Source organism: Larus michahellis, chromosome 6, assembly GCF_964199755.1.
Source record: "Larus michahellis chromosome 6, bLarMic1.1, whole genome shotgun sequence".
Lineage (NCBI taxonomy): Eukaryota > Metazoa > Chordata > Aves > Charadriiformes > Laridae > Larus > Larus michahellis.
In genome coordinates this window covers 13,487,515-13,622,709 of record NC_133901.1, presented here as the reverse complement: position 1 = coordinate 13,622,709, position 135,195 = coordinate 13,487,515, and the positions used below count along the sequence as shown (strand labels likewise).

Genomic DNA, 135,195 nt, shown 5'->3' with positions numbered 1-135,195 from the left:
GCGGGAGTCCCTGCCATTCGTGCGATTGATTTGCTGCAACTGAAACACAAACCACAAAACGAAGTTGCTTGAATCCAAATTAAGGGGTTGCTGGGGGGAGGGGGGGGGGGGGAAGAAAAAAATAAAAAAAAAAATAATCAGATTTTTAGGAACTGGTGAGGTTCAGCTGAGAGCTGCTGCACTGCTTGTGCAAGGGGTGTCAGGAGAGTCAGTCCTGTGCTCTCCATTCCATCCCTCCCTCCCTCCCTGCCATCTTAGAGACATTCTTAAGGGCCAATTTCAAGTTAATTTCTGTTTGTAAGCCACCTTTCATGTTTTTGTGAATATATCAAAACCATGCCTACCCCCGACAGTACCAGCCCTTGCCCAGCAGCTCCCTCCGGCTATGCCACCCCTCAGGGACCCTCCTTGTGCCCAGCGTGGGGTGCTGGTGGGGGGGATGGGGGAGATGCTGCGGGATTATGCAGGGACCAGAGCATTTCTCATGCCAAGGGAGGCACAAACTGACCTGGAGGAAACTCCACCTGCACATGGTGGGGAGAGGGCACAAACATCACCCGGTTTCCTTTTCCCCTGCCACATGTTTTTAAAGATTTTTTTTTATTTGTCCCACTCTTGCCGGGAAAGTGGGTCAGCAAAGGGCACGGCCTTTCACAGATGTTGCTCTGGCAGCCGCAGTGGCAGAGGATGCTCCCCTGGTGGGATTTCTGCCGACACCCAGGGTACCAAAACCCCTCCCCTGCGACGAATTTCTGCGTTCCACGCTGGCAGAGCGTCAGGACATCCAGCAGTGATTCAGATCATCACATACCACAGCAATCCGTCATCCCTGCGGAGCAGGGCAGAATGACACACACTGGGGAGCATCTGACCAGGGGCTCTTTCTGGACCGACAAGCAGTTGGGAGTGATTCAGCAGCAGGAAACACCCAGACAAAAGGCTCTCCCCACTACAGCGCCAGAGCCAACGCTTTCCCAGACCCAAGATACAGCTTTAAAATGGAGTTTAGGGTGCAGCTTGACACACCATCTCCCACTGACACCGCAGCCCCCTTTCCTTTTGTGCCCTTCGGGCAGGAAAAGGTCATTTTCATCCGGAGCAGAGCACGGAGTACCGCAAGTACCAGGTACCACAGTGCGGGGCAGGGGTGGGAGGATGCTCTTCTGGCAGCATGCAGCCATCAGATGAACTCAGCTGCCAGGAACTGCACCACCAGTTGCGAAATCCCAATTTTACTAAAACATAGAGACGCTTACCGAAGGACACACGTTCTTGACTCCGCGTTTGTCAGCCCCTGCTGAGTGATTCAAAGGAAGCCCAAGACCATGACTAAGAAAACACGGTCAAATGAACGAAGAGACCGCCCGCTCTGTGGAGGAGAAAGGTCAGCTCCACTGTCCTCGGGAACACCTCTGCAGATGTCCTCAAGGGAAACGGTGGCCCCATGGCCCCAGAACGCTGACACTGGGCAGGGACCTGGCGTGGGGATTGGGGATGGTCCCAGCACAGGGGACATGTAAATGGGACGGGACATTGCTGCTGCTAGTTAAAAATAACCACCTCTGAAGTCCTGTTGTCCATTCCGGACCATAAAAACAGCTACGGATGCAAAAATATATCCAGATATTTGTAAATACCTTCCTAAACTACCAGGTGTACTGCTGTCAGCCTCCTTCCTCTGCAGGGCTTACTCCTTCTGTCTCTTGCTTCGTGCAATTGCACATAATTTGCCGAACTGCCTCCGAGAGCAAAAGGGAAAAGCATTTTCTTCCCTGCATCAGTAGAGAACAGAATTTTTTGAGTCCAGAAATGAGTGTACCACTATTTCTACACAAAAAAAAAAATGTTCTCACTGTAAACCAACGTGTAAAGCTCAATGCATCTTCTCCAACCGAAGATTAAAAAAATAATTAGATCATAGATCTAACTGCAGAGATTTACTAGGGGTATGACAGATACACCATGCAGTGTTTGCCCAAGAACTTTTAAACTGGGTACATAACTCAACAGCTAAAAACCAAAATGAGTGATTCAGTGACAGTTTTAAAAATGAGGAACGGGCTTCAGAAGCGCTTAATGAAGAACCTTAAGCGCCATTTTAGCCTCCACAGGCCAGCAAATGACCTGTTGTTCCTAGCAGAAATGGGATGTAGCTCAGAGTACACGAGCGCTCGCCCTGAGATTACCTCTGGTTTCATTAGGCTGACAGGACTATTACAGCAGTTCCCACTGAATTAAAATTTGGGGGTAGAACAGGCTTACCACTTAAATCCCAGCCTGTGGTGACACTTCTCTTTATAGCCAAGTGCCTGCACAGCAGCTCACACAGCCATGTTTTAAATTCTCTAACAAAAGGAAGGCTGTAGGAGATGGTTCTTCATCATTCATCCTCTGCTGCAAGCTCCTGGAAATTGCTGTAGGAAAACCTTCAGCTCAGTAGAACTTCAGAGAACCAAACCAGGAGAAGCGTGAGATGGTGCTCAGGAAGAAATCAGCATTATGATACCACATAAACCCACGGCTCCCCAACCTGTGGAACGCTGCGTGCCACCCTGCTCCGTCCTTCCACCTCGCTCCAAATAAACACACAGCAGAATCAGAAATCATTCAAGAGTAAAGTTACTGAGAACTTCCCTACAAAGATCTACCTGGACCTGAAAACCCCAGTAAGACAAGAGATAGTGGAGGCCGCTGATGAGAAATGGCACAGAAATGCACGAGAGCAGCTGTCTGTCCCGTTCCCATACAGGGTCACCACTGGAGCTATGGCATAAGGCTGAGGGAAGATCTAGTCTGACAAAAATACTTTCAAATGCAGCATTTTCCTGTAAGTATATGAAGTTCACGAATCTTGAGTAGGCAAAACTATAACTGGTAGGAAAGCATCATCTGGAGTTATACTGCATTTTAGCCACATATGCAGATAAAGATACTGCTCTTTAAAAGAGTAACAATCATCAGTGAAGAAATAAGAACAATCAAAGGGATCTAAATGTTATTTCATTGCCCTCTCTAAGTGTATGGTTCCCTACGTCCACTGAAGCCCTCTCCTTATTTAAAGGTTGATAACCTGCCAACAGCTCACCCATCTCCAAGTTCGACAGCATTACCAAGAGTTTATTGCAAGTCTTGCTCCACACGTAGGCTGCTGCTGAACAAGGTGCCTCACTCCTACAATCCGCACACAAGACTCCTCCACGCCCTGGGTTTACACACCTGAAGGTATTACATTGAGAGAACAACCACCCAGCAACACAGAATTAGGGTAAACTTTACTTCTGGGCTTTAACCATTATTCCACAATGCACAAGTGTTGTAGTCTCTTTTCAACCTGCAACTTGGCAAAAGTAAGTAGGAAAAGAAAAACCAAACTTCTTTTTATTTTTTTTTTTTATTTTTTTTTTACTTTTTGAAAGCATTTTACACAGGTTTTGATCTTCAGAATACCTTGGAATCAGTAGAAAAAACTAACTGAACAGTTTTGTCTTTACAATAGAAACCTTTCAGGAGTCAAAATTGAGACTAAAAAAATACATGCAAAACATACTCCTTTCAAAACACAACTTGAAACAAAGCACCAAACTACACAAATATGCAGAATGAAACAGCATTGAACATCACAGAAGTAGTCTTCATAAAAGGTGTAAAAGTCACCTATTCACTAGGCACTGTTCACTTGTTTAAACAGAAGAGACAATAAAAATATTGTCCACAAACTTGCAATTTCAACTCAAAGGCTGTAGCTAGGAATTCCTCTATGTGTCATGCTTTAATAGCGACCTGAAAGAAAAAAAAAAAATATATATATGCTGTTAGGCTTCCAAGGATTGCCATATTTTAAATAATTTTGTCTAAAATTCACTGCCACCCCTCAACTCTGTATGGAATTCAAGAGCCATATGGCCTGTCTATGACCACGTCCAGCTGGTACGTTCCTTTGGGTAGAAAAAAACCCAATTCCCGTCATGCCCAGGGCTGACATTTCCATGCACAAGGAAAATCCAGACTGCAATTTTTCCCCACCTACCAGTAACAGGAGTTAGGCTTGTTTTCATTTGGACACAACATGAGAACACAACCTATTCACTCACTCTGTATCCCTCACATTGGGGAATACGCTGAGAATGCTATTGTGTTTTATTAACCTTCTGCCATCAAAACGCAGCTTTATCTTCCATGCAAATAGGCAAGTCAGAAAAAAAAAAAAAAGAGAGCACTATTTGGACCTCAGATGAAGTTAACCTCCTCTTTAGCAAATTATGGTGGGAAATTTAGTTTCAGTGTTAGAAGGTGCGAGGCTTGGGAATTCAGCCCTGCTGTCCTAGAGGTAACCAAACTGTCGGCATACTACAAACTCCTGTTTTGACAGGGTTTCGGAGAAAGAAATGGTACCTCAAGCTGTATTACCTAGTTTATTTTTTTTGCAAGCTAAATATTTGCTCTGTCCTCAAGGTTACCAGTTGCTCAATGGTACATTAAAGGGCACTGTAGTTAAAAAAAAAAAATAACCACCACACTGAAGTCGAACAGTCTTTATGGACACAAAACCTCAGAATAAGTTCAGGCAAAGCAGAAATTTGCTTTTGATACGTGAGCTCTATGGCTACTTACGAGGTGAATAGGATCGGGATCTGGATCGAGATCTGTAGCCCCCTCGGCTGTAGTATGGAGATGGTGATCTCCTCCTGTGGAAGAGGGCAACAGAAACAACCCCTTTGTTAAAGCCTGCGGCACTGGAGTGGCAGCAGTTTTATGCTGATACCTCTAAACCTATCCTGGTATCAAGAGTGTACTTAGGAAAGCTAACGAGCACACAACTAACTCATTGATATCTCTACTAGATAACAAAGCAAAAATTTGAATTTTCTTAATACTCTTTTTGTTACCGGGTCAGAGTAATGTTACTTTGGACTAATAAAAGAAATATAAGCTCTCTTGCGTTCATGAGTTGACTACCTACAACTTTAGTGTTTCAAGCCGAGAGCATCCCAAACAAGCAGCGTAAGCCAAATCACACCTTAACGTCGAGTCTAAGTTATTTTTTCCAAAGAGGAAGCATTGATTTGCGTAGCAGTCACTGCTACCACCAACCCCATCCCAAGCCCCTCCAATCCAGGCACACACAAGTTTTGCATTTCCTTGCCTAATTCCACTGATCTCCTAATAAATAAAAAAATATATCCCCATACATTCAGGACATTAATTTCTTGGCATAAATACAAGTATTTCCTATGCAAAGCTGCACTAACCCATCCCTATACTAACCTCACCCTTTTACATGGCATTGAGGGAGGCTTTGAAATGAACTGCGCTGCCCACTGAGGAGCTGCAGGTGCTCAGCGTCCACCCAGTTTCTGTCAGTGTGTTTAAAGATACCCTAGGCATGATTCATAGAACACTCAAAACAATATCTTCTGTAAGAGTATTTCCACTGTTGACCGGCCACTGAAAGCTTTCCTGTCATACCTGTAAAACTGATCCCTGTCTTGAACAGCTCTCCATCCTCCTCCTCCGCCGCCGCCACCTCCTCTGCAAATACAAAATCAGAACGGCTTTTGAAAATTTTAAAACTAAACAAAAAGTTAATTGTGTAAGTAAAATGCATCAAGTACAGGAAAATGACGTGAAAACAAAGACACATTGGTTCCTACACTGGATAATGCTCAATTACTTCATGACCATCATTTTTATGTATTCCTGGAATGAGCTGGCTAAACTTGGTGTTAAGGAGCAGTTAAAGAGGACTCACATTCCAGCTGACTAATATTGTATTTTACGATGTCATACTCTCCAACAAGCAGCATTTTAAGATCATTACATAGCCTCTGCTTCTGAGACCTTATCTGTTCTCAGATGCTTACCCACTTGAGGCAAGCAACTTTTTTTTTTTTTTTAAACATAGCAAGATCAATTCACTGTCCTGAAGAAAAAACTGATTCCGAGGTGGAGGCAGGGAGAAAACCCCACACACTCACATTTTAACACTTCACAATCATGTTTAAAGAAGGACATTTAAGAACTGAGGTACTTCTCCTTATACAGATGCCGTGTAGACCAACAATATGTTATAATATTTAACAATATTAAGTGGTTGGGCTGGTACTTCTACAGATTTAGATACAGTAAAGCATTACCAGGAGGAGACTATATCAAGTTTGGATTATGGAACAGTCGCTGCCACAGATGCCTCACAGCAGCCCAAAAAGGCTGTAAATCATATGAAGGATAAAGAACCCCCAAACACTACACCACACTTTGAATCAGCAGGCCTCCTTCTTTATTTATTTTTTAAAAAATAAAAGTCTCAATTTGGTAGATAGCCACTGTGCAAATGGAGTTTTTTTTAATGTTATTCTCCAGTTTACAGATACTTTTCCAGTCAAGAGTAAGCATCCCACAGCAATGAAGAGAAATTAAAGTTTTAACATTACAATCCCATCTGAAATCGCATTTCTCTTACGGCTTCACTGCACAGAAGGCAAGGAAGGCAAAGTAATTGTTACCAATTGATTTGCTAGGGTGGAGTACTAGTATGCAATGCTCTACTGCATCTTTAACAATTCTAACTTTCCCTTCCTCAAGGAAGCACTCCCACCATATGCAACACTATTCTTCTCTCTCCCTCCAACGACCAATATACCACAATACTTTTAAAAGTAGCCACACACAAACCATTTGTGGCTTTACTTTCACGCTCTCAATATCTGCCATGAAGACATTATAAAGGTTCTGCAGTGAGCTTTAAAACATTGGGGTGTGGGGTTTTGGGAGTTGTGTCGTCCGTGTCCCCCCCCCCCTTTTTTTTTTTTTTAAGATAGCAAACGTAAATCAGCCTTGCTGAGTGGTCAATATTCAAGTATTTCCACCCTAAAGCCGTAGTTCACAACAGCCACAGGATGGGAGAGCACGCAGGAAGGTCAGAACATCTCCCAGCACATGACTGCCTCACAGAGCTGGCCCAAAGCATGGCCAGGAATTCCGATATATTACACTCAGACTAGTACACTGCCTAAAGCAGTCAGGCTCACACCTCCTACTAGTCACTATCCTACAACTATTCTCACTGACACACTCCTAGAACTGACGTAATTACAGCTTCTGATAACATTTTACAAACATCTGAGCCACTGTTCACTATCAGGTAAGAAAGAGGTAACACTTCAAGCAATAAAGACTTAAGGTCATACCATAATCTAAACAAGGACTAAATTACATTTTAAGAACACACAGGCAACAAACAACAGATTTCAAAGACCACCAGTACACCCTGACCGACCCTTTGCGAAAGAATAAGGGAACCTGTACTATGAAGAAGTGCAAGAAAGACCAATGGTGTAGAACCCTCACCAAACACTGCATTAGCCCCACATCTTTTGCTGGTACTTAGGTGCCTTTGCCATTTTGTTTACATCAGAACCCCGTACAAAGAAACAGAAATTGGGAGAAACAAGCCAGAAGCACCACTAACAGACTGCTTAGCAGGCTACGTTCAAAGTCTTTTCTGTTCCCCAACACTTCGGCAAGCTGCTTCAGTTAATTTACCCACTAGACTTTGGTTAATTACTTTCAGTACATTAAGCAAGATGAAGCTATGTTAACTATCCCAAGCAGGGTTTTATGCCTTGTACCTGAAACAAACTGGAAGTTTGGTCAAAGAGCCATCTACAAGTGCTGGCAAAGTGAAACCTGACACGTCCTGGTTCTTGTATGCCCAGTATCAACTTCAGATTTTAGCTGCTACAGTTCTCCAGAACATTCAAAGCCACTGATGTTTCAAGAAAATGGACCGCTGGAGGCAGAGAACTACCCTAATGACTGCTTCCCAGAAATGTGAGTGGAACGCTTCTAAACATGCGTTCACTGTGATGGCATGGAGCGCCTCGATCCTCTCTCTGTCCACAGCAGCATTTAAGCACTGTGGAAGCAAGGCACCCGATTTAAGTGACAACCGCAAGGCAGGGAGGGGAGAAACAGATTGGAAGCAACCCCAACAGGCTGGGACGGAATAAAGAGTGGCTGAAAGTAGTAGGAGGGGACAGGAGGAGACAGCTGCCCTCAGTCACTACCAATGACCATACAGTTACCAATGTCAGTGTAAAGATTGTATTTTCTTCTATACCTAGAAAGCAACAGAAGAGTACACTGAAAGCTAAGATCACAGAATTTATTTCCTTTGTCTTTGAGCTGTAATGTGATAATGCAATTTGAATTAATCTATTCCATGAATACATGGTTGCCATCAGGGAACAATCATAAATCCACCCACTGCTGATGCATTTAAGCTTTGCAAACCACTTAGGAAGAACTACTATAGAATCCAGCAACTGCAGGAACTTTTTGGTAATTGCAGACAGAAAAAATGAACTCTTATCTGTGCGCAAGTTAACAGTGTCCCCTGTGCAATCCTCACAATTTCTGGGACAAGTCTTGTTGTCAGTCTTAATGGAAAATGCCAAAGACAAACTTGCTCTATCTCCAAAACCAATTACATATCAACCATGTTTGACAGATTTTCTATCAACTTTACTAGCCCTCTGACAACGTATATTGACGCCTGAATATTCACCTCTTTCAGCTAACTACTATGCTGGCGAACACACAAGTTTAGACTGAAGACAGTCGGAAATAGGAGGTGCAAGTCCTTCAAGTAAAACACACACATCCAACCTGACAAAGTATGTTAAAAAAAAGCTTTTTTTTTTTTTTTTTTTTTACACAAATGTCCAATACAGAAAAGGTAACATTCCAACCCCCGATTCCTTATTTTTTGCAACATTTGAGATGCCATAATTATTAGTAGGGGATACTGGCGACCACTGAAATTTCACACTTTTTGTCTACTACACTGCACTCAAAATCTAAGTTGGCACTGTAATACCAACTCATATATTAGATCTGCACCTGTACTCCCACCATTTCAATGCTAATAGATGAACCAACAAAAGACTCTTTTAGAATAAGAGTATGGAGAACAGACTTCGTTTTTCAAAACTTAATGCACATTTAAAAAAAAAAACCCACCAACATTATGGACTAACTCATGCCACAGGTTAAACACCACAAAGCTTTTCTCAGTCTGACCAATCTGATTTGTACCGAGCGGTCAGTTTGGTAATGATTTCACAGTAATTTTCCAGAATGACAGTGAGTGCAAAACTATTTTGGCATACCGATGTAGGATGAACTGCTTAACACTTATACAAGAAGTAAAAACGTGGATGAGAAAGCACAGTTTAAAAAGCAGTAGAGTTATTACAAATATTGCCTCACCTGTATGATCTGCTGTAATAGTCACGATCATCATACCCTCTGTCATACCCTCTGTCATAGTAATCTCGTCGTCGTGAGCTGCCACTACAAATAGTGAAAGAGACTTAAATTTAATAAAATATAAAGCATTCACATTGTTTGCAGTGCTTTTCAGTAGGCACACAATCAGTCAAGTATATACCATTTTAACTGGGTTATATTATTATGTCACATCCTCACAGTTGAAGTGATTGTGAGCACTCCTACTTTCCCATCAGTGCAGATGGGAACAGAACTACTTAAATAATTGCTTTTTAAAACGCTTGAACTTTAAGACAGCTACTTTTCTCCTTGGTCTGAAACCTCTTAATCTTTTGATATCACATGCACATGAGAAATTCCATTCTGTGACAACTTTTAACTCTCAGGAAGCTCCTTTTGGAAGAACCTTCCCATTAAAAAAAATAACCTGCAGTCTCAACACAACATCAACTGCATAACCACCAGTACCTTAGCTCAAAGTCTCGGGAGAACAATTTACACTCTTGTCAACTTTAAGTGTACTCTGTGGATAGGGCAAACCGCGCCACACAGCTGCCCAAGCAGTATTTGTTAATTCACACTTGAAAACCCAAGCTTGCAAAAGACATTAATATTTGAATGTACATAGGACAACAACCTAAAATAATTTAGAAGCTGTCAAAAAAAATCTTACTGTAGGCTCATTTAAGTGTTTAGATAGCTCATGTCTGGGCTGTATAACTAAGGAACCCAGGTTTCTGCTCACTGTAATCCAGGCTGATCCTAGATCAGTCACTGACAAGTGCTGTATAAATTAACTCCTCCTATCCAAAGGGCTGGAAAGGCTAGGTATTATTACTGGTGGCTGTCCACATGTAGTCTTTTTTTTTTTTTAAACTTCTTAAGAGCCTCCTTTATCAGTTGAGTTTTTTAGTTTTCACAAGCCTTGCCAGATAAACACATCAGTGTTAGCACAGCTCTCAATAAGGAGAAGAAAAAAAACACAAAGAATCAGGTCTCTTAGAAGGGATATAGAACAGTTTTTAACGAAACATAATATAATTAATCCTATCCCATACTGGTTTGGAAAAAAAAACACCCACACAGGTAACTTACTAAGTGGGTCTTCCCATATAGATTCCAGGGGTAGGTGTGTGAGGTCTTTTGGTTATGGAGAAGTCTACCCGGATCCTTCTTCCATCCAGCTCCATTCCGTTGGCACGTTCCTTTGCCTGAACAGAGTGATAAAAATACAGTTAGCTGTAAATGTGAAATTTATTACCGACCCAAGTGTCTAACCACTGCTTCAAGTATTAAGAGAAGTCCTAAAATGGCTCAGTTAGGATGCACGTCTAAGTTTCACTTATGCCTTATACATAACACCAAAAATAAACTGTAAGACATTCTAGACCAGCTGGATATGAGCTTCAGTAACCACTTAAAATGTGACTTACATTGCATAAAAAGCCTGAAAGGATCATAATTTAACAATTGCTTCAGTACCTCTATTACAAGCACTTTCAAAGGTTCGTCTTAATCATGTTAATGTAGGGCATGTAACTACTCCAGCATACAACACAAAGCAAAGTATTTAAACGTTAACAGAAGAACACTGTTGTTTTTCCTCCAATACATTCTCAAACCTACCATAACCTTGAATATAATAATATCCGAGTCATAACTAAATCTGAAGTAAAAACCCAAAACCATTGGGATTTTTCTGCCAAGTAGCAGGACCAACATCCAAAGCTCCAATCTACCCTGGAATCCTTCATGCCAAATTTGGGAAAGACGGCACTGGAGACTTTAAGTAATGGAATGTATACAGAATATAAGCCTAATTACAGCCCACATGCACAAAGCTCTCCAAGGGCTGGCCTGAGTGTAGAATTCTATACAAGTATAGAATTCCCTTGTTCATTCTGTAGCACTTTGTAAGCAAAAGATCTCGTAATTTGTTATATGGTATTGACACCGCTTCAATTTACTGAGTCCCTGAGGGTTTCCCATAGACATGCGCAGGCACCAAGAAGCCACGTACAGCCTGGCTTTTTGTTTTCGGAAAAGATTCCCCCAGCCCCTTTCAGACTGAAGCACTAGAAGTCAGCAGAATGCATGTTAGCGCTCTTACAGAGAGCTCAGAAATGGCCATCGGTTTCACACTGAACAGGCCTGTTATTAAATACAAGATCGCATGTGCAGTTAGGAAGGAACGCTCACCTCTCAATTAAAACAAAGCCCATGCTTCTATTTTCTTTTCCTTGCTGGTATAGTTTCCATTATGGCTAGCCCGAAGTTTGCTTTTGTGAAATTACAACAGCTCAGCCTGCACAGAGAGCAGTATTCATGGACCTCTAGTACACAGTAACTGTCGTCTGAACTAAGACACTGACATTTATTATAAGATGCCAAGCATTATCTTAGCCCCTGAGGAGGCAGGGAAGAGAAGATCCTGTGAACTAGTTTGCATTATGGTTATTTCATATAGTCACAAGGAATTAAATTTAAAGGTTCCTATAGCACTTTAAAGGTCAATCAGTGAGCTTTCTCAGCTATATCCCATTAGAGCATATATATCCCAGCAACTGCAAACACACCATACATTCTGTAACCCAACCTACTTCCTTAGCATCCTCAACGTTCTCGAAGTACACAAATGCGAATCCTCTTGAACGCCGAGACTGCTGATCATATACAATGGAAACATCAGCAATTGGGCCATACTTGGAGAAAACTTCTCTCAGGTCTCTTTCTGTGGTATACAGACTCAATCCAAACACGCCAAGACAACAATTTGGGTCAGGATTTGCCTGCAGGATGGGACAGAGAGATAAGATATTAGAATAAAATTGCTTGTATTTGCAGTTATTTCACAAGCTGTGACTGTCAGAGCTTCAAGACAAAACAACAAAAATATACTACTGAGGTTCAGGCTGGGTTAACTTGCTAAGACTCTATTACAATCAACCCTACAGATACACGAGCCTCCTTTCACAAAAATTCTTTGCATTTCTCAGGGTACTGTACAAACTACAGTTACAGCACATAACAGGTACCATATACTGTTGAATGTGGAGTGATATACACACACACAGAGGCCTGGATCATGTCTTCATGTATGCTAGTTACCACTTTTCCCCCCCTACTTTAACACGAACCAAATTGCGCTCAGCCACCTAAGCCTGTAAAGCAGTTAAAAGCAAGCTGGTTTGCAGGCTCATTTAATAAAGACACCATCAAAACAGCTTTTAATTAAATATTTTAGTTTTCCAGACTTTCTAATAAAAAAATAAAAGATGTTTCTCTCTCCTAATTCTACCCCCATCCTTCACTGCATACATTCGGTCATTTAATATAGCAGGTATGCTGACAACAGCCTGCACTGCCAGCACTTCTAAAGGCATCTGTTAAAAAACAGACAAACAAACAAGACACCCCACCCCAAATCCTAAGCAAACTTATGGAGATCTACAGCTTATCAAAAGCCAAGTGACAATTAACCTCAACTATATCTTTTAAATAGACTTGAGCAGGAAGGAGAATGTTTTTCTGGAAAACCCCAATGAATCGATTCAGTGATTTTAGGATGTATTCAGGATTACATATGAGTCATCCTCTTTTCTAACAGACATACCCTGTTTCCAATATGACGTCTCCGAGTAGACATGGGTGAATGGCTGTGACTATGTCGTCGCCGATAATCCCGACTGTAAGACCTACTTCTGGATCTCCTATGAGAGCGGGAACGAGAACGTGATCTTGTGTAGTGTCTACGGGAACTCCTCCTTGATCTAGATCTGAGGAAGAAAAAAAAAAAGAAAAAGGTACAGTGTTTGCTTTGTTTGGTTTTTTTTAACCCTTCAAAAATACATCAGAGATTCACAAACAAAAAGCCCAAATAACCATTTTCTTAAAACCTGCAGTACCATATGATTCAGCTATAATCAATTTAATCACTATTCTCAAGGACTGTGTGCTAAATCTTTACGTTCAGATTACTGCACTTGCTCCCAGAGCATTCCTACTGCAGAACAGGCACCTCAACTTCCCTTTCAGTTAGCTTTTAACTCATAGAATCACAGAACATGTTGGGTTGGAAGGGACCTCTAAAGGCCATCTAGTCCAACACCCCTGCAGTCAGCAGGGACATCTTCAACTAGATCAGGTTGCTCAGAGCCTCATCAAGCCTGGCCTTGAATGTCTCCAGGGATGGGGCCTCCACCACCTCTCTGGGCAACCTGGGCCAGTGTCTCACCACCCTCAGTGTAAAGAATTTGCTCCTAATTCCCCAATAGCTTTCAAGTTTCTCTAACAAGGCTATCTTGGTTTGACACAGTATATGCTTAGAATATTCAAAGCATTACAGTAAAAATAGCTGGGGTGGTAAGAGAACAGGAGTAAATTTGAATTAACCTAAAGCATGCACAATTGCAGAGGTGCACGCTTCTGCTTATTCTAGCACTCAGAACAGCACTGCTTTCAGTGCTACCGAAAAGCAAATACGCTTTTTACACAGTGCATAATTACAAGCACTGAAGTCTGGCAAATGCCTCTGAAACAGAGTTGAACACAACTGAAGAAATCAAGTTGTTCGCCTTCCAGTATTTCAACAGTTATTTAACATTAGCTGTTCACAAATGTTTACACGTTCACACTTCAAGTGTATTTAGGCAAAGGTGTAACTGCTCACAAATTTCAGCCCAGTTCCAGAAATGTTTTCTGACAGCACTAAGTCTGTGAAGGTGAGGTCCTGAAACGCTTCAATTCCTTCTACTAAACCCTCAGCCCTCCCAACACAGACAATCTTAGTTGTAAAGCTGGGCAGGCACTTAAACTGCAATATTACACCTGAGCCTGGCCTGTTGCTGGCAGTCACTGAGTAATCTGCATTCTGCACAACTACAAAGAAAATTGCTGCAAGGCTAAGAAGTGCCTTGAACAGTTTAATATTCAAAGGCTCTTAGTCATAAATTGTTAATCTTCAGGGTCTTGTTTGTGTCTTAAAAATCCTTCCTCTAGCCTGTGGAAGCCCAGTAGCGAGTACTGACCGAGACCATACGCTACCCTCATTGCACAACCGTGTTTCACGTTGACACCACCACTACGCTGGTATGAATGAAGCTCTTAACCAGAACATGCTTTTACTCCTGAGCATTTAACAGCTTCTTCCACAGTTGGGATTTCTCACTAAGTGACACCAGACAGCCAAACTGCACAATATACACTCCGTACATTACAGGCCTCCTTAAAAAAATGCCTTCAACCTCATCAGAAGTGAGCCAGCTAAGTTCTGTCTTCCTCAACCTGAAGCACATATACATGTCCAGGAGAAGTGACTTCAGCATGTCCCATTACACCACTTCTGACTATGTATTTATAAAGAATAAATTATTTTTGGCAACAGAAAGTAAAAAAAAAAAAGAAAAGAGAAATCCCCTGAGGCAGGGAAGACAGTAAATAAATAAATAAAAATAATAATAATTAAAAAAAGAAGTCCAACACATGCATACAGCTACGTTTCAACCACTGACATAGGAAAAAAAAACAAACTTAAGGCAAACATAGAACTGATGTTCCAGGCTACAGAATGCACCCATTACACTGAACAAAAGCTGGACACTTCTAAACCAGGCAATCTATTATGTGAAAGAACAAGGCTTATTTTAAATAGGCACTGCTTATATTGCTGCCTTAAATGTCATACTGCCATTATTCTTTTTTGCTGCAAAGCCATCACAGCTGAAAATCCTATTCCTTCGTTAAGAACTGTTTAGACTTCACAGAGTCAGCCAAAGATGGCTTGCTGTGCTGCTGCTGAAAACATCAATAAAAGGAGATTCAATCAAGTATATCCACACCCCAACTGATAAATACACCAGGACACAGATTTGTTCCCAAATCAAAGTTTAATTTATAAAGCTGGTAATTCAAAAATACATTTCAAGAGAAACTATCAAGAAATATGAAAGTTCTCACAAGGTTATGTCTCTGGTGAGAGCCAGAGTTAGAAGACCTGCTTGTAATCACATCCAAACATGTGACGGCACTGAAAACAGACATAAGTAATGTTGCTTCTAAGTGCGCCTTGACACAATTCTGCCCAAATCTGCTAATGAACACACTCCAACTCTGCAATACACTTCCAGTATTTCCAGTCTCAGGCATTTTCAAGACAGCTGTTAAATGCTCAGGAAGCCATGGTAGTCATAATCTACTTTTGTTCCTCAAGAAGTAAAAGGTCAGTTGCCAGGGTATTATTTAAAGGGTGATTTCTTGTAAAAGTAAATGATTTGCCAGGTTTCTCATAAATTCTAGATCTTGTATTTGCTGCTTTCAGCATCTTACACAATTTTTGATGGCATAACACTACAGTTTTCCAGCAAGTGAAAAACGTGTGCCTTGAAAGTATGAAACCCCTCGAGGTTATGGACAAGGTGCAGCAGGACATGCTGGGATGGGTCCTGACTCGCTGGTTATTTTAAAATTAAAAGGTTTCCCAAAAGTGTGTGCAGTCTCCATCCTCTAAGATTTTTAAAACACAACTGGATAAAGCCCTGAGAACATGGTCTGAGCCCAGAGCTGACTCTGCTTTAAGCAGGGTTTTGGACTGGACCCTTCCTGAGTTATCCTATGCATCCCTTACTGCTAGCAATTCTGGAGGTCACTCCAATCTCAGAACTCTGTAGGGCGATATTACTCTATGAAGAAATATTTATTCATTTAATTTGACATATTGTTCTTGCACTACAGGGACTGACAAGTCCATGATTTGAGACTTATGCCTGTAGTCCACAGCAAAAACAAGCACAATCCTCTGCTGTCAAAATTTCCCAAGTATTTTCCTTCTCACAAAGATCACCTTGATCTGGCAAGGAGACCTAAACACAGTATCTGATAGCTTTTTCCAACATGGGCGATTGCTAACAGCGCAATGTCTTCCAGAGTTGTCATCCCTCCCTCCAGCCTAATTCCTTGCTTATACACATAAAAAGTATACTGCGAACAGCTCAACTAGAAGCTCCACTGCTGAAAGCCACTTTTTTTTAACCCGAGTGTTTAAAAACGGGTAAAGGAACTATCAACATATTTATTTCTGTAGTCAGCACTCAATTATCTAAACTCTTAAGAAAATGACATAACTTACAGGTTTTGTTCCCTCTCTATTCATTCTTTATTAAAAATGTACCTCTTACATGACACACCTGGTAAAGCCAATGTAAAGTGACCACCAGTGACGCTTATTGTCTTATTTTTAGACTAGCAGCAGATTTTATGCCTCAGCTTGTTTAGCAGATGGGCATAAGGATAGGCAATACAGTGGAAAGGGCATTTTCATAGTATACATTTGCGTTGCCACGTAACAAATACAAAATAAGCAAGCTGCTTTCTCCACAGCTTTTTTTGAGAGCTTGGAAAGCTTTCTAATTTTCAAAGCCTTCCAGCCCGTTAATTTTCAAATCGAATTAATATATATTTAAAAAGTCAGACAGATGTCTTGAAATTCATATTTATCCCTATTGTTTTTCATTGAGTTTACCGTTAACTAATCCAGTAACATCACTGCTTCCATTAATGTGACCTAAAATGGAAAATCTGCTGATGCACATATTTCTTTGCACAGAAAAACTAAGATTTAGAATTCCTAATGCTTCACGCTCAGAAACTAGCCATTATTTTAAGACTTAAAAGGCAGGCCACTTCCAAGCTGTGTCAAGACACAAGCCTACATAGCCAAATACCTCTTAGAAAAAGCTGCAACAAGATTTGAGTTGATAGTTTAGCTTTTCAAATCCTGAAACCACGCATGCCCCTTTGTGTTCACTGTGCACAGATCACCAGTTATCTCTGGAAACAACTGGGATAAACTGGACTTTCCATTTCCCTCTGACATAACCATCTGACTTGCAAAGAGGAGGAAGAGGTAAAAGAAGTAAACTCACCTGGATTCAGACCTGGATCTAGATTTTGACCTGGAACGCCTGGAATCCTCCTTAGATCGAGATCTTGCAGGGGTGTGCCTCCCCGACTTGCCAGACCCATGAGCACTTCCGCTTCTGGAAGCAGAACGGGATTCCTGCACGCAGATATTGAAAGCCTAATTTGTACACAATTTCTTGTTTACCTAAGGTCTGTAAACAAGCTCCAGTGAAATAAATGGTAAAAATTCATATCTATGTGTCCGGGCAGTTGGCATTAGAACTGCCTAGATTTTTAAGAAGTTTTTTTTTTTTTTTCCCTGGTAGACACTTCTTTACCCTGCATATACTTTTGCTATTAAACAGATAATGCATGCATGTTTAGCAAAATATACAGGGACACATAAACAGACTAGTAATTACTTAGCGTAGTGCTTTCAGATTCCAGATTACTTCTTATCTTAACTTCATTTTTATTCCTTTTCTTCATTCTTCCGTTTCAAATTCTGACTTCTTTCATCTTCCCCACTTCACACAAATTGCTCAATATTCTACAAGTGGGACTTCTGGTCTGATAATTAGCATGCATTCACTTTCTTTTTTTTCAAATTTCAGCTTCACTTATTCCTGAGCTTCAAATAATTCTCATTTATAAAACTTGTCAAATGGCGACTTCCGCATTTTCCTTCTTCAACATTAACCTTAATAGAAAAAGAACAGGATGAAGAATATTTAAAAACTCCAGGATAAAATCTAGTGCCAAAACTGAAACTAGAAAAAAAAATGTTTTGTGGACTTTTACTATATATGCAGTTCAAGAATTGAATCTACCAAATGCCCTACTATTCTATAAACAGATTCAGTCCATTCAGTTTAACTTAGTACTAAGTAACTGAATTCGCTATTTATGCCTGTATTTAATAGCAAATGCACAGTGGATCAACTGAATATCTACTAATGAATTCCAGCATTAGGAAACTCAAAATACTTTGCACCATCAGCCACATACTTAGACAAAAATCAACAAGAAGTGACTTAAGCAAGGTCCCTACTGCGCCAGAGACAACTAACTGATGCGCCTTTTGAATGCAGAAAGCACAGCGTGGTTGGTCTTTCAACGACTTAAAATTATGTTACTTTGGGGGAAGTTTCTTTCCATTTAGAAGGTCTAGTTTGAAGGTTTATGAGCACACTCCCACCTACTCTGCCTGCACAAGTGTCCTTACAAGTGCAGTCTTCACACTTCCAAACAAATCACCATTTTCCACCGACCACAAATGCAATTCTGTGTCACACGCTCAAACACTGCTCTAAAATAATACCCCCTCTACTCTATTATTTACTTGTAATCTTTATTGGTAATGACAGAACCTAATTAGCATTTTAGACTTTGTTTTTAATCAGTGTAAAGCTTAACTTCAGTCACATGGCTTAAACGCTTGGTTTGAACACACCAGAAGGTTTTCTTTCTTTCAAGAGGTTAAAGAACATTTAAAATTCAGCAGTAGAATTCTATTTGTTCCTAAAAACCAACAGTTGTAAATTCTGTGTCAATTCTGATCAAGAATGCTCACTCATGACACCGCAGTACCAGATTTTTTTCAAAAATCACCTGGTTTATCTTTGTAGCATCTCTTAAACCTGAATATTCAGCCTAACAGGCATTCTATACTAAGCATTCAGAAAATAATTTGCTAAACCAAAATTTAATCGTGCTTAAACCACTTCCAAACAACCTCAAGTTGAACTATTTACAATTGCCTACCATCCAACACTGTGGGGATGGGGTGGGACACAACTCGCAGGATGAAGCAGATTTTCAGTGAATTCCAGGAGCAAGAGAATCAAGGCCATATTCTTCTCCGTCAAAATATTTAAGGAGGTGTCCTAAACTATGGCCACCTCACATATTAACCCTGCAAAGGGCAGTGCAAATATTGAGAACTAATTTAGGTTACAAATAACAAATTTAACCTCAACGCATTACTACCTTCAAAAGAAAACAATCCATGGAGATGAGATCTGAGTTAATGTATTAATTGAGCTGTAGGAAGTCTTCAACTCTTTCTAAAAGAGTTAGACAACGCCAGATTAAAGAAAGGCTAAATACCGAAGCTAAGGCTGTTCTTCATTTGGGGAAAAATCCTTCTGTTCGTAAAACTTCACCCTCTTGGCAGAATCAGACAAGACAGAAAGAACCACGTCGAAAGGCAGGTGGTCTGACACTGAGAAGGACACAAGAAATGCACAACTGGACGGAAGCAGCAGGGAGAATCTTGCCCACAGACATACCCCGTACCGCTTTCTAGTGTTTAGAAGTTAATAAGCTTTGAAGAAATCAGTAGAGAAATCATATTAGCGTAAGCAAATGACTGAAGTCTTCATCCCTTTGACATATTTTTACAACAACCTTTGCTATATTACGTTAAGATGGATGTGGAAGCGGGACACCTGTGATCTGAGAGGAAACAGATGTGTATCTAAACCAGAAAATTAAACAGCTGGCTTAGATTCATTCAGCCCTTTTGGATTTTACAACATTTTCCAGTTTTTAAACATCCACGTTTTTGTTTCCAGATCACCATTCATTGAAACCTCTCTCTTCAATCTCCCCCATTTTACAGGATTATGCCACTTCTTTAGTACTTCCAGCCTCCAAGGAACTCCTGGCACCTCACGTGCTCTGCATATTGCTAAGACTGGCAATAACCCCTAAAATTTCAAAGCTCTTACCCACCCCCCAAGCCCCACGAAATCCTCCCTGGCTAAAATGTCAAACACCAGGAGCCTGCATCACTCCAAAAGCAGTTTATGCCCCATTATCCTGACACATACTGAGGGTTCCTACAAGCCACTCCCACAGCTCACTGAAATCGCAGAGTTTCTACTACCTCCTTTGGTTGTTCTTCAGACATTTTCTCTGCCTAATTTTTGCTCTTTTGCCAAACTAGGCTCCTGTAAGGAATATGCAATAACAAAAGAAGAAAAAACAGACTTCTTTACCCTCCCTATATTCAAACTCTGCTGGTAAGCAGATTAAGACTGGTGTTTGCTATTAAATAAGCATTTTATTCTAACCTTCAATTTGTGACATGTACATTTCCAAAATCTCCAGCTCCCTTGATGGTTACCAACAGTTCTTCCCCTTCATTGGCCATTGCTGGAATTGAGATGGAAGCCCTGAAGTCCAGGCTTGTGTGTTTCCAAATTATTCTCTCCATACTTGAAGCATATTGAAAACAACGGGTAATGCTGTAGGGATGACATTTTTGAGCACATTCCTAAAGATGTGTTACAGTCATCTACTCCACAGGCAGGGAATGCCAGGGCAGCAGCATTATTTTGGGGGCAGTGGACACAAAAGGTTTCCATGGACTGACGCAGCTGTAAGGTATGGAAGTGAGGACTGCGTGTTCTTTGTACTTCTGAGATCCAGGTTTTCCTCACGGGGATCCAAGTTACAGGTTTCCGTTACTTAATGGAAGACACCGGCAAATAAAGTGATTAGTATTTTTTAAATCCTAAATTCCTATACAATTACATAGTTCCACTTGTTTTCTTAAGGAAAGCTGCAGCCCCATGTTACACATCATCAAATCTACGATAACATTTACGCAAGGTGTAATTGCGCTCACTTCACACTCCTTCCACCTCCCTGCTACTCAATTTAGCAATCGATCCAACAGAGAAGGAACAGCTTTTGCCTCTCTCCCCCTGAAGCACACCATCACCAGACCAGATCACTGCTGGGGGGGCTGCGAATCCACTGGGAGGGAAAGCAGAGCAGCCCCTTCCCATGACAGTTCCCACACTCCACCAAAAAGAAAAAAAAAAGCCAAAAAAAGGCAAGAATGTGTTTTGAAAAATGAGACTATCAGACAAGAAGCACGGACGCCCAGCTTCCTCCCACCACCTCTGCCGCTTGCACTGGCCCTGGGGCTCACTCCATGCCACCAAGCCGGCAGGAGACTAGTCCAGCAGCAAAAAGCAAAGGATTTTCTGACAGCTTCGGGTACCGACCGGCCCAACAAAAAGTCAGATCAGGGGCAGCTGATGAAGGAGGAACACAAAGAATGACCTGTCCTTTTGGTGGCATCAAGCTATCAGATTGTTTCGAACCTTCTCAAACTGCTTCCTTAGTTCTTCTTCCACAACTTACTAATAAAAATCAGCATTTTTAAAAATAGATGCCTTAAGTATCTTGTAAGTACATCTATACGTTGAGCATTTCTACTGTTCGAGTTACTCTGATTAAAAAAAAAAAAACAACCAACCAACAAACCTGACTACCATATTAAGCAATTGCTGACCAGGCACGTACCAAGTAATCACCACCACCATTAACTAATTCACACAACGAGACTCACTACTTTTCCCTTTAACTAGTCTTCTTCCCAGCCCTCCCATGCCTGAATCACATGCACTCCAGTGAGCGCAATTTCAATGAAGGAAAACACAATAAAAGCGACTTGGAAAAATGTGGCAATTATTACAGCATACCGATGGTATCTCAAGTGTGTTCCAGTATTCGAAGTATTAGTAGCACCTAATAACTTAGAGCCTCTTCAGTTAAAAAGAGCTTCCGGAGTTTAATCCCACTATGGACTATAAACTCTGAAAGAGAATTTGAGCGGGGATTTTCTTTCCCTTCTTTTTTTCACACCCCGCCCCCCTTTCTTAAAATGTGAGATAAACCAGTTTCAGTTTGCTTTGCTGCTGAAATAGCAAGTCCCATTACTTGCGAAAGCACCTGGTATTTCTTCTCCATCCCCAATGCTGACATTAGGACTCGTGGCTCCACAATCCAGTCAAGCCTGCAAAGCAATGCAGCTGGAAACGCAATCGGGGAAAAAAAAAAATCAGCTAATTTCCAGATCCGACTGGCTGTCCAAACACTAGTATAAGGGAGAAAGCAGAACACGTTTTCAGGAGCACAATTCTTGTTGGCAGCATGGACTTGGAGCAGCTTCACAGACAACTGTAAAGTCATATCCTAGATTATTTATCCAAACACTGCTTCTGCTCTGCAGAGACTTGAGTGCTTCCCGCTTCAAAAAGTAGAAAAGCCATTGACTCGGTAAAATAGAAGCCTTAAGTAAGCCAAAAATGTCATAAATAACACCAGCAACAGCATTAGAAAAGCCGCTCCCTCATCTAGGCTGAAATAGCAGGTTGTAGCTCTGTGCTCTTCTCTCTTAATTTTACAAACGCCTACATTGCATACAACTTGCCTATTTATGACTCACAAAAGTTCAGACATAACTCATTTTAAGCCTTGCTGAAGACTGTCTGCACGGGAGTTTATTATTTTTTTAAAAATAAAAGTATAGAAAAGGGAAGTACAGGGAAGCAGGAAGAATAGGAACGTACAGACTAGGAAGTAGGTGGGATAGCACTTGCTGTCCTATCACACCCTGCACAGTTACCTTTCCAAAAGACTTTGCTCGAAAGGTCTTCGTGTTTCCACTCCTTCTGATTGGAAATACAGCGCAGGTTATCCTGCCAAACTTTTACTAAAGGTCGGCTGCCGTCTTAAACTGCTTTTCAGTGGACTTGCACAACAGCAATTCAATCAACCTTTTATAAAAAAAAAACTAACCCACAGAAATCCACCTTGAGCAAGTCAGAACTAAGAGTTCCTCCCCAACAACACAACAGTTGTAAGAACGACGTGAAGACACCAACGGAGAGGGAAGACCGGGGGCGGCACGAGCCTATTCTCTAATCCCTGTCTTTCAGCATTCATTCCCATGCAGCATTTTTAACCTCCCGCAGACCAAGTTTTCCTAACCTCAGCTCCATGGAAGGACAAACACTTGCACTATTAAAGCTTCTTACAGGGCATCTGAAAGAGAAAAGGCCCTACCCAAAGCAAGACACTCCAATTTCCTGCTCAGAATTGTTACGTTCTCTTCAAAACGGATTTTTTGCCACCTCCAGTGAAGGTTAAAACTTCAAACTACTCATCACCTCCACAACTCCTGCTGAGGCTGCGAGAAGTTCAAAAAGTACAGGCTGATGAGGGAAAAAAGCACCCAAACCACAGCGCTGACCCCGGCACTGCACTTCTCTGTAAAAACTAAAGACCTCGAAGGAAAACAAGACTCATTTCCCAAAGAAAAACCAACCATAGGTAATCTGTACTGCAGATGTACATTACAAACGTGAAGCTTAGCAAGTCACCTACTGTGGTGTTATTAAAATTCCATCCAAACAGCAACATCTTGCAGTAACTATGCAGTTTAAGAGAACACCTACTGCAGGCTGCACAGAGCAAGGATCTCGCCCTAGCACAGCTTGAGGTTTAATCCTTGGACTACTGCAATGGCATTTAGAGACCCAGCCACCTGGATGCCTGCAACCGCATCAAGAAGCAGGGTTAATGTTTTACAAGCAAGCGCGCGGAGAGGCAAATCGGAACTCAATTTAGGAAGTAAATCACCGAAAGCGGGTTCTAGTGCAGCTTTAGAGAGAGCAGAACAAAGGCTGAGACTACCCCCGGCTGGGGATTCTCCTTCCCAGCCCAGACGTTACCCAGCACGGGCAGGGGGACGGAGGCCGAGGCACCACGGCACCAGCCGAGCCGCTGCAGCGGGAGGCACGGGGGAGCGGAGCCGGCCACCCCCCGCGTACCCTCGGGGCAGGGAGAGGGTAGCCCCGGCAGCGGGGTCGCAGCGGCAGGGCCCGGGACAGGCAGCACCGCCGCCCTCGGCCATTTTGTCCCTCTCCGGCGCGCCCGGTCACCAGCCCAAGATGGCGCCGGGCAGACTCACCACGGAGCGCGCCGGCGGGCGGGCGGATAGAGCGGCCCCGCCGCGTGCTCCCTCCGCCTCCCCGGCCGCCATCTTCCACCCCGAGCCCGCCGCTTCTCCCCCGCCTCCGCCGAGGCCACGGCGGGCCCTTCCCGCGGCGGCTCCTCCACTCGGGCCGCGGCGCCGCCCGGAGAGGGGCGGCGGAGGGAGGGATGGAGGGGAGCGCGGGCTGTCCCGGCCGGGCAGCGCACTCAGGCTCCGTGTATTACCCGCTCGCCGTAGTTCTGCTCCCCGCTGTCGCTCATCGTCCCGCCGCTCCCCGCCACCGCCGACCCGACCCGACCGTCCCCGGCGCCAGCGCTCTCCGCAGAGGAAGTGACGCCGCCCCGCCGGCGCGCGGGCCCCCGCGCCAGGCCCCGCCTCCCCCGCCGCCGGCCCTGAGGGGAGGCCCCGCCCCGCGGCGGCCCTGGCGGGAGGCCGTGGCGGCTGGCGGCTGGCGGCTGGCGGCGGGCGCCGGGGGTGGCCCCCTCCTGCCCAGGCTCGGGAGCTGCTGAGGGCCGGGGGGGCGGAACCCGACGAGCGGCCCCTTCAGAGACAGCTCCAGTGCCCGGTGGAGCTGGTCCTGCCCGCCCGAGCGGGGCCAAGGCCAGGATCCTGTCTTTCATGGAAGCAGAGAAGGGGTTGGCTTGGAAGGGACCTTCAAGCCCACCCAGTGCCACCCCCTGCCCTGGGCCGGGACACCTCCCACCAGCCCAGGCTGCTCCCAGCCCCGTCCAACCTGGCCTTGAACCCCTCCAGGGATGGGGCAGCCACAGCTTCTCTGGGCAGCCACAGCTTCTCTGGGCAGCCTGGGCCAGCGTCCCACCACCCTCACAGCAAAGAATTGCTTCCTCAGATCTAAATCTCCCCTCTTCCAGTTTAAAACGGTTCCCCCTCATCCCACGGCTCCCCTCCCTGATCCAGAGTCCCTCCCCAGCTCTCCTGGAGCCCCTTTAGGGACTGGAAGGGGCTGGAAGGTCTCCCCGGAGCCTTCTCTTCTCCAGGCTGAACCCCCCCAGCTCTCTCAGCCTGTCCTCCCAGCAGAGGGGCTCCAGCCCTCCCAGCATCTCCGGGGCCTCCTCTGGCCCCGCTCCAACAGCTCCGTGTCCTTCTGCTGTCGGTGCCCCAGAGCTGGAGGCAGCACTGGAGGAGGGTCTCCCCCGAGGGGAGCAGAGGGGCAGAATCCCCCCCCTCGCCCTGCTGCCCACGCTGCTGCGGATGCAGCCCAAGATGTGGGGGGTTTCTGGGCTGCCGGCGCACATTGCTGTGTCATGTTGAGCTTCTCACCCACCAACACCCCCAAGTCCTTCTGCTCACGGCTGCTCTCAGTGTGTTCCCCACTCAGCCTCACCTTCCACAGGCCTCTCAGGCTGTGGAAACGGTTTTAAAAAATCACTGTGATTGCAAGATCTTTCTTGGAGGAGATGCCCAAGAGTTTTAAAGCATTAGTTCAGTGCAGGTTGGATTTGAAGAGGGGGATATTTCTAAAATACCCACGTGAGGGCAGCATGGCGTCACCGAACAGCCATTTTTGCACAGTCCTTGAATTGTTTCTTCATAAATCACGTACCACTGCGTCTGCAAGGAGTTACACAAACACCTTTTTCTCCATCACAGGCACTCCGGCTGTCACTGACTGTTGTCACGTTTGTTTTATTTCACCCTGGCAAGACAAGCAGCACGAGTAAAGCACCATTCTCCCTGAAGGGTCAACGCGGCTCCGTCTGTGCAGGTGTTAAACAAGGACACCCAAATGGAGTGGATCGCCATGACCTAAAATACTCCCCTTCAGTTTAAGCAAAATACTGACTGATTCAGTGCTCTTGAGGGCTCAGCCTCTGTGTGAGGGTTGAAGTCTGGAGGCAGAAGGAGTCATCACACCCAATCATCATATCCCAGAGCACCGGTTACCCCGCACGCTGCTGCTGAAGGATGTGATCCCACTCCATGACTGCTCCCATAATCACCTGACGCACCAGCAGCAATTATTTTTCCTCACTTAACTGCGATTTCTGTATAGTGGGAGTTGGGATGATGCCCTGCACGCCCCTGCATTTGTGCTGTTAGTCGAGCAGCAAGGCAGAGAGCTGAACAGCTCAGTACCTCTTTTAATTGTGGATATTTTGCTGCCGAGGTTATTCCCAGCGCCATTTGCCACACAGATTAAAGAGGCGGCAGCAACATGCTCAAGCAGTAGGACGGAAAATGCCAGGCAGCAGGCTGTCAGCAAACTGTAAAGTGAAAAACAGCAATTTGACTGACGGCTTTAAACCTCAGTGAGCCACCTGTGCGGCCAGCAGCTCCGGCACTGCAGATTGCCAGGCGATGGCTCCTGAAACGCCCAGGGGGGACTCCAGCTCCGTTTCTTGAGCTTTGACACTCATGAGAAGAGACAAGCCGGAGGCAGCTTGGCTGCCTTCCTTCTCCCTCCCAGCCCCAGAACACAAACATGAATTTATCAGCCAAAGAGGAAGGTGGGCAGTATTTTCGTGGCTTTTGCTGATTTAAAGATACCGCAGCTTTTTTTAATGACACTTTTCAATGGTTTCATCTCAATGCTTTGCTCTAGCACAGTTAGTGATACACTGCACTGTACAAAGTCCTAAGCGGGGCTGGAAGGATGTAGGCACGTAAAGCACCACCATGTTTATTGAATCACCGAGAACTCAAGCTCAGAAAAATCCATTTGCCCTCTGTGCTGCTTGTAACAGAAGGGGCGGAGAGAGACATCTGACACGAGCTGTCGAAGCTGGCTAATCTTCATGAGCATGGCGTCAAAGTTCTGGGTTGTCTTTAGAAACCATAACACTCACCCAAAATGTGCAGCAGAGACTTTTGACCGAAAGCACCTGCACTCAAGAGGGAATCTCCTTTGGTTCGCTTTTGTTGCAGAAATTTTACTGGCCATTTGTTTTCCAGCCCTTGGTCTGTGTCTATAAAGCTAGGCAGTCCTCAAGCCTCACAGAGGCTCCTGTGGCTTGTGAAAGCCAAATCTCTGCCCGCTATGCTTGCTGCAGGACCAGGCATCGTCCTGCAGGGTCTGCCCCGTCCTTGAGTTCTTCCCCCTCACCAGCAGAACCAAGGAGGGATAAACCCACACCATGGGGGATCAATCAGCTGGAGTTTGCTAGGGGAGAGGGCTTCTTGCAGCTCCACGCTTTCAGGGCTGGCAGGCACCCTGACACTCCCAAAAATGTTCCCAGCAGGAGAACAGGGCGCAAAGGAGAAGGGACAGCCCATGGGAGAGTGCTCTGCTCCTTTCTATTCACATTTAAACTTAGTCAACAAAGAGCTACCAGAGCAGAGCTACCAGAGCAAAGCTACCTTTGGGAGAACATCTGAGCCCACTGTTCTGGGGCTCTGCCACAGTGACACAGGTGTGGGATGATCCCAAGGAGACCATCTCCCTGCTCACAGAGGCACCTGGAGATGCACCCGTTCCTCTCCCTTTGCCTGGGGAGCACAACTGGATTTAAGAGACCTTTTCTGGTTTGCTTGGGCCATTTCCAGCTTGCATTTCTACCAGGGGAATATGCATTCATGGGACTCCTGACCATGTTCCCCACAGCCATATTCCCGTCAGATTTTATAAAAACCTTTTTTGTGCAGTTAAAGTAGCAGCCTCACACATGCTACATCATGTTCAGGTGCAACTCATTCCTTAGATCCTTCAAAATCTACAAACAGCTCAGGTTGTGTGCTCTGGTTTCAGAGTGTGCTTGGGCCTGTACCAGGAATAGTGTAGCCAGCAAGACTGGGGCAGTGGTCATCCCCCTCTACTCGGCACTGGTGAGGCTGCATCTCAAATAGTGTGTCCTGTTTAGGGCCCCTCACGACAAGAAAGACATTGAGGGCCTGGAGCGTGTCCAGAGAAGGGCAACGGAGCTGGTGAGGGGTCTGGAGCACAAGTCTTGTGAGGAGCGGCTGCAGGAGCTGGGGGTGTTCAGCCTGGAGAAAAGGAGGCTGAGGGGAGACCTTCTCTCTCTCCACAACTCCCTGAAAGGAGGGTGTAGCCAAGGGGGGGTCGGTCTCTTCTCCCAAGGAACAGGTGTTGGTACAAGAGGAAACAGCCTCAAGTTGCACCAGGGGAGGTTTAGACTGGATATTAGGACAAATTTCTACACTGAAAGGGTTATCAAACACGGGAACAGGCTGCCCAGGGCAGTGGTTGAGTCACCATCCCTGGAGGTATTTAAAAGCTGGGCAGACGTGGTGCTGAGGGACATGGGTTAGTGGTGGTTTGGTCAGTGTTAGGTTGTTTGTTGGACTTGATGATCTGAAAGGTCCCTTCCAACCTAGGCAATTCTATGATTCTATTAGGAGAAATTTCTTCACTGAAAGGGTTATCAAACATTGGAACGGGCTGCCCAGGGAAGCGGTGGAAGATGTAAAGACATGTAGACATGTAAAGACACGTAAAGACATAAAGATGCGTAAAAGACGGGCAGACGTGGTGCTGAGGGACATGGGTTAGTGGTGGTTTGGTCAGTGTCAGGTTGATGGTTGGACTCGATGATCTGAAAAGTCCCTTCCAACGTAGATGATTCTATGATTCTGGTTCAAGCAATGACTGTCCTCTCTGTGCTCATTTCTGTCTGCTCTTTCAGCAGGAAGGTGAGCTGGTGCTCAGGGAAAAAGGAAGAATCCTTAGCAGGATCGGTTCTCTGATCCCTTTTCAGCGAAGAGCTGCACAAATGCTTGGTCTGGCACAGCTCTGGGTAGCACACAGACAGGAAGAAGGGCTACAGTGTGATGGTGGTGGGAGCTCGCACCCACGCTGCCACTGAAAAAAGCTGTTTGAGAAACTGGACGGTCACCCTTGGCACCCTAATGCCAGTTCACTAATTATTCTCGAGCTGGCTCGCTCGCTAACGGGGTTTCGGAGTGCTCCAGTGAGTGGCTGCGGAGGGCGGTGCGGGGGCAAGAAGAGGCGGAGGGGGAGCGGGGAGCTCTCGGGTTGGCTCTGCAGCTGCAGACATGTTGGAATTGGAGCGTGCTGCTGAAGAAAACCCGTCTTTGCATAACTTTCAGAAGTGCGGATTTTTTCATAGGCTGCAATTCAGTAAGCAAATGCCAAGGAATTAGCAACCCCCGAGTGAGCATCGCTACTTGCCTTTTACATCACGAGGATCTATTTGTCAAAATAATAATTTTTCCTCATCTTGCATTACTCACGGGAGAGGATTTTGCCTTTACTCAATTACATATGGTAGCTGTTAGTCATTTGAAGCTGATCGTAGCCGGTTCATCGTTCTCGCTCAGCAACCTTAAACAGCACAGGATAAAAACCTTTCATTTTTCAGCATGTTTTACAAGAGCTATTGCATTTGCACTGTGCCCAGCGTGTACAAATTCCACTGGCATGTAATTCGCTAATTTGGCACGACAGCTGATCAGGAACAGGAAAATACTGATAGAAATGTATCAGGTGACTTTCATTCCATCAATCCCAAAAAGAAACTATGCTGGTGGAGTTCTTAAAATAGATTCAAATGCACTTGAAATCAGGAATTTAAGGAACTTCCACCTTTTCATTTTTTTCCTTTGCTCTATTATCTGTTGAAAAAAGCACCCTGGAAAATTAACACCAAAAGATCAATCTCTATTAGAACGTAATGTCTAATGCAGACAGTGGCAGACCAAGCACCGCTGAGTCCGCCTTCCTGCAGCCGCGGCGGGAGCTATGGATGGAGTTTAGTACTTTGCCCCGGTGGGAACAGCCGGAGGGTTACCCCCTGGGATCTTAATCTGTAATACTCACTAAAAATGTTCTTCCTCTTCATTTAATCTTTGTTCTTCCATGACACTGACCTCCTAACAGCAGATGTGAGGAAGGAGCGGGACTGAAAGGTAAAACGACTGGGCTGCAAGGGACATTTTCCCTGTGAAGTGGTGTTGTCCTTGACAGAGCTGTGTGAGAAGACAGTGCTGGTTAAACTCCCTGTACCTCCTTGTACCTCCTTGTGCTCTTCTCCAGATCCTTTAAAAAATGTAACTAAAAACCCTACTGGATTTGCTACTTGGTTGTGACTTCAAAATCTAGAGTATTATGTGCTGGTGGTGCTGGTGCTGTGATCCACCTGTGTCTGCAATGATCGATAAACCCTTTTGAAGGATTTCTCTGCTTTTTTTCCCGTTTCTGTCTTCCCCAGTACCTGTTATTTTATTCACTCCCCTTGCAGTAACTTGATCGCAGTCAGTTCCCTGCAGCTCCCGCTGTGTTTTAGCTCCCTTCGCTCTGCTTCACTAATTCTGTGGGGTTTTTTCTTCAGAAAGGAGGAAAGCAAAAGGGACCTTTCTGACCCAGCTGGAGTCTGATGTTCTGCCCTTTTTGCGTGTTTTTTGGTCTCTTTATAAGGGAGGGACATACCACCCTGATCCCTTCAGGCTCCTTCCTGTCAATCTCATGCTCCGCATAAAGAAGCGTAATATCTTACTTTGGTTATCCGCAAATCAGCAGGACCCCAGTTCCCATGTAAATGTGTTAACAGGATGTGTTATTGGCAAAATAATGCTCTCTACTGAGCACTGGGAGCAGTGGGAATTGCTCCTTACTTTGGCATTCCAGCTGTAACCAGTGACTACCTCTGTCGGCATGGCAAAGCACTGAGATATGGCCTGCAACAGCACAGCGACGCTGCTGGGCCATTTCTGTCTTGGCGTAATGACAGCGTATAACGCCTGCACAGGAGGGAAGAGGAGTCTGAAGAAAGAAGTCTTCCACCTATCTGGTGGCCTTTGCCTCTTCGCTCATAATTTTGTAGTCCGCAGGGTCAATGGAATACTTGTTCCACCCAATTGGCTGAGAGGACAGGAAGCCGCTCTGATGAGATTAGCTTTTAATAATGTAGCAATTTGCTATACAAATAACTTGCAAGTTCTCGATTTAATGCTTTCTATGTTTTAGCTTAACAGGATAGGGATGTAATTTTAAGCTATTATTTATTGAAGTGGCCTGGTTTGATTTCCTTTTACTGGGGATGGCTGTCTTAAGAATTCGCATTTGTCGGGTTAGACGAGCCTTTGCTGTCGCGAAACCCCTCGTCCTGGCCAGGTCACTGGAGCTATGTGATGTGCCAAGGTGGCTTCAGGAGCACTTGCCGTGGTGTCCATACAGCTCTCCAGTGAAACGGTGCTAGTGGTGGTGTGATCATGGGGAAAATCCCTGCTGCTCCTCCCCCCTGTTGGTAACAGGAGCTCTCCTGGAAGTCCAAAGCTCTTTCCCAGAATTTCTGCAGAAGCTGCTCCCTCAGCTCGGCACAAACATTGCCCCAGGAGTGCACATCTCCTTCACTGGCTCCAGCAGTGTCTGGTAAACACTGGTATTCCCCTTGGTTGACTCTTCAGAGGGGATGACTGGCATGGGTCCCAAAGAGAGCAACCGAGCCTCTGGCAGAGCCTGCGTAGGTCTATGGTGACATGCCTGTCTCCATGATGACAAGATTTTTTTTATTAGCTCTTACCAAACCACGGCATTTCCTGCCAACATCTAAACAGTGATCCCATCCAGCGCTGCTGAGCCTGGAGCAGTGACGCTTGCACAGAGGGAATGTCCTGTGGGTGGAAGAGCAGCTGGAGGGCTGCCATGAGCAGAGCATCCTCTCAACCACAACGTGGTCCAGCTTGCCGTGACGCTAAGTGTCCTGGTTTGAGCGACACAGGACTCATTTCTCTTCTAATGCTTGGGAAAACTGCACTTTTAGAAAACTCTGGTGTCTGAATTTGTGAAAATATTTATATCCAGCTCTGGTAGGTGGGTTTCAAGATCTGTGTGTTTTCAAGCTCACCAGGTCTGGGGATGAGGAGGATTGAGACCCAGGCACTTGACGCAAGCTACCGACAGGATTATTTCATACCATGAACATCACGTTCAGTATAAATGAGAAAGTTTGCTGCGAAGTTCTCTCTCCCTTGCTGGCTGCCATCCTGAGCACTCCTTGTCCCAGTGCCGGAGCCCTGAGCCCTTCCCTTCCACCGGACGCCGCAGCACTCGCAGGGTCCCACATTGGCTGTCCCTGCTGGGAGAGCACGGCTTCTGCTGATGGGATGGGCTGGGAATAGTCCTTGTGCATTTTCTGTTGGTATCGGGATCAATACTGGTTCTTTAGTGTTCTTAATGTTAATTGTCTAGTCTTATTCTATTAAACCTGTTTGAATTTCAGTCCTCGGGTTTCCTTGTTTTTTCCCAGTTCCCCTTCCTGGGTGGGGAGGGGCCATCGGGTGAGAGAATACCTGTCTAAACGACAATAAATTGTTGTGGGTTTCTCAGAGCAGAAGAGGGAGTTACGTTGGAGCAGTTACAGGAAGAAGTTGCCACCCGCAGCCGACTGCTGAGCCGTTCCCAAACAAGCGGGGCTTTCCCAGGAAGCCCCTGTGGCCGCCCTGAAGGCGCTCGCCCTTCCCTGCCAGGTACCACGCAGCAGGGGAGGGAGCAGAGCCCATCTCCAGGAGTGCTGGGCACCTCTCTGGTGATACCGGGAGGACAGAGCAGGGTCTCCGCACGCCTCCCCCAAAGCCATCCTGCCCCTTCTGCCCCAGTTAACAGCACTTCCTAACTGGGGTGGTGCTTGGTAGGGTTCATCTTCTGGGCTACATATAACTGCTGCTGCCGTTGCAAGGGGGTGGCAGCAACAGAGGTGTCTCTGGTTGCCCTCCCAGCTGCAGCAGTGAGGCCAAGACTCAAGAGGAGGGTGTCCATTCAGGCCCTGCCATCTGCACGGGGATGTTAGCGAGTGCCGCTGTGGCCAACGGAGGAAGTATCTGCTGATAACTGTGATGGCAGACGCCCCATTGGTGATGGTGGTGACAAGCATGAAGGTGCCGATCCTGGCAGCAACGGTGATACTTGCGATTACTACCAGCAGCACCTCGTGTCATCATCACCAGTGGCAGCTCCCAGCTCCTTCTAATTCCCTTTGCTGTGGCTCACACACCACCAGCAATCCCATAGCACGTCCAGAGAAGGTTCAGTTTAGCAGCCAGGACACTCGGGGGTTCAAACACATCTTTCTGGAGATGTTGTGGGCATGACGAGTGAGCTGTGGGACCCTGCGTGGAGGAATCACTGATCTCAGAAATGACAGCTTTTCTGAAATGGGAAAATATATATATAAGGATTATGTGAAAGAAGTGGCTTTCCTGGTCCCTCCACACAGCAATTAAACAAGCCGCAATGGGTTCATTATTTAAAACACTGTTCTAGACCTGGAAAGAGAACACGTGGCCAAGTTCTCTCAACACACCACACCAGTTTGGTAGTGCAGACCAAACTGAAGATACCCTAGATATGAGCCCAAGTGTACGAAGAGCTTTTCGCTCTCTTGCTCAGGTGGAGATGAGAAGCACAACCCACCACTGGGCATTAGTGGGGGAGTGGGAACTCATCATGAGAGGAGCTGAGAGCCTGGGAAGCTCGCGGTGGGGAGAGTCAATCCCTGCACTGGAGCCTTGGAAGGTCTGTTAGGTGGCACCGCAAGGCTGCAAGAAGGAGGTGGACGTGCCAGAGATTGTAGGTGATCCTATGCGGCCTTAGGAGGCCCTGTGCTCCCAGACCTCAGTGGTTCTCTTGTTCTTCTCTCCAGGCAGCTACTTTAATGCACTTTACAAGTCTATATGCATTATTGAAGCTCCCTCCTTTTTAAAAGACCGGAGAGGAGGTTTGCCTGAGGTTCTTATTGATACTACTTGCAATATTAAACTGGGGATTAAAATCTATTTTATTTACTTCACCTGAACAAAACAATCTTTTGTGCATGTTCCAGTTGTGGGAGAGGAGAGCTGTCAGAGCAGGCAGAGGAGGATGTGTGTGTTTAAACTGACTGAACTCTATTTTTGTCAGCAAGATGAGGACCAAAATCTCTCTGTGGCACCTCGAGATGAGTCCTTAATCTTTTTAGCGCGTCTCAGGGACAGGCTTCCCTGCCGACAGTGCAGCAAAACATGGCTGGGGCTGGGATTGCGCAGCTGGGCAATTGAAAGCATGCTTGGGTATTTCCGTATTCCGCTGGAAGTGAAAGCACCCCAGGATTCGGAGAACGAAAGTACAGCACAGCCATGTACGTTGCTGTTCCTTCCGCGACACCGATCCTGCAGCTGCCTTCTCTGACACATGGCCCAAGTGGCCAAATCCTGCGTCTCAGCAGCCACCTCGCACCAGCTGGCCTGCAAAGAGCCGCCCACAGCACAGCCAACAACTCCAAAAATTGCTTCAGCTGCCTCCAAGTGCTTGTGTATCCACCTCTAAAAGCCTCAGAGCAACATCAGCACTCCGGCCTCCCAGCCCCAGGTCCCAGCTAGCTGTCCATGGCCGCGAGGGCAGCCCAGTGCCAAGAGACGGACAGAAGAAAATGCAGAGGCATGATCTGCCTCACCCACTCATCCCACATTTTTCCTGAAAAGCACACACCCATCGATCCCAATATATGCATTTGTCGGCCCTTTGCTTACCCCAAAAACACCAGCATAAATAACGAAACAGCCACCGGCCCCCATCCTGCAGTTGTTTCTGTTGCTGAATAAGGCAGAAACATGCAGAAAAACATCAGGAAACTCTGCATTAACCCCTTATTTTGGACTGCAAGCCTTTGCTAACCACACCGCTTCTCCCTGCCGTTTCATTTCTGCTATCCCTGTTCAAGCGCCGAAGCCGTGCATCGAGCCCCCAAAGATATAAATTGAGGCACATCACCGCTATTTTACCCCAAAACGTGGTGGAGGAGGACTGGCCTTGGGGCTCCTGGTGCCGGTGCAGTCAGCAGCGCTACCTATATTTCTATATATTAATATATAAGGTGGTGTAGAAATATGTATAAATACATACTTTATTTATGCACACTTCATATATATATATATTGATATAGGGGTTGTCGTGGTTTTGGCCAGATTGGCTAATCAGAATGACAGATGGCCCTCCCCCCACTCTCTCCTCAGAGAGGAGAGGAAGAGATAAGGAGATTTACGAGTTTAGAAAAAAGAACTAAACTACTTTAGTGAAAATAATAATAAATAAGAAAATAGTAAATAATAATAGAATAATAAAAATTAAAGTAAAAAAGTATACGATATATGCAAAACCGTATCCAGCTCCCAGGATGACGATCGCATCACCAGCAGACACAGGGAGTCAGCGACGGACAGGAGCTGAATTCTGGAACTAGAGTCAGGAATGCTCGGGTTGGGATCAAAGGCAGACGAACAGACAGGGTCCCCCTCAGCCGTGGGCCATTGAAGAACGAGTGAGCCAGAGCAGCCTCGCCCCTTTGATCCCTCAGCTTTTATACTGAGTGTGATGCATATGGGATGGAATACCTTGTTGGTCAGTTTTGGGTCACCTGTCCCGTCCGCTCCTCCCTGCAGGTGAGACCCTGCTATGGGTCTCCGCTTCCGACCCTCTAACGGGGCAAGCAGCGAAGTTAGCTGACTTTGGTCATTATAGCAATAAGTCTAAGCAAGAGCCTCTATGCATACCATTCCTTGGTATGATCGGGTCTTATCACTCTGAGAGTGGACAGTTTCTGAACAATCTGCTGTTAATTTCAGATTTTAGTCAGTTGGAAGAGGCCCAGCTAAAAAGTAAAATTACAAATCAGAAAATTGGTTCTGTTTTACCTCAAACCAGAACGGGAGTATATATACTCACATGTAAAACTAGATATATCATAGAATCAGAGAATGGTTTGGGTTGGAAGGGACCTTAAAGATCATCTTAGAGATCCCCTGGGCAGGGACACCTCCCACCAGCCCAGGTTGCTCCAAGCCCCGTCCAACCTGGCCTTGAACCCCTCCAGGGATGGGGCAGCCACAGCTTCTCTGGACAACCTGGGCCAGCGTCCCACCACCCTCACAGCCAAGAATTGCTTCCTCAGATCTCATCTAAATCTCCCCTCTTTCAGTTTAAAACCGTTCCCCCTCGTCCCACGGCTCCCCTCCCTGATCCAGAGTCCCTCCCCAGCTCTCCTGGAGCCCCTTTAGGGACTGGAAGGGGCTGGAAGGTCTCCCCGGAGCCTTCTCTTCTCCAGGCTGAACTCCCCCAGCTCTCTCAGCCTGTCCTCCCAGCAGAGGGGCTCCAGCCCTCCCAGCATCTCCGGGGCCTCCTCTGGCCCCGCTCCAACAGCTCCGTGTCCTTCTGCTGTCGGTGCCCCAGAGCTGGAGGCAGCACTGCAGGGGGTCTCCCCCGAGGGGAGCAGAGGGGCAGAATCACCCCCCTCGCCCTGCTGCCCACGCTGCTGCGGATGCAGCCTCCGGCCGCGAGCCGGGGACCAGCGGCAGCCACCCGCCCCATCCCGGGCCTCCCGCTGGGGCTTTGCCCTACCCCGGCGGGGGACGCCGGTCCCGGGCAACCGGAGCACCGGACCCGGCCCTCCTCGGCCGGGAGGAGCCTGCGCGGGGCGGCGGGTCCCTCCCCCGGCGACGACGGCGGCGCCGCGGCCCGGCCCGGCCCGGCCCGGCCATGAGGCTGACGCGGGCGGCCGTGCTGGCTCGGGCCAAGGCCGCCGCACTCGATGGCGTCCGCCGCCTCAACTGCTGGTGGGGGAACCGTCCCCGGGCGGGTGGCCGGGCGGGAAGGGGGCGGGCGGGCCTGTGGGGATGCGCGGGCCTGAGGGGATGCGCGGGCCTGGGCGGCGGGGACAGGCCCTGCCGCGCTCCCCGCTGACCCCCCCCTCTCCTCCCCGCAGGGGCAGCCACCTGACGGATGTAAGTAGGGGCGCCGCCCGCTGCCGGACCGCCAGGACAGCGAGCAGGGGTCCCGCGGACGCCATCGTGGAGCTCCCGCCCCCCTCCCCCCCCGCTCCGACCCCGCCGGAGGGGAGGCCTCGGCCGGGGCCGGCAGGGAGAGGCGGGAGGGGAGAGGGATGGCGGGGTGCTGAGGGAGGCGCAGGCCTGGGCGGGGGGTGGCCGGGTGCCAGCGAGCTTGTCAGGGATGATTAGTGTCTCCTATTAAAAAAAGAAAATAAAAAAAAAGGAGTGGCGGGGGGATTTGCCGTTATTTTCAGAGAGCGCCTGGGAAATTCCTCTCTGAGTCCCTCCCCGGAGAGCGGGACCCTGCCCCATCTCTTTGGGACTTTGGGAGAGGTGCTCTGGTTTGGAGAGGGCTGTCATTTGGAGAGGTGAGAGGGGGTCCTTTCTGGGGTGAGAGAGCGGGGTCCTTGATTTTGTGTGGTGGCATCTGGGGTGAAAGAGGGCTCCTTTCTCGTCTGTGGTGGTGTCTGGGGTGAGGGAGAGGGTCCTTTCTTATGTGTGGTGGCTGGAAACCAGCGCGGAGATGGCAGAGTTGCTGGAGCAGAAGAGCAACGTGATGCTGGCTGGTGTCTCTGGGGCGGAGGAGCTGCTGACTCCGCAGTGACTGTGGCAGCACGTCTCTCCAGTGGTGTTAAGCTTGGGTTAAACTGAAGCAAATCTCAGTTGCGGTTCTTGCTTTTATCTTGCTTGTTTGTGATTTAAATTGCCTTCTTTTTTATTTCCCTGGGAGTGCCAACCTGCTCTTTCTGTCTCTTCCTGTGCAGATATCGATATGCCGGGATTTGCCCAACATCGAGGTGATCACGTTCAGGTGACTGCCATGGAGAGGGCAGGGGAAATCACCTTTCTTTGGCTTGGCCCTTGGTTTCTTACCACCTTTCTGTGGTTGTATCTCTGTGCTGCCTGGCTCCCCTTGCCTGATTTCTCAAGCGGCAGAGATGCAGAAATGATTAGTCTTCTGCTAGCTCCTCTGCACCTTTGCTACTCAAGAAAATAATCCCTGTTTCGAGATGTGTTAAAACATTTTAGGATTGTTGCTCCCTAAGTTGTATTCCATAGTTTAGATGAGGTCTTCTGAGCCTCTGTGTGGGGCCGGTTTGCAGAATGCTTGTTGAAATTCTTCTTGGATCTCGCAGAGCTTTTCATTTCCATAAGGCTCCCCCCAAAACACCCACCTATCCTGGAGATCTCACAGAGCCAATACTGCCTGCAAATTTGAGCTTTTTAGCTTGAAAAATCTTCTATGGGTTCTCCCTCAGTGAGTCTGAGGAACTGCTATGGGAAAGGGTGCAAGTGTGATGGGTGTTTGGGGGAAGCAAAGGCTGTTTGTCACCTTCAGCAGAGAGGAGAGCCTGCTTTTTTAATTCTTTCCTCTGTTCAGGAAGATGAAACATTATCTTATGTTCTGTGCAAAGCCATAGGCCCCTGAACCCCCCTTGCTGTGCTGTGCCAGGGTGAAGCTGTTGCAGGAAAGGGGACTGGAGAGCTGCTGTGCTGCAGGGGCTGCCGTGCTCCCCCCTGAACAGTACAGCGAGGGAGGGATGGGCTCGCAGGTCGCTGATCCTGCCTTCTCTCTTCAGCATGAATGGCATCTCAGACCTCGAGCCGCTGAATCAGTGCCAGAACCTGAGTGAACTCTATCTGAGGAAGAACAACATTGCAAGCCTAAATGAGCTCTTCTACCTCAAAAACCTGCCCCGGCTGAGAGTCCTGTGGCTGTCTGAAAATCCCTGTTGTGGGTCGGACCCCCACCGCTACCGAATGACAGTGCTGCGTAACCTGCCCGGCCTGCAGAAGCTTGATAACCAAGGTGAGTGTTTGCAGGTAAACGAACAGCCCCGAGCCATGGGCAGGGTGAACTGGAAACCGGTGACGTGTTGGTTCCTCTTGTTAAGGCGTCCTTCGACTCTTCCTTGAGTCGGGATCTGTTAGAGGTTGAGCGCCCCCTCTGCATGATCCACCGCTTCTAAGCTGTTTTCTTCCCCCCCTTCCCTGCAGTGCCAGAGTTAACACTAGCTGAGAGTGCCTCATTGTAGCTGAGACAGTACTACTAATTAGTGTTTTTTTAGAGCTCTTTCCGTTGCTGTGGCAAAACAAAGATTCTGTAATTGGATCTGCTGTCGTTAAAAAAAAAAAAAAAAAGAAAAAAAAAAGCTTTTCTGCCTAGTAGCAGTAATTTGGTGGCTTTTGGAGCCTTCTCCAGGGACAAGAAATGGCAAAGCACATTTGCCTCCCTCCCTGATATCTTTCCCACTTTGAGAGACTGGTGACGGCTGCTGTCATTCTCCTGCACGGCTTTTACTGCGGGAGGAGGAAGAAAGCAAAAGGCCAGTACAAAGGACAATTTTTGGAGCAAACCCCTGCAGTATGGCTCTGCAGCAGCAGTGCATGCCCCGTTACATATGCTGTCTTCTTGGGCTGCTGGAGTTCATTGCAGCAGGGTTTTGTTTTGGCTTTTGCAGCTGTGACAGAGGAAGAACTGTCCCAGGCCCTGGTGGATGGTGAGGAGATCATGGCCCCACCAGCCAGGAGGAACATAGAGAATGGCTGCCTCGAGTCCACCGAATCCAGTGCTGCTGAATCCACAACGGAGACCGAGAGCGAACTGCTGAACTTCAGTCTGGAGGAGACAAAGTGAGGGCTTGCTCGTGAGCTGTTAGGATTTCTGGGCCGAACTCGTGTGTAGCATGAAAGGACCCTGCCAGCCAACCCTGATATTCCATAGGCCAGGCCTGCAGCTGGTGCAAATTCCCGTTGTTCCAGTTACCGTGGTGGAGCTGTGCTGGTTTAACAGCACTTATGGGTCTGGTTCTGTATCCGCAAAACGGGCTCTTCTGTAGGTGGGTACTTACTCTCAAGCGTGTCGGCTGCATGTGCAGAGGGAGATGGATCCTCTCTGAAGTGTGAGCTCCGGCCCATTCCCGCTTAGCTCTGCTTCTGTGACAGGCTTTGGTGCTTGTCGGTGCTGTGGCACGTGTTGTTCAAGTGCAGCGTTAACACGGTCAGTCTGCAGCCCCAGCTAACATCAGGCATGGGAACCTGCCCTCCTAGGTGGGGCTGCGAGCAGACACCTTGTAGCAGCGTGCTGGTTTATGTTTTATAGCTGTGAGGCTCTTGCTGCAGGTGGGAGTTTTACTTGGGGCGTTGTGGTCTGTAGGCCGTCATGGGATGTGAATAGATGTGCCTTCAGTCCTTCAGCCAGGTATTTCTTGCATGGTTGCCCCATGATTGGAAAGGATTGGTCTGGCAGAGGAAGGTTCTGCCGGCTGGTCGTATTAACATTTGCCGTTCCTCCCCTTCTTTAGCAAAATTCGAGAGGAGCTTGGTATGAAGCCTGTTCCCAGGGATAAATTTTCCTCCTTTTCACCTCGAGACACAGACTGCAACCGAAAAAAGAGAGTGAGTATCTTTTAAAGACCAAATTGGCTTTCATCGTGTGCAGCTCTGGGCCTCACCATTCCACGAGGATGTGAAGGTCCCTGAATGTCTCCAGAGGAGGGCAACAAAGCTGGTGACAGGACTGGAGGGCATGTCCTGTGAGGAGCAGCTGAGGACTTTGGGTTTGTCTAGCTTGGAGAAAAGGAGCCTGAGGGTTGACCTCATTGATCTCTACAGCTTCTTGAGGAGGGGACGTAGAGAGAGAGGTGCTGAGCTCATCTCCCTGGGATCCAATGATAGGACATGTGGGAATGGTTGCAAGCTGATTTGGACTTGACGTTAGGAAGCATTTTTTTACCGAGAGAGTGGTCAGACACTGGAACAGTCTTCCTGGAGAAGTGGTCCATGCCCCAAGCCTGTCAGTGTTTAAGAGGCATTTGGATAATGCCCTTAACAATATGCTTTAACTTCTGGTCAGCCCTGGAGTGGGCAGGCAGTTGGACTAAATGATTGTTGTAGGTTCCTTCCCACTGAAATATCCTGTCCTATCCTATCCTATCCTATCCTATCCTATCCTATCCTATCCTATCCTATCCTTAAGATGTCATGCAATGTAAAGAAAGCCCAATGGATTTAGTCCTCTTGATCTGTCTGCACATGAGCTCATGTGTGTCCCTTTGCTGGGGTTGTGCTAAGAACACGTGGCAGTTGGGCGGTGGCGGTTGGCCTGGCGGACAGGAGACCGCTGAATTGAAAGCTTAGGTCGTTCCTCAGACCCGTCCATGGTGTAGGCTCAGGTGAACCTCATGGATCTTGGCTGCTCAGCTGGGAATTGCTGTCTGCTGGGCGCAGTGCCATCACTTCAATCGGCAGGGTGAGATGTAGACCATGTTCTGCCTCATTTTTATATTAGTTGCCTGCGATCTCTTTTGTTCAGATTTTAAATGTCCTTTAGTGTATTGCTTTGCCGCTCCCTGAGTGGTACTGCAGGCTCTGGCCTTTAGGAAAAGAAAATATTAAACAAGGGGAGGTTCAGGTTGGACATTAGGAAAAAGGTTTTCCCTAGAAGGACAGTTATTTAGAGAGGCTGCGGAATCTCTCCCTGGAGTTTTTCAAGACATGGTTTGGCAGAGCCGTGGTCTGGTGTTGGCAGTAGTCCTGCCTCAGGGGGAGGTTGGGCTGGGGACCTTCAAGGGTTGATTCCAGCTCGTGCTTTCACGATTCTACCAGTTCTTCTTATTCCTCGGACCGTAGGGTTCCTGTCCTTTCCCATCCTACACGCGGTCACACTAGAGAGAGAGGGTGGCCGCTCTTGAATGCGCCTTTCCTCACAGGAGCCAGAGGCGTGTGGGCAGTCTATGCGGGACTGGGCGGACGGGTTTGTCCTGCATTCCAGTGAGCCTTGTCACATGCAGTCTCTGCCCATATTTGCCCCGAAGGCTTGGTTGATCTGTCCCTGTAGCTGCAGGTGGCTGTTGCAAACCCGTGTTGGTGGTGACAGAGTTCCTAGAAAGAGCAGCTCTTTGAAAATCAGCTGTCCTTTTCTGGGATGACGTTAACATGCTTGTAATAAAGCAGCGTCTGTCTCCTTCCGACAGAACAATGTCCTGAATGCCATCCTGCTTCTTATGAAGGAACTGGACACAGAGGGTCTGGAGATCGTCCAGCAGACGGTGGGGAGGAGGCTCCAGGTCCTTCAGAAGAAGGAGCTGCAGGAGGAGTGATGGTGCCTATTACAAACATCCCTGGACCACCAGCCGGCCCCAGACCCTCAGCACCGTTCTTCCCACACGTGCCTGGCTGCTGCCAAAGCCTCGGCGTTTCCCGCTGCGCGTCCCTTGCGGAGGGGCTGGGATGGGGTGCTGCTGGCTGCCCCCGTAGCTCCTGACGTGGTCCCTGGCTGTGCATGTCCTGCTGGGACTGGCAGCACCCGGTCTGGCTCTCAGGAGCTTTCCCGCTTGCGTAGCACGCTCTGTTAATGTTTGTGTCTGGTGTCGCTGGGGCTGTTTGATGTGAGCTGCAGGGGAATCAGCAGAGCAGGGCTGCAGTGAGAGCTGCTGCTGTGCTGTGCGATCGAAGGGGGATGGCAAAGCCTGCTGGCGGCTGGAAAGGTCACTGCTTGTCGGTGGCTCCCTGTCAGACTAACCCTCGGCCAGCCTCTCTGTGCGTGTAGCAGACTCTGAAGGCAGTTTCTACCACAAAGATGTGTTTTTTGTGATGTCTGTCGGGGAGACGCTGCCTGAAATGATCACTAAGAACTCTCTGGTGCAGATTGTGAAGGTCAATGTCAAGTTCTTAATTTATCTTCGAACTCCTGACTTCTGGTCCTCGTTGGCGCATGCAGCATCTGACTTGGCGGTCAGGCGGCCCAAAGAAAAGCTCGGTGCAGCCTAGGTGAAACAAATGACTGTCTCCCAGCTCCTGAATGCTCAGCTGTACTCTCACCCCCACATGCCCCTGCAGGCATTAGAGCAGCTTAAGGAAACAACGTCAGAATAAAAAAGCCCTTGTGCGTTTTGCAGTTAGGAGGAAAGAAGCCAAGCGTTACTGTCCTGTTTGCACAGGCATCAGGGGTGGCGTTTCTCTTTAACCGAAAAAGCTGCATTTACTAAGATTTTATAGCGCGGTTAAATACAAACTAAAACGTCGTGACATACCAAATAAAACCAATTATCCCTCTAGGACGTGTAAGTAGTGGCTGGGGTTCAGCAAACATGGTGAGAACAACTGACTCTGGGCATTGCTCCATTACGTCTGGTTCACAGCTCGTATTGTGGAGCAGGAGGAGGAGGGCTGTGGGCCCCCGCGCCCTCCCGCTTCACTGGGCCGGTGAAATGGCTCACCCGCCTCTGGTGCTGGTTGATACCGCGCCGAGCTGCTGCGAGGGCTGCTTTTCAAAGGCGCTGTCCTAGTTGGGAACTTTCTTGCAGCCACGAGTCCACACTGAGCGCAGGAAGCAAAAGAGACGGTGAGCAAAGCTCGCTTGCTCGTGTGGAGGGGGACAGCCTGCCCCGGCAGCACGAGGGTCCCTGAGACAGGACACGAGCCCTTGGTGCCGCTCGGCTTCGGACCCTTTAGCTCCTCAAATGACCTAGTTCTTGCCTCCTGCGCTAACCCCAGCTGCATTTAAATGGCCAGTGCGATTTATAATATACGAGACTTCCCTTGACAGCCAGGGCCCGAGAGATTTATCCATCATCTTGTTTGCATCTTGCCCTTGTGCTGAGGGCAAGTCCTCTCCCAGGCTGTCTCCACAGCCAGCGTGGTGGCAAAAGTCGCGCCTGTTCGCGTTGGGGAACAGGGGAGCTTGCCGTTTGGGTGTGCCGGACACCCCCCGGCTTTGCTGGGAGGAGAATGATCAAAGTGAGCGTCATCATTTGTCATCGGGGCTGGTTTGTGGTGAGGGCAGCTAATGGAGCAATCGCCACAGCCCGAGGCTGCTCTGGCACAGTTCCTCTCTTAATCCTCGACGCACGACTGTCCCTGAGCAGAGCTCGCTGCCTACGTGCCGCGCTTGTCATCCTTGGCTGCTGCCAATCCTCCCGCTGCCAGGCCAGCTGCCCTCAGTGCTCCCGACCACTCCTTGCAGGATGATCCCGCAGCATCCCCTCGCTCTCGGCACAGCCCCGGGGGGCATGCTGGCCCCTTCGGCTCATGCCTCTTTACTCCGGGGACCTGGCAGCCCGCCTTTCGCTGCAAGATGCTCATGGCTTTGTGCTCTGCCTTCTCATCGGGGATGGGCTGGATGTGCTGGGGAGCCTGGGTGCACAATCACCGCGTCCCTCCTCCTGCTCGTCCTGGTAGGGCACGGGGTGGTTGCCCCCAGTGGGGACTGTGCCTGCCTGTTTCCCCCAGGAATTTAGCACTCCAGGCATCTTTTTTTTGGGTGGAAACGGGGCGTTAGGGCTGCAGTGATGCCTGTCCCCAAGCGCCTCCAAATGTGCAGCTGGTCTGAGTGTGGGAACACTTCTGCCCAGGGAAGTGGTGGAGTTGCCACCCCTGGGGGTATAAAAGCCGGGCAGCCGTGGTGCTGAGGGACATGGGTTAGTGGCGGTTTGGGCAGCGTTACATTGGTAGTTGGACTTGATGGTCTTAAAGGTCTCCCAACCATAACGATCCTGTGATCCCATGACACCCCTTGCCCCTTCACACCCTAGCCCTGGCTGCTGGAGGGCTGTGGTGCCATGTCAGCCCCTCCAGTGCCATGCCAGCCCCTCTGGTGCCCTGTGTGCTGCCAAGAGTGCCAGGCTGGAGAACACACGCGCTGGAGAGGAGCCGAACGCCCAGGGCTGCCAGCTGCGCTCGGGCACGAGGCTCCACCTGGGCGATGGTACAACTGTGGGGCTTTTCGGCGTGCCCTGCTTTCGCCCTGACCTGCCTCAGTGGGGGATGTCGAGCAGCGAGGGCAGACCTTTCCCGGGCATGGAAAACGCCGGCGGCTGTCTGCCTGCAGGCGTGGATCCAGCACAACTTGCGTTCAAAGCATCTTTGGGGACTCTTGGAGTCCGATGGTGAGTCAGGCGTGCGGGACCACTGTGATGTGGGGGTCTGTGGCTGATAGGGGGTCCCGCTTGGGAGCTGGATGTGCCTTGAAAGTGGCACACGGGCTGGTGGGAGAACCCATTTCCCACCTGCCGCCTTCCCCGCGTTGGGAGGAGCAGCCAGGTCTCTGCCCGGGGTCCCCAGAGCAGGTACTTGCCCGGGAAGCGCAGCAACGCTGCCTCCATCTGCTATTTCTCTGCGTGTCTAGCTCTGGCAAGGCAGATACAATAATTATTATCTTCCTCCAGAGCCTCTAACAAGCAACGTGGCCAGCTAGGGGAAAAGCACTAAAATCGGGGCGGGGGACGACTTCTCACTTGGGGAAAACTCTGCGGGGAGGAAAAAAATAACTGTGTTTGACCCAAAAGAGCGTGATGCGTCCTGGTCCTGGTGATGTCCCAGAGGCTGGAGCCGTCAGCTGAAAGCCCCGGGAGGAAAGCAGCCTGGGAAAGGGGCTACGCCGCGGCCGTCTGGCATGGGCCAAGCGTGGCGGAGCTCAGCCAAGCCCCAGCGCCGCACGCGGGAGCCAGCGCGCTTGGCAGCCGCCCTGAGAAACTGCCTCAACACACATGCACATGGCCCTGATAAATCGCTTCTGCGCTTGCTTTGAAGGTGGGAACCAAAACAAGGGAGAAGCGATATTTCCCCGGGATTGCGAAGTCTGCCCGCAGAGGGATGCTGACCTTGCACCCGCCGCGGCCCAGCCAGGGAGAGACCGCCTGCAGTCCCGCTCTCCCAGGGTTTGAGGACGCATGAAGCAGGGAAACATCCTGGACCGTCATTAATCCGGCTCCGGCAAACCGTCTGGTTTTGCTCATCCCCATCCTAACCCCGGGTCTGCCCCCCATTCCTCCCCGCAGGCACTCGGCGCCCAATGACCACTCTCCGGTGAGGGGGGTTTGGCTCCAGCGGGTTTTATCTCTAGAGGAGGAGAGCAGCGCCGCAAACAGTACAAGATTTGGGGGCGGGGGAGGGGTCACAGAGCAGTGGTGAGATGACGAGCACGGCCCCGTTGGCGGCACCTGAGGCCGTGCGGTGACGGTCACAGCCAAGCGTCATGCAAGGTGGCCGGGGAAGAGGGGCTTGCCAGGACCCGTGCTCTGCGCTGAGCCCTCGAGACACCCCACTGGGCAAACGCCACGGGAGGACGGGGCTTCACCGAGACTCCCGGGGCAGCCAAAAGCCCCAGGTACCAGCCCCTATCCGCTCCGGGACGGCACCTCCGCTCCCCTCCCACACGCAGGGCGGGCGACTAAAAGCAGCAGTTGGCTCAGGCGGTCAAGCCGCTAAATACCCCATCATTAAATAATAAGAATAAACCATTAAGGGAAGATTAAGGGTCTGGGCTGTGCAGCGGGGCTCTAGCAACACCTCTTTGCTGCATCTGCACAGGGACCAGACCCTGGACCAGCGATTTGGGGCGGCATTGTGCAGTTTTGGGAGCCGGGACCAGGCTCTGCCTGCTTTAAGGGATCGGTGGCAAAGCTACAGGGCTACTGAGAACAGGGGGGACCCGGTGCTCGCGGAGCAGCAGGTGGGGATGGAGGGGACGTGGAGGGGGGGCTATGGCTCAGGCTGGCGGGACTAGAAGCCCTTCTCGATGCTGAGGGTGCGGCGGGTGACGTGCTCCATCTTGCCCGAGATGTACTCGGTCAGGCTGATCTGGTAGTTGGCGAGCATCTTCAGCATCAGCCGCAGGTTCAGCCACCACTGCTCCTGGGGCAGCCTGTGCCTGCAAAGGGGGGGACATGGCTCTCAAGTGACCCTGGGGACAACCCAGGAAGGTCCCCCAGGACCTGGTGAACCGCTGGGTCATGGGGACGGTGACTTACTCGAAATCGGTGACTTTCTTGAGCTCCGTCACGGGGCTGAAGGCCACCACCTTCTTCCTGAGCCCGATCACGCAGGCAGAGTCGCCCGAGTTGGCAAACACGCGTCCTGGGAGGGGGACACAGCCGACCATGGCCACCTCGCTGGCAGCCGAGTGGCCAAGCCCGGCGCAGCAGGGGCTGCCCAGTGCCACCAGACCCCCATCCCACCCCCTGGGACCCCCGGCCCTCGGCTCACCCTTGCGGTAGACCTCCTGCAGCTTCTCCGACATCCACAGCACCGCCTTCACTCCCAGCTTGGTCCCGTAGTTGCGGTCAAAGGGGGTCGGGGCTCCCCCCTGGGGACAAAGAAAGGGTGATGTTGAGCCTGCCTGGCTTTTGGGGACAGTGGTGGCCCATGTCGCCCTGTCCCCCGTACCTGCTGGAGGTGGCCCAGGACGTTAATCCTGCAGTCAAAGATGCCTTTGCCCTCGGAGGAGTAAAGGTTGTAGAGGAACTCGGTGGTGTAGTGCTCGTGGCACTTCTCATTGCTGGGGGAGCGGAGGGAAGGGGTTGGGAGGCTGCTCCTTAATCTGGTGTCCCCAGAGGGTCCCTCCACGCTCCCCTAACCCCCTTTGTTTTTTGCTGTTTTGTTCTCCCTGAGGCCCAGAGCCCCAGCCCGTCTCCCCAGCAGGACTCTGGAGCTGGGGTGGGGATGGCAGCGGAGACATCCAGCGCAGGACTGTCCTCCTGGCCGAGCGTGGCATCCTCGGGCAGGACGCCGCGCACCCACCCTGCCAAACCTCACTGCGCCCAGGGACCCTCTGTGGCCACGGGACGGGCTCAGCGCTGGCCTTGCTGCCTGCCACCGGGCTGGGGTTTTCAGCTAGCGTCCCCAGGGGTCCCCAACTCACCGCAGCACCAGCCCTCTCTGGATATCCGTCTTCATTTTGTCGGTCAAGTGCTCCACATTGGCCTGCAAGAGGAACACCAGGATGCCAGTGGTGCCCCATGTTCTCTGCAGCCATCCCAGGTCCTCTAATTTCGACTTGAGAGCCGCTAATGACACCCGGCGGCTTCACGGGGCTGGGCTGGAGCCCTCTCTTTCCTGCTTTTCCATCTTATTTTACCCAAACGATGCTGCCAGAAAGCAGCCCCTCGCCCTGCGCACCTTCAGATCGTGGATGGTGAAGGGATCTTCGTAGACGTAGGCGGCATCAGCGCCCACCGCGATGCCAGTGACGGTCGACAGGTACCCGCAGTAGCCCCCCATCGTCTCCACGATGAAGACGCGGCGCTTGGTGCCCGAGGCCGACTGCTTGATGCGGTCACAGCTCTACGTTGGGAAAAAGGCGGGAGGGGGGGTCACACCAGGAAAACCCATCTTTGCTGCCCGGGATGGGAGGCTGGTTCCTTCCTGCATGTCATCCCAAAACATGATGGGACCTGGCAGAGCAGGACGGCCCCATGAGCCCTGTCCCTCACCTCCATGGCTGCGTTGACGGCCGTGTCCGAGCCCAAGCTGAAGTCGGTCCCGGGCACGTTGTTGCTGATGGTGGCGGGGATGACGCACATGATGATGCAGAGCTCCTCGTACTGCCCGCGGGCCTCCACCAGCTGCAGAACCCCCTCGTACGCCTGCAGACAGCCGAGAGCTGGGGAGATGCCGGCCCCGGGGCCGGATCCGCACCCCAGAAGGGGTGGCCCAGGGTGCCCGCACCAGCTGTGGTGCCAACAGCCCACCCCGGCCCTCACCCAGCCAGGGTTGAGGGTTCCCCCCGCACCTCGAACCCCCCGATGACCAGCAACGCCTGGATGTTGAATTTCCGCACGTTCTCCACGATCTTTTCCATGCAGGTCTTGGGCAGGGTCCTGCGGTGGGGAAAGGGAGGAGAGACCGCGGGGTGAGGACGAGGGGGGGGGTCCCCGCAATCCCCGGGGACAGCTGTGTCCCCTCCCCTACCTCCCCCGTGGCCCCCCCTGGGGCTGTGCTTACCGCTTGGTGCCCAGCATGGACCCTCCACGCCCCAGCCATCCAGCCACGTCGTGCCAGCCCACCTCGCGGATCTGCAAGCAGCAGCGCTCAGTTTTGGGGTGGGGGAGCACCCCAGCACCCCTCCTCCAAGCCCAAACCCACCCCCCACCCCGGGAAACCCGCCGCCCCCCCAGGCTCACCGTCCCCCTTACCTGCCCTTTGGACAAGCCCTCGAAGCCGTCGCTCACCACGTAGATGGTGTGTCCCTGGCAGATGCCGATCCGCACGGCCGACCTGACGGCAGCGTTCATGCCGGCGGCGGGGGCACCCACATTCAGGATAGCCATGCTGAAGGGGCTCTGCGGGGAGGGGGACAGCACGTCGCTGCGTGTCCCCAAGGTGGGGAAGGTGTCCCCTGCTCCCCATCCTTCCTCACCTTCTCCTGCGCCGGCTTCTGGTGCGCCAACAGCTTGTAGATGTTCCAGTTGTTCTCAAAGCTCCTGCAAGGACAAGGTGGCGTGGTCCGAGGTGCACCTGGACCCCAGGGCGTGGGGGGGGGACCCTCCCCGGCTGCCGGAGCCACTGGTTCCTCCCCGGGGAGCAGCCCCTGCCCCAGCACATCCTTTTGGCCACCCTGTAGGGATGTCACCCACCAGTGCCAGTCCCCGCTCCTCACCTCCCACGGAGCTGGATGGCCTCCTCAAACCTCTTCTCATCCATGGCCTTCTGCACATCCTTCGTCTTGGGGTGGGGAGAGATGCAGCACCGTGACACCCATGCTCGCAGGGAGGGGAGCGGGAGCCCCACGTGGGGGGCTGGCGTGCCAAATCCACCCCCCCCTGCCCCGGTACTCACCACCTGGACGCACTCCATGAGCGGCAGCCGCACGGACTGGTTCCCCGAGAGGCTCACCACGCAGGCGGGGGTGTCCGGCGTGGCCTCCAGCAGCGCCATCACCGCCTCCATCCCCATCTTGCTGCTCTGTGAAGGCAAAGGGCCACCCGCCGCTGCCGGCCACCCATGCCAGCCGGGCGGGACGCTGCCCCGGGCTCATATGGGGACATCCCCACGGGCAACCACCACTAAAGACCTACCAGCACCCGGTCAAAGGCTGATGGGGTCCCTCCGCGCTGCACGTGGCCGAGGACAGTGACCCGCGTGTCGAAGCCCAGGCGCTGCACTACCAGCTGGGGAGAAGAGAGGACATCATGCCGGGGACCCACCGGTCACTGGAGTGGGGGCCGGAGTGGGGACGGGAGCGGGAGCTTACGTCCTTCACGTAGTTGGAGGAGATGGGTTTGCCGCTGCGGTCGATGGCGCCCTCGGCGATGATGATGATGTTGAGCCGTGACCCTCTGCTGCGTGTCTGGTGCAAGAGGAGGGAAACAGCCGCTGCGGCTCAGCCAAAACTCACAGGCGGCCGAGCACGAGCATCCTTTGTCCCCACCGGCCATAGCCCCGGGGAGGGGCGGCTCAGGTTCTGGGCGGCCAAGCCCCCGGGCCAGCGCAGCCCCTGGCACCCGAGGGCTGGATTTGCGCTCAGCTGAGTGGCCCGTTTCACAGGGACAATGGCAAGAGCTCCCGAAGCTTCGCAGGGGCCGGGCGCCGTCCGCGGGGCTCAGCCCGCGTCCCTCTGGGGACTTTCCGGGGACAAAAGGGGGATGGGACTGTCGGAACCCCTCCGCTCACCTCCCCGAGCCTTTCGCACATGAGGTCTTCCCAGCCGTCCTCCGGAGGGGATTCGGGGATGAAGAGCCAGTCGGCACCCGAGGCCAAGCCGGACACCAGTGCTAGGTACCTGGTGGGACACGGTGGTGGCAGTACCATCCCCAGGAATGTCCCCAAAACATGGCATCCCATCCCTGCCGACGGCCTTCCCCACTGGCTGGTGCTTACCCGCAGTGGCGGCCCATCACCTCCAGCACGAACGTCCGCTGGTGGCTGCAAAGACACGGGTGGGAGGAGAAGGAAGGTGGGTGCGATGCCTGGGGTGGCCCAGCCCCCCAGTGCCCAGCCCCGCTCACCTCTGCGCCGTGGTGGTGATGGCGTCGATCACCTCCATGATGCGGTGCAGCGCCGAGTCGGTGCCGATGGTCATGTCAGTGCCGCAGAAGTCGTTGTCGATGGAGCCCACCAGCCCCACAATGTTCAGGTGGCAGTTCTCCCGCGCCACCTCCTCACTGATCTGCCCTGTGGGGGGGACATGGCCGCGCAACCCATCATTTTAGAGTGCTCCTGTCCCCCTCCAGCATCACGCCGGATCCTGCAGAGCAGTGGAGGAGCCCAGCCCTCCCTGGGGGTCACAGCGATGGGGTGGACCTCTGGACCTCAACATCTCCTCAATGCTTTCAGCTCTACCCACCCAGGGCTTTTGGGAGAGGGGTTCACCCACCGTCTTGGACCAGTTCCTCCAGCAGCCCGCCCCACTCGGAGCGGAAGATGTCAGCGCCCGTCAGGCTGCCGTCCCCGCCAATGACGCAGAGGTTGGTGATGCCGTGCTCCACCAGGTTACGGGCGGCCCGCAGCCGGCCCGCCCGGGTGGTGAAAGCTTTGCAGCGGGCGCTGCCGATTACTGTCCCACCCTGGAGAGACAAAGGTGGGGGGGACACGGCTCGTCACGCAGATTTAGGATGGGAGGTGGGATTCGGAGGTCTCATGGCCCCAGGGGTGATCCTCACCAGCTGGATGATGTTGGAGACGCTGAGCCAGTTGGCTTGCTTGATGTTGTCTCCCCCCTCCACCAGCCCCTCGTAGCCCTGCGGAGAAGTGGGGGGCGGAGGTGAGGGGTGACCCGTCTCAGGGGGGGTGGTTTCCCCCCCACCTGTGGCGGGGAGCAGGGGGGCACCCCAACCTCGTAGATGAGGAAGACCTTGGCTCCCACGTATATCCCCATGCGGGTGACGGCGCGGACGGCGGCATTCATCCCTGGGAAAGCGAGACGTGAGCCGGGGCGGTGCCCAGGGATCCCCCGCCCCATAGGGGGACGGATCCTATAGATGACCTCGAAGTGTCCCCTCGAGTGGGGGTGTGTGTGTGTGTGTGTGTGCGCCACGCAGGCAGAGACTGGGGGAACTCGGTGCTCGGGTGGGAGCTGCAGACGAGCAACTGCCCCAGAGCCAGACGTGTTAGAAACAGCAGCTTGTCCCCGGGTGGGGGGGGGGGCCCACCGTGGGGGTTCCACCGTGGGGGTTCCCCCGTGGGGCCCGTGACCTCCCACGGAGGGCGCTCCGGGGGCGGCGGGGACACGGCCGGGGGGGCGCAGCGACCCTTCCCCGGTGGGGGGGACAGGGGATGGCGGGGTGTCGTGTCCCCCACCCCCCACCCCGCCGCTCCCCGGGGAGGAGCGTGGGCCGCGTCCCCGCTGCGCGCCCCGAGGCCCCGCGGACTCTGTCCCCGCCGCGCCCGCGGGGCCGGGGGACGCGGACACGCGGGGCGGGACCGCGGCGTGTCCCCCCGCTCCGCTCCGCTCCGTCCCGTCCCGCCCGGCCCCACCTTGCGCATCCCCGCCGCTGGTGAGGACGGCGATGGCCATGCCGGCCCCCGCCATCCGCAGCCGCTCCAGCTCCGCCGCCGCCATCGCTGCGCTCCCGGCACCGGCGCCGCCGGACACGCCCCCGCGGGGACACGCCCCGGACACGCCCCGCACGGCGAGGACACGCCCCGCCCCGCCGCTCTGGCGCGACACACCGCGACACACCACGACACAGCGCGACACAGCGCGACGCTGCGCGCCGTGTCCTCCCATACTGTCCCATTCCAAGCCATACCGTCCCATCCCGTCCTGTTCCGCGCCATACTGCCCCATACCACGCCATACCGTGCCATACCATGCCATGCTGGTCATACCGTGCCATACTGTTCCATTCCAGGCCATACTGTCCTGTTCCATCCTGTTCCGTGCCATACCGCGCCATACTGTCCCATACCGCACCATACTGTCCCATACCTCGCCATACCGTGCCATACTGGTCATACCATGCCATACTGTCCCATACCACACCATACCGTCCCATACCAGGCGATTCTATGATTCTGTACTGTCCCATGCTGCGCCATACCCTCCCAATACTGTTCCACACCATCCCGTACCTTCCCATACCACGCCATGCCCTCCCATACTGTCTCATACCGTCCCAGTCCATGCCATATCATTCCATACCATCCTGTACCGTGCCGTACTGTCCCATACTATCCCATATTGTCCCATACCATCCCATATTGTCCCATACCATGCCATACCATCCCATACTACGCCATACTGTCCCATACTGTCTCATACTGTCCCAGTCCATGCCACACCGTCCCATACCATCCTGTACCATGACACGCTCTCCCATACCATCCCATACCGTCCCATACCGTCCCATACCGTCCCATACCATCCTGTACCGTCCCATACTGTCCCATACTGCACCATACCATGCCATGCTGTCCCGTTGTCCCATTCCATGCCATAGCGTCCCATACTGACCAATACCATCCCATACTGTCCCATACTGCACCATACCATGCCATGCTGTCCCGTTGTCCCATTCCATGCCATACTGTCCCATACCATCCTGTACTGTCCCACACTGCACCATACTATGCCATGCTGTCCCATACTGTCCCATTGCATGCCATACCGTCCCATACCATCCCGTAACATCCCATACTGTCCCATACCACACCATACCATCCCATACCATGCCATGCTGCGTCATACCATGCCATACTGTCCCATACCGCGCCATACCATCCCATACCACCCCATACCGCACCATCCCATGCCATACCGTCCCGTACTGTGCCATACTGTGCTGCACCATGCCTTATTGTGCCATCCCATGCCATACCGTCCCGTACCACACCACGCTGTCCCATACTGCTCCCTACCATCCCATACTGTGCCATACCATGTCATACCATGCCATACTGTGCCGTACTGTGCCGTACCATGCCATACCTTCCTGTACTGTCCCATCCTGTTCCATACCACTCCATACTTTGCCATACCACCCTATACTGTACCGTGGCAGGCAGTATGGTGTGGGTACATGCCACCCCAGGTGGCGCCACGCTGTGCCAGCTGGTCGAGCTGGATATTTTAATATAAATTTTATATTTTAATATAAATTTTACATTTTCTTCAATTTTAATCTAATTATTTCAGCTATAATTAAGGAAAGAACACACAGAGCGAGGCCAGCCAGAGGTTTCCCTGTCCCACCCCCTCCCCCCAGCCCATCGCGGGGGCTGCGAGGATGCCACATCCCGAGGGTCGCATCCCTACAGGGATGGGGGTCCCGTCGCTCCAGAGCTTGCCAGGACCACCAGCGCTGGGTGTCTGGGTGCAGTGTGGCGCTGCGAGGCCGCTCCCCTCCTTCCCTCCCTTCTCCTCCCGGAGCGGTCCCCCGCTGCTGTCCCCCCCACTGGCCTCACCCTGGGGGAGCGGGGACGGGGCCTCATCCCAGCCAAGGGATGGGGAAACTGAGGCAGGCGCTGGCTGCTCCCTCCCCTGCCGGCTGGAGCTCTGCTGTACGGTCCCGCAGGCGCCGGGGTGAGCTCAGAGCCTCATCCCCCATCACCATCCCCAGGCGCTGCAAGGGCAAGGCCAGTCACCGCCAGCGTGTCCAGCAGGGAAGGGGTGCGGGTGGCTCGGGCTAAGGAAATGGGAGAGACCTGGCCAGACTCCCACTCTCCTCCTCCTGCAGCCCCACCTCCCCGCTCCCGCTTAACTCCCTGCCAGGCCAGCCGTGGGGCCACCATTCCTGTCCCCATCCCTGTCCCCACGCTTAACTCCCTTCCAGGCAAGCTGTGGGGCCACCATCCCCTTCCCCATCCCTGTCCCGATGATGCTCCGGCTGCTGCTGCTCTGCGGAGCCCTGGGCTGCGGGGCAGACCAGGCGGGTAAGGCGAGGACACGGTGGCGGTGGGGTTGGAGAGACTCAGGGTTGGCATGGAGGACACCCGTGGCTTACGGGAAGGGGACGGGGTGGTGAGTGATGTCCGGCGTCTCTTGCAGCCCCGCTCACCTTCACCATGCTGCAATGGACCCGCGTCTACAAAGGCAACTCTATATTCTGGGGGAACGCCAGCCTGGACGGGCGGCTCAGCCACCTCCTGGAGGGGCTTAATGTCACCCAGGTGCTGCCGCTGGAGCCCCCGGAGACCTGGGCCAGGCGGCGGCAGGATGTGAACACCTACCTGCTCTACTTCAGGCAGCTGGTGCAGCTCTTCAGCAAGGAGAGGCCCATCAACTGTGAGTGGTACCCGGGGGGGAGACACGCGGACACATGGCCCGGTGGGGGGACGGGTCCTACTGGGGAAAGGGGAGCCCCCCCCGGCACTGCCTAGGTAAGGGGATGGCTCCTTGGGGACAGCTGGGCAAAGGGACAGGGACACGGCCACATGCAAAACCTTGCGCTGGGAAAAAGGAGCCCTTCTGCGGAGCTGGGAATTTCTTACCCCGAGCTCACCCCGGGAACAGGGTGATGCTCAAACCTCCAGAAAAGGGCTGGGGGCTGCAGCCCAGGGGGACAGTGAGGTGTAGGGACCCTGCCTGTGCCCTGCCTGCATCCCACCTGCATCTCATTCGCATCTTACCTGCATCTCATCCGCATCTCATCCACATTCTGCCTGAACCCCACCTGCACCCTGCCTGCACCCTGCCTGCACCCTGCCCACATCCCACCTGCAACTCACCTGCATCCCGCAGCCTTTCCGGGAGGCGTGGGACGCTGACGGCAGTGGTTTCATGCCCGCACTGCTCCGCCAGCCCCCGTTACCCCCAGTGCTCCTGTGCAGGGTGTGTTTTACCTTCATTTTCTTTGTTACCCCCAAACCAGTTTTGTCCCAGCTCTGCTTTTCTTTACCCATCCCTCGGGGAGCACTTTCTCCCCTCGGGGTCTTGGCGGTGAGCCCCTCGTCTCCTCTCGCCCAGTGTCCCCACACTCCCTGTGCCGCATCCTTCCGCGAGAGCGATGAGTATCTCGCTCTGTGCCGAAAAACCTCCCGTCCCTATAAAACCGAAGCTGCGCTGTACGCAGATAAGGAAGGGGAAAATAAGCGCAGCTGCCCGGCCCTCGGAAAAGCCGCGGCTGCAGTGGAACCGAGCGAAGGCAAAGCTGTGTGTGGGCTGGGCAGCGCAAGGCTGAGGCTTTGCAAACTCAGTGCACAGGTTGATGCTGGTGATGGCAACGGGCTGCTGCGGGTGGGAGCGTGCGGACCCTGACCCCCTCCCTGCGTCCCCGCAGACACCCAGAGCCTGTGCTGCCACCTGGGCTGCCAGCTCTTCCCCAACGGCACAGCCCACAGCTTCTACGAGGTGACCCTCAACGGGACGGCTTTCCTCAGCTTCCACGTCCCCAACGCCACCTGGGAGCGGCGCTGGCCCGGCGGCGACGCCGTGGCCGCCTACGCTGAGGGGGAGCTGATGAAGTGGCCCAAGACCACCCAGGACCTCCAGCATTTCCTCAACACCACCTGCGTGGACATCCTACGGGCTCAGAGCGCCAGGACGGGTCTGTGCTGGGGCTGGGAGCCGGGGGGGATGGGACACAGTAGCATGGTGAGGGTGACCCCAGTCGTCACCTCCACCCCTCTCGCCTCTTGCAGGAAAACAGAGCAGCCGGTCGCACGCCCCGCTGGTGCTGGGCCTGATCCTGGGCACCGTCGCCTTGCTGGGCATGGCTGTGGGCATCTTCTTGTGCACGGGAGGGAGATGCTAGCGGAACCGGCAGCTGTCCCATGTCACCGCGTGGAGGCCGGGGACGGACCCATCGTCACCCTGTGGAGGCCGGGGACGGACCCATCGTCACCCCGGGGAGGCAGGGACCCAGCCCATGCCCCGCAAGGGACATACCTCCTCGGCGCCACAGGCTTTGCTCCCAAAGGACACCGCACCGGTGGCTTCCCTGCCCGGTCCCCGCTGGGTTGACCCCCCCAAGCAGCGGCACCCTGCCCCGGGGACGGTCCCCACGCCGGGCTGGCATGGAGCGCTGAGACTTAATGCTTGGCACAGACAGAAAAAAATGGGGAAGAAGGGTGGTGGTGGGGGCAATTGGCAGGAGAAAGAACCACGAAAGAGTTAAAAGGATGGCACTGAAACCCTGTTTTCTCCCTGTTGCAGTGGGGAGAAATGCCCGGGAGGGAGGATGTCACATCTTTGTGGCACTGCTTGGAGATGGCCTGTAATAAAACCACCCGTCAGTTCTCCTACCCCGCTCGGATGCTCTCATTTCCCACCAGCAGCGCCCCTGTGGGGCTGCAGATCCATCATGGGGCTGCAGATCCACCATGGGACTGCAGATCTACCATGGGGCTACAGATCCACCGCAGGGCTGCAGAACTACGATGGGGCTGCAGATCCACCGCGGGGCTGCAGAACTACGATGGGGCTGCAGATCCACCATGGGGCTGTAGATCCACTGTGGGGCTACAGATCCATCGTGGGGCTGCAGATCTACCATGGGGCTGCAGATCCATCGTGGGGCTGCAGATCTACCATGGGGCTACAGATCCACCGCAGGGCTGCAGATCTACGATGGGGCTGCAGATCCACCGCGGGGCTGCAGAACTACGATGGGGCTGCAGATCCACCATGGGGCTGTAGATCCACTGTGGGGCTACAGATCCATCGTGGGGCTGCAGATCTACCATGGGGCTGCAGATCCATCGTGGGGCTGCAGATCTACCATGGGGCTACAGATCCACCGCAGGGCTGCAGATCTACGATGGGGCTGCAGATCCACCATGGTGCTATAGATCCACTGTGGGGCTACAGATCCATCGTGGGGCTGCAGATCTACCATGGGGCTGCAGATCCATCGTGGGGCTGCAGATCTACCATGGTGCTGCAGATCCATCACGGGGCTGCAGATCCACCATGGTGCTGTAGATCCACTGTGGGGCTACAGATCCATCATGGGGCTGCAGATCTACCATGGGGCTGCAGATCCATCGTGGGGCTGCAGATCCATCACGGGGCTGCAGATCCATCGTGGGCCTGTAGATCCATTGTGGGGCTGCAGATCCACTGTGGGGCTGCAGATCTACCATGGGGCTACAGATCCACCACGGGGCTGCAGATCTACCATGGGGCTACAGATCTACCATGGGGCTACAGACCCACCATGGGGCTACAGACCCATCACAGGGCTGCAGATCCACCATGGGACTGCAGATCTACCATGGGGCTACAGACCCATCACAGGGCTGCAGATCCACCATGGGACTGCAGATCTACCGTGGGGCTGCAGACCCATCACAGGGCTGCAGATCCACCATGGGACTGCAGATCTACCGTGGGGCTACAGATCAACCGTGGGGCTACAGATCCACCATGGGGCTGCAGATCCACCATGGGGGCAGGCACACGGGAGTGGGGCTTGTCGGCGTTGCCAGCCCTGTGTCGGAACCCCAGTCATGCACCGAGTTTGCAAGGCCTCTGGAGAGAGTCTGGGGAGGGGGTTTGCTCCTCCCAAGCTCATTTCAACCCACCCACAGCTTTGGTTTGACTCAATTAAGTGATTTTTCCAATGAGCAAGTGGCGACCCTGCGTTTCTTTCTCATTTCCTCATCTCTGTATGAGCCCCCGATGTCGAGACAGCCGGACGGGGACAGTTTTTCTGAGCAGATCAAGGCGTTCACCCCTCTCCCGTAAGGATGTGCATCCCAGAGGGATACGGGAGCGTGGGGATGCCGGGCGCGGGGCAGGGCAGGCGAGAAACCGCTCCCCGAGGCCCAGCTGAGGAAAGGCAGAGCTGCGCTACCAGCACCACACACCAGCATTCATGGCTTTATTTTCCTTTTCTGTGACCTAGATCTCAGCCAAAAACTGCCCTTTGACAGTTTGGACTTCGTTTATATTAATAATAAACTCTTGGCTGCGTTTCCCTTTCGCTCATAGCAAGGTTTTGAGCCCAACACTCCCCTCGTGCTCGTCTGCGCTGCCCCAAGGGCAGGAAGGGCTGGGGGCGAGCCAGCAGCTGGCTTGGGCCACCGAAAGAGGGGGACAGCAGAGGAGCAAAGAGGTTTCCTGGATGAACTTCCAGCTCCTTCTTTTCTAAATACCCACCCCGGCGGCTCAAAGCCGGGGAAGATGGGAAAAGAGCTGCAGGAGAGAAAGGGGATGGGGAGATGACATAGGGGTTGTCCGCAAGGAGGGATGGAGGAGGAGGAGGAGGTCTCCAAAGACCACATCTCATCACCCTGGCCGCCGGCCATCCCCTGAGCAGCCCCCGCCTCCCCCAGGCTCCTGGGGCAGGGGCCGGGGTGCTCCCCACCCTTCAGCGGGCTCCTCCGCGACAGGGAAATGGCAGCCAAGAGGCCGGAGGATCCAAAACAAAGGGGCTGAGGCACGTCAACGTCACGGCTCGGCCTCTGAAGAAGCGCCCTTGGCGGAGCCCTGACACGGGACCGAGCACTGCATGTCCCCGCCGCGGGCATCAGGGGACATGAGGCTGATGGTGAGGGTCAAACGCCGTAGGTTTGCTCCTCACGAACGGTTTCTCCAGCTGGGAGAAACTGCTGCGTTCACGGCTCCGCTCTGGTTTTTGGAATTGGGGCGTCCCTACGGCCCGCAGGCGGGGGCTGGTGTTCCACCATGGTCCCGAGACCCCGCGTGATTCTCATGCCAAATCCCCCCGCGGCGCCATGGGTCCCTGCTCCGGCTGGGAGAGGAGAGTGTGGATCCCACGGAAAAGCGATGTCCCAAGGCCTGGAAGGTGCTGGCGGACACGGGCCAGCAGCAGGGCCAGCACCCAGGAGAGACCCAGAAACTGGGGAGGTCTGGACCAACAGGGCTTGTTTTGCCTTTTTTTTTTCCTGAATAACATCATCTTTTGGACAGATGAGGAAGTCTCTGCTTTAAACAGCTCTGGAAAAGCCTTTTTCCTGCCCCCGGGTCCCCCATGTGTGTGGGTCGCAGCAGGAGAACGCTCCAGAACGGAGCTGATGTTGCTGCTGGCTTCTGGAGGGTCTGCCAGCCATCACACGGGGACGGGGCAGCACCCAGACGCAGGGACCCCCCTCCCCCCAAAACTGCAGGATCCCAAAAAACCAGCCTCATCCCGAAGCGTGCCCATGGGCAATGCACCCAAAGGTGCCGCCCCTCTGTTGCAGGGCCACCTCCCTGGTGGTGACCGGCACCTGATGTGGGCACGGTGGCCGAGAGCCGAGGGGTTATGGCAATAGCATCCACACCCTGCCCCAAAATTTCTCTTCCTCATCCCCAAACCACCTCACAGCAGGGCCACCAACGCTTGTCCTGGAGCAGGAGGCTGGGGACAGGCGGCCCCAGCTGCCCCAGTCTGGGAGCTGGGCTCCCTCCCCACTGCCACCCCGACACGCATCATCTCCCCAGCAGCTGGCAGCCACATCCATGGCCGGTGCCTTCCCAAATCTGTCTCTTCTTCCGCCTTCCCTCCCTGTTTGGGACAGGTGCCAACGCTTAACCCCGTATCCTGTCAACCGAGGGGTGGTTTTAATTTCCTCCTCGGGTTTTTTTTTGCTTTCTGCCAGAGGGTGAACAAAGCCTGGGGGCTTTAACCATCCCCCCGCCACCGGCAGCATCTCCCCCAGAGCAAACCATCCCGGTTTTCCGCACCCATTGCCGCGTGAGGCTTCGCTTTCCCCCGCATGGTTTCAATTGCTCAGCTCTGCTACCACGGGCTTGAGATAAGGGTCGAGATAAGATGCCCAGCCTTGAACGTTGTCCCAGTGAGCAAGAGGATGCCCAACGGCCGGGAAGCGCCTTTCCCCTTTGCCCACGGCCGGCAAAAAAAACCCACGCAGGGAGCCTCCCGAAAACGCAGTGAGGGGCTCCCGCGCCTGCTGGGGTGGGGACGGGCAAGGCAGCAGCTGGGAAAATCAGCTGGGCTGAGGGTATCGGCGTTTCTCCCGAAAATGGGGAGCACCAGATTTTAGCCTCTGGGGACAGGAAGAAGGGATTAGCCTGATAAACACCCCTCATGCACTCGGTGCCTGCGCTGGTGGCGTCATCGCTTTTCTGGACTAAACAAACCCTCTCCATCAGAATTCCCCGGCAGCCACCTTTGTCGCAGCCCCAGCTGTCCTCATTTCTGGCACGGCCAGTTTTCGAACATCCTTTGTAGCCCCGGGGGGCTGCACTGGGGCAAGGGGAGTCGCAGCCTGTGGGCAGCCCTCCCTTGAGCGAGGGACGCTTTTTTTGGGGGCAACGTTGTTTTGGGGGTGGAGGCCGGTGGGTATTTGCTTTCTCTCAGCCTCCTGCCCTCACCCAAGGGGCAGGTCCCTGGAAATGTTGAACGGCAGAGGAAAGGGCTGTGCTGGTGAGTCCTCGTAGGGCGTACGGGTGCCCGGGACCCACGGCTGCCCTCTTCCCTTTCCTCTCACCTCCCAGGTCAGCGTGCCTGACCCAGCCAGAGGAAACGGGAGGAGAAAGCTGGCCGCTGGCCACAGTCAACAGGGCGACGTGGCAGTGGGGATGAAGGGAGGCTGCCGGGCAGCAGGATGCCACCAGTCCCACCACACCTCCCACCTGGCCTGGCCGCTCCCGAGCCATCCCGTGTAAGATGCTCCAACCGCTGCTCATCAGCCCCATGGGACGGCAGCAGAGATGGGGGCTGCCATCGCAAATTCCAGTGAGGAATCATTGCACCACCTGCCCTTCCCAGCCAGAGGCAGGCCACCACGGCCTTCAGCCATTTGAGATGTCCCCGGGAACATCACAAATCCCTGTCTCCAGAGTAATTTTCTCCTGGCACCAGTCACTTCTCCCTTCCTATTTCCACAGAAAAGTTTAGATATAGATAAGTACTTTAAAATAACAAGCTCTTCGGAAAAAAAATCCCCAAACATGCCTGTATTGCACTCGCAGACGAGTTTCCATGGAAAAGAAACCACAGTTTGGGAACACTGTCAGCCCCTGCCTGGACACGGGGAGGAGGCGATGCTCTGTGCCAGGGACCTTCCGTGGGGCTGAAGCCACCAGGAACAAGCCATCTGCTTGGGCCAGACTGCTCCCACGTAACCTGAAGCTCCCGTGCACAGCCCTGAAACTTCAATATCTGGTCTGGGATGGGCGACCCGGCTCTAGCTGCAGCAAGCCCAGGCTGCGGAGGGACAAGAGGTGCGGATGAGGCTGCCAGGGCACGATGCTTTTGGGAAAAGCAGATCTGAAGCCCTTTTTCACTCCCATTATCTACCCGCCATGGAGTCCTCACGCCATCTACGCCTCCACCACTCCTGGGGTGGGAGGCACTGAGCCACAGGGCGGTAACACCGTGCTGATGGAGGTGATGGCATCTTAAATGGAGCCTTTGACAAGGCCCTGGAGGAACACACACAGCTCCTTGGAGGTGATCAAAACCACTCAGAGAGAAATCAGGATCCCATTTCAGCCAGGCAAGGACCGCGGGCTTGTTTAAACATCCCCCTTCTCAAAACAGCAAGAAATATAGTCAAGGACAAGGGTTTTGCCTCTATCTAGACCCTCAACAATCCTTGACTTGTGCAAGAGTTTAGGGTGAAAGGGGACCAAGAAATGAGGTATTTGGTTTTTTTTTCATTTGATCCAATTTGGGAACAAGGGTATCGTGTAGAAGGGGCTGGAAACGAAGACTCTGTGTGACAGGATTCCCAGCTCAGGGGTGGGCACCTTCAGGACCCTTGCTTGGTCCCAAACCAAGAAGCAGCAGCGATGTGAACGCCTAGGCCTCCTAAGAAGCATTTATATGAGATACAGGAGGCCATGCGCGGTACAACTCACTCGCACCAGTGACGTGTTGCTGGAAACAGGGGACACAGGATGTCACAGCCACCCAAGAGCTTCCATGTCCCCCTGGAGGACAAACACCTCCCCACGGCCCTAGAAGCAGCACACCTTTCCTCGGGTAAGCGTACCAAAACCCATGGAAACGTTTGAACCAGATCCCGGCACACACTAGCACGTGCTCCTGCCTGTGGAGGAAGCATGAAAACCCTGGGAGCTTTGCCTGAATGTGGGAAAGGTGGAGGGGCCCAGCTCCGCACACGCCCGCAGCAGCGGGGAGAGGAAGACGGAAGGAAGCAGGGCTGCACGGTACGATTTGGGGCTTGCTTTTCTGTTTTAATTCTCACCCTGGTGAAAGCCGGGGCTTTGCAGCTATTGTAGCTGTTCTACTGGCTTCTCAGAGGAGTCCAGGGCCACAATGAAAAGGGAAAAAAACCAACCCAAACCACAGGAAGGAAAAGAATTAGCGGGGAAAGGAAAAAGCAGCAGCAGGAATAAATACTCATGCCTGAAATAAATGCAGTGCCTGCTGCCAAGCGTGCAGGTAGGAAAGGTTACACCACCTTCTCCCAAGGAGAAGTCGAGACTTTGGTGTGAAGTCCCAGCTTTTTGGTTTTATTGCTACAGGCGAGCGCCGGCAGCGTGGTTTGTGCGCCAGGGGAATAGGAAGGCAGAAAGGCAACCATCAAACAGACCCTCGAGGGGCTGAGGGAACAGAAACCAGCCCCACGCACAGGGATAGCGGAAGGAGTTTCTTTGAAATCTGAGGTTTCTTCGAAATCTAAGCTAAGGGGGGGAAGTGGGGGCAGAGCTTCCTACAAACACCTGGAAAGAGCTGGTCATCGAGTAGGCAGACGCTCGGGCAGCAGCCTCACCCGGGATTAACGGTTTACACTTATGGATTTCGAGGAGGATGAGCACTGAGACCAAGAGGTTGGCATCTTGGGTTTGTCTCACCCCCCTCTCTCAGCTGTTCCCGAAGCCCCTGCGCCTTTGCTCTGCCAAAGCAAATGTACAAAGGATCCAACAGGAAACCTTCCCGGTGCTGCTGCTTCCGCTGCGTCAGCTCACGCTGGATCCGAAGGGTTGGGTGGGACATGGCCAGACCCAGGGCAGCAGCACATAAGGGCTGGCCCAGAGCTGCCCTCCACCTCTCCGTGCTCAGATCTGAGCTACTTAAAATAAAACAAACAAAAAAAAAAAAACAACTACCTTGAGGCTCCTGCTGCTGCTGCTCCCCAGCAAATATTTCCAGGTAGAGAAACCAGATGCCATCTGTTTCCCAGGCAGGGGACGAGCTGTGAGGATCCCACTTTATAGCCCCTAAGAGCCCAGAGGGAAGGAGCAGAATGTCCTACACGAACAACTGCCTCATTTCTCTTGTTGCCTACACCCCTGTCGCAGTGAAGCACGAGCCTGACACAGACACCTCTGAGAAACTCTTTAGCTGCTGCTCCTGAAGGACACGTGGAGATGAGAGTCCCTGACAGGGATGCTTAAAGCAGCAGGGTGTTCATGACAGAGCAGAGGCCCTTGGTTCAGCTGGAGCAGCTACAGAACTTCTGCCGGTATTAGCAGCTGTGGTTTCACCCTTTCCAGCAGCTCACAGCTCGGATCACCGAAGGGACGGTTCCTTGTTTGTCCGACGACTTGCAGCCGTCCCAGGGTGAGGGCTGCTGAAATACAGAACCAGGGAGTTTTTTGCCATTCCAACTCAAACACCTTTATTTCTGTGCTGTTAGCGTCACCCATCCTCACAGAGGACAGAGCGCAGGAGGTAAAGTGAACTTTTCCAGACAAGCTGTTGGTTACATTTGGGGACAACGAGGAAGAACCAAGGCCACGAGGAGCCATTCCCGTGATTTTCTAAAAAAATCCCACCGTGGAAGTCTGAGGAGTCTTTGCTAAGCTGTCGTGACTTCAAATTTAAAAATCAAACTTTAATTTTTGGGACACGAGGACTAGTTGGTAGTTAAGAGAGTCCACAGGAGCTTGAAGAGACTCTTTTCCACCGCTTTCCCAACCATCTGTGGGGCCTAACACAGCCCGCAAAGGCTCTCCTGCCAGTCCACTCCCAACAGCACCCAAACTCCTGCCCCAGGAACACAGACTCGGAAGCAACACCACACTCTGGACTCAGAGGAGAAGGGCGGGAAGGACTGGGATTAAAAAAAAAAACGACAACAAAACAACAGAAACTCGGAAGAGACTGACACAAAGGACATAAAAAGCAGGAGAAGCTGTGAAAATAGTTGAGATGGTGAAGAAAAGTCACATCAAAATGTATTTAAAAACCAGAAATTCCAATCTGTGTGGAATTTAAAACTCCTTTCCCCAATTTTTTTTTTTTTTTTTTCTGCTCAAGGAGTCTCTTTGTTGTTCCAGGACGTGGAACGTGATAGGCAGCACCAGGTATGTCCTGAAAAGGGTAGTATTTCCCCCAGCTCGTCTGAGCACTTCCACAATTTACAAAGAAAAAAAAAATAATTATATATACCTCAACAATTGCCCCACCCTCCCTCTTTGCCATTCTACAGTGGGCAGGAGAAAAGACTGCAAACAAATCTGACTTTGCATTTTCCGTTAAGTCCGATTTTTCCGCACATCAATATCCCTGCAAGCCATTGTACACCTTCTGCACCGATCCTTGTTTTAACAGCTGTTTGAGACCTGCAAGAGAAAGGGAAGCATCACTGTGGGGCACAAACAGGAGGAGGACTCCGCGTTTTGATGTTCCCGCTGCATTTACACGTCTGGCTCGTAGGCCCCGTGGCACCAGCCTTTCAACGCTGAGCCCACGTATCTGAATAATATACGTGCTATAATCATAGGGTTGGAAGGGACCTCTGGAGATCATCTCCCCAACCCCCTGTCAGAGCAGGGTCACCCAGAGCAGGTTACACAGGAACGCGTCCAGGCGGGTTTGGAATGTCTCCAGAGAAGGAGACTCCACCACCTCTCTGGGCAGCCTGTGCCGGGGCTCTGCCACCCTCACAGGAAAGAAGTTCCTCCTCACGTTTAGGTGGACCTTCCTATGGTCAAGTTTGTGCCCGTTATCCCTTGTCCTGTCCCTGGGCACCACTGAAAAGAGCCTGGCCCCATCCTCCTGACACCCACCCTTTAAGTATTTATAAGCATTGATAAGATCCCCCCTCAGTCGTCTTTTTTCCAGACTGAAGAGACCCAAATCCCTCAGCCTTTCTTCATAAGAAGGAAGTATTATACTGGTATAAATTATAGCAAATACTGGTACTCTAAGAGCATCATTAAAAAAAAAAAAAAAAGAGAGAGAGAGAGAGAGAAGGAAAAATCCCCCCAAACCCAGTGCTGCAACAGCTTTACTCCTACCCCTTCAGCATTCCCACAAGGAGAAGCAGGACCAAGGTTAGTGATGCCATAGCAGTGCTTTCAGGCACTCTCAGGAATGCACAAGGCCAGGAGATCCAGGGAGAAGATCCCTCCTCTGCTACAAACTCAAAGCCCAGAGCACCACCTTGAGACCCTCACAGGGATAAAGCTGTCTCCCAGAGCTGCTTTGCTATGGAAGTGCAGAACAATTTTATCATCTTAAGTAAAGCTGCATCAACAAACAGCTTTCTGAGTATTTTCAGAGTCTATCTCATTTCGCTCATCTCCCCAGGCTCCCTCTACAGGCCAAGACAAATCTGCTAGAAGATCGGGAAGGCTGCGTTTGAGTCCTTCTGGTCGTGCCAGCTACAGAAACCCACAGGAGTAATTAGAAAGCAGAGGTTTTCACACCGGTAAGCAGTGCCTGGGGACACTACTGTCCATTAGAAGTAGACCCTGAAGGCAAGTAAGAGAAGCAAACTTGTTATCTGCGGTCTTAAATATCCTACCGAAGGTCAGAAAATCTTGAGGTTTTTTGAAACGCACTGTTTCGAAAAGGAGTCTTAGGTGACTTTACAAATACCATTCATAAAAAAATTTCAAAGAATGACTGCTCTGACGTCCTGGTGGTATCAAATTCTTGCCAGAGCAGAGCAAGAGAAGAGTGAGTCAGCCCTCAAAACCGTAATGGCTCATCTACTGGGGTTAGCACATTCAGGGAAAGACCGGCAGGTCTTCGCTCTACTTAAAGGGCAAGTCCGAACAAAGCAGAGGAAGCAGACTGGCAAGAATGGACGTGTCACACTGTTTTTCCAGAGATAATCAGAGGGGACTCCCTTTTTAAAGTCAGCCTGGTGACACACCGCCAGGACTCCCAGTGCCCTGGCCATGGCAGCATCTCTGCTCTGACCAGCACCAGAAACCATTGAGCCTGAGCAGGGGCTGTCAGGACCCAAAACAGAGACCCAAGCCACAGGCAGCTTTCAAATAATAAAAAAGTTAAGCCAAACTGCTATAATTCTGCTGTTGGATGTCCCCAGGACAGCATCAGTCTTGCAACAAAGCACGAAGGCAGCTGCCTCTCACCAAAACATGACAGAAGATGGGATCGTGGTCCTGCCTGGCAGCAGCTTGCTCTGCTGCTCCACCGAAGCCAGAGTCATGGTGAAGGGGGGGCCGGACGCTTTCCATGTTTGTACAAAAGGTCAGATTAGGCTGCCTAGAAAATCCTGCAGTAGCCGTTAGCTTCAAGTGAGGTACATAGGCAGGGAGAGGGAGGACCAGTAATTAAATCAGCCAATTTACTTGTACAGAAAAAAAAAAACAAACCCCAAGTCCTTCTTCAGGACTAATCCAGCTAAAAGAGAGTATGTCTCCCTACAAACCTCGTCCCAGTTGCCTACCCTTCAATCACTCTGCCTACAAATACTCCTGTCCTTTAAGACAGGTGATCTGATGCGCAAGGGTCACTGTAGCTGTGTTAAAATACTGGAAAACTGTCCTGGAAGAAATAATTGGAAGCAAGACAGCTCTCTGCCAGGCAAGAACTATCCATGCCTCTTGTTTGCTGCCCAGAGAATCCTGAACTTTTTCTACTTTCAGAAACACCCTCAACAGCAGGGCAAAGCCAGCCCCGCTACACGAGCTGCTGATCATTGAGGATGGCTTGTTCTCCAGGGGAGTACGAGACAAGTTCACTTCCCCTCCAGAGCCAAAGGAGGCTCAAAGGCAGCTTCCTGGCTGACGGGTAAGAGGATGTGCCTCCTGGATGTGTAGTTCTTCGAAAGGAAGGACATTGCTGGAGAAAGGTGTGCTCCAGTAACCCTGAAAAAAGCAGGATTAGCACCATTCCCATACCTCGTTTCCTGCTAGCTAGTACCAGGCAGCTGCCTGCTGGCCTGAAGGATACCCTCATTAGCACACAGGATATTTCAACACGTATCTGAGGTTCAATCAGGAATTCCAGCCAGGAATCCTGACACTTGGTGCTGCTGCATCCCAGGCATTTTTTTTTTTTTTATTTTTTTTTAATAGAGCTGACTTCGAGATTTTTCTGACACCGCCAACAGGTGACAGGTTACAACAAAACCTGGGCGCTTTGCTGCCTGCCGTTGCTCTCTGAGCACTCCAGAGTTGAAGCATGGGATCCAAAGCTCCAAAAAAAACAAAAAAAAAAAAAAAGAGACAATAAACAAGTGTCAGCAGAGATGTATGAAAGATATGTCAAAGAGAAAGTCACCTCTTATCAACGGGCAATAAATTCCCTGATGTCACGCTGGCAGGAAAGCAAGCATGTTATTTCTCTGACTCTAAAGCTTACACTGACCAGAGTGGTGCTCTTGGAGTCAGAGTACCTTCTGACTACCCCAGGAGCTGTACATATGGTTATGAGATAAGAAATTAGGACCGCCGCCAACAATAAGAAAAAAAAGGGATGTTTTGAATTCTGAAGCCTACAGTCTTCCTTTGAATGTGTACACTGAACTGCTGCCACACAAGATGAATAGACCTATTCCCTCAAAAACCTCATTAAATCACTGGATGTTTGGAGATGTTTGCACACAGAAATGCATCTGACCGTCCACCCAGTCACCTTCCCCTGGGAAGCATGGAACTGCTTTAGGAGGGAGTGAAACATCCAAAGGCCTCGTGCCTGAACACACTCGTGCCAGTACCATCACCTCTCTGTTCCCGGGATATCCATAAAGATGTGCGAGCTATTTTAACAAACACACAGGCTTCTACCACTGCTCTTTGGACAGTCCCTTCACAAACTGCCAAGAGCAACAGCTGGAAAAGCCTCACGTCTGTTCGAGAGGTGTCACCTTATGAAGCTTCAAGAGCGGCAGCAGAGCCTGGAATGAGACTTACCACTGATGTAGACACTGTGCTCCACAGCCCTCACTGGGCTCACAATGCACTTGCAATAAACAGGAAAGCAAAGGGGTCAAAACACAACCCAGGTTCACCCAAAGCACAGCCCTTGCAGCCCAAACAGCTGCAGGAAGAGGCACAGAAGATCAGTCAGCCCTGGAGCTGCAGCCACCAGCTGGGCTCCAAGTGGTAGCCAGCACAGCGTCATCAACGCAGCAGTCAGTGCTGCAGGGCTGGGAAAAGCCCACCCAGGGCTTGGCTTCCCTCTACAAGCTTGAGGAGTCCAGGAAAGCTGCGCGTTTGCCCCATTCTACCAGGAGAGCTGCCAGAATGCACCAAAAGGGCCCCTTCAGAAGAAGGAAGTATGATAGCCCAACAAGCAGGAAGAAGTTCTGGGGATGGGAATTTTCTAAAGAGCTCCACTGGTACGTGCCAGGAACTTCTTTGCCCTGTAACAGAGGACCCTTGACGCCTACGCTGATGCCTTGCGCAGAGCAGCAGAACCTATCCCAGAGGCTGCTGAAGCAAAGAGGAATTTCCAGTTAGAAGTATAGTATTTGCTCTGCTGTCAATTTTAGGATTTCTATATGGTTTATCAAGCTTCCATTTAAGCACTGAAGCTGAAAAGCAGATCTCTCCTACCAGACGTCTGCATTGCACCCTTCTTCCCTATACAGTCACAAAGCACTTGGGGTGGAAGGAGATGTAGAGAGGAACAATCCTTCTCCTGATGCTTCATGAGACTCTTTACCCCTTGACAGTAGGGGCATTTTCATAAGTCTTGCCTCCAAGAAAGAGGAAACAGGGGCTGGAAAACGGCTTGTGATTCCATTCCAGCGAAGGCAAAGCAGACAGAGGCTAAGCCCGGTAAGTCTTTCAGCTCAGACAGATGGCCAGCTACGAAACAAAGCACCCGCAAACTTGCCAAGTGCTACATCCCAGCAGTGGCACATCCCAACCTAATCTGGTTCCCTACAGCTGCAGCAGCCAACCTTGCTTGCTTCAAAGGGAAATGGAAGTTAATCACAGGGCATCGGCCAACTGTGTTATGTTGTACACAACATAGGGGCACAGGGAAAAGAGACCCCCTCCTGACCGCTACAAGCCACTGGTGTGGTTGTGCCAAGTTCTTATCAGCTTTGGTGAGAGGTCTGTGCGGCCTCTGCCATGACAAGAGCTTTAAAACACGCACCTTCCCGCTGTTCGTTTGTCAGTTGCTCTTTGGGGAACTCCACATCAAATGTTATTATTAGTGAGCCTTTGATATTATTGTTATCAAAATTTGGAAGACCTTCTCCTTTCTTCCACAGTTTGGCCCCGGGTTTCGTAATTTTATCCCGAGCAACATGAACCTAGAGACAAGATAAATTTCAGAGTGTTATTAGTGTTCTCTGTATATGCACCAATACCCTTTCCGACCCACTGAAAAGCTTCCAACTGATATTGATTCCTTGCTAAAGTCAGTGATATTCAAGGGGTCCAAGCAGCACTACTGCCAGGACACACACCAGAACCACCACCACACAAGACAGCACACACAGTAACTGCTGTGACAGCCTGGAACCCAGACCCACACTGTGCATGCCTTGTACAGACCCTGTTTTGGCCACAGGAATTAATCTGGAAGCCTCCAGCAGAGGGGGTGCCGTATACAACCAGCAGCTGCACAGAGTCTGAGCAAGCTAACCCTCAGCACAGGAGACTTACAGTTAAATTTTGTTTACACGCAGCAAGAAAGCAAACTGTTGCCTCACCTTGTGCCCATCCAAGTGAGCGATATCCATTTCAAAGCCTGTAAGTGCCTCGACCAGCGAGATTGTCACATTTGTATACAAGTCATCTCCTCTTCTTTCAAAGACTGGGTGCCTGCAGAAATAAGAGACATGGGAACTTTTCTCCTTCCCCACAGCAGAAATAGGTTCCTTAGCTTCTTCCTCTTTGTTTTCGAGTTTGGAGAAGTCACAAATCAGAGAGGAAGTGAAGAATGAATGAAATTTAGCTTCATTTTCCTGTGCGAGATATGTACTGCTAATAACCTTTCTATTTCTAGGGCAATGAGTGGTAAGGCGTGTCAAGAAGTTGTGACTCATGCAACGATTTTCTTAGTAGTGCATTTCCTTACAATAGGGAGATAGTACGCGTATGGAAAAAAGGAGATATTTCATGTGATTCACACAGGAGCTACTAAAGCATGCCAGAATTCAAGCCAAACAAAATAAAAGCGGAATTATCACAGCATCTTAACAGTGGTGAATCCAGTTACTCTAGCATCATCATGGTTGAACATCCTACACAGCCCGATCCCTGGCTGCACCAACTCTGCTGAAGGGTAAGCTACACGCTAGCCGAGCTGGCAACACTGGCCAGGAAGCTGCCTGCAAGCTTTTTTTAGATGAACCAGAAAGAGCGGTCTAACTAGGCCAGTTACTTACTTAAGAACTTTTATTCGGAAGCGCAAATCACCTGGCTCCCCATCCACGTGGGGTTCACCTGTGAAAAAGACAGAAAAGCTCTGTTTAAAAGAGCTAGTTAACAACAACTGAAGAAACAAGCAGCATATTAAACAATAGAGATTCGCAGCTCACATGTTAAAGGAAAAAAAAACCCAAACAACTAGTTGATCTTTACATGTCTAAAAACCCTGCTTAAACATATCATAGAATCACAGAATGGTTTGGGTTAGAAAGGACCTTAAATATAATCTAGTTCCAACCCCCTGCCCTGGGCAGGGACACCTCCCACCAGCCCAGGCTGCTCCCAGCCCCGTCCAACCTGGCCTTGAACACCTCCAGGGATGGGGCAGCCACAGCTTCTCTGGGCAACCTGGGCCAGGGTCTCACCACCCTCACAGCAAAGAATTGCTTCCTCATCTCTCATCTAAATCTCCCCTCTTCCAGTTTGAAACCGTTACCCCTCATCCTATCACTACACTCCCTGATAAAGAGTCCCTCTCCCCAGCTTTCCTGTGGGCCCTCTTTAGGTACCGGAAGGCTGCTATACAGCCTCCTCGGAGCCTTCTATTCTCCAGGCTGAACAACCCCAAAGAACAACTGCACTGGCTGGGAACATCTGTTATTAAAGAGCTTAGGACTTTCTGATTGTTGCCTCAATGAGTTCCTACCTCTCCGCTGTTCTGAAAGACTTGCCTGCATGCTAATGAGGTATCTCCTTGGGCAGAGGGGATTCCCTCACGTACTCAAGCCTGGAACAGATGCTCCTACTCAAAAGTTATCTGAAATATCAGATTTAGAGCTGTTTTTTGTGCATGCCCCCAGTACCAGCAAAGGGAGCAGGAACTCGAGAGCGTTATCCAGACTTAGCAAAGAGCAGGCTCCTGGATTTTAGCAGCATGCAGGGGACACAGCACTTAAAACCACACATGCTGAGCAGTTACCAAAGCAGGGCCTGGACACTTTCACCATGAGGAAGACCAGTCTTGCATCATGGAAAAGGAGCAAGTCAACCAAAGCTGAGCAGCAGGGAATATACGTACCTTCACCAATGAAGGGATACTCCATACCATCCCTCACGCCTGGCTCTATCTCCACTTCTAGCGTTCGCTCCTCGTTCACAAGCCTGCAAAGGGGAAAAACAAGCAAGCACTAAGTTTTCAACAGTAGGTGGTAGCACCTACTTCTATTAATGGGGTAACGAGAAGACCCCCACAAGTTTACACATACTCTCTCCTTGCTCACATCTAAAACTGGAGGACGAGTGCTGCCACTCATCTAGTGGAGAAGGCAAAGTTAAAGCTCCTAAAATTCACAGTCAGCATCTGGATGTGCAACTACACCACAGTATTCTATGTCCAACTCTTCCCAGCTGGAAACCATGGGCTTCCCTGACCTTGGTTATTCAGATTTAGCTGTGGAAGTTCCATTCTGAATGAGTGTGACCGATTATTCAAGGAATAAGAGGCTGAAAGAGCAAACTGGGGAGCCCTACATCTAATAGAGCTGGTCATCTCTAGTGCAAGAATAAAGACTGGCTCCTTGAAGTGAGAAACCTGTGTTAAATTTTTCCAAATTCCCCAGGTCTTGCTGGTAGTACAGGCCCTTTTCTCCATCTAGTGGCAGGTTTTGAATAAACATCCATAATAGCAGCAAAGAGCTTAAAACTCACTTGACGTTGGGACATTCATCACAAACAACCTCTTGAGTCATCTGGAAACGTCCAGGCCCCAACTGGGTGGTCCTCATCTCCTGCCGGCAATTGCATTTCCGTTTGCCAGGTGCCTGTCTTGCCACCGGCTTGTTCCTGACAACCTGCATGAGAGAGGAAGAGGGTGACACCAGCACACAGGCCAGCACTCCTGGGTCTCCACGAGGGTCTGGATTTCTCAAACAGCCTGAACATAGTTTGGGTTTTTCTTTTTAATGCACTCTCTGCTGCCTCCACAGTAGCTCCACATGGTCTTGGCAAAAGACGCCTGATAAGTTTTCACCTTACACCTCTCGCTGACCAAACATTAAACATCAAAATATCAGGAAAAAACCCATCTGACACCACTATTACCCATTTTCTTTCTTTTTCTGGCACACCTTTCTAAATAGGAAAGGTAAACACCAGGATGAAACACCTGACACCTTTGGTTACAATAGCTTCCTCATTCCACACAACGGACAAAATTATTTGGAGTTCCCCATTTACCCAGACACTCACAACACAAACTCAATCACCGCAAAATTCTAACATGCAGAATACCAGGGACTGTCAGCACCAGAAATGTAGGTTGCTTAAAAAAAAAACAAACAACAAAACAATAATAAAAAAAAAAAAATTAAAAGGCCACCATACATTTGCCAAGTATGTAATCAGAAGTTTGCAGTGACATGTTTGGCTGTATAAAGAGGCTATGAAAAATCCTCAACACTGTTTTGCAAGAATTGCAAAATGAATTTGAGGCTTTTGAATGGGCCCTCAAATATCACTAAATTCTAGAGAGACCACTTAACACCTTTTCCATCTGGGCTACTGCAATAGAAAAGCTACAGCTAGTCACTGACAGCCAATATCCACAAGAAGCACCCCCTTATACAGAAATTGCCAGATAGCAAAGATGAATAAATGTATTGTTTCTTCAGTTAACTACAAGCAAATAGCATCACAACATCCCCCACTGTCAGTGCCAGACACTGAGCAAACGAGCGTCTGTTTTAGTTCTATTCTTTGGGAGAAGATATCATTCTGAGCAGCGATCATACCAGGGTTCTCAAACCTGAGAAGACCTGGAGAGACCGACAGGCAAGTAGTCAAACTTACTTCTACAAAGTTTCCTGAATACACCTCTTCCAGCGTAACCTCCAGGTCCACGATGATGTCACTTCCTCGGGGAATGTTCCTGTCTTGTTGGCGAGGGTTACCTCCAAACATGAATCCGAAGTCCCCAAAGAAGCTGGAGTAAAGCACATCAATCAGTTCAGGAAGGAATTCTGATCGAACGAGGCTTTGATGAAGAGAGCCACTCAAGGCAACACCAACGTGCAGCTTGGCAAATGCTTCTAGCCCCCTAGAGAGCAGCCTCCTCACAGTACAAGAGCACCATAGTAAATCCAGATACCTCTTTTTTGCTCCTCCAGGACACAAGCTACCGCCTTCAAACAAAGCGGTCACTTTGGAAGAGTCTTCTGTACTAAAGAAAACAAGTTTTGGAGCAGAAGTTGAATGCCAACACCTCAAAATCTGACCACTGCCTAAGGGAAGTCCTCTCCATACTGCGCTGCTGCTCAGCTACCATCACCACAAGGTGCAATCTCTGAGCAGTGCTTCATCTCTGGCACTGCAAGTCAGTGCCAGCAAGTTGGTTTTCAGTAGTTCGAGAACAAGAGGGATGAGGAAAAAAAATCAACTTCCTCGCAAGTCTGCATATTTTTCCTCAAAACAGACCAGCAGATGGTTTGAGTTCTCACCCAAAAGTATTACATGAGATGAGCAACTTCAGGAATAGTTTTAGTAAATATGTGCATAGCAAACCGAAGGGGGCTCAAACAAAGAGAAAATCAGGTTCTGCCTGAGCAATGTGCAGGTGCCTTCAGATTTTAATGATCCAAATTCTACAGTTGCTCTGAAATGCAGTGTAAGTCACTACAGCATTACTTAGCAAAAGAAAAAGTGACCCCGAAAGCACACACGTGATCTGTGCCAACAGGTTAAATATCAATCACGTACCAGATAACACAAGAAAGTTCCTATGCGTTTAACGCAGCTGCAGCACCTTACAAACCGCCCACACTTGGCCACGCAGCTTGCCAAGTGCGCAAGAGCTGCCCACGTGGGAAGACACCACTGGGTGCTACTCACTGCTCTTGAAGCGAGGACTGATACAAGACAGACAACCGAAAGCTGCACGTGGGATACCCACTCTAAATTTATTTCTTCAAATTCTCAATTGTCGCTTCAGATCAGTGCTTCCTGACTGGGTAAGAGACCTTAACATAGGATTTGCCCACGTCAGACACGTGCATGAACACCACTAAATTAGAGCTCCAACTACAGAATAGCCTCAAGTTGCAAAATCTCCTTACTGTGAGAAGATGTCTCCATGGGAGCTCTGGTGCCCATCCTTCAATCCCTCCTCACCGTACGCATCGTATTGCTTCCTCTTCTCCTCATCCGACAGCACCTGGCAAAGGGATGCGAGCAGACAAGACGTTCACCCCCATCTGAACCGGGTTATTTAAACACAGCTCTGAGAGGAAGCTCACCAGTACTCCTTACTGGGGGACAAGCAGCAGTGCTTTACATTACAAAAGCACCAGCTAGAACTTGCTGGCTGCACCGGACTAGAAAAGTTAAACATTTATCAGTTAACCTCATGAAAAGAAAAGCTTATTAAAACAGCAGAAGCAACATGGAAAATATAAACCATACTGAGTTTAACTTAAGGATTAAAAAAGAATCCGAAGGAATAACTGAAATCAGTTCCTACAAAGCAGGACACACTGAAAAGTCACAGAGTACCACCCCTGTTTCCCAGTTTGGTCTTCAAGCACACAAAATGCCTATTTCTCCAGCTACTGTTTCGTAACAATTAGCAATGATGGCAACTTTGCCTAACAAGCTGAAACCTGCCAAATACGGTCACACCGCTCCAGTTTGAACGCTGGCCCTCATTCCTAAAGGCAGCAAAAGTTAGAAGTAACTTTGGCGCTGAGACAGAATAACACATCCCAACACACATGACTTTCAAAACTGCGAAGCTCCAATTTTAGTTCCTAAATATTGATCTTTGCTCTTTTGTCCCCCAGAGATCCAGAAGTTTCCAGTCACATTTAGTCTTCCCTCCCCTGTTGATCCTATTTGGGAAGGTTAAAATGGCCTCGTTAGCTTTCAGAAGGCTAGAGAGGAGTGGAAACAGGTGGAGAAGGAATTAAACAAGTGGAGAAGCTGGCTAAACCATGAAAACCGGCCTGAAATTGTAACCAATGATAAAGGCTAGCAACCAGGAAAAAAACCCAACAGTGATTTTACTAGCTTCACCTAGTAGGTAAGAGTTTAATTCTCCCTTTATCACTCCAGATTTTGCATTAAACTACACATTTCCTAAAGCCGGGATAAACTTTCTGTTCTGTGATGCGCTGGAGTCAGAGCAAAATTCTTCTGGTAGAGCACCGCGCAGTACTGACGATACCACAAGCAATAAGAAAGGAATTAAGAACACAAAATATTTGCCTTTCCATTCACTTTCCTTCTTTTCTGCAGGCTGCTGGAAAACAACTCCCAGAAGACAATTTCAAGTACTGCGAAGAGAGTTCTTGTTTGTTAGGTTGCCCTGAAAGCAAAGCAACTGCTGTGGGTAAGCTTGGAAAAAAAAACCCATGGAAACTCCGCCCCCAAACCATCCAGAGACTAATGACTACCATTGAGGAGTCTCAGTTCCTCACACGGGATCACTTTCCTTTCTAATTGAAACAACCCTGTTCAGACCACACAGCTGCAGGGTGGAAATCACTTAGGCTGTCAAAATGAAGGAGACCGAGTAGTTTAATTAACCTACTTTCCCCACAATATTTTTTTGGGAAGACTCTGCTATAGAGAGTCAACTAGCCAAACCCCGAGCAGCGGTGCTACTAACAAAGGCTCTTGCTTTGTGGCGAAAAGCATCCTGGTTTAGGTTACAAGGGAAACATAACTCTAGCTCCCTTTCGCCCTAAACAATCAAATCCACACACTGCACCCCGTAGCTAGTTTAGCAGAAGGATTTTCAAGCTGTACTGGCTAAACAAAGAGACAGAGACCTTGCAGGACATCAAAATGCTACTTCTTCCAAACCTATTTTAAAAACCGTGTCCATCAATACGGGATTTCAATATTCTGACGCATCTCTCTTCAGCAACAAGCACCTGAACGAAGACTTTGAAGGGAGGGTTTCCAAGTTTAATTTTCACCGGCACCCACCGAGAGCTCATTGCATTTATACTGTCTGTGTTAGCACTGGAACTTCACACTTGATGTTGAACAACTCGGACACTGTTGTGCTTCAATACTACTCTGGTTAGGAGGAGGCAGACCCAGCCACTCCTCACAAAAGCTAATATTCAGCTACTCCTGCCACCACATCCCCTGCTGATTTGATTTTACAACCATTTTCTCCCCAGTGTTTTTAATAGAAAAAAGTACACTCAAGTGTTACTATGGTAAAGACTTAAATAAGCTGGGACTCGGGGAAGAAGTAGAGAAACGCTTCCCATGCATAAAGTACTGTAAAATGTCACAAGATCCCAACTCACACAAACAACAAACAGCTTCAGAGTAAACCTTCATTTTATATTTGCGTATCTAAAGAGCAGAGGAGCATCAGGGATGGCAACGGGAGCCACAGCTGCAAGCTGGGCAGCACCACTGGACTGCAGTGGGAACCCAAACCCTTTCCTTCTGAAGCTTGACGACTCGGAAGACACAAACCTCCCACCCAAACAACCCACCGGTGCAGGCAAGCTCCTGGTGAAACCGCTACTACGAATTCTGGCTGGTCAACACCATCTTTCTTGGGGGCCCCCTGCTTCTCAGGGGATGGCAGGAGCAGATGGAAACCCACAGTGACAGAAGGGAGACAAAAAGGACAGAGAACATGGAAGAAACAGATCCTATCACCTTGCCTAAACTGTGTTAACATTTGCGTAGGTGACAGAGAAAGTAGGCTTTGACTTAAAACATTCGGCTAATAAAATAATCTGTACATGATTTATATAATGCACTCTGCTACTAGTGTCAGGTATCATTTGTATGCTACTATATTATCATGGAAACAACACAAATCCTCATGCACGTGTGACCCACCATTATTTTTCCCCACCTTAATGTCTTCTAAAAGACAAGCCAACTACCTTTTATCTCCTGTCAGCTCGAACTTCCTCACAGCCAGGCCCTGTACATACACACACTTGTTCCTGTGCCAATACTTATAACTGATACAACCCTATTTCTTCCTCAAAGAACTATTAATAAACACCAGATAATGTGAACTTGCTGCCTTCACTTTCTCCTGGCTAAGTGAGCCAGGAAGATCTTTTATTATCCCCTGACAGAAGGAGCTCTCTAATCAACCCGGCATCCTTTCTACCTTTGGTTTTTATGCAGTAGAATGTCTGAAATTCAATATAGCAAAGGAGGAAGATGGATTGCACTGTGTCCTATAGAAGGAAGGGCCTTTACATTCCCTAGAAGGCATCCTTTCTCGTTCCCCTGAGTGTTACAAGATGATGCCTACAGGCCTGGAGAAGAGAAGGCTCCGGGGAGAACTTAGAGCCCCTTCCAGTCCCTAAAGGGGCTCCAGGAGAGCTGGGGAGGGACTCTGGATCAGGGAGGGGAGCCGTGGGACAAGGGGGAACGGTTTTAAACTGGAAGAGGGGAGATTTAGATGAGATCTGAAGAAGAAATTCTTTGCTGTGAGGGTAGTGGGACGCTCGCCCAGGTTGCCCAGAGAAGCTGTGGCTGCCCCATCCCTGGAGGGGTTCAAGGCCAGGTTGGACGGGGCTGGGAGCAGCCTGGTCTGGTGGGAGGTGTCCCTGCCCAGGGGATCTCTAAGATGATCTTTAAGGTCCCTTCCAACTCTAACCATTCCATGATTCTAAGCCTCACGAGACTACTTGTTGGCCAAATTCAGCTTCATGCTCCCAGCATGTTTTACCATGAGCTCTGTCCACTCTTCACAGTCTGTGACTGGCTGGGAGGACTAAGGGTTCTCCAAGCTCCCTACAACAGGGCACACACCTTCACCCCTCTCCTTCCCCAGCAGCTACACCAGACCTCATACACCCTGCCCTACACCTCGGGGTCAGCAGTGCCCACGGACAGGCTCGGGGCAGTGGAGGAACCCCCAGCCTCACCTCATAGGCAGCCCCCAAGTCCTGGAACTTCTCCTGCGCCTTGGGGTCGTCGGGATTCCTGTCGGGATGGAGCTGCAGCGCCAGTTTCCGGTAGGCCTTCTTGATGTCCTTGATGGAGGCGCCGCGGGACACCCCCAGGATCTTGTAGAAGTCCCTCCTGCCGGTGGGGGGGCGGGTTGGGAAGAGGGAGAGAGAGAGGTGGGGGGAAGCCTCGTCAGCGCCGAGCCCGAGGTGGGGAGGGGGCAGGCCCGGCACTGAGGCGGCGAAGGGGGTGCAGGCCCGGTCCGGTGCGGGGCGGGGGGGGGGGGGGTAGGCCCTGTCCAGTGTGTGTGGGGGTGTAGGCCCGGCCCCATTTGTGTGGGGGTGCAGGCCCTAACGGGGCACTTACCCGGCGGCGGCCTCCCCGCAGAGGCAGAGCAGCAGAAGGCAGAGGCGGCCGAGCCAGCCAGGGGCCATGGCGGGGGGGCGGCGGTCTCCGGGAGGGTCCGCAGCGCCGCAGCCGCCCGCCCCGGCCCGGCCACCATTAGATGGTGTAAGTGGAGGAGCCCGGCGATGGGAGCGCCGGCCAATAGGAGCGCGGCGCAGCCCCGCGCGCCGCCCGCCGTCAGCCTATCGGCTGCGCACACTTCACCGCCGCCGGCCAATCGCCGGGCAGGGCGTCGGCTCGCAGCCCGCCGGCCCAATGGCGGCTCAGCGCGTCGTGCCGCGCCCTGCCCTATCGCCGCACGGGACGGAGAGCTCTCTCCAATCAGAGGGTGCAGCGTTTATTCCCGCCTCCGCCCTGGCTACAGCAGCCAATCGCATCTTCGGGGAGGGGGCGGTCCTGCCCGGAGTCCTCCAGGGTGCGAGGGAAGGGCCGTCTCGTTGCTCCGCGCCGCCGCCGCCGCTCTGTGCGGCACCGGAAGCGGGGTGTGGCGGCGGTGGTCGCCATGGAGGCCCCGGTGCGGCTGTGGGTGAAGACGGAGCCGTTCCTGGTGGGGGCCCTCCCCGCCCCGCCGCCCGCCCGCCTCGGTCCCCACTACCTGCGGAAGATGGCGGCCTACGCCCGGGCTCGGGCGGCCGAGGGCTGCTTTCCGCGGCTGTCGTGGCCCCGCTGGCGGCACATCGCCTGCGGGAAGCTGCAGCTGGGCCGCGGCCTGGCCTGGCTCTACTTTGAGCTCTTCCACAGCCTCTTCCGGCCGGACCCGCCGCGCAGCCTTGAGTGGGCCGAGGCCGAAGCGGCCTGCGCCGGCCCCGACGAGCTGGAGCAGGAGCGGAGCAAGGCAGGAGCCCCATCCCGGGCCGGGTGGCATGGGGAGAGCCCAGCCCATCCTAATGCCTCTTTTTCTCCCCTCTTGGCTAGCTGTCAGTAGACACTCTGCAGTTCCTGCTCTTCCTGTACGTCCAGCAAGTGAACAAGGTCTCTCTGCGAAGGTCTCTGATTGGGGAGGAATGGCCCAGCCCCAGGACCAAGTCTCCCAGCCTGACTGGAAAATCCGCCAGCGAGAATAAGGTATTTGTGGCCATAGGATTCTCCTTGCGCGGCTGTGTGGGAAACTGGAAAGTCGTGCCTTGAGGTGGGTTGAAAAGTGGCAGGTTTGTTCCTGGGAGGGTATAACCCTGCCTGCGGTGAAGTTTAAACTAGAGTCAAGTTGGAGACTGCTAAACAGTAAGTGAAATGAAGTTGGTGTATTCTCTGCAGCAAAAGTTGTCTATGGGAATTTCCTTAGAATCAGACTATCTGTGGAAGTTCTCTGAGTGTTGTCAGCTCTCCTTTTGAGGAGCAAGGCCAACAGTATCTTGGCCTGTATCAGCAACAGTGTGGCCATCAGGACTAGGGAAGAGATCGTCCCTCTCTACTGGGCACTGGTGAGGCCTCATCTCAAAAACTGTGTCCAGTTTTGGGCCCTTCACGACAAGAAAGACACTGAGGTGCTGGAGCGTGTCTAGAGAAGGGCAACGGGGCTGGTGAGGGGTCTGGAGCACAAGTCTTGTGAGGAGCAGCTGAGGGAGCTGGGGGTGTTCAGCCTGGAGAAGAGGAGGCTGAGGGGAGACCTTCTCTCTCTCCACAACTCCCTGAAAGGAGGGTGTAGCCGGGGGGGGGGTCGGTCTCTTCTCCCAAGGAACAGGTGTTGGGACAAGAGGAAACAGCCTCAAGTTGCACCAGGGGAGGTTTATGATAGATATTAGGAAAAATTTCTTCACCGAAAGAGTTGTCAAGCATTGGAACAGGCTGCCCAGGGAAGTGGTGGAGTCACCATCCCTGGAGGTATTTAAAAGCCGGGCAGATGTGGTGCTTAGAGATATGATTTAGTGGTGGTTGGGGCAGTGTGAGGTTGATAGCTTTACGTAATGATCTTAAAGGTCCCTTCCGGGCTTGACGATTCTATGATTCTGACTGCCTCTTTGCTTTTTCTGTTAGCCAAACAGGAAGGAAGCTTTTCTTACGTTGGAGGCTGCTTTCCCCTAATTCGCTCCAGAGTATTAGGATCACAGGGTCTTTCCTGGCAAAATTACATTAAGCCGTATTTCAGAGAGGGGAGTGAGTTAGTCGGCTGTAGACCAACCACATGAAAATGTTGAAGTCCCTCTAAAGTATTTTGAAAGAAGATAAGTGAGCTGGGTGTATTCAGTGCAGCTTGTGGGCAGCTCTGTATTTGAGCGTGAATTACAGATTCACAGCATTGTTATGAAGGTGGGCTGTAAACCTCAGCAGATTTCTGTCGTGACTATGTGTTATGAACTAGTGAAATGTAATTTGGGACAAGCTAAAATGATTAAAATGATTAAAAATAGGGACTGGGTGACTCTATACTGAAAGGTTGAGCAAATGGGAAAAGAAATCATAGAATCATAGAATGGTTAGAGTCAGAAAGAACTTTGAAGATCATCCAGTCCCACCCCCCTGCCCTGGGCTCTCTCAGCCTGTCCTCCCAGCAGAGGGGCTCCAGCCCTCCCAGCATCTCCGGGGCCTCCTCTGGCCCCGCTCCAACAGCTCCGTGTCCTTCTGCTCTTGGTGCCCCAGAGCTGGAGGCAGCACTGGCGGAGGGTCTCCCCCGAGCGGAGCAGAGGGGCAGAATCCCCCCCCTCGCCCTGCTGCCCATGCTGCTGGGGATGCAGCCCAGGCTGCGGGGGGGTTTCTGGGCTGCCACCGCACATTGCTGTGTCGTGTTGAGCTTCTCACCCACCAACACCCCCAAGTCCTCCTGAGATGAGAGGAACTGATACAGGACTGTGTGTTGGATGGCTGTGGAGCATCCAGTGTTATTTAAAAGTCGATGTTTTCTTTTAACTGCTACTCAGGTATAGCCATTACATAAAACTGTGGACAGGAAGGAGGTGCATCCTCCCAGAGGTTTTGGTCCCGATGAGATTGGGGCGCTCTCCACTGGTGTTTTCTCTGAGCGATGGGGTGAGATTCCCCCAGCTTCAGTGATGCCTGATGTGAACCGTGCCCCTTTTTGAAATGGTGTAGCAAGGCTCGTCCGGTGTGAGAGGGTCTCTTTCACAGTGCAGGGATCTCCAGCCGCAGGACAAGACACTCGCAGCTGCTGGTTACATCCTTTTGGCTACAGTCCTCATGGATGGTGAGGACAACGTGTAATCACAGCTGTGTGTTGCTTGTTCTGCAGTTGTCAGGCCAGCAAACGTTGTCTTTGTTAATGTCTGCCATCATTCTAGTCTCCTGCTTTTTTTTTGGGTCTGGAGCCCTTTAGAATTTGAACTAATGGTTCTTTCAGAGGTCGTTTGGTTTATTGGTCCGCTCGCCTGTGAAGAAATGACCCTCTGCTTTTTTTTTTCCCCGCAGTGCCTCAGAAGGCGGCACTGAATCATATCTGAAGGTCTGAAACAGATGGAGTGATTTTGCAATAGTGCAGTTGCAAGACCTTGACTGTCAGTTATTGATTTGTTTCCTACCTTCAGTTGCCAGCAGTAGCTGGCTGAATTTGTGTGGGAAGGATTGTAGGAGAGTCTGTTACTGCTTTCTAGAATGAAATATTTGGTACTTGGAGTTCGAATAAAATGTTTTTTTCTTTTTGGGGGGAAATTGCTCTCTGTGTTTTGGAAAAGCAGAGCAGCACAAGCAGTGAGTAGGAGACAGCATCACATTTGACTTGCTTTCCCTCTTTTAGAATGAGTGTAAGTGAGGATGCATTATATAAAGTTGGTGTTGATGGAACTCGTCAGCTCTGTGAGAACTCACCACCTTCTTGTGTGTTTTTCTGCCCGCTAAGAACTGGAGCGATCAGGACCACTGTGCCTTCGTGCAGAGCCACCTCTCGGATATGCTGGAACTGCTGCTGGAGCCGGAGCAGCTCACTGCCTCCTCCCATTCCACCCACAGTAGCTTGGTGTCCTATGAAGCTGTCCGTGCCCTCAGCTTTCTTATTGAAGGGGGTGTGAGCAAATCCAGGATGGTCCATCCTCTGCACGAGCTTGCCATCTGGCAGCCCTGTCACGGGCAGAACGGCTACTCAAAGGTCTCCAGAGCCTTTTCTTTCCCGAAGCTGGAGAGCTGGCTGCGGTCTTGCCTGACGACAAACCCTTTTGGAATGACTGCCTGCCTCAAGTCCGGGAAGAAACTCGCGTGGGCGCAGCAAGGTAGCTACATGTCCTGCCTTTATTTTTAGAAATAACTTCCCAGCCTTGGCTTCTCTTGCTGTCCAGGCATCTGACAGTTGTGGGGGGGCTTGCCTCTTTTTCCCCCTACTGTCAGTGGGGATGGGGAAAGTGACAGCTTAGAGGCGAGTCTGGGGGACTAGAGGGTGCTGCGTGACATCTGTGGGTATTTTTCTGGTCCTTGGATAACATTTGTAAGCAAACATTAATGACTTTATTTTCAAAGGCTCCTCTAAGTGAGGCCAGCATCACTATCCTCGTTATCCAAGTACAGCTAGACACAGAGAATAGATGACGTGATGTGTGTGGGGCAAAGTTGGGAACTGGTCTAGGTTTCCTTGCCTTGAATTGCATTCCTTCACCTGTAAGGACACAGGAGCGGAGCTAAGGCACCTTTCAGCTTAGGAGAAAAAAAATTAGGTTAAACTGTTGTTTCCTCTGACTGCACAGTGGTAGGAGTGGCAGTGTGTTAGGTAGGACGGTGAGGTTACTCAACAGTTGTACTGTAGAGGGAGCATTTCACTGTCTTAAAACATGCAGTTCCTGCTTTCAACATAAAACTTACCCTATGGATCTTCCTGCCAAGCTGTCTTCTGTTAAGGAACAAACTTCTGGAAATGGAGGTGCCTAGGTCAGGGCTGTCTGTAGCTTATGGGAGGCTTTAGCTGCCCCTGAATAATCTTGAAGTGGTTTTGATCTTTCAATGTGCCCTGACTTCTGGAGCTTCTTTCTGCTACGTACTGCTGACCTGCCCAGTAGGCATGGGTGGATGGTATGACTGGTGCGTGAAGTGGTGCAGTTTGATGGTACCATCCTTGAGGTTTTGGGTTGATTATTTTTTTTGAGGGATTGCTGAGTGATGTGGGCAGTGAACCGTCATGTCTGTGTCTCTGTAAGAATCAGGTATAGCCTTTATGTGCTTTTTTTTAAAAATTTTTAAATGTGTTGGTTAACTTTATTTTGCAGTTGAAGGAACAACCAGGAGAGCAAAGATTGCCTGCAATACTCGTGTGGTGCCTGAGGTGTTCCCCATGGTGATAATGAGCCAGGTGTACAAGCAGACGCTGGCCAAGAGCTCAGACACCCTGGTGGGGGCTCACGTAAGAATTCATCGCTGCAACGAGTCCTTCATTTATCTCCTCTCTCCTCTCCGGTGAGTTCTTGTTTTCCTGAGGCATAGATAGATGTTTTTTCAGCAAGTGTGTTCAAGCACTAAGTTCTTTTTAGTCCATCTAAAGCAGTGAAAAAATCCTGGTTTCGGTCTTTCCTGCTCACTGTGTTCTCACTCTCTTGTTCTTTTGCAGATCCGTGACCATTGAGAAGTGCCGGAATAGCACTTTTGTCCTTGGCCCTGTGCAGGCATCTGTTCATGTCCACAGCTGTGACAATGTCAAGGTCATTGTGGTTTGCCATCGTTTGTGCCTTTCTTCCACTTCCAGCTGTACTTTTTACATTCTCACGCCTACCCAGCCTCTCATCCTCTTGGGGAACGAAGCAGTCAGCTTTGCCCCTTTCCACACCCATTACCCCATGCTTGAAGACCACATGGCTCAGGTGGGCTTGGCCACTCTGCCAAACTACTGGGACAGCCCCATGCTGGTGTGCAAGGAGAGCGGCGATACGAGTGTCTTCCGCCTCCTGCCGCCCTCGGACTTCTACACCTTTGTGATCCCTTTTGAGATGGAAGGAGACACCACGGAGACTCCGGGGGGGCTTCCCCATGCGTATCAGAAGGCGCTGAGTCAGCGAGAGCAGAAGGTACAGATCTGGCAGAAAACTGTGAAGGAGGCAGGCCTGACCAAGTGAGTGCTGCATCCGAACAGGCACGGGTGAGCTGCGTTGCAGCTCCGCTTGGCCATACAAACAGGAGATTCATTTGATGTGGTTCAACAAAAATGCTTTAATAGTGGGTTGGTTTGTGTGAGCCTTGTCTTACACGCCATTTATGGAGTTTTAGTAATTAGCAATCTTGGGATCCTGGTCTTTGCTATTAATATACATTCACAATTGTAACTCTGAGGGAGGTGCTTTGTCGTGATTGCATTTTCCTAGCTTGCGAACATCAAGGAAAAGCATGCCTAGGTACTGCTGAGGGCCGAGGTGAGGGCTCCACCCTGGCAGTAAGAGTTTACAGCCTACCTTGCGCTGGCTACTGTCTCTTTGCTGTCTCTCCTCTGCTTCCAGTGTCGCGTGCTGCCGTGGGTGAGATCTGGGTGCGTACCCTGAACAATAGCTCGACTAATTACTGGCCTGCAGCTGATTGGTGGTCACTCTTAGCCCAAGCTTTACACTGAGATTGAAGCTTTAAAATACTGTCCCATCTGTTGTTGAGATGAGCTAAGGACGTGCATGTGAACCATTCCAGCAGGTCTCCTCAGGGACAGTAGCTTTTAAAGTCGTCTTTATCAGATTGCATGGAATTCTCTGCCCAACTTTTCCTGTGCTAGCTAGGCCCGCCCTAGCCCATCTCATGTGCTGATGGGTGTCTGTTTGCTTTCTCAGCACCTATTGCTGAGTTCTGAAAAAGTTCACTTTGCTTCCTTTGTCAGCGTGCTTTCTTCTGCAGCCAGCCAGATCGGGCAAGGGTACAAATCTCTGCCGACTTTAGTTTAGCTGCTTTTATGTTTTTGTGGACCTTTTTGATGTGGCAACTTCCTCTGGGGAGCACAGAATATGAAAACCTCCTCTTGGGTCAAACTGTCAACACTTCCCATCATACCACGCTGAGGAGTTCTAGTCCGTTTGATCATCTGTTGTTTTGGAGGAGCTCCCTCTGCTTCCTGTGTTCCTTTCTGAAACCCAGGTGCCTCTGTGCCAGGCAAGGAGGAGCCTGCAGCTTGAAAGAGCTCTAGACTGGGAGAGAGGAAGGATTCTGGGGCGGGGTTTGGCTACAGGTGGGAGGGTGGCTGAGCAGTAGTGACCCAGTAGTGGTGACTAAAATATAAAAACCTTCAAAATTCTCAGTCCTTGAGTCTTGAAGGGCAGCAGAGAGGAAAGCGGTAACTTCAGCCCTTGTGCTAGCGTCATCTGTTATGTCTATCAACCTCATCTAAGGTGCTTCTTCCCCCTGCAGCCGTTGTCCTCCCAAGGCTGCTGCTTCTCACCCCAGGGCTTTGCGAAGGTGTTTCCCCTCTCAAAATTTTACTGTTAAAAAATGTGAGGTGATACAGATGATGTGCTTAGATTTAACATCCTCTACAGCAGTCACAGGAGGCAAGAGCTCGGTATTGGAGTGACTTATTTCATAAAAGGGGAAAAACTGTGCCAGGTTTAGAAGCTTGCTGAAAGGAGACTGGGCAGCTGACAGTGTACAATGTCTCCTGCAGGCAGGGAAACAACTAGGGAGACAAGTAGGAAGCTTAGAGCAAATAGGATATCAGACTTGTAGAAAGAAAAAGCTGCCATGCTTGAACTGGGAGGTGAAAGAGACCGTGAGAAATAAGAAAACGTCTTTCAAGAAGTTGAAGTTGTCTGAATGAGGAAAGTGGGGCAAAAAAAGAATGTAAATCCTGCCAGGCTGAAAGCAAAAACCCCGTAAGACAGGAACAGTAAGACAGCATGAGGAACAACTTGCAAAAGCATAAAATCCTGTTTCTTCTTTTTTGGAGCATATCAGACACAAAGTCTTTCAGGGTCAGTAGCAGATCAAGGTATATAAAAAGCATGCAGAGAAGATAAAACCATAAGGGAAGAAAGAAGTGGCTGCCTTTGTGTTCACATTCACTGGGGAGGAATTTAGGTTAGTTTCTGTCCTAGAACCCTGCTTTCTGGGGAATGTCTCAAATGGAAGCGATAGTACAAAGGAGAGCCTTTAACTTGAAAAAAGGCCGGGGTACACCAAGCCTCTCTGAACTGGAGTGGCACGAAACTGCATAGGTCTGCTTTGCTGCTTTTCCCAGTACAGGATGGGATCAGCCCACCAAATTAGGAATGGGTTCAAAGCAAAAAACAGGTAAACTGTCCACAGGGTATTGAAAATGTTCGTGTTTTACGTGGGTTCTGAAAGGAATTGCGTAAGCTCGGAGGAAAAAAAGTGCAGCAGGAGTTACTCAATACTCGTGTCACCGTTGGCTTAAGAAATTGTGGAGCTGAGATGATGCCAGGTGTCTGGGATGCTATTCTGGAGAAATATTGCCGTGAGCCTGCACTGCTCTTGGACATCCACCAGTGGCAGAGGCAGAGCCTGAGCGAATTATATACCCCGTTATTGCTGGTCTTATAAAAAAACATCCCAGAAGTTATTTGCCAGTAATGGGAATTATTTGAGGAGTGTTGTTTAGATGCACATTTTTTTCCTGATCTCCATCCTCTCTCTTTCAGACACTGTCAGAAGACAATTTTGTGTCTTCAGTGCTTAAATGCTGGTTACTAATCTTCTTTTTCTCGCTTTTCAGACAAGTTTAATCTGTGCCCTAAAAAATAAAGCAGAGGCAGCCCTGTGGGGCAGGGTTGCTGTACTGGTGGGATGAGGGAGTTTGCATGACTTCCCTAACTCCACCAAGTTCTGCCTTTGGGGTTCATTGTATCAATATTCACTTGGTAAAAACCTTCTCTGGCCGGTACGGGCAGCTCATGAGCCAAGCCCAGCTCTTAGCTGATACATATGGAGGCTTGTTTTGGTAGTGAAGGTGAGGTTTAGAAGTAGAATACTATAAATAAATGTGACCTTTGCACACTTCCCTGCTGATTGTCTTTTGGTTTCAGGGATCAGCGGAAACAATTCCAGATGTTGGTAGAAAACAAATTCTACGAATGGCTGGTTCAGACAGGGAACCGTCAGCAGCTGGATAGCCTTGTTCCTCCTGCGGTAGGCTCCAAGCAGGCAGCAGGATAGCATCGTGTTCCTGTGCAGCGAAAGGAAGGGTGAGTGGAGGGCGTGTTTCTCTTGATTCTTCTCTGTCTAGAAGAATTGTCCCATGTTTCTGTGCACAGCCTGGGCAGAGGTAGAAGGCGTAGAAGACTGTTCAGTGAACATTCTCCCGAGAGCCTTGCGTTTGCTTTTCGTTCTTATCTTGCAGGCAAAACCGCTTTTCAATTTGAACCTATTCCCTGTGTACTCAGCACCCGCCTTGTTCTCTGCAGTTGTTCTGTTTGATTGGTCGGGCACATCTGTGTGCGTCTGGAAAGGCAGATAGGCATATCGTACGTAATCTGATGTAAAAACTTGTTTGAACAGCTGCTCTTTCAAAGAGGCTGTGTGCCTTGTCTGTACTTACCTGTCTCATTTTTTGCTTAAGAGAATCAAGACTTCAAATAATTCTTACTTTCTTTCTCTTCCCAAGTAGAAGTAGTTTAGGAGCTAGCAACAAGCCCTTGTTGTGTTTTTCTGCCATTGCATGTTTCAAACCATTAGAAAGTTGTGGCTTTTTTTTTTTTTCCTTTTTTTTAGTCTTTGAGTTGCTTTTTGAAGAACTGTTGGGAGTGAAATTTACTCTTCTTATTTTGTTACAGAGTTCTGGGAACAGGCAGCCATACGCTGAAAACAGTTCTCACTAAGACTTTGCTGCCATCCTGCCTGAACACACTCGACGTGGACGCGACGCCCAGCCTCGGCGTGGGTGGGACTGTCTGGTTGCTTTAGGAATTTTAATCACTGCCGCTTTCTCAGGAGTGTGCTGTAACTAGTCTGTTGATAACTGAGAAAGCGCATGTCACTAGAGGAAGATGAAGTACGTCTCGTTGCAGACCCTTTAGAGGGGAGGCTGTCATCGTGGTTAGCGTCTCCGTGGTGTGCAAGTATCCAGCAGCGCAGCACTTCCCAGTGCAGAGGTGGACGCGGCGCCCTGGGCATCGCGTGCATCTTTATGGTACGAGCTCGCCGTGCTGTTTTTATAAATGTGTAAAAGAAATGTTTGATTTTTTTATGAATGAAATTCAGTGGATTTTTATTTTTTTTTTATATGAAGGTGGCACTTAAGCAGTGTGATGATACGGCATTAACTTCCTTATATGTTTGCATTGTTTTGACAAATGTCAATAAAACAAGAGTTCTCGGATGAGCCTGGTGCGAGTCCTAGGGAAGGGGTTTTAACTGTACGGTGGGTGTTACAGGGACACAACCTCTTTGCTGCTAAGTGATGTCAGCTGGTCAGCTGAGAGAAAAGTGCTAATTTATTCACAGCCATGGAATTGAAGGTTTTGAAGGCTGCCCTGGCACAGCGTTTTAATACAAACACTCTTTCCGACCTTTAATATTTCTTGTAAAGAGTATCAACTCGGCTGAGTCCTGTTCTCGTGTGCTAGTGAAACCTGTCTTGGGGAGATGTGCTCGTAGCTGAACACCTAAATGAGCTGGGCAACACAGGCTAAGGCGTTGCGTGGAAGACCAAATGCAGCAGCTCTGTGCGCCTTCTGGAGAGCTATCCAGAGAGCGAGGGGAAGGCAAGGGCGTTTAGTGCTCTGCTGTGCACGGCTCTTCTGATGCTAGAATTATTCTGAAGGTCTCTCTTGGCTCCTTTTCTTGATGAAATATTTTGTGATGAAATACAAGGTGAGTTTATTCCAGTTAACCAACTTTTAAAGGGGGGGATGTTCAAAGTGACAGCTTTGAGATGTCCTAGTGAACCTCCTGAGTTGCCTTTCGATAGGTCGTGGATTGTGGCTGGGCTCTGATCTTCATAATACAGCATTTGGATAAAAAAATATCTGTTAAGTGGCCTTACAGCTTTCCAGCAGCAAGAGCTGTAAGCAGCAGCACTGGGCGATCCAAGACACCTGAAATGGGAAGAAGGCGAGATGCTGGTGAGCACGTCTGTCTCAGACTGTCATATCTGCCTGCATTTAGCGGAGCGGTGGCAGCGTACATGGGGTGGCATGCAGAGCTGCTGCTGCGAGACTGCTTGTCCTGACAGATTTGAAAATAGGGTCTGTGCGTTTCAGGCGCTGCTGTGCCAAATTCGTTTCCCTTTGTCTTGCTAAGCCTTTCGGGCTGGTGCAGTGAATAGCTGCAGAGGTGTTTTTTCATCATGCGCTGGCGGGGGGGTGTGGGTGTACATAAGCCAGCAATCCTTGCCCTCCCTGCTCGCTGGGCCAGAGCGTGGCTAAAAGAAATACTTTTGCTCAAACTGCAGATGGCGGTTTAAGAGTTTTGAGTTGAATTTGTGACACTGGCAGACTTTGTCAGAAATTTGGGCACTGTTCTCTACTATCTGATGTGTGAAATCGCTCGCTTTGGGGGTGTGCGGCCATGCATTCTTCTTTTTCTCTGTTGGGCCCCATTTGGTGCAATACTAGCTCAAGCTGAGGGTGTGCTATAAAAATATGCAGCCTCTGCTGCGCAGGTGTTTCCATTGGGAGCTTTTGGAGTGGAGCCTCTACGCGGAGGCTGTTCTTTGCAAGCCTGCGGTGCCTGGCCTGGGTGCGTGTTCCCCGTTTCCCAGCTGCATCCTTTGCTGCATGGGAACGTTCTCCAATAAGTATCAGTTCTCTTCCTCACGCATGAGGACGGGCCTTTTAGAGCCGCCGAGGATGCCGTCTTGTTTAACATGCTTGGAAGGGAGAGAGCAGCCAAATCGCCCCCCGTCCTCCAGGACTTGGCAGGGGGCTGCGTGTTTTGAGTGCGTTTGGCAGAGTTTTGGTGTTCTGAGTCAGCAAATGGTAACAAAGGGAGGATGGCGAAGCCTTCCTTTATTCCATAATCCTGTTTGCTTTTCTGGAAACCGTCTATAGCCTCAGAATCACTGACTCAATTTTTGGATCCTATTCTCATGACGAAGCGGCTGTCTGGTTTAAAACGAGCCCATTATAAAAAGGGTGCCTCGGATCCTGGCTGTTTGTAACAGCTTCTGACGTTCCTCCAGCACCGGGGAGCTTGGCTGGAACAGAAAATGTCCAGAGCTGGAACCAAGGTAAGTTTATTTGCAGCCTACACATGATTGTGGCTAGGAGTACAGAATTTATCAAGGGTAAGTTGTGGAGAAACTGTGGTATCTTTGTTCTGTCGACAGCTTTCCCCTCTGTCAGTCTGTCGGCAAGAGGAGGTGCCTGAAATCCCTCCCCAAATGGAGGGAAGCTGGAGCTGAGCCCTCCCTAGTCTTTTCCCAGATCTTGGCTGTTTCCTCTAGGTGTGGCTCCGCGAGAGGACGGAGTCGAACACAGTGACTGACTGGTGAGGGGGTATTTTAAAATACACCGGGACCTGATGTCTTGTAAATTGACGGTGGCTGTGCCAGCAGCGAATGTGACGAGCCGCATTTGCAGAGCGGAGTCTCGTGGAAGGCTGCCTTGGGAGGAGCTGAGCCGCAACGCCAGCGGCAGCCGCCACATCCCCCTTCCATGGTGGAACAAAGGGTGTGCTGCGAGAGAAGGACGCCTGGATGATGACCATAGTGCCGAAGGCAATAGCATTCCCTGAGAGATTCACCGTCCTCGTGATTTGGTGGAATCGGCAGAGATGAATTTAAACCGGAGGAGGTGGTAGATCAGAACAGCTAGAGTGACGTGCATCAGATGGGGATCTAGCTCTAATGCTACGGCCTTCAGTCTTGAAGTTAGCCGAGCTGAGCTGGCTGGTCACGCAGACCATGTTGCAAGGTTGGGACTGGGCAGGGATAAACAGCTGGGAAAGGAAGGTGAGAACTTTGGGCTAGTGGCCAGTGTCCCCTGTGAAGTGTTAGACAACCGTTAAGAGGCTGCGGACAGACCTACATCTTTCCGTGGTATTAGTTTTGCTTTTGGGTTACATTCCTTTTAACCTGTGGAGGCTGTAAGACCCCAGGGGGCAGAGAGTTTGGAAGCAGAGTGGTTTTGTAGGCAACTGGCTGGCGCTGTGGGAGACCTGGATTCAGTCTCTGTTTCTCCCCACCTTTTGTCTGTGATCTTGGCTCAAAGTCGTTTGGCTATTTCTGAGCAGTCTTTAGGAACCGAGGGGGGTGTGCCGCTTCCTTCCAACCTGGTGGCCATCAGACTGCGGTCTATGTACCCGTGCGTAAAGAAGGTGCTGGGGGAGATGTGACTGATTCACGCTCAAGTCTCCTTAAGTCTCTTAAAGAGACTTAAACACATGCTGCCTTTACCCCTGCTGAAAGCCGTGGCCCCTGTGAGCGTGCGACAGGGAATTTGTTGATTGTGTGCTGCCGTGGTGCCGCAAAAGTGTCCGAGAGGAGTTAAGTCAGTGATAGAAAAGATGACATCTGCACTCTCTGTGCCATGCTCTTGCCTAGCACGTTCCAGGGAGAAGAAAAGGGCAAAGGAGAGAATGAAACGCTATTTCTCGCAACCTAAGCAAGCCGTCTGCCCTAGAAAGGGGTTACTGCCCCGATGCTGCTTGCTTAGAAGGCAGTGGGCACTACTGGTTATTGCTTACAGTTATTGTTTATGAGTTTCCTTCTAACAGAGCTGCTGTTGGGAAGAAATATGATACCTGCTATGAGGTGGCCAAGGGAGAAAGAGTGTTACAGTCCCGTAAGGAAGCTCTGCTATGGCAAATTGTTATCTGGCAGGTAAAGCCCCAAAAAAGCAAAGTTTGGGCAGTGAGCGGTTACCAGGTTCGTGCTGCGAGCAGAGCAACTGGGATGGCTCTACTGAAGGAAGGCGATTTGCATCGGAGTAAGATGCAGCTGAAACAAACTGACGAATCTGGAACTGAAATCTGTAATTCACCTGTCATTATGCTGCAGGTGAAAAGCATCAGTCTGGTCTGTTTGTGCCTGAATCATTAGAGGAGAGCTGAGAAGCGCTGAGTGTGAAGGTCTGAAATGACTTGAGGGTGTCTGCAAAGAGCTGTGGTGGAGAATGGGTGGGCAGGAGCCCTGTCCTTAAGTCTTTACCTATAAACGGTCTCAGAATAGAGCAGCGAACGCTTTTGGTCACTGTTCTGTGGGAATGGTCGTACCCTTAATGTGCTCTCGGATTCCTTTGGCTTTGTGGCTTTATATAAGTACAGGGAAAACACCCTTGCGGGAACACCAGGTGGCTTTGCCAAATTGAAGTTCAGCTGTGTTAGGCTGGGTGGGGAAGGAACATCAAATGAGCTTTTTCTTTTCTGTTACAAAACTAAAGGCCAGCTTACCCAACGTCACGCACAGGTGCTGTGATAGGGCATCGCAAGAGAAGCTGGTTCTGCTGGATGCCAGCCGCGAAACCCGGGCAGCTCGTGCGGAGCCAGGACCAGAAGTGAGGGAGACCCGTTCCTTTCCCTCTGCCAGCCGCCCTCGGTGAGGCGGGAGGAGGCATCCCTCAGCCTGGGCGAGGTGCTGCCTGCACGGAGACCAGACCTGTGGTCTTACAGACGTTGGGCAGAGCTCCTCATCGAGCGTGCTGGGTGCTCACTGTGTGGACAGGAGCAGGACTGCCAGAGCCGAAGGGGCTGCAGAGCTCTGGGAGTGGGGTTGAAGAAGGGGAGAGCTCATCAGCTGTCCAAGCGAAGGGTAAGAGCGGAGCTGCGAAGATGCATCCCTGTGGACCAACCTGGGGAAGGTATTACTGGTGTGCTGTGGCTTCCTTGACCGCTGGCTTCAAGAAGAGGACTACTGGTGGTGAGTGATTGCCAAACCTCAGTGGGCAGGACTTTCAGCGTTGCCTCTGGGCTCGTGCTGGCAGGTTTTTCAGGTGATACCTCTAGGGACAAAGATCCAGAAGCAGGATCTGTAAAATAATGGCAGGGTTGTGGCTGGCAAGGGCGGACCAGTACGGTAAAATACCCAACAGCAGCAGTGTGGGAAAATACGAACGGGACATTTTAGTGCTTTTACAACTTTTATTCGCTTGCTGGAAAGATGGTGGTGATCTCCCAGCTCTCCATTGCGCTGAAGATGGGAAGAGCTTGTTCAGGAGGGAGAGAGGTGGGGCCAGGTTGCTTTGTGTGCGCCAGCTGCTTTGCAGTGGGAGATCAGTCCCTTGAAAGTAAGAGGAAAATGTGAGGGAAATAACATTATCCTTATGAAGGTCTATTAACAGTCCGCAAGACCAAGGACATAAATCCTCTGGCATGATTAGTCCAACTCCCCATATGCCTGGTCAGGCTGGTGGGATGCACTGACCAACCAGCTCTAGGAAAACTGTGGCCAACTGATTTTTTAACACAAAGTGAATGGAAAAAAAAAAAAAAAGTAGGCGGGTTGTCCTAGATTTGAATCTATCTCCTGGGTTGAAACTGTCCCAGTGAACAGTATTTTTAATGGCAGCAATGTTAGATCAGTCCCAGTAGCCAAAGCACCACAGGTGAAGTACAGCCAGCTTAGGAGGAAAAGGTGGGGAAAAACTATGGGGGAAAACGGATTACAGAGATGTTAGATGTTTAAATCATTGTGGCCAGAAAAATTCTTTACAGAGCATGTGGGGGAATTGTCTGAGGCAATCTCAGATGCTACCAAATAACCCGGCAGCGTGATGCCATACTGGAAGTCTGGAAAAGGTGAAACGTTGTCCTGAGTATGCACTGCATTGGATCAACCAACTTGCACGTCGACTGATTCAATGCAAGGCTCTAAAAGACCCTGCAGTAAGTCATCGAACTCCTGTTAAGGTGGAAGATGGGCTGAAAGGGGTCTGCTGAGACCAATTCATGTCAAACTCGTGTAATTTTTGGCATGGTCTGACTTCCTATTACTGTAAGCAAGAAAGGGATACAGTCAAAGTAGACGTGGTGGTTCGGGAACCCTTATTGCAAAGAGCAGCTCTTAATGAATAATCGTCATCTAGAAGGATCTAAAAATGGGGCTGTACAAAAGACTGGTCTGGATGTAGGGCTTGGCAATATTTCCACGAAGGGCTTTTTGAAGAAAGCACGTGTTGCCTCTCCGGGCCTGGCTGGGTCGGTGATACCTCGGGCAAGAGGAGTGGGATTTGCTCACCAGCTCTCGAGATCATTTTGAAACGGGTTGTGATCAAGTAGGGGAAAAAGTGTCCCCGAGCAAAGTGCTTTGCAGTCAGCTGCCCTGGCTGCTCTTGGGAAAGAAGTGTGGTGATGGATCGGAAATTCGTTAGCTGTATCACAAACTTGGAGCAACCAAAGCAGAAGAAGCCAACTGCAAATGCAATCCTCGGCTGTCTGAAGAACTGTGCTATCCGCCACGTAGGTGGAGCTCTCGTTTAGTTTTTCTTGGCACCGATAAAGCTCATGTGTTGTCCAGCTTTTGGTGTTGACTTTTGCGAAAGCAAATTGTGGACCTGTTAGAGTGGGGGCAAGGAGAATGATCACAGGGCTAGAAGACATGACCCAGGAGATGAGAGACCTCACCACCCCGTTATCAGTAAAGGTCTAACTGCAAACGCTCCGTAACCAGGTATAAATGAAGTGCTGCTTAGAACAGTCCGTTGACTACATATGGCTTCCTTGGCCATAATTGAGTAACTACTGATCTAGAGAAGGTGGAAGGGAAATGCATTAATAGTGTTTTGCTGCAAAGAGGACAGGGACTTCACCAAGGGAACTTTGGGTTGGATTGGGACAGAACTAGGTGCTGGGAAGGGCAAGACATGGGTGGCAGCTGGAGGTGTTGGGGCCAGACTGGTGAATCACCTGCCAGGGTTAGTTGGGATGCAGTTGATCCTGCTCAAGGGCTGGACTGGATGACTTTTTGACATCTCGAGGGCTCTTTTTTCAGGTATTTCACACTGTGATGTGGCTAGAATACAGACGTACGCATGTGCTGGGGGACAAGGAACCTCCCTGCTTTCCTTCCTCTGCTTGTGTTTCAGGTCACCTTCTATGAAGACAAGAATTTCCTAGGCCGTTGCTACGAATGCAACAGCGACTGCCCCGATTTTCACAACTACCTGAGCCGCTGCAACTCCATTCGTGTGGATGGAGGCACCTGGGTGGCCTACGAGAGGCCCAACTTTTCTGGGAACATGTACGTTCTGACGCATGGCGAGTATCCCGACTACCACCACTGGATGGGCCTCAATGACCGCCTAGGCTCCTGCAAAGCCGTCCAGATAGTAAGTGCAATCTCTTCCCGAGGGACACTTTAATTTAGATGCCTATCATTAAAGGATTTCAGCATGCTTGTGGGTGGCTCCCATCTTCCAGGGGACCCATGGGAGCTCCCTTGGAGAAGACGGCTAAAGGGGGTTTGCTCCTGCAGTCGTGCTCTGGGAATGGCAAGGTGTTTGGTGAGTGGAGAAGGTAAATCTCTTCCACCCTTGACTGCAATGGGAAAAAGCAGATCCCTTTGAGTGCTTTGTAGGTGAGTTTCCATATCTGCGTATTCCTCCAAGGACTTCATTGTCTGGGCATGTTGCTCCGAGGTTTGTCTCTTGCCTTCCCCCATCATGTGCTGCCAACTGATCCAAATCTGACAATGGACACAAGGCTTGTAACAGTGGGATGTAGATTTTGCAGGAGCACCTAGAGCCTCTTTAGCAAGCCAGGGCTCCCTTCTGATAGTGGGAACCGAATCTCATTGTCACCAAGCCCCTCTGGGCATGGGGAGAACAGCCTCAGGAGCAGATCTGGAGTGACCAGGAGTGGGAAGGGGATGCCTGAAGCCCTCCTTGGGCATGCTTGGAGCAGCCCGGTGTCTCCTGGTGTTAGGAGAGCACAGGGCAACGCGTCTCCCCACTGCAGCACGTGAACTGTTCTCATGCCCTCCTAACTGATGGTGGGGGGAGATGCTTCTCCAGCCTCTGCAGCACTTGTCCTTCCACCAGCCGGAGATGGGATAAATGTAGGTTTATGGGGAGCTGCGTTTACACCCCGTGGAAGTGCTGGATGGGATAAAGGAATAGAGGGAATGATCCCTTTGTGAAGCTTATGGGGAGCAGCACCCTTTAAAACTGGCCAGGATGGGCGCGTGGGTGGAGTGTGGGTTGGGGTTGAGTCACTATATGCTGCTGCTGCGTCTTTGCCGTTTGGTGGGGATCTGTGCATCGCTGACTCCAGTAGCACAGCCATGGTCTCCCACTGCATGGAGCAGGTCTACGCAGCCCTGAAGGGGTTTTGCTTTTATGTCTGGAGGTCTAACGCCCCTTTGAGGCTGTTGTGGGTTTGAGCTAGATCTTTCTATAGGTCAGGGAGAGTTTCCAGCCCGTTCAGGGCACTGATCTGGCATAAGGGATGGAGCCAAAACATGTGGGAGGTATAGCAGGAACACAGCTTCCTCCATGAGGGTGAAATGGGGGGGCTTTATCCTGCATATCCACCTGGTGCCTCTCTTCCCCTCCTGTGCTCGGGGGGGTCACATGGGGACCTGTGACACAGGCGTTGGGTCAGAGTGCCCCGGAGAAGCGGCAGTGGCAGTGCACAGATCCGAGAGACCCAGCTGGGGCTGGCAACGAGAGCGGGCTCGGGGAGGCGGGGGAGGACGGTGTCCGGGCAGCTGCAGATTAAAACCGCCGCAAGTGCCTTCAGGCAATGCGGCGCTTCAAATCGCAGTGGAAAATACCCGCGCTGTGTTTGCCTGTAATACAACCCAGCTGGGGTCACCAGCTCATTAAACTCCTCGTTGCCCGGAGGAGCGGGGAGTGGAGGGGGGTCCGTCTCTCCTCCTGGTGCTCGTGTGGGGTGGCTGAAGGGTTCAAGGCGGCAGCGGGACGGGCAGGCTGCCTGGGAGAGAGCGCCCAGCACCGGCTGAACGGGCCTCATCCCTCCCTGCAAAACTGGGGCTGCGGTGGGGGATTGGGCTGAAAGCGTTCTCTGCTCCAGCTCGTGCTTTTGCACATGATGTTTAGTCAAGAGCTACCCCAAGCAGTGCTTTTGGGGGCTGACGTTGAACCATTCAGCCCCGTCCTGGGGTGCTGGGTGGGTGGTTTGTACCTGATCCGAGTCTGACTGTGCCTCAGTGCTGCTCCCACCTGCTGGTGACCACCAGAGCCAGGGTTGTGTTGGTGCCTCCTTCCAGCCCTCTCCCATTTTCTCTCTCCCCCTTTTTTTTTTTTTCTAGCCAAGTGGAGGCCGGGGCCACATCCAGGTATTTGAGAAAGGAGATTTCGGCGGGCAGATGTTCGAAGCCACCGAAGACTGCCCTTCCGTCATGGATGAGTGGCACATGCGCGAGGTCCATGCCTGCAGAGTGCTGGAGGGCACCTGGGTTTTCTACGAGCATCCCAACTACCGAGGCAGGCAGTACCTGCTGCCCAAGGGGGAGTACCGCAAACCCGTGGAGTGGGGAGCGGCCAGCCCCGCCGTCCAGTCCTTCCGCAGCATCTCCCAGTGAGGCAGCCCAGTGACTGGGGTGCCGGAGGCCCTCAATAAAGCAACCGAGTCGCTCAGCTCAGCCTGTCCTTGCTTATTCCTGGGGTCTGCGTGCGAGTTATCCTGCCCTGGCAGAGCTGGTGTGGAGCCAAGCCTCCTCCGAACAAAACGCCCTCCTCCAGCCCCAGTTGCCTCCATCTCTGCGCTCTCCTTCCTCCCGGCTGGCCCCATGCCCTCCCTTCCATCCCACTGCTCCTCTCTGGGAAAAAGCCATCCCCAAGCCGGAGCTTGTGCTTGGCCAGTGGGGCAGTGGCACCACCCACCGCTGGGACTCCAGTTCTTGGTGCTGTCTGTGGGTGGCTTAGTCCGTCGTGACCCTGGGGAGTCCCTGCTTGCTGAGTCTCCAGCTGCTCTGGAGAAGGGGCTGCTGGTGGCTGAGGAGAAGGGATGAGGTCTGTATCCGTGCCACGTGCATTGAGACCCCCACCCTGGGGAGCCTGGGCAGGCAGCAGACGGCCTGTTGCTGGAGGAGCATGTCCCTCTCGTGATGCATGTGGTAACGGACCGGGGGGGAAAGTGGGGATGAGAGGTAGAGATCTCAGAGCAGGCAGGAGGGAGGTGGCCGCCAACTCCATGGGGGACGCTGGGGACCAGTGTGTCAGGTACAGGATGGCGCTTGTAGGTGTGAGACAAGGGGTCCGGCTGCTTAAAACGGGGCTAAGCGCCATGTCCAGCTGGGCAGCTGGAAGGGGAAGAAGAGGCTGGACGTGGACAGAGGTGGTGAGTGCCTCTGAAAGCCACCCTGGGATGGGAGGTTGCTGCTGAAGGATCTTGAAGGGCGGGAAGAGGTGCAGGGAGCGGCAGGGACCCTGGGGCTCCCAGTCAGCCCAGTTTACCACCAGCTGGAGCACCCCATTTTGTCCAGTGCCGCTAGATGTCAGGCTGGACCTGCGCCGTGGCTGCACTCCCGCGCTCAGGAATAACTGATGTCGGCTGCGTGGGGCACTGTGCTCCCGGGCACCCTGGGGACCCCCAGCCTGTTTGCATATTGAGCCAAGGGGCCTTGGGATAATGACGCTGGATGTAGAAGCAGAGCCCTTCTAGCCATGCTGCGCGGTCTCTTCCCGCTTGATGTATGAGGTTATTACGGAGCAGGGAGGCAGGTTAAGTGATGCTTGTCAAGCCGCGGTGCCGCAGTCCCCTGGGAACACAGCTGCCGGTGGGGAGTGGGAAGGGGCTACTGAGAGGGGCAGCTCCAGCCCCACGGGCTTCCCCCGGCACAAAGGTGGGCTGAAGAGAATCGTCTTCCTCCTCCTCCTGTGACCCTGCAGTTCACCCCCCCAACCTTAGCCCCCTGCCCTGTTTCAGTCCTTTGCTGCAAAGGGTGAGGCATCTTCTAGGACAACTTTGGTCCTTTCTCGTCCATCACGGGTCAGCAGGATGCAGACATTTTGGTCTTACGGTTGGGTCTTGGTGCATTTTTGTCCCCCAAAATATTTCTCCAGGACCAACCAACCCTCCCAGCTCCCGTTTTCCCCCTGGCTCCCATCAAAGCTCTCCAAGGGCTGCCGGCTCCTGCCCATGGAAGGCACCAGCTCCAGCACGGCCTGGCCCCCAGTTTTTGCAGGGAGCCTGTTGCCGTCCCCATTTTGGAAGGAAAACCTCCTGCAGGTAGGTGTACTCTGGCCAGTGCGTTTCCAAGCATCTCCTGCCCTGATTTTGGGCGATGTCTGCCTGGGCAGCGTGCTTGTCCGTCCTTCATCCTCCGCGGTGGATTTGTCCCGCTCAGCAGCAGATGCTGGAGCCGCAGCGGGCAGATTTGGTGTACATCCACCCCGGGGCGTGGGAGGGCCCAGCCCTGGTTCTGGTTACCTTTCCTCCCCTCGTCCTTCCCTTCTGCCACCTGATCCACCCAGGAAAACGCAATTATCCCAACTCTTTTCCACCCTCCCCGGCTCCTCTGGCTGGATTTTGCGTTGTGCCCCTGAACGTTGGCAACGGCCGCGCCTAACGATAAAATATGCTAGTTGGGTGTTTTTTTCATTCTATTTATTTATTTATTTATTTGTTTGTTTGTTCTTCTTTATTTTGTTACTATTCGAGATTACTTCTTCCATCGGGGGCTCCCTCGCCGGGGCTGCTGGCGGAGCAGAGCGTGTATGGATATGAGCGAGCTGGAGCTGGGGGGGGCGCAGGCAATCCAAACCCAGCCCCGCCGCCGTTTTCCGCTTGACAGCTAATTTCCATTTTTCAGTATCAGGGGGTCTGCTCCGGTAATTGGCATGCAGATTGTGTCTGATGGGCCTGTTAGACACGAGAAAAGACTCTGCTAGTTAGAATAAGCCAACCCCGGGCTGATGGATGGGGCGTAAGGAGGTCATTGCGAGAGAGAAAATACCGATGCCCGCGCACACGCACCCACGAAATTTCACATTTCATGCCCTCCCCCGCTCCCCCCTTCCCCCCCCCCCCCAGCTCCTACTTTCTTTATCCAGCAAACTGTAATCTATCATATTTCATTGAGACAAATCCTGCTCCATTTCTCTCTCTTTCCTTTTTTTTCCCTTTAAGGGAAATGTGATGGAACTTACTCCTGGATTTAATAAGAAGATGGTGTGGCCTAGCAGGAATTAAAGTGGTGCCATGCTTCATTAGCAGCTGGGGATCACATGGAGCTGGCCCAGATGTTAATTACACTTTGGGAATTAATTGGTATAAGGCGTTCCTCTCCTCCACCATCTGTAATCCGGCAGCTTTGCAAGGACTTATGGAAGCAGAGACCACTGGGTGGGCGCCTGTGTCCCCTCCTCGCCCTGTGACAGAGGGGCACAGAGGGGCTTTGAAATCCTGAAGCCACCTTCATTTCTCTCCCCGGGGTGCCCAAAGACCCGCTGCTGGTTTTCCCCTCGTTTCCTCCCTGTGCCGCCGTCCTCCAAACTTTTTCTCTAGCTCTTGGGGAGAAGCAGGTCCAGGTGGGACTGGGGAACCGTGGGAGAAGGCACCGCTTAGAAGGAGGAAAGACCATCCCCCACGAAGCTGGCCATCCCCAGGCGACCCCAGGACACCCTCTGAGAGGGCTGGTGGCTTCCCTTTCTCCATCCTTGCTGCCCCATCCCTTCCCTCCGGCTCCGGATGCAGACCCGCGCTGCTCCTCACGCCGCACAGGAGAGCCTCACCCTGCCGAAACTCCCCCAGTTCTCCAAGGAAACTGGTCCCCAGTTTCTTCCCTCCCCCTTTCCACCTTGGATTCAACCCAATGAAATGCAAAAGCTGCTACAAAGCTGGGTGGGGGGGGGGAGGGCTGGGGGGGGGGTGCTTTTTGCCAGAGGACAGAAATGATACGCTTAGAAATGAAGAATATTCCTCTGAATGCTGCCAATTTGTTCCTTTTCTGAGCTGGCTGGTGGTGGCCCAGCGTGGGGCACGGTTATCTCTGCGCCGGAGCATCATATCTTCGGGTTTCTGCCTGGGCTGGCAGAGATTGCTGCGCGGCCCCGGTGGGATGCTGGCACTCAGCTTTGCTCCCCCCCCGCCTCCCCGCCCCCCAGAATTGCTCCCAGGCCCTGATGGTGCAAGCGTGGCATGGCAGCCGCAGCAAGGGCTTGGCCGGAGCTGTTACCGTGGCGGCTGTGACACAATCGGCTCATGCTCCTGTGTTTGCCCTCCTCTTTGGGGCTTGCCGGCGGCCATGCTCCCAGTTTGCAGCGGAAAATCCTCCTTGCTGCTTGCTGTGGGCATGGCCTGAGCTTTTGTGCTGCCCACAGCGTTCCTCAGGGTTTTGTGGGTCTCCTCTTGGTGTCGTTGATGCTCTTCGGTCTTGAGGCATCAGCCATCTTGATGCAGGCCCCTTTCCCCCACCACCACAGGTCGTTAATGTCACGTCAGTGCAACACTTCATTGCCATTTGCAACACGTTCAGTGCCAACACATCCCCCTCTATCTGCCCTGGTGAGGCCACATCTGGAGCACCGTGTCCAGTTCTGGGCTCCCCGGTTCAAGAAGGACAGGGAACTACTGGAGAGGGGACAGCAAAGGGCTACCAAGATGATGAGGGGACTGGAACATCTCTCTTAAGAAGAAAGGCTGAGGGACTTGGGTCTCTTCAGTCTGGAAAAAAGACGACTGAGGGGGGATCTTACCAACGCTTATAAATACTTAAAGGGTGGGTGTCAGGAGGATGGGGCCAGGCTCTTTTCAGTGGTGCCCGGGGACAGGACAAGAGGTAACGGGCACAAACTTGACCATAGGAAGTTCCATCTCAACGTGAGGAGGAACTTCGTTACTCTGACGGTGGCAGAGCCCTGGCACAGGTTGCCCAGAGGCTGTGGAGTGTCCTTCTCTGGAGATATTCCAAACTCACCTGGATGCGTTCCTGTGCAACCTGCTCTGGGTGACCTTGCTTTGGCAGGGGGTTGGACTAGAGGGCCTCCAAAGGTGCCTTCCAGCCCCAACCATTCTGTGATTCTGTGATTTCGTTCCCTTGGAGCCCTTCTCACTGAAACCAAAGACCCTGTAGGTTCATCAGGTTCCTTGGACTGTACCTGGGCAGTCTCTGTAGGTCCTCACTGGGCATGACGGCACATGCTTTGGATTTGCCAGTGCAGCCCTTCCAGACATCCTCCTTTCTTGTTTTATGTGTGAACCACCCTGCGCATCCCCTGTTGACATGGGCTGAAATGCAAAGGTTACTCGGAGCAAAGAGTTTTCAGGAGGAGATGGTCAAGACTGGCTCTGTCCATCCTGGTTTGAGCTTGTGGATAAAGTCAGTCCCAGCTCCAGGCGCACAGAGCTTTCGAGCTGTGCACAAGTAGATGCAATAGCAGAGCCGAGCTGCTTCGTATCTTGCATGAGATACCCCCACATACACCCTGGGGACCCCTCAACTGTCTGCTCGTGGTCACACGTGTCCTCTCAGCCAGATGTGGTGGCCACATGCTGGGTTGGCCGTGCCCACGAGTAGGTGTGCGGCGTCATGGGCGAGAGCTGCTTCTCTGGGACACACAAGGGGTGACGGGGGATTGCTGCTGCGGGGGGACGTTGGCACCCCCACCTGGGACACTGCGGCTGCTCTGAAATCGCAGAGGGAGACAGAAAGGAGAAGGCAGTGCTCGGAGGACCATCCGTCCCTTTGATGGTCCCCAGCAGAGGGCAATAGAAGCAAATGGAAGAGACCTTGCGAGCGATGTGCCGGAGGAGGAGCAGATTCCCAACCAGAGCGATGTGCGACCGGGAGCGATGCCGTGTTTGAGGTGTTTGAGGCGGGCTGGAGAAGGAGGTCAAAGCAAACCAGAGCAATTCAAGGGTATTTTGGTAGGGGTTAAAGCAAAACAGGGTTTTCGTAAGTCCCAAATTAATTGCTTTGTGTTTGGATGGAGAAGGAAGGGGGGATATTTTAGGTCAGTTTTTAAGTGAAAAGTGCTGCTGTGCTGGGCATGGCTGAACACCTCCAGCGAAGGGTGCTGGAAGGAAAGGCTCCGAGAGTTCCCAGCATCGATTATATTCCACCCAGTCAACTCACGTGACTGAGCCGAGCTCAGTTTCTGGGTCTCTTTCTGGATGCTCTGGTCTCTTGGAAATCAAATTCTACCGACGTGCCTGGACACATCGGCTGCTGACCTCCTCCCTGGCCAGAGGGATGTGCTGGGCTTGGGGCTGCTGCCGCCCAAAGGCTCCCTTCTGCCCTGCAAAGCGGGAACCACCGCGGGCTTCGGGGGGAAACAGCAGGGAAGAGGCGGGCAGAGCATCCCTTCTGCCTCCCCGCGGCTGGACCAGCTGGGGCAAGAGCCTCTGTCCCGCTGCATCCCCACACACTCCTGCCTGGCTTGGCGGGTATTGACATCCCGCTTGCCAGGATTCTTATATATGGTTTTCAGCTTTTTTTTTGGGGGGGGGTCCCAAACTGTTTGGAATTATAAAGGGATAAAGAAGGGACACAGGAAGGGATACAGGAAAGCTTTCCATGGCAGGATCGTGATCCTGCAGATTCCCTCTCAGCCAGGACAAGACACCTGCACAAGGCACAAGGACGAGGCACTTTTTTGCAAGGAAAGTCTTTCCTGGCAGTATTCCCGTCTGGATGCAGAGCTGAGGAGACCTAGTCTTTTTTTGGGGGGGGAAAAAACTCAATTATTTGAAAAGGGAGGGGAAAAATCCATGTGCTGGGGAGCTGCGGGTGCTGGGGAGCAGCACCCTGCCTGGATGCGGGGTGCCCAGGATGGCCGGCCACCCCAGCAAGCAGCCCGGGAAGTTATTTGGGCAGAGACCCACACCCTGGTGCGGCTGCTGTGGTGCGGGGCCGGGGCCAAAGCCTTGGGGGAAAGGACGTTTTTTGGGGAGGCTGGGATAGGCCTTTTGTTGAGATGCTGCTGCTCGGAGAGGGTGCAACCAGACTCCAGCACTAAAGGAGAACGAAGGGGCTCCACCACCTTTGCTTCCCCCCTCCTTCCTGAGACGAGCGAGATGCAATCTCCCCATCTCAGCATTATCTCCCCATCTGCCTCCTCTCCCTGCCAGCCTTCCAGATGCTCCTTATCTCCTCTCACCTTCCCCAGGATCCCTACGCATTCCTCCCGCTCCCTCCCAGGCTGGAGGCAGAGCCGGCTGCCCGCGCCGAGGCTCCCTTACCTGTGATCTCCCCCGGCTCTTATCTGCCGCCGGGAGTTTTGATTCAAAAAGTCTCAAAGTCAAACGGATTTCTTGGCAGGGCGAGAGCGGTGAAGGTCGGCGGCGGGGATGCCGGCAGGGACCCAGCTCTCCCCCTCCGCCCCGCTCCAGCCAATTCTCCAGGTAGTGCCTATCCCCATTTATTCTCCCGCATTATCAATTACATTTGGATTATTATTACTCATTCAAGCCAAAGTGAGTCGCAGACAGCTATTTCCTAATGGGGAAATGTCACAGGCAACTTATTAACGAACAATGCATCATTAAGGGGGGAGAGCTTCAAAGGCCCATAAATGCATTTCAAAGGACACAATGCGAGCGGAGCCTGCAATCACATATCTGCGGGACATGGGCAAAATTTGTAACAAGGAATATACTGGGCCCAATGTAATTAACTAATTCTCGATCAAAGGGGTTTTAGAACTGAATGGTCAGGGAATTCAATTATGGGTTTCCTAATGAACCACTGTGTGCCAAGGCAGGGGGGTGTTTTCTCCTGGAAAGGCAGGGCTGAGGATCAGGACTCGTATTTCCAGGGAGGTTTGGGGAGAGAAGCACCAGAAAAGCTCATCCCGGGTGGATTTGGCGCGGAGGGGACAGAGCGATGCTCCGTGGAGGGAGGCACCGTCCAGCTCCTCCGTGACAACTGTCTGTCCTGGGGATGGCTCACATGGTGGGACATGTTCACCCAGGCTGGTGGAAGGGGCTGGGGGATGCAGGTCCCCGGCCCCCAGGAGGGCAGGACGGGGGCTGGAACCACCCGATCCCCTCCCTGGAAAACCTGGGCAAGGGAAATTTCCTCCTCTGCCGTCTGAATCCAGCCTCCGGTAAAAATAACATCCTTTTCCGTTTATGAAAGGAGCATCTTCTCATCCTCCGCTAGTTTCTCTTATTACAGAAAGTTGGTTTGCTCACTTTACAAAGGGAAATGTATTATGAATTTTCCCTTCATTCCCCTCCTTTTTTTTTCTCCACGTTTAACAACCGATTTGTGTGTTGCATGAAAGTTACACAGTTCTTTAGATGCATTTGCTATTTTATTTTCTTTCATTCAAAAATATGTCAGTAATCTTTTTGTTAACATGAAAGATAAAGGATTAGTAATGCAAGATGCAGTTTTCTTGTAACCTTCTTGAAAGCAGACTATAGTTTCTTATCTGGCTCTAACATTCATTTTCCTGGGAAAAAAAAAAAAGAAAGACTTCTTAAAATGAAATAAACTATATTCGATTCAGACGAGCAGCGCTAGCAAAGAAATTTATTGCAGCTGGCAGAATGGAGCGGCTGCACAGAAGCCCCTCTGCCACAGCAGTGAGTTCCCTTCCAAGAAAAGAGCATCCACATGCGGATGCTGTATGTGGATGGTCTGCATGGAAAATGCTGCTGCCAAGAGGAAGCACCATCGCCCGGCCTGGCGTTGAGATGACAAAATATCCCTGGATGTGCCCATCCCAGTTGACTCCAGCATCTGTGGCGCTTGACTCGGGGACATCCAGGAGCAGGACCCTACTGGCATGTCCCAAACTGGAGATGGGCCACCCCTTTACTGGGCTCACTGGCCGTTGCAGACGCGCAGCACCTTGCCCGCCGTGCGCTGCATGTGCCACCGCATCCCTTCTGGATTTGTCAAGCGGGGTGTCTTTTGGGGCTACAACAGCGCTGGGTGTCCTGCAAGCCCTGGAGACCACAGATGCCGAGGAGGAGGAAAGTGGTGGGTTTTTTTATATGCTGATGGCCCCTTGAGGAAGGTTTCTAGGGGAGTCATACATTTGAAGGAAGGCTTTCTCTGCCAGTGGTTCACAAGCCCGGGAGGTCACTGTGGTGGTGACAAGCACAGTCCCAAACCATCCGATGGGCTGTGGAGCATGGCAGGGTGAGACATGTGTGGGCAGTGCCCACCACAGCCTCTTCTTGCAAGCAGAGCTGTGGCATAAAGTAGCCCTTTGGCCTCTTCTGGGCTGTCTCTGCCATCCCAGCAATGCCCATCTCAGCATCTTCTGCTCACGGCTCATGAGCAAACAGGGTTGTGCAGCACTGCCGGCTCCTGGTTACTTATTTGAGGGCTGTTGGGTCTCCCAGGAGGTCCCACCTTGAGATACCCCACCTGCCTTGGCTGAGAGCTCCTCTCCTCCCCACTGGCCGGGGACAGGAGCTCCTGCCTTGGGCTTGGCAAGCTGGTGGTGGCAGTAGGGAGAAAAGGACACATGAAAACACCAGGGAGGGGAAAAGAGAGACGGGGACAGGAGGAGGAGGAGGTGTGGGAGCAGCCAAGGATGGTGTGAGGGGCTACCAAGGACCAGCAGGTCTTCGAGCGTCACCTGCTAAAGCAAAGAATTAAAATTTGATGGGGTCGATTTCTTTGCGGGCTCAGCAAATGGAAGCAAACGCAGGGGCTGGTTTTCACAGCGCCAAAATCCTTCGGTCAAAAACCAACCCCACTGCCTTCTTCCACCAGCCTGACAGCTCTGCAAGGGTTAAATCATTATATAAAATGCCAGACTTCTATGGCAATCAGCTAATGGGTCCTCAGCAGGTAAAATAAAGTACTTTTCCCCCGTCAGGTGGATTTGGTTAATATTGAGTTAGCATAATAAGGAGCCGGTGTTTACAACTTTGTTTATAACCTCATTTGCAGGGAATACTTTGTTTTGCTCCGGAGAAACTTGATATTTTCTATTGCTGACGGAAATAACGATTTCTGTCGCACACAACGTGGATTGCATTCTGCTCCCCTTGCAGGGCTTAACAATTTAAAAAAAAAAAAAAAAAAAAAAGAGTGTCCTCTCTTTTGGGGTGAAACCTTCGCCTTTAGAGTTTAATGGGTCTCTTGTCCTGTGCTAACAGATCCGTGGTTTCATTTGAGAAAAAGTGCGTTTTCATATCAAAGGACTGCCCCCCCCCCCGCCGCCACTGACCCAGCCTTCCCTTCCCCCCTCTCTGCCCCGGCACACACGCTATTTTAATATTTCATATATTTCATAAGCTTTTATGCCTCTAAAAGAGAAGTGAATTTGTGGAGAGTTGAGCTCTCCAGAGCTGTACTTCAGAGCTGGGAAGTAATTCAGGGTGAAGCCTGTATTAATCTCAGGTGAGAGAGATATTTAAATTCAGGCTACCAGTGTGAATATAAAATGGGGATCTCTTTACAAAAATTTCAAATTGTAATATGCAAAGCTTAAAGAAAAGAAACCCCAAGGGAACAGCTTTCTTCTAGAACATTTTGTTCCAACCATCATCTCTTTACCTTTACTTTTTTTTATTTAAAAACCCTCCCTTTGCCATTTTGTATTTTTAAATTAAATCTTTCAGTTTTTAAAATGAAATTCTTTATTGCTGGGAGACGGTGGGGGAGGTGGGCAACGTTAAGTGCCTGGCTGGGGAAAAAATGGTGCACGGCCCCCCAAATTTGAGCCGGAGCGGAAGGAATAGCCACCCGCAGGGAAACAAAGCCCTGCCTGGGCAGACCCATGTGTCCCCAGGGAGGTGGGGCCACCCGCCACCTCCCCACTTGGGGGGTGCTGCCCGCACCCCGCTTTTGGGGCAGCTGCCAGGCAGGAGGGGAGTTGAAATTCCTGCTCGGAGGAAAGGGAGAGGCAGCCATCCATGATCCAGATGTCCAGGCTGTCCTCCACCGGCGGCCCTGGGGTAGTGCTGGGCTGAGCTGGTCCTTCGCCATCAGGGCCTGGGCGCACGTTCAGCCTCCTCCTGTGAAGCAGATAAAATTTTAAGATCGATTTATGATCCTAGGCAGCGGACAGTTTATTTGTGGGCGTTTTGGGTAGGGGTAGAGGGATAAGCTTGTGGCCAGCGCGTTGAGCGGCGTGAGGCAAACCCCGCGGTACCGCTCCTGGGAGAGCCCTGCGTTTGCGTCCCTGGCGAAATCCTCAGGCTGCAACCAGCTCCCAGGTCAGGAGAAATGGTGACAGATGACATGCTATTATCAGCTCTGTCAATTAATTAAATTATACATTATGCTTATGAGGGTGATATACTGAGCCACTCTAGATTAAGTGTCTCAATTAAGTCTTTAATTTAGATTTAATAAGTAAGTTATTATATGTTAATAAAAGATCAATTAGTTGTTAAAAGAGCATTGATCCAGGTACAATAAGTGTGTCGGGGAGACATCAAGCTGACATTGAAGAGACTGGGAGATCGCGTGCACAACATATGTACAATTAGTTTTTTAATATAGTCAAACTGGAGTGGATGCAGAGGCATCCAGCTGGTGTTCAACCGGGGGTTTGGGATATTGCACTGTGCTGTGACACTGGGCTCTCCCCGGGCTGTAAGGGCGCAGACCCAATGCTTCCGTCTCAGAGAGAACAAGCATTTCTCCTCCAAAGGGTGACACCAAGGAAGGCTCCAGGCAGACCTTCGAGCCCCTTCCAGTCCCCAAAGGGGCTCCAGGAGAGCTGGGGAGGGACTCTGGATCAGGGAGGGGAGCCATGGGATGAGGGGGAACGGTTTCTCACTGGAAGAGGGGAGATTTAGATGAGATCTGAGGAAGCAATTCTTTGCTGTGAGGGTGGTGGGACGCTGGCCCAGGTTGCCCAGGGCAGCTGTGGCTGCCCCATCCCTGGAGGGGTTCAAGGCCAGGTTGGATGGGGCTTGGAGCAACCTGGTCTGGTGAGAGGTGTCCCTGCCCAGGGCAGGGGGTGGCACTGGGTGGTCTTCAAGGTCCCTTCCAACCCAAACCATTCTGTGATTCTGATATAATTCTATAAGGACCTTCCACCAGCTTCACAGAATCATAGGATTGTCTAGGTTGGAAGGGACCTTTAAGATCATTGAGTCCAACCATCAACCTCACACTGCCCAACCCAGAAAAGAGAGGTCTCCAAAAGAGCCAGTTTTACTGCTTGCTCCTACATAAACCGCGCATCGCGGTGCCATGCCACGAGCCCGATGCAGGACCTCCTTCCTCCCTGATCCCCAGCCGAGCCTGATCATTCCCACTGGGAAATTTGGGGTGAGTGTGGACGGGTCGGGCGCCGGTGGCTGGGCTTCCAGGGGGAGGGGAGGGGAGGGAAGCGCTGGGCTCCAGCAGAGCTGAGATTTCAGCTGAATATGGATGACATCATTATACGGGTGATCCTTTCAGCAACAGCGAGCCGGGTTTTAAAGTAGCGACCTACAGCATACAAATGATGGGTTTAAAGGAAATAAAAAAAGAGATGATTTGAATAGCATACATTTATAGAAGAAAAGCCTACCCCCCCCGCTTCCATTTCTAATATCTTTCTACGGGGCAGGCGCTGTGCCTTCGAAAAGAAATTAAAACACTCCTCCTAAATACACTCCAGGCAGTAACAATGGCAAAGTTAAGAAGGTTACGAGACTTAGTTGTCCCAGCAACATGTCATCAAGTTGAAATAAGCAGGAAACATAGATAACGTAAGAAAGAGGAGGGGGGAGGAGAAGAATAAAACCGCAGGAGGAAAAATGCCAAGAGACTGAGAAAGAAAAGGGAAAACCCTTTTTATTTGCTGTTTCATTAGGATGAATCTGATTTTATAGTCTCTAAAAGAGGCTAAAATATAATCTCCTTTTGTGTAATGCGCGTGTTAGGAAAATGTGTCATCAGCAATTCTTCTGTACACTACAGCAATACTCAAAAAATTAGCAGGGATATTCAAGTCGAGCTACAAAGAAAAACAAACAGAAGACTCACATTTCAAGCCCGGGCTGTCATTTAAGAACGTTTTCAACTTTTTATTAACCTTTTCGATTATCCCTTACGGTTTCTCTCCGCTGCCGCAGAAGAGCCCTGAGTTTCAGACAGAAGACAAAGCCCAGGAGAGAAAGAGGTTTGAGACGCAGCTCGCTCTGCCTGCCGAGACCGCGGCTCTCCCGGCTCTCCCAGCATGGCAGGTTTCCACGCTTGGTGCTGTACGCGGGCACGGGGAGACGGCACGCTTGCCTTGTGCCACGGCAGAGGACAGAGAAATGGTGAACAAAGAGAAACGAGGGGCTCATCTGAGCCATAAACCCAGACCTGCCTGGTCAGAGACAGGCTAGTTATCCTTATTCAAGGCACCAGACCAGTGCTAAGGCTGTAAGGAACAACAAAACTGGTTTGCTTCCATTTTACGGGGGCAAACTTGAGTGTCAGGGGGGTCTGCAGCTTTTGGTGGACATCAAGAGAGACAGGGAACTACTGGACAGAGTCCAGTGTAGGGCAGCAAAGATGATTGAGGGATAGGAGCATCTCCCTTATGAGGAAAGGCGGAGAGAGCTGGGACTCTTTAGCCTGGAGAAGAGAAGGCTGACGGGAGACCTTATTAATGTTTACAAGTATCTAAAGGGTGGGTTTAAAGAGGATGGAGCCAGACTCTTTTCAGTGGTTCCCAGTAACAGGATGAGGGGTAACGGGCACAAGCTGAAACATAGGAAGTTCTGATCAAATATGAGAAAAAACTTTACAGCGAGGGTGACAGAGCACTGGAACAGGCTGCCCAGGGAGGTTGTGGACTCCCCTTCTCTGGAGACTTTCCAGACCCACCTGGATGCAGTCCTGAGTGATGTGCTCTGGGCAATCCTGCTCTAGCAGGGGAGTTGGACTAGATGATCTCTAGAAGTCCCTTCCAACTCTGAAATTCCGTGATTCCGTGATCTCTCCAAAGCCTTGGGGCTTTGTATGGTGCTCATCAGCGCCCACCGCTCCTGTGTCCTTCCCAGGTATGTTGGTTTTGGGCTGCCCCAGGACATGTGTCGGCTTCGTGTTGGCATCCCCCCTGCTGTTGGGGTTTGATCGCTGGCTAGAGTTGCTAGGCAAAACCTTAATCAAACCAGTAATTAATCAATCAGTCAAGTGCTCATAGCCTCATCGGGGGTTGCGGCAGAAGGCTTGGGGCTGCTGAGAAGCAGGCTGCCTGCTTTGCTCCCCAGGCAGAGACACAGGAGCGGTTGGCAGCCAGTTCGGTTACAAGGAGATATGGATACTGGAAGAAATGGGGCTGAACTGGGAGAACAGAGAAGTCAGTAACCAGTTTCAGGAGAGCTCACCGAGCACGGCACGCTTCAGCCCGAACCCTTCCTGGAGAGGAGCAAGTTTTATGCTGAAATCATAAATGATGAAGAGGATTAAACACCAGCATTGTCCGTGCTGTGGGGAAATGGACTTCATGGTCCCAGAGAGCTTTTCTACTTATATGTCCTTAAAAGCAGACGAAGGAACCCAATTTTATGCACTACTTTTAAAAATCTTGATCCAGGCATTTTTTTGTGTGCGTGTACCTCCAAACTCATGACACCCCTCCAGCCCCTCAGCTGCATTTTGAAGCCTCAGCAGTGTGTCTCAGCGTGCTCCTTCCTGAGATATTTCTGGTGCTCCTATGTTACACACAACCACCCGAAATTATTCCGCTCTCTGATAAAAATCTCTCCTCTCTCCTTCCCACTCTTTTCTTCCACAAAAATATTTATTTGTTGTACTTTTTTTTTTTCCTAATTGTCTCTTGCTGTGGCTTCTTGTTGTGGATTATATTTTGAAGCAAGGATTGATTTAGTTAATTGATGGAGAGCTTTGCCTGTGAGGACTTCATAATCCTTGCTATTTTATCTTTGCAATAATTGCTGTGTTTGTGATTATTTCAAAGGGCTAAGAGAAAGCAGACAACAAGAAAACAAGCTCACCCACTCCTATTTTGCAGCTTCTCCAGGCACCTGGGTGGGCTCCTCCTCCGCAAGATGCTCTTTGTGCAGCAGCTCAGGGAAGACAACCAGGCAATGCATGGGGTGAGATGCTGGGGAAGGGTGAGGACCTGAGGACCCGAGGACCCGGGGCAGGCAAAGCTCTGTCATGAAGATCCCTTAGGGCCTCGGTGACACGGTGACACTGAGGACTAAAGGCCTTCCTTCTGGGGGAGAATGGGGAATAGCCAACAAGGAGACCCCAGGATGCTGCAGCCGTATGTATAGCCACACTTGGCCAAGGACAGTGCCATTGTGTAACTGCACCAGGGTGGAGGGCAGGGAAGGAGAAGGCCTTCACACCCCCTTGCTGCTGGAATGACACTGTCACAACAGCACAAGTCCATGCGACAAGGGCAAGGGCCCGCCCCATGCGTTTGTACCATTGCTGGACAGAAAGGGGAAAGGCTTGTTCCCCACTCATGCCTGTCGAAAAGCTGCCTTTTGGGTAAAAAGGGGATCATTTGTGTCCTTCTGGCTTTGGGACAACTGCGAATCCCTGTGGGTTTAGAGCTGATGGAGGGAGTGATGGTGCCATGCCCCATGAGGATGCAGGATGCAAAGCCGTGTTTGTGTTTTTGGTGGGACACTGGATGTCAGGCCATGTTGGTATTCGCCATGGGATGTCCAACGCGAGGCCACACTGGTGTTCACCACGGGATGTTGGACGTGAGGCCACATTGATATTCGCCATGGTATGTTGGGTGTGAGGCCAAACTGGAGGTCACTGTGGGACATCGAACATGAGACCATGCTGTATTTGCTGTGGGATGTTGGACATGAGGCCACATTGATGTTTGCCATGGGATGCCGGGTGTGAGGCCAAACTGGAGATCACCGTGGGACATCGAACATGGAACCACTCTGGTGTTTGCTGTGAGACGTGGGACATGAGGCCAACCGTGGGACACTTGTCGCGCAGCCATGCTGGTGTTGTTTGCCAGCTGGCCGCTGGAGGCTGCTGCTGTCTTTGCAGTCACCGGCAGCTGCCTGCAATCCCCGAGCACCCAGCGGGAGCTCTGCCCAACCAGCACAGCCGAGACAGGAGGTCCAGGTGGCCTCCTCCAGCAGCCCAGGGCTGAGTGGGGCTGGGGAACATCCTCCCTTGCCTTTCTCTCCTTCATGGGAAAGAAGGTGACAGGCTGTGGAGGGGTCCTAGGATGGGAGTGGGGTGTCTTTGCCACAGTTTGAAGAAGCAGGACAGTCTTCTAATTTATCAGTGCCCGGGTGAGGCGTGTTTTTGTAAGAAATACAGACTTTTCAATGTTCTCTGTATATTTTCTTAGATTTAGAAGCTACTAAAAATGGGTTGCGGCCCTGGCATTACATATATCCTTGGTGTAATGCCAGGGCCCTGAGTGCACTAATAGGTCTTAATTGCCCTAAGCAGGCTCACCTGGGACCCTGGCCCACCCACCCTGCTGCCCACAGGCTCAGGAGCTCCATTTAAGCCCAGACCCGTGCAGTTGCTCCTGGCCTGAGGTATGCTGTAGGTGTGCTTGTCTCCAGTCTTACCTTTCCTCTTGGATAGGTCTTGAATCTTCATTATATTTGGCTTGTTTCTGCCCTATCTTCTGATGGGACCCCACAGATGGACCTTGAACCTGGTCCATCCCCTCATTTTGTCAGGGGCTGTTGAGGGATCCTCTTGCCAGTACTTGGCTCTGAGGGGCTGTGCCTTGGTGGGTGAGGGCACCACCTGCAGCGGGGTCACCCCTTGCTCCCAGCTCATCCCACCTTGCACAGCAGTACTGCTACCTGCTGCGTACTATGAAACACAGCCTGATGGCAGCAACTCCGCTGTATGCAGCTCACTGCTGAGGAACCTGGGTTTCCTTCAACCTAAGAAGCTCCCACTGCTTTGGAGTTCATGGTTGAGGAAGATAATCTAGATAGGGCACACTCTGAAAGCTACCAGACTTAAAGCCTGGGTGTGAAGGAAACTCCAAGTTGGACACCCAACGTGGAGAGACCTGACTTCTCCTGTGGACATGGATTCACTCATGCTTCTGTGTTCCGGCTGCTTTTTATGCATGCATCATGCAAAAACTGATGCTTCTGGTGACATCCTGCTAGCCTCCTGCCTTAAACCTGCTCAGTCTGTGAGAGGTCAAAGCGCATTCTAAGGGGTTGTCTTAAAAATTTGACAGCGACCAAAGGTATTCTGAGACTTGTTCAATGTCGTGGCCAATAGTTATTGCACTGTAACTAGAAAAAGGTGGTGCCCGTGAGAAACCCAAGTTATTTGAGTTCCCTGAAGTTGTCTGGAGAAGAAAGAAGGGAACCAACTTTCAGGTTTCTGCAGACGTGGTGACTGCAGAGCAGGCTTTTTTTGCCTGCTATAATTTGATTAAATCCTTGGAATACATGGGGAAAACTTAAATTACACAGGTCTCACACTAAAATGCCTTCAGAGTATGGAGCCTGCCAAGCTTTCAGCAATTGCAGGTGGTGTTTCTCACCTTCTCCTGAGTGCCCTGGTAGTCTTTTTGATTTCAGCCTCCCTGCATCATCTTCGTCTGGTTTGTACCCAGCTCCTTCAGGTGTCACCACCTTGTCTGCCCTGGTGTGGTGGGTGTATGGGTGTTGGATGTATGCTCCGTGGCAGCAGGGAAGCAAGGGAGGGGGGAGCAGTGGGATTTGGGGGTCTCTCCCAGCCCCTCCGCGAGGCAGAACCGTGCAGAGATTGAGAGCTCAGGACACAGGAGGGGGCCTTCATCGCTCTGAGTAGACTGGATTAGCTCCTAGCAATACTTACTGGGTCAGCCCCCTCCTGCTACTGCTTCATATACATGTTCCTGGTGCTAAATCCAGGGAAGGAAAGTCTGGTGACGTGATTGCAGGAACAGAGCTCAGCTTGATTGGCTCCTAAGCCCAGTTGCTGAAGTCCTATGTTTTTCCAAAACCTGTAAGTGTTGGAATTGCTCAAGATGCTCCTGAGTTTAAGACCGGCCTACCGCCTCGCCAGCTGTGCATTAAAATCAACTGCTGTACCTGGAAGAAAGCAATTATGAGGCTTATCTTTGGGCCCTAATTCGTAGGATCGCCTCCCTCAATGAAAGTAATGTTTGCGCCAGGGAAAGAGGTTGAGTCAACTCTTGGCACAGACCCTACAGCTCTGCGGGAGGTGGGACTAACACATGTGGCGCTGGCAAGGAAAACTGGGCTTTGCTTGATGTGCTAGGATGCCTCAGTCTAGAGTTTTGTCAACATGCTTCAGGAAAAAAACCTCAAAACAGCAGGCTTTTGGGTAGCGAAGGTAAGAGTCAAAACAGGTGCTGTATTGTAGAGGCTAAGTTTGGGAGAAAAGGAGACGTTTTTTCTAATGCAGAGGGCTGGTATTTGCAGAGAGAGGGACACCTCGGGGTGTAAATTCACACGGCAAGTGGGAGAACAGCCAGTGAGAAACCTGAGGGTCTGATGCCACGCTCTTGACACAGGTCACAGCTAGGGATGGGTGGATATTTCCTCTTCAGCTACTCAACTAGTAGGTCCCACTCAACGGGCGGAGGTCTCCAAGGTCATTGATTCCGGTCCTTCCCACCCAATTGCAGACGGATCACAGAGGCATTCAGTCCACCATGGCCTCCCTCATGTCCCTCGTGTTTCCAATACCTGCAGCAAATAGAGGGTGTCCTCAGATCTCTGTGCACTGATGGTGACCTCCTGAACTTCTGGCTTTGCTCCCAGAGCTGATCCTGACTTGGAAGTGCCCAGGGAGGGATTTTATGAATAAAAATGAAATAGGCTGCTGCAATCTGTGCTGAGAAAGACTGATCGTGACAGAGAGGTAGTGGAGGCTCCTGCGGTAGCTCTGCCAACGTCACGAGAGACTCACTCCTTCCAGCATCTCTCTGGCAATATACCATAACAGAACCACTCCCAGTAAGAAAAACCTGGCATTTGAGGCAGCTTCTCTTCTGGCAGAGCGGAGGTGTGGGGTTTTTTTTGTTTTTTTTTTTTTTTTTTTTTTTAGCTCAGTGGGAGAAATTTATATGCAAAATGCTGGATACAATTGACTCCGTGCCTTTAGGCATCTAGGGTGAGAGCTAAAAGAGATGGAGAACACAGAAGGCGGCAAGCGTGGAGGGCCGTGGTGGGCTGAGGTGAGACGCACCACTGCAGAAGCAGATTTACAACAAGAGGTCGGGGAGTCTGGGGTCTCTTCCAATACAAGTGACTCCAGGAAGGAAACAGACTCACAATGGACAGAAGGGCGTGGTTTTTTGCACACAGTGTATATTTAAGTTGCTGGCTCTGTTAGTGCTGGAGGATCATCCCATGGGTGCATCAGGTCTTCTGGATAAACTCCTGGGCTACCTTTGTAAGCTGCTGCCCTGTTTGTCCCAAATGCCAAGCAGGAATGGCATGGCACGAGTGGATGCTCCCTACTTACTATTTTGAATGTCCCAGAGCTGCAAATACCTTTTGTCTTGGAACATAAAGGGGAAAAATGCAATGCATTCCCTGGAAGTGCCTTGCTGTGCTCAGGGTTAGTCTCTGACCCCACTCTTTGTATGCAGAACTTGCTGCTTGGAGTCCTTAATGTTTGTGCTGCTTCATCTTCCCAGGGTTTGCAATCTGGCACTTACGGCGTGAGCCATTTCCTCAGAGCCTCGAGCATTTGGGCAGCTGGTTACGGCACGTTTCCATCCACTGCCTGCCAGCTTATTCCTCCTTCACGGGTAAGCAGTAGGAGCACTCTACAAATGATGGAGACGGGAATGCTAGGGTTTGGAAGCGGCAGCGCCGGGGGAGGAAGCTGTCCTTCCTTTCATCCGCAGAGGCAGCCCCCTGATCACCTCCTGTTTTTCATGTGCTGGGGAAGGAGGGGAGCAGGGAGGGAAATCTCATTAAAGACCTTCGCTATTGGGAATGGCTGGGTGTCTCATTAGAGTGGGCAAAATGACTCGTTTCCTCTCTGCAGGCTTTTTTTTTTTTTTTTCCCCCTCAGGAACTCCGTGGAGGGAAGGAGTTCATTTAAAAACAAATATACGTGCCTGCAGGACACACTGTTTGAGCACGGGGCTTCTCTCCCAGCACCCAGGGAAGAGCTCAGCGGCCCCTTCTGCAAGGGAAATCGCATAGTTGTAGGTGTTTGGCTGTTGCTTCATTTGCCCTGTCTCAAACCGTGTGAGCCCTGAACGGGGACGGATGGGTCTCCTCCACTGGAAATCAGGCGCTATGGGAAGAAAGAGGGGAGAAAGAGCTGAAGTTGGGAGCGGGGGGCTGAAATTCCTTTCCCACCGCCCCACCTGCACACCCGGCGTGCCCAGTCGCACACGCAATCACTGCAAGCCGCACTCAGCTCCTGCCAACGGGAACTTAGCGAGGCTGGAGGGGGGAGAGGGTGGGGGGAAGAGACCGCGAGAGACAGCAAGCATACTTATCAAGTGGCTTGGACCGTAGCCGATTTGAAATATTACTAACCTTGCATTTTCAAATTTGATGCACAACAACCAAGATGCTAATACTTTCCTTAGTTTAGAAAAAAAAATCCTTTCACCCATCTCTTCTAGCCGAAGATTAGGAGAGAAGCTTTAAGAAGATTTAAAAAAAAAAAAAATCAACTTCTGAGCAGCGGAAAAAATGGTTTGTGATTCAGGGGCTCCGGGCAATTCATCATGGAAATTGGGTTTCTTAGCCGACATCATGTGAATCCTTTCGGCCCTGTCAACTTTTTAATACATTACATTGAGAATGTAAATCGTGTTGGTGAGGGGGAAAGAAGAGGGGGGAAAAAAAAAAAGAGCAAAAAGAGATCTTCTTCATTTTGGGTTTAGAGGGGAGGCAGCTTGAGGCCTGTAATTCATATTAACTAAATAATAATACTAAAAAAAACAACCCCTCTCTAAATATACAGATATGTATATACACCTAGGGAGGGAAGGGGGAGGGAAGTGAACGAGACAGACCAAAATTGAAATCATTTTATCCTTTTGAAGGGTGAGTATTTGGAAGGGGTTTGTTATGGATTTATTTTTATTTTCTTTTTTTTTTTTTTATTTGGGTTTATTTTATCCCTTTCTCTGCTTGAGCTAGTTCTTCCATCAAAGAGAAGAGCAAAATGAATGTTTCGGAGGTGGAGGAAGATGGAGGAAACAGAAAAGGGAAAAACTGCAGTGACAGTCTGGGATCTTTTCTGAGTTTGGCTGCTTTCTTTGCCAAAAGCCTGCAGTATTCTGGCGCTCTAGATTAACCCTTTAGCAGACAGTGACAGATAATGCTAATTCGCGTGTCAACGTAGCACAGGGCACGAAAGTCAAGCACTGGATGGAGAACCTGCAGGTAGTGCTGTCAGATTTCGCGACCAGGCTGCCTGAACTTCGAAGCATGAACCTTGCAGCGCCTTTCCTCTCTGAAGGTGTCCTTCCCGAGGTTCAGCCCAAGCTATATGCAGCACAAAGGCTCTGCGTAAAACCCTGGATAGGGCTTAGCCACTGGACGGGCTCATGGCTAGCTGGGCAGCGGGGAATCCGCACCAGGCATGTCCTCCTTATAGCTGGTTGCTTCCCCTGTGCCTTAAAATACTCTCAGCATTCGAAAGGTGGGACCTTTCTAGATGACCTCTAGATGGATCATCATGTTGGAAGAGGCAGGGAAAACACAGTGCACCTGGCCATACAGGGGGGCCGCCTTTATTTTTCCTTGTTGGATGATACAACACGGTGATTGTGAGACATATTTTATACCCGTCATAAAATAATTCTGGTTGGAAGGGACTTGGGCAGGTCTCTACACTGATGTCCTGCTCGGAGCTCGCCAAGCTTCTGCATCCAAAACCTCTCTGCGCGAGGACAGCTCTGTAAGAAAGCAGTGAAGCAAAGGTGTGAAAGCAGTCATGTCAAGAAGGGTAATAGCAAACAGGACAAAGAATTGATGGGTTTCAACACAAGTTATGAGACTCTAGAATGCTCCTTCTGTACCCTCAGAGAGGGGAAAATGGCTGGAAGCGGGAACTGTAGCTGGAGCACATCTAGAAAGATCAGGAAAACAAGCTTATTAGCTTTGCTAAAGACTTCATGGGAAGCGTCTGAAAAGATTAAACCACTCTCAGAAAAGCCCCAGCGATGCTCTCCGTCTGATACGCACTTGTCAGTTTGGCTGCCTGCCACAGGCACAAGACGGTGGGAAATTAAAATCATAGAATCGCCTAGCTTGGAAGGGACCTTTCAGATCATCAAGTCCAACCATCAGCCCAACGCTGACAAAAGCACCACTGAACCATGTCCCTCAGCACCACATCTTACTCGTCTTTTAAATACCTCCAGGGATGGCAACTCCACCACTGCCCTGGGCAGCCTGTTCCAATGCTTGATAGGCCTTTTGATGAAGAAATTCCAAGACAGCTCATAAAAAGAGTTGCTGGGGAAAACAATGCAGCTGGGTGGAGTGTCTGGGTCTGCTTTCCTTTAAGAGGAGGGAAATAAGAAAGGTGTCGAGATGATACAGATAAGGGAGATCTGGAGCACAAGGGACAAAGGCATTGGCTGGTGGGTCTGATAGCGGCTTTGAGCTGATAACACAATGTGTTTTTTGTCAGCAGTGTCTGCTCTGCCAAGCAACACACAAGTGGAGCATTTGACAGTGCCACCGTGTACTGGTGGCGCTGGGCTTGGCTGTGTGCTGTCATGTTTGCAGGCAGATGTGGCTTCCCAGTAACGCATAAATAACAAAGTGCTGCCTGGGGACACAGCGCCTTTAAAAGGGCCTGTTAGCGACTGGTTAGGACAGGATTGTGTTTTAAACAGCTAAGTTCAACTTTTTCCAGCTAAATGGCACCTAATAGTTCATCTCCCTCCCTTTGCATTTCAGCTATAAGAGGAAGATGAGAGCGCGCTCTCCTCCTCTCCCGTGTGAGAACCCTCCTTGCTCAGTGTCTGCGTACGTCCTGAAATACTGACATAAAGCTGAACGCATCACCTTTACCGAGAAATGTGATTTGTAAAATGCCATTTAACTCTATTTAAATAGTGCCTTAAAAACAAATACGTATTCTGAACGCTTCCTTTAGGGTTAAGAACCCTCAGCTTGATTCCCCTTTTCGCACTGCTAGAATCGGGTGCTACTCCTCGCTCCACGCTCGTAGCTGAGATTTGCGACATGATAACTGACAGCAAAGAGCGATCCTCCCATTTTCCTAGAGATGTTTGCAGGTAAATTTGTGGATACACACACGTAGACTATGCACTTATGCAAGTCTGGGGGGGGTGGGGTTTGATATTAATAATGCACAAGGAAGAGGTTGGGGGAAGGTGCTTCACACAGTTGTTATTTTTATGCATAAGAATATTCCTGAGTACTGCAAGTGATTTTACAGAATACTAGACTATAGTCAAGCAGCTGATATCATCAAGGTATTATTTAGCTGGTGTCTGAAGTTGAGTACAACATTTCCAGAGGGGTTTTCTGGGCCTGGTGTCCTCCTGAAATAATTCATTTCCTTTTTTTTTTTTCTGCTCCCAGACCTGTATTTCTCCACAGCTGCAGTTCTGCTCGTGGAAAACAGCCCTTCTCCCATCTCACTGCCATTTGGGCACTGCACCCAGGCCCAGAACCTAATCCTCGATGTTTCTAACTCCTCCAAGAACCTGGTCAACCACACCTTTAAAAGGTTCCAGAAGGGTGAACTCAACCCTCTGTGGGACTAGACTCAAAAATGCTGGAGGACATGGAATGTCTGTTGATGGGATCACCTCCGAGAGTCTGGAGAAATGATTTGCAGCCTTTCCCTGTGTGGGTTGGAAGGGACAAATGTCAGGAAATGAGAAGCTCCTTGGCAGATTGAGGTTTGACCTGCAAGCAGTGAAGGTTGTGTGTGACTCCCCTGTTCAAACTCAGGAACATCTTCACCTCCTCCTGCTGAACCCAGCTGCCTGCCTCCAGCCTGAACATCCCCAGGGATGGGTCCATCTTCCAAGGATCCACCTTTAAGGGAGCTTTCCAGACCTTTCTCATCCTCACCGAGGAAGGCACTTGTTCCCAGCTCAGTTCTAGGAGAGCTTTAGGAAGATTGCTTGTTTTTTCCTCCCAGTTCTTCAGTCCTTAATCACCACCTGCTCAGATCTTGGAAATGAATTGTTGAGGCTGTCAAGACTTTACAGCACATAATAAAGTGCACACTCATACACATATACATATATATGTGGGACGGTTTATGTTGTGATGCCGTAATACAGCTTAATTAGGACATCGTTTAGACATCTGAGCCGATGCCTAAGCTGAAGATTTTTCTTTTCTTTATTTAATTTTTTTTTTGGTTTTCTCATTTAGGTTTTATTCAGATTCCCAAGTGAAATAAACAAAAGGCTAATTGCTTTTGGATTTTAATTACCACTGCAATACCTGGGTTTATTGTATGAATTGTGTTTTATGGGTGGCTAAAGGACACCACTAGCAAATGACAGATTCTCGGCTGACAAGAGCAGTGTCTAAACCCAAGTAATTCTTTGCAGTGGGATCCAAAGGACAGTGTGTGCATTCACTTGCTAAACTCCTAATTTTTTGTTATAGAATGTAACTTCAAGACTTGGCTGAATTTTAAACATGATGTAATTAAGCATGCCTGAAAATATTTTTTTTTTTCAAAAGACAAAAGTAGAAGTACTTTGTAATCCAGAGTGTTAAGTCTCTTCAAAATTCCTTAAATAGTTACATTTCTGCTTTAGTTCAGGGGTGGCACAGCACACTCCTGATGTGTAATCCCCAAGTGACTCTTCACACACAATGACTCACGCAATTACTACAGCTGTTTGGTTCCTATCTAGTTATCTTTAATGCCTTGATCCATATATGCTTCTGTATGGTGGTTATTCCACTGATTTTTAAGGGTATAAAACGCTAGGCAAATCCTCATTCTACATCCACTTATTAATCCTAAAAATATTTGACATTCTTTCTCCATCCATCTATATTTTCTTGTTTGTGGTGTCCTGATTGAACAACTGCAGGAGAAAAACTCCTTTCTTAAAATATTCCTAAACTTTCTTTTCGACAAGTTAGAAACTTGAGATTTCTGTTTCCATTGGTGGTCAAAGGAAGTCGGAGAAGACGGGTATTTTTGAGAAAGCCAGATATTGTATTCTAAGTGTATTTGTTACAAATATCTCAATTTGGAAGTAACGTTGAGTCTTAAATAACTTTTCATGTGGTGAGCCTTGCAAACCTGTAAGGTGAGGAAAAGAAGGAGCCTTAGCTGGAGGACTTTGAGGTGTGTACTTCTGACTGCAGAGAAATGAACTCAGAGTTACATGAGCCATCAAATTCTTACAACCCTTGGGCAGAAGTGGAGTGCGGATTTGATAGGATTTCTGATGTTTTGAATGTATAGGCTGGAGGTTTGTGGATGGACAAAGCATCTTCTGGGTTGAGACCTTCTCGGAGTTACTCCCACAGGTAAGCTAGTTATGATTTTTTAAACGGTTTAAAGTTCATCTGTAGGGAATTCAGGAAAAAAAAGGGTCTTACAAATTTGAAGTATGGTGGTTGCTTTCAGCAGAGACCTAAAAGAAAGTCTTTTAGACCACTTATTCTTAGAAACTGCAGTATGTAGTACTCAAAACTGAACTACGCGTCTCTTTGGAGATCCCATGCTGAGAGTGTGTGCCTGGAACAAGTTAAATGATTCATCACCTGATTCATCACCTGGTTTTATTTCAAGACTGGCAATGAGGGTACACTTCAGCACCTTCAAATAAGTGCATTTGTTTGCACCATCATGCAGCTCGATGATTTATGTCCAGCTGGTGCTGTGCTCCTTCAGCTGATGACTTTGGCTCTTTGATGGAGTCCACAGAAACCTTCCTCCTCTTTGTTGCCTTTTATGTGGTTGTCTCAGAAAAGGGGACAAACTTTTGGTGGTCCCAGCCTTCTGGTTTTGGGCCAGGAGGACCATGCCTGACTCCAGCCTTTCTGCTAACTCAAGCAATATATGCATTTAAGGACGGAGAACAAGATGAGTGGGATGGCTTCTGGTCTTTCTTCGCCACTGGAGTCAGGGTGGTTGCTCCTGGAGCTGCCTTCATAGTAGCTAGGCAGCAGTGGCCTCCTACCTCAGGGCATCAGGTTGCCCTGGGGCTTGCGGGCACCGTGGGCCTCCCCTCAGCTGTGTGCTGGCCACATATTCTCTCACCTATATGGCCAAGATATCTGCTGGCAACCTGTGACTGTTGCAGGCTCCTCGTGTCCCACCATGGGGTGAGTCCTGCCACCATCAACCAGACATGGTGGGGAACCGTGCTCCGCAAAGGTGTGGACAGTTGTGTCCTGCTGGTTTTATTTTTCTGCTGAAACTCGCTGTATACCAGCCCCCACGATGACAATGTTGGCTCCGAGGGAGGGGGGGGTTTGCATTTTTCTGGGATTATTAAGGTTGGGTGGGATTTATTGTTGCTGCTTCAATTTTGTGTTGTGGACATGATCCAAAGGCCATGGTTGAGCTTGACTCTGACGTGCTGTCCCTGGGCAACTCCTTTACCAAAATGCGGGCACTGATCAGCCAACAGGTAACACTGGTCATGATTAATCTTTACCCAGCTGTGGTCAGGCAGTCCTGTGCCTCGTGAGTGCCCTGGGGGAAGGACCAGAGCCCTACAAGCCACCAGGGTCTTCCATTTGGCTTTTAGCTTCCACTGGGTCATGTTTTCACCCAGCTGGTTTTAGTAGCAAAAATTTGTCTTTAAAATGTCTCTCTCCATCTCTTCTTCCCCTGTAGCTGTCCCTGAGGGCATCCCTCATCTCTCCTAGTGCTCATCAGCGATGGTGTCATGACCCACCACATCCTGTCACGAAGCCCGGCATGGGACGGCATAACTCACAAATTACTAGACGGATGGCATAATTAATGCATGGTGGGGTTTATTCCTATGGGAAAACGGCTCCTTTTATAACCTCAGTTTCTGGATTTGCTCTGAACAAGGGAAATGTGAGAGCTGGCCCAATTTGTGTCAAGTGGATGAACTCTGAGACTAAAACGCTTGATGACCCTTGAAATGAAGAGTCTTTGATAAGCAGGTATGATTGAGTGGGCTGTTCTGGAGCTACGCACTAAACTGAGGGAAAAAACCCAACACTGAGCTTTCTGGTCATGGAAAAATTATATGACTATGTTACTGCTTCTCAATGAAATTGCATGAAAACAGAAGGCAGAATTTCAAGGTTTAAAGGCAAATTAAAACAACAACTATTTTTAATATATTAGGAAAAAAAGTTGAGAAGCTGTTTTTCTTTGAGGCTTTAACTCAACAAGGGTGGAGCTTGTTCTGAGGCAGAATTAGAACAAATTTTGAAATGTTGAAAACTTCACTGAACTGAGTTTTTCAGCTTTCAGCAGAGTTTGAATGGAGCTAAAAGGGTATGAGTTTTATTTGACAAGACAAAGATAAACTTGGTGCTAACAATAGAGATGTAATACATGTACAGTGTTCTTCTACTTGCAACAGTCAGGCTGGTAGGAGACAGTGAGATCTTTTGCTTGTCCAATCATCTCTCTTGGTCTAATAAAGATTCTACCTCAAAGCTTTTCTTATGGAATAGTAGGAATTTTAATAAAAAGGAAATATTGCTGTGGGGGGAAAAAAAAGGTCTTCCCTAAAAACTGTTCAGTGAAATCACAACTTTCTGTTAAGAAAAAGAAAAAAAAAATCTTTCAACGGGAATGCTGGAACCTGCTCAGTTACTGCTACAGACTTTCCAGTTGGAGAGAAAAGAGGATTTTATGAAATTAATCTACGCCATATGAACTGATAAAACGCACGGATGTTTCCAAAATGGTAAGTAGCAATGTGCGATGACTACTTATTGTATAAGTGCAGTATGTTTGCATCGTGGTCTTTGAATTTATTATTTTTTTTTTAATTCATAGACTGGAAAAAAATTAGTTTTTTGTAGACAAGGGGGATTGATGGTATGACAAGTAGAGGTGCCCTGATACAGCTATCTGGATCTGGTAAGCTGACACAAGTCAAACAATGCCACCGAATGCAAGGTCAAACATTTAGAAACAAAAGATGTAGAAAGCACTGATGGGCTATAGGAGGCTCTAATTTAGATATATCCTGGGAAGCAGTGAATTTTGAAGAGATTGTTGTGTTATTGTAAATAAGCAACTGAATGGGTCCTTCCTTTTGTTGTCCTGAGGCACGGAGGGTTTTGTGACGTCTGACATACTGATTTGGAGCAAATAAGTGATGGAGCTCCATCTGATGGAGCCGGGAAGATCATTATGGAAAGGCAGCGTTCAGTTTTGGTCTTTGCACTGTAAGCAGGGGGGCACAAGTGGATCGAAAACCTGGAGGTTCAACAAACACCTACAGAGAGAGAGAGCAATCAGTGTAGTCAGGCTACCAAAAGAAAGCTTTAGAGGGTTATTTGACTGGTATCTCAATGTCAACACCTGCAGTTGGTACTAAGGGAATCTTTGCTCTAATAGACCCATCACTTCTCACCAAACTCTTGTAACAGAGTGCTCATAAGATGAGCACTTGATTGGACTTAAGTGTGATAAATTCCCAAGGAAAATAAGATGCTGACAGTGAGAGCAATTAACTGCTGGAACAGCCTCTCACGAGGAGCAGTGAATCCCTCATGACTGCTTGCCTCTTAATTCACAACTAAATGGCTTTCTGAAAGGTTCGCTCCAGTTCAACCACTGCTGTGGAACGGGCTTCTGGGTGTCTTAAGAAGGTGGAACTCCTTCTGTTTCCGTAGCTGGGAGGTGAAACCTCCGCGACCCTCATGGCCAGGGAAGTCTTCTCCAGCCTTGACTCCTACTCGTTTTGGTGTCAGGTATTCAGACACAAACCTGCGCTCCTCTCCACAAACACCTTCAGCGGAGCCGCCTCCCTGAAACCAGTAAGCGCGATCTCATAAAGATGCTGAGATTAATGCGAAGCTATTTGCCAGATCCCAGCCCCACCACGAATTCCTGGGTGAAAGGTGCCCCCGTAGCATTTTAAAATGTATATGACACAAGTGGGCTGCAACCTTTGCCTGGCCCCGAGAGTACGAACACCAAGAACCCTTGCTTCCTTATCTGGATGTAAAACTTGGTGTCCAGCCAGGAGAAGGTAAGACATTCAGCCAGGGGAAGTCAAACTCTTCCAATGCCAGTTTTATACTCGTTGTGCCTCAGCCTGGCATGCTGGCTTTGAGACAAGCATTTTCAGTTCTTTTTATACAATTGGAGGGGTTTCCTTCATTTGGGATGGATCCCGCTTAAGCTAATAAAAGCAGATTTCCCTTTCTGAACTTGATCAATAGGTCTCTTCCTGGCAGCCAGGGCAGATTGTATCCTCAAGCTGCCGTGAGGGACTCTTGGCTGTGACAAAATAAGCACCAGCGCAACAACACATGAAAGGTGGTAAGACCGCGGCGTCTATATACAATAACAACTTGTTAGTACTTTTCTTTACAATTCTTTCATTCCCATTTTCCCCTCACTTGTCTCCTCTTTTACACTTATTTCGCTTTTCCTCTTCCTGCTTCTCTCTTCCATTCTTGTCTTCCCCTCTATCTATTCTGCCGTGCACGTATCAGCCTTCCTTGCCACAAATCAAACCTATTAGGAGCTCCAAAGGGATTCTTGCCAATGGCCTCCCTTTGTGAACTCTCTGCCTTTTTTTTTTTTAATCTGCAGTGTTCCGCATTATATTGCCATTGATTTAATAGACCACCATGAATTTTACTACCTGTCAAACAGCACAATTATTTTGAATTCTATTGTGGGAGAGCTTGACACCCAGTCCTGGATCACTTTACACTTTTCACCCTTGCTAGTGTGCGCTTGACAATCCAGGGCAGTATTTTGTGTGACTGTAGGATGGTATTTTGTGTCATTGTTTTAATTTGGTATTTTGGGGATTGAATGAATTGGCAGTCCATGGATAAAGACTCCCACTTACTTGAACCTGGAAATGATATGTAGAATGTCAAACCTATTACAGGGTGTTAAAACCCAAATAAATTTCCTTCTTCCCTCTCGTTGCTCCCAGCTCTGAAAAAATAGGATGGGAAGAACACTCGTCTTTGCTGTTGGTTCATTATTCACGGGCTGATCCGGAAAGCTTCCCAAGCAGGATGCTGAGTCCTCTCTTGCTGGGCTCTAATGGGGTGCTCCATACCAACCAGCAAAGAGGCCAGATGCATGTGCCTGGGGACGGATTCCCCATGGACAGGTAAAAATTGTAATGTACTTTGTGAGAGCTGAGGTTGGCACTCACCAGTGTGCAGCAGATTTCTTCCATGGAACAATGAGTGGATTACATCTGCATTAAAATAAAGAAAAGATTGGTTAATTTGGGATGAATCAGCCCTTTGTATGCCTTTTTAAAGAGCTCTTTCTATCATCTTGCATGACCAGGATGAATTGTTGTTCAGATGACAGGAATAAGAGATTGAGTCCACATTGCTCTAGGGGCTGTACACATGCAGAAAAAGACACCCCATGAATGTACTTCAAGATAGCAACAAGTTCCTTCGTGGAAGGTGTGGACACAGGAGAATTAAATGACTCGTCCAAAGTCACAGAGTGAGTCTGAGTTGGGCTTGGGACCTGTCCTCTAGTGTCTTAGAGTTTTATTCCAAGCATTTTCCTGAAGAGTTTTTTCTTCCCCTGCTGAGCATGGTGCTTCCCTTAATGAAGTGTTCTCCCTGGGGTCTGAAGCAGATGGGTTTGGGTTGTGAGTGAATACAGAAAGCTATTTTGGTAACCATGATTGGTTATGGGAATAGTAACAACATGGCTTTTCTTCTTGTGCAGCTTTCTCTTTTCCAAGAGAGCTCCTGGTTGAGTTTGGCAACCAAGGTACAATGTCAGGGTGTGAGGATGCTCACCCTTCCCCATCTCTGAGTTAGGGAGTTTGGGAGAGGTTTGTTCCATCTGTCCTCTGCAGAGTGAGACCTGCTACACACCCATGTAATTCACCCATAAAAGCGCTGAGGGCCCTTGGCCATGAGTTGAGACCTGCCTTGGGCCCACCAAGAGCCAGCAGCCATGCTGGGCTCCTCAAGCCTTCCAGGTTCAAGCCAACCTGCTCTTACTTTGGGCTGAGAGAGAAGGCTAACCCCCTACAACAGGTAATATAATGATCCATATAGATGAGCAAAGAGAGAGTATATGCTTCTACATCTCCTTGGCCTTGCAGTAGACAAGGGTTATTGTCCCCTTTCAGGAAGCTGGTGGCATGGTATAGACATCTCATATACGGGGCACAAATCTGTCCCGCTGGGGAAGATTTTTGTACTCGGGGTGGGGAAATTCATGGACTACATGAACCTCCCAGGGAAGTTAGGTAGACGCAGGATGTGGTGGCTCTGCGGTGTGTATGCTGAGGCCCTGGCAGACCCAGGCTGAAGTAGGTCTGTGCGTTGTGCTGTGGGCAGAAGTGGGATTGGGCCAAAGCCCCTCTGCCTCCCTTGCAAACACAGAGCGATGATAAAGTTTAAAAAGGCTGGGTCCTCCTCCCCCAGCAGTGCAACCAATACATGTTGTGCTCTGTTTGGGAGATCCCAGTCAGACAGAATAATTAGGTGGCAAGACAATTTATTGTCTGCAACCCTAAAAAGCTCAGGAAGCACTCTTTCAGCCCTCAGCTGGTATTTAATCAATGCATCATAACTTTTATTAAGCCTAAATGCAATGCTTCTGAGATACTAAATTTAAAGTGTGCCTGGAAACCAGGGCCATTTTCTGTTTGATTTACATATCACAGCATCATGCAAACTGGGAAGAGGATGACAAGGAGCCTGGATTAGCCTTCTCCCTGCGGATGCTTCCGAGATTGTTGTCCTGCTGTGAGACCTCTGGTACATCACCAGGTACCAGAATGGCAGGAGGTGGGTTGGAGCCTTTGAGGTCCCAGCTGCTGTCACAGATTAAGGAAGGGGTGGGTAAGAAAGGGTGGGTGAGTCCCAGTGCCCGAGATAGGTTCAGTGCAAACGCCATGTGTCGTGACAGTGCTGCATATGCAGATGATATGCAGACAGCTGCATATCAAGGAGCACCTCTGCGTCCTTGCAGAGATGTCTTCTGCAGCACAGGTCCACAGGCAGGGAAAAATGCTTACACCCTTACACAGGAAGTAAATTCCTGCCTCTGAAGTGCTGTATCAATACACTTGAGCTCTCCTGGGCATCCCATGACACCTCTCCGGGAGCATTTGGACGCCTCTTTTGGCCTTCCCCATACTGGTCCCATCTCCCCAGTGCTTCTAGAAGAGGATTCCTTCCTTACGTACTTTGCAAGGCAAGCCCTGCTCACATCTCCTTTATCCCCTTGCTGAACTGCCTTTGCCAACGGGCTGAGGTGGGCAACTGGAAAGAAACTCCAGTGGCCTCCAGGCGCCACATTCCCAGAACGGGTTGTTGCAGCCCTGCTTAGCCAATTTGTGCCCAAAACACACCAATTTCTGCATTGACCGAACAAAGCTCCGTGACCAGCGTCACAGCTGCCTGGGATGAAGGATGGGATACCCATTTCCAGTAGCGATGGATGGGGAGAGTGAGGGAGTGAGAATCTCATCCTGGTTTCTGAGTCTACAAGAGTCCCAGGCCAGCCTGCCAGCACGGCCTTGGATTTGACAGAAGCTCAAAAACTTTGCCAAATGTTGGAGACTGGCTTAAAATGCTAAAGACAGTCTTTAAAACCCATGGAAATTCTAAAACAAGGATGTTATTAAAGGGGAATTAAGGACAAAAGAGTTGCTAATATCTTCAAGAAAAGGGAGAATAAGAACATTTTGGGTTTTAAATAGTATTAGAATATTAGCTGAAATCTGTAAATAAGGTTTATCTGTGGAGCATTGTATCTGAGACGGCTTCAATTCACGGATGAGCTACTAACTTGATTTCAGGCATCTCGTAGCCCTTTCTCTTGTGCTGGGACTGCCCCAGAGCTGGGCAGGCAGGGAGGTGTGCGCGATGTAGGTTGTCACAGCAGATCAGCTTCTAACTTGTTCTCCGCCTTTGGCATGTGTGACCAGGTGCTTGTGAAACGCGCTTTGCTCCAGGACCCCAGTACTGGAAGAATTGTTTGGGAACAGGTAACCGGTGGCCACTTGTCTGAAATGCCATCCCCACCGTCTGCTCAGAGTGACACGGTAGTGGGTGTCCATCAGTCAGGAATTGTCCATTAATATGAAAGATAAGAACCACCGAAACTGCAAGATCCAGGATTAAAACCCAACATAAATAACTTTTGGAAAGAGCATGAATCCTCTCGCTTCAAGGATGAATCCTTGTGCTTCAAAGAAAAGACCAGTTTCTGAATATTAGGGGTTGGGAGGATAATGTCCTCTGGACAGGTGTGGGTTTCTATGGGAAACACTAACTTGCCTGACATGTTTGGTTTGACTTTGTAATTTTTGTCCTCCACGGTGGTCCTGGGTCGATGGTTTTAGAGATGGGTAAAACTCTGGAACCAACAAAATATTCTCAGAAAGAAAGAGTTTTGCCCAAAAACTGATTTCTCCTTTTTTCATGGAAAATGCTATCTGCAGGGACACCTTTGTGGGCAGGTGTCATTACACTAAGCTGGGTCTGGAAGCGTGGAGGGTGGGAAAAAAGTGGAAGAAAGCAGAAAAGATGAAGAAAATGACTCATTGAAAGTCTGAAAAAAAATATTTTCCGCCAAATCCAAGTGAAGATGGGAAACTTCCAAAAGGACAGATGCTCTGTTTTCAATAGTGACTTGCTAACCACTGTTAAACTTTGTTATTGCCTGGCTGGTTTCTAAACCATAGGTGTGGAAGGCAGAAAGAAACTATGTTTTTTTTTCCCCTCTTATATTATAGTCATTTTTAAAACACTGGTTTTCCTACTTCGTGATACTTTCTGAATGTGTTATGAATGTTTCTGCAGTTATCAAAGACTTTCTCTCTCTCTTTTTTTTTTCTTTTTTTCCTTTCCTTTTTTTTTTTAGTGATAAAATTAGGGACTGTAGCAGGATAGAGTTGCCTTCTAGGCTTGCACAGGGGCCAATTGCTTGACTTACAGGTCCGGTTCTTGGTTATAATTGTGTTTATAAGGCACAGTGGAGGGTGGCCGTTGGTCCCAGCATGTTACCATGGCCAGCAGGTCAAGGGAAGGGGATATCCCTTATATTATCAACTCTGGTTCCAGCACAAGTCCAAACCATAGCCCCAAGTTAGCTGCTGTGAAGAAAACTAACCCTACCCCAGCCAAAACTAGCACACGTGTACAGATAGTAGTGTAGTTTTTGATGGGGCTGTTGAAATTGGTGTATGTGCGGGTAATTTTTTGCGCCTGAAGCGCCCCTGTTGTAAAGGTGCCTGGCTCGTCTGCGGAGCCATCTGAGACTGTCTTGTTTATCCTTTCTGTATTCATTGCAGACTATTTAAAGAGGCAAAAGACCCACTGGCTGGTGGTCACAGGGGACTAAAGTATCATCTTACATGTAAGACCAAGATACAGCTCTCCCTCTGCTGGGGGGAGGCTCGAGATGGAAGGAAACCAAAGCAGCCCCGAGGCTCATCTAAAACAGTCGATGAAGTGGCTCACCTCTGGCCCAGGCAGAAGAAGATCCGTACCTGGAGGCAAGCAGACAATGTAAGGTCATCTCTTCATCTCATGGCTGTGTCGCCCAGCCGGTTGGAAGTCCTTCCCGGTGAATGTCACTGGCAAATGCTCTTGTCATTAAATATATTTGTTAGCACACGGATGATTCCAAAACTAAGCTATAATTATTGGTGGAGCTGGCAGTGGTGCCTATAATTAAGGTTGCCAGACATTTCCCATTAAAAGATTCTGTTTTCCAATGCTATGTCCTTGCCAACGCGTAACTGTTCAGGCTGAAATTTTCAGTTGCAGGCCGTTGGCTCGGGCTGGTTTTTGTGTATATGAATATGTGTGTGTGTGTCAGAAAGCAGGAGTAAAACATAGTTTAACCAGATCCAAGAGTGTGATACAGGGAAAGGGCATTGTTTTGGATTTAAGGGGAAAAAATTCTGACACTTACATTGTTGAGAAGGTCTGGCACTTTCATGCTTTATTTTTATTTTTGTAGGGATTTGAGATTTGTCTTTGTGACAGATCTGGGCTTTTTTCTTTTTTCTTCAGACTCTCCTTCCTGGTTTTGGCCAGGTTGGATGGCTCTGAAGATCTGCTGTCAACATGAAAAGGTTTGCCCTGAAGTTTGTCTGGAGCTTGCGCAGCCTGGAGTTTCAAGAGAGAAGCAGGTTTCCTCCTTCCCAGAGCAGGTTAGCAGCCTGTTATGTTTGGATTATGGAGCTTGGATTTCCTAAACCCTACGTGTTTCTCCAGCTGGCTCACACAGTAGGAAGGCAACCACACGTGCACTGATTGTGTGGGGATAAGGGCTTTCTGCCATGATGGGTGGAGGTAGGCGTGGAATACAGAACAGATCATACAAGGAAGATGGATGGGGAAAGGGTGGCCGTCTATACAGTGCGGTGGGTAAATCCTTGGCAGGTCTCACAGCTTCTCATCCAGACTGGAGAGGCTGTGGGACCAGGCCACAGCCCTGTGTGCCCACATGTCCTCCTCCCCTGAGGTCAGAAGTCAGTTGAGGTGAGAGTCCTGAGATTAAGAACTACTTTGGGCAACCGTCATTAGAAGCATCATTTTTAGCCTGGCTCCAAGGCTTCCAGCTAAAGCTGGGGAAATCTTCCCTCTGAGTCTTTTATTTCCCAAAGAACACCAAGTCAGGCCAAATTTGCTGAGTTGTTCGGGCTGTAATGTCAAAAATTGTTTCCAGCTAGAATACTTTGTTTAGGTGTTTTGATTTTGTTGAGCTCTGAGAACACAGAACCCCTCACTGGAAGTAATTGTTTTTGTAGTCGGTGCAGGGCTTGAAGGCTGTGCCGGCGGAGAGGCCTGGGGCCACTCGTGACACAGCTAAAGCTCAGAAGAATATTGAATTGCTGCTAATTGAGGGACCACAGTTGCGTGCACTGGGTGAGGAAAGGACCGTCCGGAAAACACAATTTGGATCAGGGACATCAGGTATACAAAGAGGTGAGTTGAAATAAAGTTTTATGAGCACTTCTAATACTTTAGAGCATTAATTTGTCCGGTCTTCACGTCGTTTACTTGTGTAATCCCACCTACACCACTGTCTATCCATATGGAGATTTATGCTGGTAGGTAGTTGCAGGATGTTGGAAAGTTTCCTGATCACTGGAATGGTAGAATACAGGGAAAACCTTCAAAGCATGTGGGCTCGTAGCTTTTTTGACTTCAGTGAAGTTACTCTAATTTATATCAAATTAAGATCTGGCTAAATTGGCTTGTTTCAAACAGCCCTGTTTAAAGTTCCTGTCCCCAGTTCCTACCTGAGATATTTCAAAGAGGAGTTAATGAATGAAAACGGTGGTGTACCTTTGGTTACAATAGGCTACCCATTCCAGACACAGTATTACTGTGAAAAAAAACACATTCAAATTTTGGAAAAGGCAGTCTATGCAATGCTTGCCCTGGAACGGTTTGGCCTTTCTTAGAAAAGTTGCTGAGAAAAAGCAATTTGCCTATAACGAGTCAGGGTGCCCATCTCAGTCAAGGGACAAGAAAGGAGGCAATATGAAGCAGGCTAAAGAAAAAAAATTGCAAAGTAGCTTTATAACTGAATTTGCTTGTCATGTTTCCATAATTATTTAAAACATCTGATATTGCAATATGTTTGTCTTGCTTCTTATCCTAATTGCACTGAGGTCAGCAGTTGTTCTGAGGTGTTGGACCCCTGCAAGGAGCTGGTGTCCAGGAATTTCTCCCATTCTCCTCCATTTGAAGTACTTTCCCTCTTTCATCTCAAAAAGCAACTTCACTTTAATACAGGAACCTGTAGAAGTGAGCCGAATAATGTGCGGCTTAACCTGGTGCCTGATCTAACTGGCTTTTCTTTTAACAGCGTGACAAGTCACTGAGCTTGCTGAGGTGATGGGGAAGGAACAGCAGAAGCCAGATCTTATTTCTTGATGACCTCAGTTATTTAAATTAATTTTTTGAAATTCTTTTTCTTACTTTGCTTCAAGTTTCAGCTAGCCAAACTTAAGAATGTATGAACATCAAATTTAGATGTTTTCACAGAGATTTCTGGATCACAAATCTGATGAATTTCATGTTTGCTAGAAGTTAAGTTGGGTGAAAATAGTGGAAATCCAATGCCAGGGTGGCAGTAGTCCTATGAAGGCCAGATGCTCAGCTGGCATAAATTGTGGCAGCTCTTGTTGACTTCAGAGGCATGATGATGCTTTACCTCAGCTGAGGATTTGGACTTGCGTTTTGATCTTGCTGATAATGAGATTCAGGGATCTACACTAGATCATTCCCCCTCCTCTGAGTGACTAACCTATTCGTGTCTGCATCTCAGCTGGTCACCCTGGAACCCTTTCACGGAGGGTGAAGACAAAAGTTCTTTTGTCACGGAGTGACACGGAGATGTTCATGGAGATGTAGACAAAATATTCAATGGTGTTTGGAGAATGACTCA

At 50.3% G+C, this 135,195-nt stretch overlaps 7 protein-coding genes across 17 annotated transcripts; 4 read left to right on the top strand and 3 right to left on the bottom strand.

Moving 5' to 3' along the window:
* Positions 1 to 3,372: 3,372 nt before the first annotated feature.
* TRA2B (transformer 2 beta homolog) lies at positions 3,373 to 24,338 on the bottom strand. Of its 2 annotated transcripts, XM_074590641.1 has the most exons (9): positions 24,208 to 24,338; positions 17,211 to 17,344; positions 12,905 to 13,067; positions 11,892 to 12,080; positions 10,387 to 10,502; positions 9,271 to 9,354; positions 5,467 to 5,529; positions 4,612 to 4,685; positions 3,373 to 3,780 (listed from the first exon to the last, which is right to left on the bottom strand). In XM_074590641.1, the coding sequence occupies exons 1-9, from the start codon at positions 24,241 to 24,243 to the stop codon at positions 3,770 to 3,772; spliced, it is 870 nt and encodes a 289-aa protein (XP_074446742.1). In that variant the 5' UTR covers positions 24,244 to 24,338; the 3' UTR covers positions 3,373 to 3,769. The 2 variants fall into 2 exon arrangements, with proteins under 2 accessions (XP_074446742.1, XP_074446743.1); XM_074590642.1 differs by lacking the exon at positions 3,373 to 3,780 and having other exon boundaries at positions 4,604 to 4,685; positions 24,208 to 24,319.
* An 11,728-nt stretch (positions 24,339 to 36,066) lies between these two features.
* Positions 36,067 to 42,774, top strand: CFAP410 (cilia and flagella associated protein 410). 7 transcript variants are annotated; one of them, XR_012587423.1, is made up of 9 exons: positions 36,307 to 36,502; positions 36,652 to 36,670; positions 37,480 to 37,526; positions 38,296 to 38,525; positions 39,178 to 39,349; positions 39,441 to 39,555; positions 39,819 to 39,917; positions 40,021 to 40,114; positions 41,692 to 42,774. XR_012587423.1 is itself a non-coding variant. In XM_074590180.1 (7 exons), exons 1-7 carry the CDS (start codon positions 36,426 to 36,428, stop codon positions 41,815 to 41,817), a joined length of 765 nt encoding a protein of 254 aa, XP_074446281.1. In that variant the 5' UTR covers positions 36,224 to 36,425; the 3' UTR covers positions 41,818 to 42,774. The 7 variants fall into 7 exon arrangements, 5 of the variants coding, with proteins under 5 accessions (XP_074446282.1, XP_074446281.1, XP_074446279.1 ...); XR_012587424.1 differs by lacking the exon at positions 39,819 to 39,917 and having other exon boundaries at positions 36,308 to 36,502; XM_074590180.1 differs by lacking the exons at positions 39,441 to 39,555; positions 39,819 to 39,917 and having other exon boundaries at positions 36,224 to 36,502.
* Positions 42,775 to 45,533: 2,759 nt separating this feature from the next.
* PFKL (phosphofructokinase, liver type) lies at positions 45,534 to 52,087 on the bottom strand. The gene is made up of 22 exons (XM_074590176.1): positions 51,911 to 52,087; positions 51,270 to 51,343; positions 51,097 to 51,174; positions 50,811 to 51,000; positions 50,443 to 50,608; positions 50,315 to 50,359; positions 50,108 to 50,216; positions 49,689 to 49,784; positions 49,513 to 49,605; positions 49,274 to 49,399; positions 49,095 to 49,159; positions 48,855 to 48,918; positions 48,631 to 48,777; positions 48,440 to 48,510; positions 48,228 to 48,315; positions 47,929 to 48,081; positions 47,615 to 47,779; positions 47,358 to 47,419; positions 46,883 to 46,994; positions 46,703 to 46,802; positions 46,468 to 46,573; positions 45,534 to 46,367 (listed from the first exon to the last, which is right to left on the bottom strand). Exons 1-22 carry the CDS (start codon positions 51,993 to 51,995, stop codon positions 46,220 to 46,222), a joined length of 2,343 nt encoding a protein of 780 aa, XP_074446277.1. The 5' UTR covers positions 51,996 to 52,087; the 3' UTR covers positions 45,534 to 46,219.
* A 2,032-nt stretch (positions 52,088 to 54,119) lies between these two features.
* Positions 54,120 to 56,616, top strand: PROCR (protein C receptor). The gene is made up of 4 exons (XM_074592005.1): positions 54,120 to 54,307; positions 54,423 to 54,659; positions 55,654 to 55,920; positions 56,015 to 56,616. Exons 1-4 carry the CDS (start codon positions 54,250 to 54,252, stop codon positions 56,125 to 56,127), a joined length of 675 nt encoding a protein of 224 aa, XP_074448106.1. The 5' UTR covers positions 54,120 to 54,249; the 3' UTR covers positions 56,128 to 56,616.
* Positions 56,617 to 63,847: 7,231 nt separating this feature from the next.
* Positions 63,848 to 79,353, bottom strand: DNAJB11 (DnaJ heat shock protein family (Hsp40) member B11). Its single transcript, XM_074590397.1, has 10 exons — positions 79,089 to 79,353; positions 78,701 to 78,857; positions 74,897 to 74,994; positions 73,635 to 73,767; positions 72,495 to 72,637; positions 71,866 to 71,948; positions 70,805 to 70,862; positions 70,127 to 70,238; positions 69,565 to 69,724; positions 63,848 to 64,820 (listed from the first exon to the last, which is right to left on the bottom strand). Exons 1-10 carry the CDS (start codon positions 79,154 to 79,156, stop codon positions 64,756 to 64,758), a joined length of 1,077 nt encoding a protein of 358 aa, XP_074446498.1. The 5' UTR covers positions 79,157 to 79,353; the 3' UTR covers positions 63,848 to 64,755.
* Positions 79,354 to 79,521: 168 nt separating this feature from the next.
* TBCCD1 (TBCC domain containing 1) lies at positions 79,522 to 89,295 on the top strand. 3 transcript variants are annotated; one of them, XR_012587461.1, is made up of 7 exons: positions 79,522 to 79,962; positions 80,043 to 80,192; positions 82,915 to 83,281; positions 84,266 to 84,452; positions 84,604 to 85,057; positions 88,004 to 88,162; positions 88,751 to 89,295. XR_012587461.1 is itself a non-coding variant. In XM_074590395.1 (7 exons), the coding sequence occupies exons 1-6, from the start codon at positions 79,630 to 79,632 to the stop codon at positions 88,131 to 88,133; spliced, it is 1,665 nt and encodes a 554-aa protein (XP_074446496.1). In that variant the 5' UTR covers positions 79,522 to 79,629; the 3' UTR covers positions 88,134 to 88,162; positions 88,751 to 89,295. The 3 variants fall into 3 exon arrangements, 1 of the variants encoding a protein (XP_074446496.1); XR_012587460.1 differs by having other exon boundaries at positions 84,604 to 85,101; positions 88,004 to 88,441; XM_074590395.1 differs by having other exon boundaries at positions 84,604 to 85,101.
* Positions 89,296 to 90,874: 1,579 nt separating this feature from the next.
* CRYGS (crystallin gamma S) lies at positions 90,875 to 98,451 on the top strand. Of its 2 annotated transcripts, none has more exons than XM_074592821.1 (3): positions 90,875 to 91,146; positions 95,939 to 96,181; positions 98,125 to 98,451. In XM_074592821.1, the coding sequence occupies exons 1-3, from the start codon at positions 91,126 to 91,128 to the stop codon at positions 98,395 to 98,397; spliced, it is 537 nt and encodes a 178-aa protein (XP_074448922.1). In that variant the 5' UTR covers positions 90,875 to 91,125; the 3' UTR covers positions 98,398 to 98,451. The 2 variants fall into 2 exon arrangements, with proteins under 2 accessions (XP_074448922.1, XP_074448921.1); XM_074592820.1 differs by having other exon boundaries at positions 90,875 to 93,774; positions 94,554 to 96,181.
* The last annotated feature ends 36,744 nt before the right edge of the window (positions 98,452 to 135,195 follow it).

What these genes read in the sequence shown, in the direction of transcription:
- TRA2B (XM_074590641.1), bottom strand. Translation starts at nt 24,243, where the DNA reads ATGAGCGACAGCGGGGAGCAGAACTACGGCGAGCGG. An exon ending in AGATCCAGGTCTGAATCCAG is followed by an intron (nt 13,068 to 17,210) that starts GTGAGTTTACTT and finishes TTTCTTCCTCAG; the next exon opens with ATCTAGATCAAGGAGGAGTT. An exon ending in TATATGGGAAGACCCACTTA is followed by an intron (nt 9,355 to 10,386) that starts GTAAGTTACCTG and finishes CACTATTTGTAG; the next exon opens with TGGCAGCTCACGACGACGAG.
- CFAP410 (XM_074590180.1), top strand. Translation starts at nt 36,426, where the DNA reads ATGAGGCTGACGCGGGCGGCCGTGCTGGCTCGGGCCAAGGCCGCCGCA. An exon ending in GCAGAAGCTTGATAACCAAG is followed by an intron (nt 38,526 to 39,177) that starts GTGAGTGTTTGC and finishes TGGCTTTTGCAG; the next exon opens with CTGTGACAGAGGAAGAACTG. An exon ending in ACTGCAACCGAAAAAAGAGA is followed by an intron (nt 40,115 to 41,691) that starts GTGAGTATCTTT and finishes TCCTTCCGACAG; the next exon opens with AACAATGTCCTGAATGCCAT.
- PFKL (XM_074590176.1), bottom strand. Translation starts at nt 51,995, where the DNA reads ATGGCGGCGGCGGAGCTGGAGCGGCTGCGGATGGCGGGGGCCGGCATG. An exon ending in GCAGGAGGTCTACCGCAAGG is followed by an intron (nt 46,574 to 46,702) that starts GTGAGCCGAGGG and finishes TCCCCCTCCCAG; the next exon opens with GACGCGTGTTTGCCAACTCG. An exon ending in AAGAAAGTCACCGATTTCGA is followed by an intron (nt 46,368 to 46,467) that starts GTAAGTCACCGT and finishes CCCCCTTTGCAG; the next exon opens with GCACAGGCTGCCCCAGGAGC.
- PROCR (XM_074592005.1), top strand. Translation starts at nt 54,250, where the DNA reads ATGATGCTCCGGCTGCTGCTGCTCTGCGGAGCCCTGGGCTGCGGGGCA. An exon ending in CAAGGAGAGGCCCATCAACT is followed by an intron (nt 54,660 to 55,653) that starts GTGAGTGGTACC and finishes GCGTCCCCGCAG; the next exon opens with ACACCCAGAGCCTGTGCTGC. An exon ending in GGCTCAGAGCGCCAGGACGG is followed by an intron (nt 55,921 to 56,014) that starts GTCTGTGCTGGG and finishes CGCCTCTTGCAG; the next exon opens with GAAAACAGAGCAGCCGGTCG.
- DNAJB11 (XM_074590397.1), bottom strand. Translation starts at nt 79,156, where the DNA reads ATGGCCCCTGGCTGGCTCGGCCGCCTCTGCCTTCTGCTGCTCTGCCTC. An exon ending in TGCGGGGAGGCCGCCGCCGG is followed by an intron (nt 78,858 to 79,088) that starts GTAAGTGCCCCG and finishes CCCCACCGGCAG; the next exon opens with GAGGGACTTCTACAAGATCC. An exon ending in TTCCGAATAAAAGTTCTTAA is followed by an intron (nt 70,239 to 70,804) that starts GTAAGTAACTGG and finishes TTATTTCTGCAG; the next exon opens with GCACCCAGTCTTTGAAAGAA.
- TBCCD1 (XM_074590395.1), top strand. Translation starts at nt 79,630, where the DNA reads ATGGAGGCCCCGGTGCGGCTGTGGGTGAAGACGGAGCCGTTCCTGGTG. An exon ending in AATCCGCCAGCGAGAATAAG is followed by an intron (nt 80,193 to 82,914) that starts GTATTTGTGGCC and finishes CTGCCCGCTAAG; the next exon opens with AACTGGAGCGATCAGGACCA. An exon ending in AAGGAGGCAGGCCTGACCAA is followed by an intron (nt 85,102 to 88,003) that starts GTGAGTGCTGCA and finishes TTTTGGTTTCAG; the next exon opens with GGATCAGCGGAAACAATTCC.
- CRYGS (XM_074592820.1), top strand. Translation starts at nt 95,885, where the DNA reads ATGTGCTGGGGGACAAGGAACCTCCCTGCTTTCCTTCCTCTGCTTGTG. An exon ending in CCTGCAAAGCCGTCCAGATA is followed by an intron (nt 96,182 to 98,124) that starts GTAAGTGCAATC and finishes TTTTTTTTCTAG; the next exon opens with CCAAGTGGAGGCCGGGGCCA.